Here is a 144,179-nt window from a genome sequence, read left to right as displayed (position 1 = left end):
TTTATTTGCGTTGTTTGTAACTTGTTTTTTTTACTTATTTTGTACATAATGTTGACGCTACCGTCTCTTATGACCAAAAATAACTTCTGGACATCAGGACTGCGATTACTCACCACTGACTAGCAGAATCCTTTCTTTCCTTTCACGACTCTGACGAGCCCAACGCAAAGGATATACTGCTTTCTCGGGAACAGGACCTGATCCCCGTGATCTGCGTGAAGAGAAGGCGGAGAAAGAGGGGCCGAAGGGTGGGCATGCGTCTGAGAATTCGTAGGCGATCGAATAAACCCCCACTTCCCTCCATTCTGCTAGCAAACGTGCAGTCCTTGGAGAATAAAATCAATGAGTTACGCAGCAGATTAAACTACCAACTGGACATGAAAAACTATAACATCTTATGCTTCATGGAGTCATGGCTGAATAACGACAATATCAACATGCAGCTGGCTGGTTATACAATGTACAGGCAGGATAGAACAGCAGCGTCTGGTAAGACAAGGGGAAGTGGACTATGTATTTTTGTAAATAACAGCTGGTGCACGATATCTAATGAAGTCTCGAGCCATTGCTCGCCTGAGGTTGAGTATCTCATGAAAAGTTGTAGACCACACTACCTACCGAGAGAGTTTTTGTCTGTGTTCGTCATAGCTGTTTGCATACCACCACAGTCTGAGGCTGACTCTAAGACAGCATTGAATGAGCTGTATTACGCCACAAGCCAACAAGAAAACCCTCACCGAGAGGCGGCGCAGCTAGTGGCCGGGGACTTTAATGAAGGGAAACTTAAATCCGTTTTACCAAATTTCTATGGCATGTTAAATGTGCAACCAGAGGAAAAAGATCTCTGGACTACCTATACTCCACACATACTCCACACACAGAGACGCATACAAATCTCTCCCTCGCCCTTTATTTGACCATCTAGCAGAATCTAGCATAGTGCACTCACGTCTGTATCCTCCTGATTCCTGCTGTCAGGCCAAAATTAAGCAGGAAGCATCAGTGACTAGATCAATAAAAAAGTGGTCAGATGAAGCAGATGACAAGCTACAGGACTATTTTGCTAGCACAGACTGGAATATGTTCCGGGATTCGTCCGATGGCATTGAGGAGTACACCACATCAGTCATTGGCTTCATCAATCAGTGCATCGATGACGTCGTCCCCACAGTGACCGTACGTACACAGCCCAACCAGAAGCCATGGATTACAGGCAACATCGGCACTGAGCTAAAGGGTAGAGCTGACACTTTCAAGCAGCGGGACTCTAACCCGGGAGCATATAAGAAATCCCGCTATGCCCTCCGATGAACTATCAAACAGGCAAAGCTTCAATACAGGACTAAGGTAGAATCGTACTACACCGGCTCTGACACTCGTCGGATTTGGCAGGGCTTGCAAACCATTACAGACTACAAAGGGAAGCACAGCCGGGAGCTACCCAGTGTCAAGAGCCTACCAGATGAGCTAAACTGATTTTATGCTCGCTTCGAGGCAAATAACACTGAAACATGCATGAGGGCACCAGCTGTTCCGGAAGACTGTGTGATCACGCTCTCCGCAGCCGATGTGAAAAAGACCTTTAAACAGGTCAACATTCACAAGGTTGCAGGACCAGACGGATTACCAGGACATGTACTGCGGACATGCGCTGACCAACTGGCAAGTGTCTTCACTGACATTTTCAACCTCTCCCTGTCCGAGTCTGTAATACCAACATGTTTTAAGCAGACCATCATAGTGCCTGTGCCAAAGAACACTAAGGTAACCTGCCTAAATGACTACCAACCTGTAGCACTCACGTCTGTAGCCATGAAGTTCTTTGAAAGACTGGTCATTGCTCACATCAAAACCATCATCCCAGAAACCCTAGACCCACTCCAATTTGCATAGCGCCCAAACAGATCCACAGATGATGCAAACTGTATTGCACTCCACAATGCCCTTTCCCACCTGGACAAAAGGAACACCTATATGAGAATGCTGTTCGTTGACTACAGCTCAGCATTCAACACCATAGTGCCCCCAAAGCTCATCACTAAGCTAAGGACCCTGGGACTAAACACCACCCTCTGCAACTGGATCCTGGACTTCCTGACGGGCAGCCCCCGGGTGGTAAGGGTAGGTAACAACACATCTGCCACACTTATCCTCAATACGGGGCCCCTCAGGGGTGCGTGCTCAGTCCCCTCCTGTACTCCCTGTTCACTCATGACTGCATGGCCAGGCACTACTCCAACACCATTATTAAATTGCAGACGACACAACAGTGGAAGGCCTGATCACCGACAACGACGAGACAGCCAATAGGGAGGAGGTCAGAGACCTGGACGTGTGGTGCCAGGACAACAACCTCTCCCACAATGTGATCAAGACAAAGGAGAGGATTGTGGAATACAGGAAAAAGAGGACGAGTACGGCCCCATTCATTGACGGGGCTGCAGTGGAGCAGGTTGAGAGCTTCAAGTTCCTTGGTGTCCACATCACCAACAAACTAACATGGTCCAAGCACACCAAGTCAGTTGTGAAGAGGGCACGACAAAACCTATTCCCCCTCAGGAGACTGAAAAGATTTGGCATGGGTCCTCAGATCCTCAAAAGTTTCTACAGCTGCACCATCGAGAGCATCCTGACTGGTTGCATCACTGCCTGGTATGGCAACTGCTCGGCCTCCGACCACAAGGCACAACAGAGGGTAGTGTGAATGGCCCAGTACATCACTGGGGCCAAGCTTTCTGCCATCCAGGATATCTATACCAGGTTGTGTTGGAGGAAGGCCCAAAAAGTGTCAAAGATTCCTGCCACCCTAGTCATAGACTGTTCTCTCTGCTACCACACGGCAAGCGGTACTGGAGCGCCAAGTCTAGGTCCAAGAGGCTTCTAAACAGCTTCTACCCCAAGCCATAAGACTCCTGAACATCTAGTCAATAGGCTACCCAGACTATTTGCATTGCCCCCCCTCTCCCCTTCTTTACACCACTGCCACTCTCTGATGTCATCTATGCATAGTCGCTTTAATACCTCTACCTACATGTACATACTACCGCAACTAACCGGTGCCCCCACACATTGACTCTGTATCGGTACCCCTCTGTATATAGTCTCGCTACTGTTATTTTACTGCTGCCCTTTAATTACATGTTACTTTTATCTCTTATTCTTATCCATATTTTTTGAAACCGCATTGTTGGTTAGGGGCTCGTAAGTAAGCATTTCACTGTAAGGTCTACACCTGTTGTATTCAGCGCATGTGACTAATAAAATTTGATTTGATTTGACTACTCCCTTCACAGAACAGCGCAAACTGACTCTAACCAGAATAGAAAGAGGTGTGGGAGGCCCCGGTGCACAACTGAGCAAGAGGACAAGTACATTAGAGTGTCTAGTTTGAGAAACAGATGCCTCACAAGTCCTCAACTGGCAGCTTCATTAAATAGTACCCGCAAAACACCAGTCTCAACTTCAACAGTGAAGAGGCGACTCCAGTGTCTGTGAATCCAGTGTCTGTGTTCTTTTGCCCATCTTAATCTTTTATTTTTATTGGTCAGTCTGAGATATGGCTTTTTCTTTGCAACTCTGCCTTGAAGGCCAGCATCTCGGAGTCGCCTCTTCACTTTTGACGTTGAGACTGGTGTTTTGCGGGTACTATTTAATGAAGCTGCCAGTTATTTGTTTCTGGCCATTTTGAGCCTGTAATCAAACCCACACATGCTGATGCTCCAGATACTCAACTAGTCTAAAAAAGGCCAGTTTTATTGCTTCTTTAATCAGAACAACAGTTTTCAGGTGTACTAACATAATTGCAAACGGGATTTTTAATGATCAATTAGCCTTTTAAAATGATACATTTGGATTAGCTAACACAACGTGCCATTGGAACACAGTAGTGATGGCTGCTGATAATGGGCCTCTGTACACCTATGGAGATATTCCATAAAAAATCTGTAATTTCCACTTACAATAGTCATTGTTAATGTTATAAATGTCTACACTGTATTTCTGATCAATTTTATGTTATTTTAATGGACAAAAATGTTGCTTTTCTTTCAAAAACAAGGACATTTTTAAGTGACCCTAAACTTTTGAACGGTAGTGTGTGTGTGTGTGTGTGTGTGTGCGCGTCTGTACGTATACAAAATGTGCACTGTATTTCTGTGTGTGCAGTAATACACCGAGTGTGTTGAGGAGATGGGAGGAAGGCAGATTATAGGAAACCTATCTCTGAGCCCCGTTTTGAGATGGGAGCTAAAGAGTGTTCCTCCATGGAGTAGCAAACAATTTGCAAATGCTCAACTTTTATGAATCCTAATATACCAATATTGTTCATGTCTAATAGACTGTGACCTTAAATCCTGATTGGCGTATAGGAAACGGCATCAAACCAGCATAACAATGCATTCCTTATCATTTAAATGAGGATGAACCATCAACCTGAATAAATAAAGCAGATTTCTATCTTGCGGCACCAATGTGATAAATGCTCCCATCGGGTTTGAGTGAAGGGAGCCGTCAGCACTTCTGTTTTGGTTTTCCTTTGCTACACAGCGAAATGGAATCCTGTTTTTCTTTATCCTCCTGGTTCACTGCCCCAAGGGAGTTTGTTTGGGTGTGTGTGTGTGTGTGTGTGTGTGTGTGTGTGTGTGTGTGTGTGTGTGTGTGTGTGTGTGTGTGTGTGTGTGTGTGTGTGTGTGTGTGTGTGTGTGTGTGTGTGGTCACAGGTTAGAGAAGTCACCTTTTAGCGAAATGTCCATTCCTGCTTTTCTAGTATATCTTTCACCAGTTGATAAATCTACAGCCTTGCGGAAAGACCAAGGTATGAAAACAGGATTTTCCTTGGTTACACCCTCTAAAACAGTCTGTTCCTCATAATCCCCAACCACAACGTCCATCTGTCAATCAATCAATACAATGTATAATAAAATCATTTTTACATCAGCAGTTGTCACAAATCGCTTTACAGTATCCCGACCTGGACCCAAAGATAGCGTCCTGACTCTATGTATTTTACTGGTTTGTGACCCACTGACACCGCCCCCCGTTAGAGGGGATTCAAGTAGCTCAAGAGTTAACACACACAGGAACTTTATTTAAATACACTGAGGAAGATGAACATGGGGATTGTTCTGTAAACGTACAGAGACTATGAATCTGCTACACAGGATATAAATACACTGCATCGATATGTGCAGAGTGCAGTAGAATGGGATAAGTTATGCATGAAGGAATGATAATGAATAGAACAATTTGAGCAAAGGACTGTATCTAATAACCATGTATTACATAGTAACAAAATTCACAAACGGCACTCATGCTAACAATACACACGTTACCTAATGACATTCAGTGAACACAGTGAAGCTACACCCAAATAGGTAACATCAATGGCAAAAAGAGCTCATTTCTCTTGTAGCACATACAGTACCTTCAGAAAGTATTCACACCCCTTGACTTTTCGCACAATTTGTTGTGTTACAGCCTGAATGTTTTTTGTAGGGGGTAGAGCAGCTTTAAGATTCTAGATAGATTGTGGCTTCAATCAATGTAATTGTCTGCATCATTTCCACTCCACATATATTTGTTGGGTAAATATACAGCACCAGTCAAACGTTTGGACACACCTACTCATTCAAGGGTTTTTCTTAATTTTTACTATTTTCTACATTGTATAATGATAGTGAAGACATCAAAACTATGAAATAACACATATGGAATCATGTAGTAACAAAAAAAGTGTTAAACAAACATTTTATATTTGAGATTCTTCAAAGTAAACACCCTTTGCCTTGATGACAGCTTTGTACACTCTTGGCATTCTCTCAACCAGCTTCATAATGTTTTTCCAACAGTCTTGAATGAGTTCCCACATATGCTGAGCATTTGTTGGCTGCTTTTCCTTCACTCTGCTGTCCAACTCATCCCAAACCATCTCAATTGGGTTGAGGTTGGGGGATTGTGGAGGCCAGGTCATCTGATGCAGCACTCCATCACTCTCCTTCTTGGTCAAATAGCCCTTACACAGCCTGAAGGTGTGTTTTAGGTCATTGTCCTGTTTTAAAACAGATGATAGTACCAGATGATAGTACCAGATGGGATAGTGTATCGCTGCAGAATGCTGTGGTAGCCATGCTGGTTAAGTGTGCCTTGAATTCTAAATAAATCACTGTCACCAGCAAAGCACCATCACACCCCCTCCTCCATGCTTCTTGGTGGGACCCACACATGTGGAGATCATCCGTTCACCTACTCTGTGTCTCACAAAGACATGGCGTCCAAATCTCAAATTTGGACTCATCACATCAAAGGACAGATTTCCACCCGTCTTATGCCCATTGCTCATGTTTCTTGGCCCAAGCAAGTCTCTTCTTCTTATTGGTGTCCTTTTGTAGTGGTTTCTTTGAAGCAATTCGACCTTGAAGGCCTGATTCGCAGTCTCTGAACAGTGATGTTGAGATGTGTCTGTTACTTGAACTCTGTGAAGCATTTATTTGGGCTGCAATGTGAAGTGCAGTTAACTCCAATGAACTTATCCTCTACAGCAGAGGTAATTCTGGGTCTTCCTTTCCTGTGGTGGTCCTCATGAGAGACAGTTTCATCATAGCGCTTGATGGTTTTGGCAACTGCACTTGAAGAAACTTTTTTTCCCCAAATTGGCTGACCTTCATGTCTTAAAATAATGATGGCATTTCTCTTTGCTTATTTGAGACATAATATGGACTTGGTCTTTTATCAAATAGGGATATATTTTGTATACCAACCCTACCTTGTCAGAACTCAATTGATTGTCTCAAACGCATTAAGAAGGAAAGAAATTCCACAAATTAACAAGGCACACCTGTTAATTGAAAGGCATTCCAGGTGACTACTGTACCTCATGAAGCTGGGTGAGAGAATACCAAGAGTGATCAAAGCTGTCATCAAGGCAAAGGGTGGCTACTTTGAAGAATCTCAAATATAAAATATACTTTGACTTGTTTAACACTTTTTTTGTTACTACATGATTCCATATGTGTTATTTCATAGTTTTGTGAAGAATGCCGTTCTTGAACACGGGGTGAGCCATTTTTACTAATCTGCTAGAGAACCCGTTTGGATTTAAGTATAACTTTTGTATGACTGAAGCCTTCGTGAGAGGTCTAATGCTTTAATATTGAATAATTTCTGCCCTCCGAATTCATATTCATTCTATAAATAGGCCAATTGTAACAGCCGTCGTTCAAATGAGACCAAGGTGCAGCAGAGGATGTGTTCATCTTCAGGAATTTATTAAAGAAAGAACACGTTAGACAAAAACAAGAAACCGACAGCCACACAGTCCTGTCAGGTGCAAACACTAAACAGAAACAATTACCCACAAAACCCAAAGGAAAAACATGCTCCTTATGTGTGACTCCCAATCAGCAACAACGAGCTTCAGCTGTGCCTGATTGGGAGCCACACGCACGGCCCAAAACAAAGAAATACAAAAACATAGAGAAAGGAACATAGAGCGCCCACCCAATGTAACACCCTGGCCTAACCAAAATAAAGAACAAAAAACCCCTCTCTATGGCCAGGGCGTTACACCAATTTAATTTTGTCTGGCTTGCCATTCCAAATAAAATGAAATATAATTTAAAAAACAAATCTCTAGGTGTAGGCAAGGCCATGAGCAAATATTGGGATATGACTAAAGATTGAATTAGGGGAATTTTTCCACAAATAGACAGGCATTTTCCTTTCCACGGTAGCAAGATCTTGTCTATTTTTGGTAACTTTCTATTAAAATGTATTGTAGTGAGATCACTTTCGAGATATGAATATCAAGCTTGTCCATTTCACCGTCAGACCTTTTCAGTGGTAAACTACACAATAATGTAAAAGTTGTGATTTTTTTGTGATCCAAAACATAATATCATAATTTGTTTGTAATCCAGAGAGGTTTGAAAAATTATCTAGATCCTCTATGAGGCTGTGGAGGGATCCAAATTATGGATTTAAAGAAAACATGAATCATTAGCTTACAATGACACCTTTATTTTTAACCCCTGGATTTCTAGGCCCTTGATAATATTGTTAGATCTGATTTTAATAGCTTGATGTGCCGATAGTGGACAACCTTGTTTTACTCCTCTTGATAGTTTAATACTTTCTGAGAAGTAGTCATTATTTACTATTTTACACCTAGGGTTACTATGGGGCGGCAGGTAGCCTAGTGGTTAGAGCGTTGTGCCAGTAAGCGAAAGGTTGTTATATCAAATCCCCGAGCTGACAAGGTAGAAATCTGTAATTCTGCCCCTGAACAAGGCAGTTACCCCACTGTTCCTAGGTCGTCATTGTAAATAAGAATTTGTTCTTAACTGACTTGCCTAGTTAAATAAAGGTTAAATATTTTTTATATAAATAACTTTAACCCACTGTATAAGAGATTCTTCAAACTTAAAATATTCCAGGCATTTACACAGTCGAAGTCGAAAGTTTACATAAACCTTAGCCAAATACATTTAAACTCAGTTTTTCATAATTCCTGATATTTAATCAGAGTAAAAATGTTCTGTTTTAGGTCAGTTAGGATCACCACTTTATTTTAAGAATGTGAAATGTCAGAATAATAGTAGAGAGAATTATTTATTTAAGCTTTTATTTCTTTCATCACATTCCCAGTGTGTCTGAAGTTTACATATACTAATTGAGTGTATGGTAGCATTGCCTTTAAATTGTTTAACTTAGGCCAAACATTTCGGGTAGCCTTCCACAAGCTTCCCACAATAAGTTGGGTGAATTTTGGCCCATTCCTCCTGACAGAGCTGGTGTAACTGAGTCATGTTTGTAGGCGTCCTTGCTTGCACACGCTTTTTCAGTTCTGCCCACAAATGTTCTATGGGATTGAGGTCAGGGCTTTGTGATGGGCACTCCAAAACCTTGATTTTGTTGTCCTTAAGCCATTTTGCCACAACTTTGGAAGTATGGTTGGGGTCATTGTCCATTTGGAAGACCAATTTGTGACCAAGCTTTAACTTCCTGACTGATGTCTCGAGATGTTGCTTCAATATATCCACATAATTTTCCGTCCTCATGATGCCATCTATTTTGTGAAGTGCACCAGTCCCTCTGCAGCAAAGCACCCCCACAACATGATGCTGCCACCCCTGTGCCTGGCAGTTGGGATGGTGTTCTTCGGCTTGCAAGCCTCCCCCTTTTTCCTCCAAACATAACGATGGTCATTATGGCCAGACAGTTCTGTTTTTGTTTCATCAGACCAGAGGACATTTCTCCAAAAAGTAAGATCTTTGTTCCCATGTGCAGTTGCAAACCGTAGTCTGACTTTTTTCATGGTGGTTTTGGAGCAGTGGCTTCCTCCTTGCTGAGCAGCCTTTCAGGTTATGTCGATATAGGACTCGTTTTACTGTGGATATAGATACTTTTGTACCGGTTTCCTCCAGCATCTTCACAAAGTCCTTTGCTGTTGTTTAGGGATTGATTTGCACTTTTTGCACCAAAGTATGTTCATCTCAACGAGACAGAACGCGTCTCCTTCCTGAACGGTATGACGGCTGCACGTGTGGAGGTCTACAATTTATTTTCTGAGGTCTTGGCTGATTTCTGTTGATTTTCCCATGATGTCAGGCAAAGAGGCATTGAGTTTGAAGGTAGGCCTTGAAATACATCCACAGGTACACCTCCAATTGACTCAAATTTTGTCAATTAGCCTATCAGAAGCTTCTAAAGCCATGACATAATTTTCTGGACTTTTCCAAGCTGTATAAAGGCACAGTCAATTTAGTGTATGTAAACTTCTGACCCACTGGAATTGTGATACAGTGAATTATTAGTGAAATAATCTGTCTGTAAACAATTGTTGGAAAAATTGATTGTGTCATGCACAAAGTAGATGTCCTAACCGACTTGCCAAAACTATAGTTTGTTAACAAGAAATTTGTGGAGTGGTTGAAAAACGAGTTTTAATGACTTCAACCTAAGTGGATGTAAACTTCCGACTTCAGCTGCATATGCATTACAGTAATACTTTATTTATTTAATTATTTTTTATTTCACCTTTATTTAACCAGGTAGGCTAGTTGAGAACAAGTTCTCATTTGCAACTGCGACCTGGACAAGATAATGCAAAGCAGTTCGACACATTCAACAACACAGAGTTACACATGGAATAAACAAACATACAATCAATAATACAGTACAAAAATCTATATACAGCATGTGCAAATGAGGTAGGATATGAGAGGTAAGGCAATAAATAGGCCGTGGTGGCAAAGTAATTACAATATAGCAATTAGACACTGGAATGGTAGGATGTGCAGAAGATTAATGTGCAAGTTGAGATACTGGGGTGCAAAGGAGCAAGATAAATAAATAAATAAATAAATACAGTATGGTGATGAGGTAGATTGGATGGGCTATTTAGTTTTACTTGCATTTAAGAGCAGTTGGACGCCACCGAAGGAGAGTTGTATGGCATTGAAGCTCATCTGGAGTTTAGTTAACACAGTGTCCAACGAAGGGCCAGAGGTATACAGAATAGTGTCGTCTGTGTAGAGGTGGATCAGAGAATCACCAACAGCGAGAGCGACATCATTGACGTATACACAGAAGAGAGTCAGCCTGAGAATTGAACCCTGTGGCACCCCCATAGAGACTGCCAGAGGTCCGGACAACAGGCCTTCCGATTTGACATACTGAACTCTATCGGAGAAGTAGTTGGTGAACCAAGCGAGGCAGTCATTTGAGAAACCATCCATTTATCAAAAGCTATGAATAGTAGGCCTGGTTTCCCAGATTTTTCATAGAGTTGTATTGTTTCCAGTACCTGTCTTATATAATCTCCAGTGTATCTTCCATGTAAAAAACCTGTCTGATTAGGATGAATAATATCCGACAATACCTTTTTAATTCTATGCGCTTTGCATTTTGCTAGAATTTTTGCATCACAACACTAAAGTGTAAGGGGACTCAACATTTTTTAATGGACTGGATCTTTACATTTACCACTTGGGTCCTGTTCGAGTAATTATGAAATCATACTTTCTTGTTGGGTATCTGATAATCTACAATTTTTATAGGAGTGGTTAAAACATACTAATAATGGTTGGTATACCTCAACTGGTATGCCATCCAGCCCTGGAGTTTTCCCGGACTTAAAGGCTTTAATTGCATCAAGAAGTTCCCGTGTTGTGTTTGGAGCAAATCCAATACAACATATTACTGAGTACCACTTTCCATATTTTCAAGCATAGTGGTGGCTGCATCATGTTATGAGTATGCTTGTAATCGTGAAGGACTGAGGAGATTTTCAGGATAAGGCAAAATCCTAGAAGAAACCCTTGTTCAGTCTGCTTTCCACCAGACACAGAGATTAATTCCCCTTTCAGCAGGACAAAAACCTAAAACACAAGGCCAAATCTACACTGGAGTTGCTTACTTTGAAGACAGTGAATGTCCTGAGTGGCCAAGTTACAGTTTGAACTTAAATGTACTTGAAGATCTATGGCAAGCCCTGAAAATGGTTGTCTAACAACGATCAACAACCTATTTGACAGAGCTTGAATCCTTTTGAAAAAAATAATGGGCAGATGTTGCACTATCCAGGTGTGGAAAGCTCTTAGAGACTTTCTCAGAAAGGTGCTTCTCCAAATTATTGGCTCAGGGGTGTAAATGAGATATTTCTGTATTTCATTTTCAATAAATGTGCAAACATTTCTAAAAACATGTTTTCCATTTGTCATATGTGAGTAGATGGATGAGAGAAAAAAAAAATTATATCTATTTTCAATTAAGGCTGTAACACAACAAAATGTGGGATATGAATACTTTCTGGAGGCACTGTATGTAGTAAACACGCCAGTAACACGTCCAACAGGCATAACAATAGTGATACAAATGTACATGTTCTCAAGCATCCCATGTATACAAGTCCACCTACACTCACAGAATGGAAAAAGACCGTTCGGTATGGGGAATATTTACTCCCTTGGAGAGAATGCGCTAGGCTACTAACCAATCAAGGCCTAGATAGACTGCATGGCTAGAGAGTGCACAGGAGTGAGACACATGGCTATTGTCCGATTGGCTGAAGACATGAGCTGGAGAACATATCAATCTCTCAGGTGAGGGGGAGAAACGGTGAAGATGAGTGAGAGCCAGACAGCGCTGCTCCAGAGAGAAAATAAACAAATGTGCACACAACACAATGATATACCGTCCTGTAGCACCCTCGGTAGGGGGATTCTGTAACACCCTCAATCTCTGCTGTAATTCAAATGAAATAATCAGTTTTCACTCCAACAGTATACACTGAGTTGCACCCCCCCTGGCCTATGTAGACAATGCTTCCCACAGTTTTGTCAAGTTGGCTGGATGTCCTTTGGGTGGTGGACCATTCTTGATACACACAAGAAACTGTTGAATGTGAAAAACCCAGCTGCTTTGCTGTTCTTGACACAAACCGGTGCGTCTGGCACTTCCATTTTTTTGTCTTGCCCATTCACCCTCTGAAGGGCATACATACACAATCCATGCCTCAATTGTTTCAATTGTCCTCCCCTTCATCTACACTGATTGAAGTGGATTTAACAAATGACATCAATAATGGATCATAGCTTTCACCTGTTTTCACCTGGTCAGTCTATGTCATGGAAAGAGCAGGTGTTCTTAATGTTTTGTACACTCAGTGTTTAGTTTACACAATTGACTACCTGTCAAGTGTTTTTCTCTGTTTTAAGTGAGTGAGTGAGTGAGTAAGGTCAACTATATTTAAATTAGTCTTTTTTTGTGTTTGAGTGGTTATCAGTCATTTTTCCAGTTCCAGGTATAGCCTACAAGAAACGTATCACTCCCATACAGTGAAGGGAGATTTACCTCGACTGTTCCCTCACAGCTCAAGAGCTGTGTGGGATTATAGTGCAGTGAAATCTGTAGAGAAGAGCAATATTGCCCCCTGCAGCTCAAGCACTATGTGTTAAAAACAAAATTCATACCGTGAGTGCATCCCCATATGGCTTCATCTCCTCCGCTACTTTCCTTCATCTGCAGTAATGGGAAAGAAATTGGACAGGTTAAAGTACTTTCCAGGTAGGAATCCTCCATATTGCTTTCACCTGTCCTGTTTTAAAAAAAAAAATATTAGGGGCAAATCCTAACTTTTAGTTGAATTTTGTTACCAAAGTGGAAGATAGGATTCTCCCCTTAGTAAAGATGAAGAACAGAAAACAATGAGATGCATCCTATATCATATGTCTCATCAAGGAGATAGAATTGGTATAGATACTGTAGATGGACAGGTGATGGGGGAAAAAGACACGGAGATTCATTGTATTCAAGTAAACCCAAAGATGTGGCACATGCTTCTTGTCATTCAACCACTGTTCCTGAGTTCTCTGCTCTTGCATTTTGTTCACCTCTTTTTATTTTAAGTTGTTTCATTTTAATGTGTATTTCAGTTAATAAAATTATGTTTGCTTTGTTAATTTAGACAAAAACAGCAATCATGAGGTGAAATATCTATACATAGGAATGGATATAAAAAAGGAAATCTTACGCACAGTTCAAATGCCAAATTTATGGCTAGTTGAACTGTATAGAAATTAAGAGCGGGTTAGTACGGTTAAGAGCTTTGCTTGACATAGCCTACTGATTGATTTCATATAACTGCTTTCAATCAACACTGCAGTAGACTTCCTTGTTGGTTTTGGGTCGAATTCAGGCATAACAAATGTTAATGGCGCCGGAGAGGATGGCTGACGTTTTACGTGTTCCTAACCAACTTTTTTTTAAACGTATTTTGTATATAATGTTGCTGCTACCGTCTCTTATGACCAAAAAAAAAAACTTCTGGACATCAGAACAGTGATTACTCACCTCGAACTAGAAGAAGCTTTTTCCTTTAACGAGTCTGATGAGTCCGAAGGATATACTGCTTTCTCGGGAACAGGCCCAAATCCCCGTCATTTGCGTGAAGATGGAGAAAAAGGGGGCGGAGGTCGGGCTGCCTTCTGAGAATTCGTAGGCGAACGAGTAAACCCCCACTGCCATCGTTTCTATTGGCCAACGTGCAATCATTGGAAAATAAAATCGATGACCTATGATCAAGATTGTCCTACCAACGGGACATTAAAACCTGTAATATCTTATGTTTCCCCGAGTCATGGATGAACGACAACATGAATAACATACAGCTGGCAGGTTTTACGCTTTTTCGTCAGGATAGAACAGCGGCATCTGGTAAGACAAGGGGTGGCGGTCTATGTATATCTGTAAATAACAGCTGGTGCACGAAATCTCAGGAAATCTAAGGAAGGTTTTGCTCGCCTGAGGTAGAGTATCTCATGATAAGCTGTAGACCACACTGTTTACCATGAGAGTTTTCAACTATATTCTTGGTAATTGTCTATTTACCACCACAAACCGATGCTGGTACTAAAACCACACTCAATGAGCTGTATACAGCCATAAGCAAACAGGACAACGCTCATCCAGAGGTGGCGCTCCTATTGGTCGGGGACTTTAATGCATGAAAACTTGACTTGTCTATTTTTGGTAACTTTCTATTAAAATGTATTGTAGTGAGATCACTTTCGAGATATGAATATCAAGCTTGTCCATTTCACCGTCAGACCTTTTCAGTGGTAAACTACACAATAATGTAAAAGTTGTGATTTTTTTGTGATCCAAAACATAATATCATAATTTGTTTGTAATCCAGAGAGGTTTGAAAAATTATCTAGATCCTCTATGAGGCTGTGGAGGGATCCAAATTATGGATTTAAAGAAAACATGAATCATTAGCTTACAATGACACCTTTATTTTTAACCCCTGGATTTCTAGGCCCTTGATAATATTTTTAGATCTGATTTTAATAGCCTGACAGTTTAATACTTTCTGAGAAATAGTCATTATTTACTATTTTACACCTAGGGTTACTATGGGGCGGCAGGTTGCCTAGTGGTTAGAGCGTTGTGCCAGTAACCGAAAAGTTGTTATATCAAATCCCCGAGCTGACAAGGTAGAAATCTGTAATTCTGCCCCTGAACAAGGCAGTTAACCCACTGTTCCTAGGTCGTCATTGTAAATAAGAATTTGTTCTTAACTGACTTGCCTAGTTAAATAAAGGTTAAATATTTTTTATATAAATAACTTTAACCCACTGTATAAGAGATTCTTCAAACTTAAAATATTCCAGGCATTTACACAGTCGAAGTCGAAAGTTTACATAAACCTTAGCCAAATACATTTAAACTCAGTTTTTCATAATTCCTGACATTTTCTCAGAGTAAAAATGTTCTGTTTTAGGTCAGTTAGGATCACCACTTTATTTTAAGAATGTGAAATGTCAGAATAATAGTAGAGAGAATTATTTATTTAAGCTTTAATTTCTTTCATCACATTCCCAGTGTGTCTGAAGTTTACATATACTAATTGAGTGTATGGTAGCATTGCCTTTAAATTGTTTAACTTAGGCCAAACATTTCGGGTAGCCTTCCACAAGCTTCCCACAATAAGTTGGGTGAATTTTGGCCCATTCCTCCTGACAGAGCTGGTGTAACTGAGTCAGGTTTGTAGGCGTCCTTGCTTGCACAAGCTTTTTCAGTTCTGCCCAGAAATGTTCTATGGGATTGAGGTCGGGCTTTGTGATGGGCACTCCAAAACCTTGATTTTGTTGTCCTTAAGCCATTTTGCCACAACTTTGGAAGTATGGTTGGGGTCATTGTCCATTTGGAAGACCAATTTGTGACCAAGCTTTAACTTCCTGACTGATGTCTCGAGATGTTGCTTCAATATATCCACATAATTTTCCGTCCTCATGATGCCATCTATTTTGTGAAGTGCACCAGTCCCTCTGCAGCAAAGCACCCCCACAACATGATGCTGCCACCCCTGTGCCTGGCAGTTGGGATGGTGTTCTTCGGCTTGCAAGCCTCCCCCTTTTTCCTCCAAACATAACGATGGTCATTATGGCCAGACAGTTCTGTTTTTGTTTCATCAGACCAGAGGACATTTCTCCAAAAAGTAAGATCTTTGTTCCCATGTGCAGTTGCAAACCGTAGTCTGACTTTTTTTATGGTGGTTTTGGAGCAGTGGCTTCCTCCTTGCTGAGCAGCCTTTCAGGTTATGTCGATATAGGACTCGTTTTACTGTGGATATAGATACTTTTGTACCGGTTTCCTCCAGCATCTTCACAAAGTCCTTTGCTGTTGTTTAGGGATTGATTTGCACTTTTTGCACCAAAGTATGTTCATCTCAACGAGACAGAGGCAATAACCACACTCAATGAGCTGTATACAGCCATAAGCAAACAGGACAACGCTCATCCAGAGGTGGCGCTCCTATTGGTCGGGGACTTTAATGCATGAAAACTTAAATCCGTATTACCTCATTTCTATCAGCATCTTAAATGTGCAACCAGAGGAAAAAAAAACTTGAGACTTTTACTCCACACACAGAGACGCATACAAAGCTCTCCCTCGCCCTCCATTTGGCAAATCTGACCATAATTCTATCCTAATGATTCCTGCTTACAAGAAAAAACGAAAGCAGGAATAACCAGTGACTCAGTAAATAAGAAAGTGATCAGAGGAAGCTAAGGTGATGAAGCTATGCTACAGGACTGTTTTGCTAGCACAAACTGGAATATGTTCCGGGATTCCTCCGATGACATTGAGGAGTATACCACATCAGTCACTGGCTTCATTAATAAGTGTATCGATGACATCGTCCCTACAGTGACCGTACGTACATACCCCAACCAGAAGCCATGTATTACAGGCAACATCCGCACTGAGCTAAAGGGTAGAGCTGACGCTTTCAAGGAGCTGGACTCTAACACGGAAGCTAATAAGAAATTCTGCAATGCCCTACGATGAACCATCAAGCACGTATTGATGAAGCCGGTGACTGATGCGATATACTCCTCAATGTCATCGGATGAGTCCCGGAACATATTCCAGTCTGTGCTAGCAAAACAGGCCAGTAGCTTAGCGTCTGCATCATCTGACCACTTCCTGCTTTAGCTTTTGCTTGTAAGCAGGATTCAGGAGAATAGAATTATGGTCTAGCTACAAAAAATATAGATAGATGATTTTGGTAAATAGTGTAGCCTACATCTGGATATGAGATATTCTACCTCAGGTGAGCAAAACCTTAAGACTTCCTTAATATTTCATTTCACACACCAGTTGTTAATGACAAATTGACACAGACCGCCACCCCTTGTCTTACCGGAGGCAGCTGTTCTGTCTTGCAATGCAGCATAAACACAGCCAGCTGTATGTTATCCATGTTGTCGTTCAGCCACGACTCGATGAAACATAAGATATTACAGTTTTTAATGTCCCGTTGGTAGGATAGTCTTAAATTGATCCAGTTTATTCTCCACTGATTGCAAGTTGGCCAATAGGATGGCTGGTAGAGGCGTGTTATCCACTCGCCAACAAATTCTCACAAGGCACCCGGACCTGCATCCCCTGTATCGGCGTCTTTTCTTCATGTGAATGACAGGGATTTGGGCCTGGTCCGGTATCTGGAGTAAATCTTTCGCGTCCGACTTGTTAAAGAAAAGATCTTAGTCCAGTTCGAGGTGAATAATCGCTGTTCTGATATCCAGAAGCTGTTCTGATATCCAGAAGCTTTTCGGTCATAAGAGACGGTGGCAGAAACATTATGTACAAAATAAGTTACAAAGTGAAAAAACACATAAAATAGCACCATTGGTTGGGAGCCTGTAAAATGTCAGCCATCTCCTCCGGTGCCATTTTATATATAAATAACATTTTGTTCTTGGAGTAATTTTGTTCTTGGACTAGAAGACTGTAAAATCACCAGGAAATTAGCTCAAATAGATTTGAATTTAGGAAATCTGTTCCCAACACAGGAGGTTGGTGGCACCTTAATTGGGGAGGACGGGGTCTTGGAATAGGCTGGAGCACAGTAAGTGGAATGATATCAAATACATCAAACACCTGGTTTCCATGGGTTTGATGCCATTCCACTCACTCCGTTCTGGCCATTAGTATGAGCCGTCCTCCCCTCAGCAGCCTCCTGTGGTTCCCAAATAATCCCACGCATAAATAGAGAGGCAGTCAATTTGCACTGTACAATTTGCACTCTGTTCAGGCCCCCTGACCATCCCCTCAAGGAAAAATCGTCCCAAGTCTGAATGTTATTGGGGACACCTGAACGAGAGCTTACAATACGATACAAGAAGTACCAGAATTGCCCACTAGATGGGGAACAGTCAACATGGAAGTGTTCACTGAAGCTTTCTGCAGCTCGCTATAAACATCTTTCAATAGTAGAATTATACTATTGTGTGTATCTGAAACAGTATATTTAATTAGACTCTATTTAGGAAAATTAAACAGCAACATTTAACTATTGGACTTTTTAGATACAATTCAATATTTGATCCTACAACACTTAACTTGAAAAACACTCGGTGGTTAAGCCTCATTTAAATGATGATAGGTCTACATATCACAAGTAACACATTGTCATTAATGTACCAGGTATCACAGGCTAGAATGGTAACTTTGCATGTAGATTTTATGATGCTCCTATAGCATTAATACTAGAAGAAAATCAACAGAGAAATTGGCACCATATAAGTTCAATGTGTGTAGGTGTGTGCGTGGGTGTGGTGTGCATGCATGTGTTTGTGTGTGTGTGTGTGTGTGTGTGTGTGTGTGTGTGTGTGTGTGTGTGTGTGTGTGTGTGTGTGTGTGTGTGTGTGTGTGTGTGTGTGTGTGTGTGTGTGTGTGTGTGTGTGTGTGTGTGTGTGTGTGTGTGTGTGTGTGTGTGTGTGTATGACTGACAGGTCTGGCAGGGCTTGTGGGAGGTGTGTGGGCGGTTTCGCTCCTGGCTCCTCTCTCACACTGACCTGCCACCCACCACCCCGTCCTCACTGGTGTTGTGCCTGGCCAGAGAGAGCGATGGAAAACATGACAACAATAACAACATCAACATATAGTAACTGTTTTCTGCCCCTCCCAAAAGATAGAATTTGTAGATAATTGGCCCTCTTTCTGGGACTCACCCACAAACAGGACCAAGCCTGGCCTGTTGAGGAGTGACGGACTCCATCCTAGCTGGAGGGGTGCTCTCATCTTATCTACGAACATAGACAGGGCTCTAACTCCTCTAGCTCCACAATGAGATAGGGTGCAGGCCAGGCAGCAGGCTGTTAGCCAGCCTGCCAGCTTAGTGGAGTCTGCCACTAGCACAGTCAGTGTAGTCAGCTCAGCTATCCCCATTGAGACCGTGTCTGTGCCTCGACCTAGGTTGGGCAAAATTAAAGATGGCGGTGTTCGCCTTAGCAATCTCACTAGTATAAAGACCTCCTCCATTCCTGCCATTATTGAAAGAGATTGTGATACCTCACATCTCAAAATAGGGCTACTTAATGTTAGATCCCTCACTTCAAAGGCAGTTATAGTCAATGAACTAATCACTGATCATAATCTTGATGTGATTAGCCTGACTGAAACATGGCTTAAGCCTGATGAATTTACTGTGTAAAATGAGGCCTCACCCCTTGGTTACACTAGTGACCATATCCCCCGCGCATCCGGCAAAGGCGGAGGTGTTGCTAACATTTACGATAGCAAATTTCAATTTACAAAAAAAAAAACAACAACGACGTTTTCGTCTTTTGAGCTTCTAGTCATGAAATCTATGCAGCCTACTCAATCACTTTTTATAGCTACTGTTTACAGGCCTCCTGGGCCACATACAGCATTCCTCACTGAGTTCCCTGAATTCCTATCGGACATTTTTGGTGATTCACATGGAAAAGTCCACAGACCCACTCCAAAAGGCTTTCGGAGCCATCATCGACTCAGTGGGTTTTGTCCAACATGTCTCTGGACCTACTCACTGCCACAGTCATACTCTGAACCTAGTTTTGTCCCATGGAATAAATGTTATGGATCTTAATGTTTTTCCTCATAATCCTGGACTATCGGACCACCATTTTATTACGTTTGCAATCGCAACAAATAATCTGCTCAGACCCCAACCAAGGAGCATTAAAAGTCGTGCTATAAAATCTCAGACAACGCAAAGATTCCTTGATGCCCTTCCAGACTCCCTCTGCCTGCCCAAGGACATCAGAGGACAAAAATCAGCTAACCTGTTTGGGATAGGGGGCAGTATTTTCCCGGCCGGATAAAAAACGTACCCGATTTAATCTGGTTACTACTCCTGCCCAGAAACTAGAATATGCATATAATTATTGGCTTTGGATAGAAAACACTCCAAAGTTTCTAAAACTGTTTGAATGGTGTCTGTGAGTATAACAGAACTCATATGGCAGGCCAAAACCTGAGAAGATTCCATACAGGAAGTGCCCTGTCTGACAATTTGTTCTCCTTCTGGGGCATCTCTATCAAAAATACAGCATCTCTGCTTTAACGTGACATTTTCTAAGGCTTCCATTGGCTCTCAGAAGGCGCCAGAAAGTGGAATGACGAAAATAGTTGATTGTTTGAGAAAATTAAATTGTTGTATTTTAGTTGGTTTTGTATTTCGCGCCGTGCGATGCCATTGGCTGTTGGCTAGGGGTTCCGCTAGCGGAACGTCTGTTCTTAACAGGTTTAACCACCTAACTGAGGAACTCAATTTAACCTTGACCAATACCCTAGATGCAGTTGCACCCCTAAAAACTAAAAACATTTGTCATAAGAAACTAGCTCCCTGGTATACAGAAAATACACGAGCTCTGAAGCAAGCTTCCAGAAAATTGGAACGGAAATGGCGCCACACAAAACTGGGAAGTCTTCCAACTAGTTTGGAAAGACAGTACCGTGCAGTATCGAAGAGCTCTCACTGCTGCTCAATCATCCTATTTTTCCAACTTAATTGAGGAAAATAAGAACAATCCGAAATTTATTTTTGATACTGTCGCAAAGCTAACTAAAAAGCAGCATTCCCCAAGAGAGGATGGCTTTCACTTCAGCAGTAATGAATTCATGAACTTCTTTGAGGAAAAGATCATGATCATTAGAAAGCAAATGACGGACTCCTCTTTAAATCTGCGTATTCCTCCAAAGCTCCGTTGTCCTGAGTCTGCACAACTCTGCCAGGACCTAAGATCAAGGGAGACACTAAAGTGTTTTAGTACTATATCTCTTGACACAATGATGAAAATAATCATGGCCTCTAAACCTTCAAGCTGCATACTGGACCCTATTCCAACTAAACTACTGAAAGAGCTGCTTTCTGTGCTTGGCCCTCCTATGTTGAACATAATAAACGGCTCTCTATCCACCGGATGTGTACCAAACTCACTAAAAGTGGCAGTAATAAAGCCTCTCTTGAAAAAGCCAAATCTTGACCCAGAAATTATAAAAAACTATCGGCCTATATCGAATCTTCCATTCCTCTCAAAAATTGTAGAAAAAGCTGTTGCGCAGCAACTCACCGCCTTCCTGAAGACAAACAATGTACACGAAACGCTTCCGTCTGGTTTTAGACCCCATCATAGCACTGAGACTGCACTTGTGAAGGTGGTAAATTACCTTTTAATGACGTCAGACCGAGGCTCTGCATCTGTCCTCGTTCTCCTAGATCTTAGTGCTGCTTTTGATACCATCGATCACCACATTCTTTTGGAGAGATTGGAAACCCAAATTGGTCTACATGGACAAGTTCTGGCCTGGTTTAGATCTTATCTGTCGGAAAGATATCAGTTTGTCTCTGTGAATGGTTTGTCCTCTGACAAATCAACTGTAAATTTCGGTGTTCCTCAAGGTTCCGTTTTAGGACCACTATTGTTTTCACTATATATGTTACCTCTTGGGGATGTCATTCGAAAACATAATGTCACATTTCACTGCTATGCGGATGACACACAGCTGTACATTTCAATGAAACATGGTGAAGCCCCAAAAATTGCCCTCGCTAGAAGCCTGTGTGTCAGACATAAGGAAGTGGATGGCTGCAAACGTTCTACTTTTAAACTCGGACAAAACAGAGATGCTTGTTCTAGGTCCCAAGAAACAAAGTGATCTTCTGTTGAATCTGACAATTAATCTGGATGGTTGTACAGTCGTCTCAAATAAAACTGTGAAGGACCTCGGTGTTACTCTGGACCCTGATCTCTCTTTTGAAGAACATATCAAGACTGTTTCAAGGACAGCTTTTTTCCATCTACGTAACATTGCAAAAATCAGAAACTTTCTGGCCAAAAATGACGCAGAAAAATGAATCCATGCCTTTGTTACTTCTAGGTTGGACTACTGCAATGCTCTACTTTCCGGCTACCTGGAGTATTTCTCTTGTCTTTTCCGGTGTCCTGTGTGAATTTAAATATGCTCTCTCTAATTCTCTCTTTCTCTCTTTCTTTCTTTCTCTCTCGGAGGACCTGAGCCCTAGGACCATGCTTCAGGACTACCTGGCTTGATGACTCCTTGCTGTCCCCAGTCCACCTGGCCGTGCTGCTGCTCCAGTTCCAACTGTTCTGCCTGCGGCTATGGAACCCTGACCTGTTCACCGGATTTGCTACCTGTCCCAGACATGCTGTCCCAGACCTGCTGGAACCATGACCTGTTCATTGGACGTGCTACCTGTCCCAGACCTGCTGTTTTCAACTCTCTAGAGACATCAGGAGCGGTAGAGATACTCTCAAAGATCGGCTATGAAAAACCCAACTGACACTTACTCTTGTGTTACTGACTTGTTGCACCCTCAACAACTACTATGATTATTATTATTTCACCATGCTGGTCATTTATGAACATTTGAACACCTTGGCCATGTGCTGTTATAATCTCCACCCGGCACAGCCAGAAGAGGACTGGCCACCCCTCATAGCCTGGTTCCTCTCTAGGTTTCTTCCTAGGTTTTGGCCTTTCTAGGGAGTTTTTCCTAGCCACTGTGCTTCTACACCTGCATTGCTTGCTGTTTGGGGTTTTAGGCTGGGTTTCTGTACACCACTTTGAGATATCAGCTGATGTAAGAAGGGCTATATAAATACATTTGATTTGATTAGTATCTGCTCTATTTCTCACATCAATCGATTAAATGTATATACAGTGCCTTCAGAAAGTATATTTTTAATATTTGCACATTATTATTATTTTAGTTCTTCAAAGTCTGGTTGTTGATCATTGCTGGACAGCCATTTTCAAGTCCTACCATATATTTTTAAGGTGATTTACAGTGGGGGAAAAAAGTATTTGATTCCCTGCTGATTTTGTACGTTTTCCCACTTACAAAGAAATGGTCAGTCTATAATTTTAATGGTAGGTTTATTTGAACAGTGAGAGACAGAATAACAACAAAAAAATCCAGAAAAACGCATGTCAAAAATGTTATCAAAGGATTTGCATTTTAATGAGGGAAATAAGTATTTGACCCCTCTGCAAAACATGACTTAGTACTTGGTGGCAAAACCCTTGTTGGCAAACCCTTGTTGGCAATCACAGAGGTCAAACATTTCTTGTAGTTGGCCACCAGGTTTGCACAAATCTCAGGAGGGTTTTTGTCCCACTCCTCTTTGCAGATCTTCTCCAAGTCATTAAGGTTTCGAGGCTGACGTTTGGCAACTCGAACCTTCAGCTCCCTCCATAGATTTTCTATGGGATTAAGGTCTGGAGACTGGCTAGGCCACTCCATGACCTTAATGTGCTTCTTCTTGAGCCACTCCTTTGTTGCCTTGGCCGTGTGTTTGGGTCATTGTCATGCTGGAATGCCCATCCACGACCATTATCAATGCCCTGGCTGAGGGAAGGAGGTTCTCACCCAAGATTTGACAGTACATGGCCCCGTCAAATGATGCGGTGAAGTTGTCCTGTCCCCTTAGCAGAAAAACACATAATGTTTCCACCTCCATGTTTGACGGTGGAGATGGTGTTGTTGGGTTCATAGGCAGCATTCCTCCTCCTCCAAACACGGCGAGTTGAGTTGATGCCAAAGAGCTCCATTTTGGTCTCATCTGACCACAACACTTTCACCCAGTTGTCCTCTGAATCATTCAGATGTTCATTGGCAAACTTCAGACGGGCATGTATATGTATTCTTGAGCAGGGGGACCTTGCGGGCGCTGCAGGATCTAAGTCCTTCACGGCGTAGTGTGTTACCAATTGTTTTCTTGGTGACTATGGTCCCAGCTGCCTTGAAATCATTGACAAGATCCTCCCGTGTAGTTCTGGGCTGATTCCTCACCGTTCTCATGATCATTGCAACTCCACGAGGTGAGATCTTGCATGGAGCCCCAGGCCGAGGGAGATTGACAGTTCTTTTGTGTTTCTTCCATTTGCGAATAATCGCACCAAATCTTGTCACCTTCTCACCAAGCTGCTTGGCGATGGTCTTGTAGCCCATTCCAGCCTTGTGTAGGTCTACAATCTAGTCACTGATATCCTTGGAGAGCTCTTTGGTCATGGCCATGGTGGAGAGTTTGGAATCTGATTGATTGCTTCTGTGGACAGGTGTCTTTTTTACAGGTAACAAGCTGCAGTTAGGAGCACTCCCTTTAAGAGTGTGCTCCTAATCTCAGCTCGTTACCTGTATAAAAGACACCTGGGAGCCAGAAATCTTTCTGATTGAGAGGGGGTCAAATACCTATTCCCCTCATTAAAATGCAAATCAATTTATAACATTTTTGACATGCGTTTTTCTGGATATATTCTGTCTCTCACTGTTCAAATAAACCTACCATTAAAATTATAGACTGATCCTTTCTTTATCAGTGGGCAAACGTACAAAATCAGCAGGGGATCAAATACTTTTTTCCCCCACAGTACGTCAAAAATGTAACTAGGCCTCACCAGAAACTTTCTATGACGTTTTGGTAAGCTGCTCCAGTGTATTTTTTTACCTTGTGTTTTAGGTTATTGTCCTGCTGAAAGGTGAATTAATCTCCCAGTGTCTGTTAGAAAGCAGACTGAACCAGGTTTTCTTTTAGGATTTTGCCTATGCTTGGCTCTATTCCATTTATGCTAAAAATATCCCTACTTCTTGCCAATGACAAGCATACCCCTAACATGATGCAGCAACCACCATGCTTGGAAATATGAAGACTGGTACTCATTGATGTGTTGTGATGGATTTGCCCCAACATAACGCTTTGTATTCAGGACATAAAGTCAATTTCTTTGCCACATTTCTTTCTGTTTTACTTTTAGTGCCTTATTGCAAACAGGATGCATGTTTTGTAGACATTTCAGCTTTAAATGTTTAATTAATTTGTAAACATATCAAAAAATATAATTCCATTTTGACATTATGTGGCAAGTGTAGGCCAGTGAAACAAAACCTTAATTTAATTAACACAACAAAATGTGGAAAAAGTCAAGGGGTGTGAATACTTTCTGAAGGTGCTGTATGCATCATTAGATACTGCAAGCATTTGCTACTATATCCATTGCATACATACTGTATCCACTAGCGTCTGTATACTGTATCTATATTATGTCTATTGAAAAACTAGAGAATTATGTGGCGGCAAGAGTGTACATTTAGCTTTAAATCAAATATAGCCATTTTATTGGTCCACATCACCTGTTGCATATTACCAGAAAAACAGTAATACACTACAGTAGTTGCTGGACTTTAATGATGTTGTCACAAAAAGAGCCGTGTTGAATAGACCAAACTGCAGCGGGAATATGGGTGCTCATGTTTTAATTCAAAAAAGGAGTAACGCATCCACTGGAAAACAATATACACGACAGGAACAGTTTTGCAGGCACACAACACGCAGTGCAAAAACAACTACCCACGAAAACCAAACAAACACACACCTACTTATGGGACTCCCAATCAGAGGCAACTAGAAACACCTGCCTCCAATTGAGAGTCCAGCACCCAAAACTACACATAGAAAAACAAACCTAGAACCTATACCAAACTAATACACCCCACTACACCACACACAAAACCCCATAATACAAAACAAATATACCTCTGCCACGTCCTGACCAAATATAATAGAAATAATACCTAAATATTGGTCAGGACGTGACAGATGTCTTGATGGATGACTAATACACACTAATGACTGTGAAAATGTTAATATTTTTCCATTCACTGACCTTTTAAATGCGTGGCTACATCAATGCAGTTATGTGAGAGAACATACCTTATTTTGATTTCATTTATGTTTATTGTATTCAGTGAGCAATGGAATGCACAGCAACATCAATCCTCACAGTAATGTGGATAGAGAGCTAGATTGTGAGAACATACTTTATTTTCATACTTAAAGCCACAAAAAAATGGTGTTTGTTCTATTCACTGAGCTATTCTCATTACATTAGAGATCGATTGGAGATTTTTTCTATTCTTAAAGGGATGAAGGTCACTCTACTGTAATATTTCATGTCACTAGTCTATTTCTTGCACATCGTCCTTCCCACATAGTCTTTGGTTCTGTCTCTCTCATTCCCTTAGTCATAGTAACTGTCCATGTAACCTATTGCAGCAGCTTTGCAGCCGCAGTACCATCAATATTTCAAACTGATGGAGCACCTTGAGACAGGTACAGTTGAATTGGGAAAATTACACACACCTTAGCCAAATACATTTAAACTCAGTTGTTCACAGTTCCTGACATTTAATCCTAGTAAAAATTCCCTGTCTTAGGTCAGTTAGGATCACTACTTTATTTTAAGAATGTGAAATGTCAGAATAATAGTAGCTTTTATTTTTTTCATCACATTCCCAGTGGGTCAGAAGTTTACATACACTCAATTAGTATATGGTAGCATTGCCTTTAAATTGTTTAACTTGGGTCAAACGTTTCGGGTAGCCTTCCACAAGCTTCCTACAATAAGTTGAGTGAATTTTGGCCCATTCCTCCTGACAGAGCTGGTGTAACTGAGTCAGGTTTGGAGGCGTCCTTGCTCGCACATGCTTTTCAGTTCTGCCCACAAATTTTCTAGAGGATTGAGGTCAGGGCTTTGTGATGGCCACTCCAATACCTTGACTTTGTTGTCCTTAAGCAATTTTGCCACAACTTTGTAAGTATGCTTGGGGTCATTGTTCATTTGGAAGACCCATTTGCGACCAAGCTTTAGCTTCCTGACTGATGTCTTGAGATCTTGCTTCAATATATCCACATAATTTCCCTTCCCCTGATGCCATCTATTTTGTGAAGTGCACCAGTCCCTCCTGCAGCAAAGCACCCCCACAACATGATGCTGCCACCCCCGTGCTTCACGGTTGGGATGGTGTTCTTCGGATTGCAAGCCTCCCCCTTTTTCCTCCAAACATAACGATGGTCATTATGGCCATACAGTTCTGTTTTTGTTTCATCAGACCAGAGGACATTTCTCCAAAAAGTACGATCTTTGTCTCCATGTGCAGTTGTAAACCGTAGTCTGGCTTTTTTATGGCGGTTTTGGAGCAGTGGCTTCCTCCTTGCTGAGCGGCCTTTCAGGTTATGTCGATATAGGACTCGTTTTACTGTGGATATAGATACTTTTGTACTTGTTTCCTCCAGCATCTTCACAAGGTCCTTTGCTATTGTTCTGGGATTGATTTGCACTTTTCGCACCAAAGTACGTTCATCTCTAGGAGACAGAACGCGTCTCCTTCCTGAGCGGTATGATGGCTTCGTGGTCCCATGGTGTTTATACTTGCGTACTATTGTTTGTACACATGAACGTGGTACCTTCAGGCAATTGGAAATTGCTCCCAAGGATGAACCACACTTGTGGAGGTCTACAATTTTTTTTCTGAGGTCTTGGCTAATTTCTTTTGATTTTCCCATGATGTCAAGCAAGTTTGAAGGTAGGTCTTGAAATACATCCACATGTACACCTCAAATTGACTCAAATTTTGTCAATTAGCCTATCAGTAGCTTCTAAAGCCATGACATAATTTTCAGGAATTTTCCAAGCTGTTTAAAGGCACAGTCAACTGTATGTAAACTTCTGACCCACTGGAATTGTGATACAGTAAATTATAAGTGAAATAATCTGTCTGTAAACAATGGTTGGAAAAATTACTTGTGTCATGTACAAAGTAGATGTCCTAACCGACATGCCAAAACTATAGTTTGTTAACAAGAAGTTTGTGGAGTGGTTGAAAAACGAATTTTGATGACTCCAACCTAAGTGTATGTAAACATCCGACTTCAACTGTATATTATTGTCTCTCAGACTGTGCATGGCATATAAGTAGTCATCTACTCAAGCACACACACAGAGACGCACACACACGTGCACTCAAACACACACATACAAGCGTGCTCTCACTCACTCACTCACTCTCTCACACACACACACACACACACACACACACACACACACACACACACACACACACACACACTCATTATGCATAACCTCAGCCACTCGTCCATACATTTTTCATTCACAAAAACCCATGTCGCCAGTCAGTATTTGCTGTCAAACTGTACTACATCATAGTGTGCTGTTTGGCTGAGCAGAGTGAGCATGAGTGAGCGCGACGTCGACAGATTGTAATTAGCCGAATTCTCTCCGATCCTAATGCTTTATTGAATATTTAAAAATAAGCTAAATCCTGAGGGCCAAGTGGAGACTGCTAAGCAGGGTTCACTGTTACATCTGCCCCTGCCATGCCCTCTACTTCTCATACTGTGTCTCCTTAACCTGCCGCCACTCCCCCAGTGCTCTCTCCCTCTCTCTCTCTCTGTGTGTGTATGTGATTGTGTGAGTAGAGACAGGTGTGCTGGAGTCAGAGCAGATCCCTACCAGCTGCAACCTGTTCCATAATCAAGACCTCTACAAATACTCAGTCCTGCCACTTCCACGTTGCCAGATCGTAGCCTCTGCTCATTCTGTCTGCTCTGACTCTGGTCCCTGTCGCCAGTCCCTCATCTTGTCAGTCCTGCTTCCCAGCCCTGGACCCCCACTCTACTGCTTCCTTGGATTCCGCTTCGGACCTGCTTACCCTGCCCCTGCTCCCCTTGCCCCCCCGCAGCCTCAATGCCTAGTTCCCTGCTACCCGCCCAAGCTCCCCCTGGCCTGCACCCCATCTCCCCCTGCTTTTCAATAAATACCTTGGTTACCTTATCCCTGTCTCCTCGTCTGAGTCTGCACTTTGGTTCACCTGCTCCACCCAGTGTAACATTCACAGCCTTGATATGCATAGGGCTCTGGTCAAAAACAATGCGCGAGATAGGGAATAGGGTGCCATCTAGGACACTTAGAGGAACAGAAGAAGTGGGGTTTTGGAGCACAGTCACTTCCAGGCTCTCAACGATTAATGCAACCTTGATACATTCATAATATAAAGAGGTTTACTGTACATTGTGGATGGAACCTCTTTGGGAAAGAGAGGGGAACTCAACAACGGCCACAGATTTTTTTGTGTCTTGTATAGCTTACTATTGACTTCTATCAGAAGTGGGCACTGATAATGGTGACAAGTACACATATTGCCTGTTTCTTGGATTTAAAAGTTGGTTTTCCTGAGCTCAAAGTGCTTACCCAATCAAATGAATTCACGGTAATATACTGTAGACCCTGATTCTGAGCTGTGTGTTGTGACATTTCTTGGTGGCCATGCAGCATCAGGGTGCCACACTGAGAGCAGACACTTCGCTCCACTAACGACCCTGCGACAAAAACAATACAGACTTCACTTTGTTGACATTAGCATGCGTCATTTTTCACTAACATTTTGGGGGAGGGAGAGTGTCTTCCTCCAATTACACCAGTCTAATTGCCCAGCTAGCATCTTGTAAATGTCAGTACTCATTACACACGCACACAGGCACGAATACACACACACACACACACACACACACACACACACACACACACACACACACACACACACACACACACACACACACACACACACACACACACACACACACACACACACACACACACACACACACACACACACACACACACTGAGTTAAAGCATGCGCGCGCACACACACACTCACACACATACGGAGTTAAAGCGTGCACACACACACACACACACACACACACTGCATAGAAGAGGAGGTCTTACAAAAAGTATGAAGAACAGCCTGGAGGAAGGCAGCCATACTTGAAACTCATCTGCTGTGACACTGTTCTTGAATTCATTCTCCAGGGTCATGTTCAGCACGCAGTAAACGGAAGAAAATTTGTTGAAACAGGGAAGGACAACCTAGAAATGTCCAATAAGAAATGCTCTTTTTTTTTTACCTTTAATATTTATTTATTTTTTACCTATGGGCCATGGTCAAAAGTTGTGCAATATATAGAGAACAGGGTGCCATTTGACAAGAATTCAACATTCACAGCAAATCAGCTATCGTTGGAGCATAAGGAATGACTATGGGGAAATCGCAAATCCATCATTACTTAGACAGTGATTAGGGGAAAGCACATGAATAGCAAAACTAGGATGTGGAATACCCAGGTGAGCTAGGCTCAATCAATCAAAGTGACTGACAGAGGATAGATGTCCACAACACACACACACACACACACACACACACACACACACACACACACACACACACACACACACACACACACACACACATACACGCAAACGCAAACGCATATACACATGCACACAAACACATGCACACAAACACAAATGCAAACACGCATGCACGCACACACAAATGCACATAACACATGAAAACACACTCACACACACACACCTCTCACTTCTGCCCTGTATGGCCCCCTTAAACTCTTTAAACATCGCTTTGGTACTATTTTCACAAGTTTGTGTTCAAATTTCACAACGCTTATTACAAAACTCAGATCATCAAAAAGGCTGTTTTTTTCAAAACTTTAAGCACATTTTCAATTGACTAAGTACAACACACAAAATCACACATTAACCGTTTCACCACACCTAATCAAATCAAATCAAATAGTATTTGTCACATGCGTCGAATATAGTGACAGTGACAATGCTTACTTACAATCCCTTAACCAACAATGCTGTTTCAAGAAAAACAAAAGTTAAGTAAATAATTGAAATACCAAATAATTAAAGAGCAGCAGTAAAACAACAGTAGAGAGGCTATATACAGGGTGTACCGGTACAGAGTCAATGTGTAATAAACACTTGTTTTCGTTTTCCAATGAATACCACCCTATAGTAGAGACCCAATCTACTTTATGCCCACTGTTTAATCATGGGGATAGAGTGCAGTTCTAGATCCTGCTCAACACCTCCTCAAATGACCTCAATAACCCTCCCTTGACAGCATGCATCATATGTAAAGCACAATGCATACTGTATTGAGTTGCCTGCCATAAGAGATCTGTAGCGTGTTGTTTTGTTTGCAGCTTCTTCTTTTTATGGTTCTAGAGATTGGATTATGGTTCTAGAGATTGGATTATGGTTCTAGAGATTGGATTATGGTTCTAGAGATTGGATTCTAGTTCTAGAGATTGAGGATAGAATGCTGTATCCTGCTGTCTGATGTTAGGCCCTGTTTGAATAGTTCAGAAATGCAACCTTCCTTCCTACCCACTGGGCGCACACTGGTTGACTCAGCGTTGTTTCCACGTCATTGCTTACCTCATGGAAACAAGGACGATTTCAATTAGGGCCTACAATTTACACAGGAAACATTCTGTTGAGGGGCAGAAAAATGGCGATGTAGGTGGGTCTGAGTTAACTGATCAAGACGGCTCCAAATCAAATCAAAATCAAATCAAATGTTATTTGTCACATGCGCCGAATACAACAAGTGTAGACCTTACTGTAAGGGGTGCGTAACTGGTGGCAGTGAAGTCAGACGCAGGAGAGCAGAATTAGGTAAGTTTAATTACAAAACCAACGGCATACAGAAATAACCAACATGGGTACAAAACCGACCACGCACCAGTAAACAACGTGCACAAGCACTTACAACAAACAATACCACACAAAGACATGGGGGGAACAGAGGGTTACATACACAACACTAAATAAGTGAAATGAGAACCAGGTGTGTAGGAAAACAAGACAAAACAAATGGAAAATGAAAAGTGGATCGATGATGGCTAGAAGACCGGTGACGCCAACCGCCGAACGCCGCCCGAACAAGGAGAGGAACCGACTTCGGTGGAAGTCGTGACACTTACAGTGAAACGCTTACTTACAAGCCCTTAACCAACAATGCAGTTTTAAGAAAATATCTAAAAAAATAAGAAATAAAAGTAACAAATAATTAAAGAGCAGCAGTAAAATAACAATATCGAGGCTATATACAGGGGGTACCGGAACAGAGCCAATGTGTGTGAGCACCGGTTAGTTGAGGTAATTAAGGTAATATGTACATGTAGGTAGAGGTAAAGTGGCTATGCATGGATAATAAACAGAGATTACCAACAGCATAAAAATGGGGGTGGGGGGAACAAAGCAAATAGTCTGGGTAGCCATTTGACTAGCTGTTCAGGAGTCTTATGGCTTGGGGGTAGAAGTTGTTAAGAAGCCTTTTGGAGCTAGACTTGGCGCTCCAGTACCACTTGACGTGCGGTAGCAGAGCGAACAGTCTATGACTAGGGTGGCTGGACTCTTTTTTTAGGGCCTTCCTCCGACACCGCCTAGTATAGAGGTCCTGGATGGCAGGAAGCTTGGCCCCAGTAATGTACTGGGCCGGATGCAATACCCTCTGTAGTCCCTTGCGGTCGGAGAAGGAGCAGTTGCCATACGAGGCAGTGATGCAACCCGTCAGGATGCTCTCGATGGTGCAGCTGTAGAACCTTTTGAGGATCTGAGGACCCATGCCAAATCTTTTCAGTCTCCTGAGGGGGAATAGGTTTTGTCATGCCCTCTGCACAACTGTCTTGGTGTGCTTGGACCATGTTAGTTTGTTGGTGATGTGGACACCAAGGAACATGAAGCTCTCAACCTGCTCCACTACAGCCTCATCGATGAGAATGGGGGCGTGCTCGGTCCTCCGTTTCCTGTAGTCCACAATCATCTCCTTTGTCTTGATCACGTTGGGGGAGAGGTTGTTGTCCTCGCACCACACGGCCAGATCTCTGACCTCCTCCCTATAGGCTGTCTCGTCGTTGTCGGTGATCAGCCCTACCACTGTTGTGTCATCGGCAAACTTGATGATGGTGTTGGAGTAGTGCCTGGCCGTACAGTCATGCGTGAACCGGGAGTACAGGAGGGGACTGAGCACACACGCCTGAGGGGCCCCGTATTGAGGATCAGCTTGGCGGATGTGTTGTTACCTACCCTTACCACCTGGGGGCAGCCCATCAGAAAGTCCAGGATCCAGTTGCAGAGGGTGGTGTTTAGTTCCAGGGTCCTTAGTTTAGTGATGAGCTTTGATGGCACTATGGTGTTGAACGCTGAGCTGTAGTCAATGAATAGCATTCTTACATAGGTGTTCCTTTTGTCCAGGTGTGAAAGAGCAGTGTTGAATGCAATAGAGATTGCATCATTTGTGGATCTGTTGGGGCGGTATGCAAATTGGAGTGGGACTGTAATTGTTTGCAAGCCCTGCCACATCTGACAAGCGTCGGAGCCGGTGTAGTCCAGGCTTGTATATCAGGATGTCAAATGGGAGAGGTGCTACCCATCATTCACGGGTGCTGTATTTCAGTTATGGAGAACCATACAATGTTCATTTTGATATTTAGATATTGAGATACTGTACATTATGTTCCTGTTCTGTGTTCTTTTTAAATATATGGTCTATGTTCCTATTCTGTGTTCTTTTTAATTATATGGTCTATGTTCCTGTTCTGTGTTCTTTTTAATTATATGGTCTATGTTCCTGTTCTGTGTTCTTTTTAATTATATGGTCTATGTTCCTGTTCTGTGTTCTTTTTAATTATATGGTCTATGTTCCTGTTCTGTGTTCTTTTTAATTATATGGTCTATGTTCCTGTTCTGTGTTCTTTTTAATTATATGGTCTATGTTCCTGTTCTGTGTTCTTTTTAATTATATTGTCTATCCATACCCATACAATTACAATTCATCACCTGAAAACATAGCTGCACAGAGGGGTATATGCAAAACTAGGGTAAAGTCTCCTCTGCAGTGAAATCGATCGGGAGACCCTTAGGGATGAGCGTGACTCAGGCATAGGCAGTTTTTCTTCATCATTATTACAGTCCTGCCACTGTCAGTATAAAACTACTCCTGATGTTTTTGTCTCTCATCGATGTGTTTTGAGTCTTTTTTACATTCTCATATGCTGTGTAGTACACTCTTAGAAAGAAAGGTGCTATCTAGAACCTAAAGGGGTTATTCGGCTGTCCCCCTTTGAAAAATCATTTTTGATTCCAGGTAGAACCTATTTGCTTTCCACATAGAAGCCTTTCCACAGAAGGTTCTACCTGGAATCAAAAATGGTTCTACCTGGAACCAAAAAGAGTTCTCATATGGGGACAATCAAATAACATTTTTGGAGTGTACTGTAGTAGAATATATAGTGAACAAAAATATTAGCGCAACATGCTACAATTTCAATGAGTTTACTGAGTTAAAGTTCATTAAATAAGGAAATCATTCAATTTAAATAAATAAATTATGGATTTCACATGACTAGGCAGTGGCACAGCCATGGGTGGGTCTGGGAGGGCTTAGGCCCACCCAATGGGGGTGCCAGGCCCAGCCAATCAGAATGAGTTTCTCCCCCCAAAAAAGGCTTTATTACAGAAAGAAATACTCCTCAGTTTCATCAGCTGTCTTGGTGGCTGGTCTCAGACTATCCCGCAGGTGAAGAAGCCGGATGTGGAGGTCCTGGGTTGGCGTGGTTACACATGGTCTGTGGTTGTGAGGCCGGTTGGACGTACTGCCAAATTCTTTAAAATGACGTTGGTAGAGAAATTAACATTCCATTTTCTTGCAACAGCTCTGGTGGACATTTCTGTAGTCAGCATGCCAATTGCATGCTGCCTCTAAACTTGAGATATCTGTGGCATTGTGTTGTGTGACAAAACTGCACATTTTAGAGTGGCCTTTTATTGTCCCCAGTACAAAGTGCACCTGTGTCACGATCATGCTGTTTAATCAGCTTCTTGATATGCCACACCTGTCAGGTGGATGGATTATCTTGGCAAAGGAGAAATGCTCACTAACAGGGATGTAAATACATTTGTGCACAACATTTTAAAGAAAAAAGCTTTTGGAACATTTTGGAACATTTCTGGGATCTTTTATTTCAGCTCAAGAAACATGGGACCAACACTTTACATGTTGTGTTTCTATTTTTGTTCATTATAATATTTGAAGATCAAACTCTAATTTCAATGTCAAACATATGGATATTGAAGGTGTTGTGATGAATCTATATCTTCCAGTACAAAGGATTCCTCTCACTAGCTGGTAGCCTAGTAGGTGGTCTAGTTGTCACTAGGGGGCTTTCTGAGATGAAGAGGAAACCTTAAACCTACCTTCAAATGAATTTAACAAAGTATTTACAATAACTCCCTGTTATAATACCATGAGGCCATTCATGTACTTATTTCTTGTAACACACAACAGAAAAGTACACTACAGATGGGATTCATAGGATTTTGTTGTGTTGTTATCCATGCTCATAGGCTGACTCTTTGCAGTTGCATACCTGACATGCAATAACATATATATACTGCTCAAAAAAATAAAGGGAACACTTAAACAACACATCCTAGATCTGAATGAAAGAAATAATCTTATTAAATACTTTTTTCTTTACATAGTTGAATGTGCTGACAACAAAATCACACAAAAATAATCAATGGAAATCCAATTTATCAACCCATGGAGGTCTGGATTTGGAGTCACACTCAAAATTAAAGTGGAAAACCACACTACAGGCTGATCCAACTTTGATGTAATGTCCTTAAAACAAGTCAAAATGAGGCTCAGTAGTGTGTGTGGCCTCCACGTGCCTGTATGACCTCCCTACAACGCTTGGGTATGCTCCTGATGAGGTGGCGGATGGTCTCCTGAGGGATCTCCTCCCAGACCTGGACTAAAGCATCCGCCAACTCCTGGACAGTCTGTGGTGCAACTTGGCGTTGGTGGATGGAGCGAGACATGATGTCCCAGATGTGCTCAATTGGATTCAGGTCTGGGGAACAGGCGGGCCAGTCCATAGCATCAATGCCTTCCTCTTGCAGGAACTGCTGACACACTCCAGCCACATGAGGTCTAGCATTGTCTTGCATTAGGAGGAACCCAGGGCCAACCGCACCAGCATATGGTCTCACAAGGGGTCTGAGGATCTCATCTCGGTACCTAATGGCAGTCAGGCTACCTCTGGCGAGCACATGGAGGGCTGTGCGGCCCCCCAAAGAAATGCCACCCCACACCATGACTGACCCACCGCCAAACCGGTCATGCTGGAGGATGTTGCAGGCAGCAGAACGTTCTCCACGGCGTCTCCAGACTCTGTCACATCTGTCACGTGCTCAGTGTGAAAAGGCTTTCATCTGTGAAGAGGACAGGGCGAATTTGGCAATCTTGGTGTTCTCTGGCAAATGCCAAACGTCCTGCACGGTGTTGGGCTGTAAGCACAACCTCCACCTGTGGACGCCCGGCCCTCATACCACCCTCATGGAGTCTGTTTCTGACCGTTTGAGCAGACACATGCACATTTGTGGCCTGCTGGAGGTCATTTTGCAGGGCTCTGGCAGTGCTTCTCCTGCTCCTCCTTGCACAAAGGCAGAGGTAGCGGTCCTGCTGCTGGGTTGTTGCCCTCCTACGGCCTCCTCCACGTCTCCTGATGTACTGGCCTGTCTCCTGGTAGCGCCTCCATGCTCTGGACACTACGCTGACAGACACAGCAAACCGTTTTGCCACAGCTCGCATTGATGTGCCATCCTGGATGAGCTGCACTACCTGAGCCACTTGTGTAGGTTGTAGACTCCGTCTCATGCTACCACTAGAGTGAAAGCACCGCCAGCATTCAAAAGTGACCAAAACATCAGCCAGGAAGCATAGGAACTGAGAAGTGGTCTGTGGTCGCCACCTGCAGAACCACTCCTTTATTGGAGGTGTCTTGCTAATTGCCTATAATTTCCACCTGTTGTCTATTCTATTTGCACAACAGCATGTGAAATTTATTGTCAATCAGTGTTGCTTCCTAAGTGGACAGTTTGATTTCACAGAAGTGTGATTGACTTGGAGTTACATTGTGTTGTTTAAGTGTTCCCTTTATTTTTTTGAGCAGTGTATATCAAATATTCAACCATTTAAGTGCTATCGTCAATCTCTGGGGTTAAAGGTCAGGATTGTATTTGTTAATTTCCATTGTCGGACATTCTTTACTTTCCACTTAAGTAAAAGCACATGAGCCCCATTTTGAGTTTTCAGAGGTGAATTCAGCACATTGTGTCAAAATAAAGAGTTATTTTTCCACTGCCATGAAATCCTTAACTGACAAGGTTTCTATGCACATTATGTCACAAGCGTCGATGAAAGGGGATCAAAACGCAGCGGGTATAGTGCTCATCTTCGTATATTTATTAAAGCGAGTGAACACTTAAACAAAAATAACAAACCGACAATCAACAGTTCTGTAAGGTTCACAGACTATACAGAAAGCAACCACCCACAAACCCAAAGGAAAATACAGGCTGCCTAAGTATGGCTTCCAATCAGAGGCAACGAAAGACACCTGCCTCTGATTGGAAACCATACTCGGCCACACATAGAAAATGAACATAGAAAAAGAAAACTAGAACATATCCCCTGGAAACAAACAAACCCCAAAACACACAAAAACAACACCCCCTGCCACACCCTGACCATACTACAATGACAAATTACCCCTTTACTGGTCAGGACGTGACACATTATTTGTGAAACCTTTTAACTTGTGACACACACAGGCACGCACACACGTACACACACAGGTACGCACACACGTACGCACACACATACGCACACACACACTGAATACACACACACTCTTAGAAAGAAAGGTGTTATCTAGAACCTAAAAGGGTTATTTGGCTGTCCCCATAGGAGAACCCTTTGAAAACCCCTTTTTGGTTCCAGGTAGATGAACTCTTTTGGTTAAAGGTAGAACCCTTTCCATATCGGACTCTACAAAGAATCCAAAAGGGTTCTAACTGGAACGAAAAAGGGTTCTCCTATGGGGACAGCTGAAGAACCCTTTTGGAACCCTTTTTTCTAAGAGTGCACATTAGAAGTAACAGGCTGTGTATGTAAGGGTATGTAAGGGAGAGGTCACAGTCAGCAGAATCAAACTACATCTTACTCTAGTACCCTCAAACGCTAGCACTACTGTAAAAGACTTTCCACATATCTGACACTGTGTACGTCCCAAATGGCACCCTTTTCCATTTTGTAGTGCACTACGTTTGACCAGGGCCCATAGGGTGCCATGCGAAAGTATTGCACTATAAAGGCAATATGGTGCCATTTGGGACACAGCCACTGACTTGCTCTGTTTGCTAAGGAAATTCCAATGACAAACTGATAAGTAACGAGGTCCCATTTGTGAATTAGGCTTACTTAAATGGCAGAGACGGTCACTTGCTGTGGTCACTTGCTGTGGTGCCTAATTATCTAAGATATGCTTGATAACCAAATAGCGATGTATCGTCAATCAATACAAACTGACAACAACATAACAAAGATAACGTTGACAAGATGCTCAGGACAATACAAGATGTCTGCCAAGCAATAGCACAGGCCTGATAAGCAGCTTATGACTCTTTCTCAAAAGGATTTTTCTAATTTTGTTTACACAACAAATAATGAGCAGACATTGTGTAAGACTTAAAATATCGTCATGGGACCCTCACATAGTTTCAATGGCATTACACTGGCACCATTTGCTACATTGGTGTCAGAAGTGGAATTTGGTGGCCGTGTGGCCGTCAGAGGGGCTTGTATATGGAGGACACGCTATAGGGAAATGTAGGGACATGCTCTTCTGAATGGAGGGGATAGTGTAGCGATCTTTATCTAGGTAAGATAGTTTTGATCGCCCTCTAGTGGGTTAAGCCTATTGGAACAGTTAGTAAGTTTTCTATCAGACCTGGGTTCGAGACCCGCATGGGACATTATAGTGTCGCCGTCGGCTACTATTCCATAACCTTCTTAAATTGATGAATATTCAGTGTTTTGCCCATATAATTCATTCTATTTTCTTAACCATAAAAAGCATGCCTTTACTATACAGTTGTACAGCATGCCCTTGACAATTGTAACGGCTGTCTGTGGAAAGAGTAGACCAAGGTGCAGCAGAGTTAGTGTTCATCTTGAGTTTTAATAAACGTAAGAACACTATACAACAAAACCGACAGCCAAACAGTACTGTCAGGTGCAAGACACTAAATAGAAACAATCCCCCCACAAAACCCAAAGGAAAAACAGGCTCCTTATGTGTGACTCCCAATCAGCAACAACGAACTACAGCTGTGCCTGATTGGGAGCCACACACACACACGGCCCAAAACAAAGAAATACAAAAACATAGAAAAATGAACATAGAACGCCCACCCAATGTAACACCCTGGCCTAACCAAAATAAAGAACAAAAAACCCCTCTATGGCCAGCGCGTTACAACAATCCCTAAAGATGAGTCAATGTTCCCCCTTCATCTGTGCTAGGTTAGCATTCACACATATTTCACTATGCTGGCCCTTTGGCCTTGAGCACAGTGCAGGCTAGCGCTAGCTGGCTCATTGTTCATTCACTCAATAGGCTAAGCATGGCATGGGCAGGACTCAGAGGAGCCAAATCCATGCCCTGCTCATTCCATTAATATTTTTGACATGGTCCTCCCTGACTTGTGCTACTTGCTGAGGGCAGTTAGTGTTTGTGTAGCAGATGGATGCTAAATCCAGCTTTGGCAATATTGCAAAATATCATAACAAGTGGGTGCTTCTGCAGAGCATCTGAGCATGAGGAATATGCTGACTTAAGGGAAAAGGAGCAGAGGTGACAGAGGTGTCCATTTTTAGCGAGGCCTTACAGGTCAAAACCTTACTGTGACTACAAGAACACACACACAGGTGTGCGTGTGTGTGTTTGTGTTAAACCCATAGAGATCTTAGGGGCTATGTCATAAACCCCAGAACGCAGTACCAGAATGCAGTTAAAATGGCAGCAATATTGGTCAGGGAGAAATCCAAACCAGTCTGTATGAATGACAGTATAGACATAATCCTGATTTTACTTAGCAGAAAAATAAGTAAGGTATGTGATAGATCAGAAATTGTGTAATAGAATATTTGTCAACCTAAAATATTGTAATATAATTTAAATACAGTTTATATGGGTTTAATACAGATTTTCTGTATAAATAGCCTCTAAAATATATGTAAACAGACCATAAATGTCTACATTTTTGTTTTCTTGTTGCATTTACAACTTGTTTAAATCCTATCATCAATTGAGTTCAGCCAGTGTTTGGCTGTGGACTGACTGCATTGTTTGTATGGAATGTTGGCATATTGGAAGTTAATTTGAAACATTTATGAAATAATTCCTCTTAAACTGGCTGGCTAACTAGCTAACAACCATACAATGTAGATAAATCCTTCAAATTCATTATTTTACACAATATCTTATCACAGCACTGGCAAACCATGGTTGACCAACCCCCTGACAAAAATGGCTGACCTTTATTACCATCATAACAAGGTTATTTTCCATTCTAGTATTCTAATTCCTAATTATGTGGTTAAACCAAACAACCTGAGCTGTTTTCATCCTATTTGTAGCACTTTAGCACATGACTGGACAGTTTTTAATGATCTTACCACTTAGCACTTTTTAAATTGTTGTTCTTTTTATATTTTTACTGAATTAGTACGTACTGTCCTATATGCGAGAGAGCTCCAACAAAAAATTCCAATGTATGTATTACTTAATACTTGCAAATGGAAAGTAAAGGACTTGAACTTGTGTGTGTGTCTGTGTGTGCATGTGTGTGATTGTGTGTGTGGGGGGGATTGTGTGTGTTTGTGTGTAGGCTGTGTGTGTAAAATAAAATAAAAAATACTCAACACAGAGAAATAGAACCTCAGTCAATAAACTGTACAGAAACTAAAACAATTATGAAAAAATAAAAGTGCTCTGATAACCAATATCTTTTTAATAACTAATCAACACCTACAGTTTTGCAGAGAAGATGGGCTGTGATTTTCATTTTTTGATTTATCAGTGTTGAGCTCAGTGTCGATTAACTACACTACATTACGAAATGATGAATATTAAATGATTTGCAAAAATCCTGAATATCAATCTCAGTGGCACTGGAAGAGCTTCTTGTTTATTAAAATCTGTAGCCACAGTAGCTAGCTACATATTTTGTCCCGGGAGATTCACAGTTGTTTCCTAGGCAACAAGCGAACCCCTTGCCCTTCTCTGTGCTGCTGACGTTCATTTTGGACCATACCAAGTACAGCTATTGGTAGGATGATGGTGATATTTATCTAAACATAATCTATTTCAATTTGTTGGACAACAAATTCAATTGACATTAATAATTGTGAAAATTTGAATTACTGCAAACTAAATTGAGTGCTAATACATGCAATGCATAATAATACCACTACCCCCTGTAGTCCTTCTTTACCATTCTTTGGCCATCCCTGAACCAAAGATATTTATAACTAACTTAAGATATTTCATCTGTGTCGTTTACAGCGGGAGCAAATGAAGCATTGGGGGCAGAACAAGCAAGGAGGTGGGCAAATCCAAGCACGAGCTCGCGAGATCCCATTCGCGCGTTTGTATATTTCCGTTAGGGAACGCCTCTGTAAAGTGCGCGTGTGCACAAACTCAATTCGACCTTGCACCCCTTCTAAACAACGCAATTTTAAACTTTGGAAAAGCGTCAAGTCTATAAAACTTAGTGCACTGTGTTCGTAACAGATTATAGTTTTGGAAACAGAAAAATACATTGAGATCAGATATTTAATCGATGAGAGAATTAGAAGAACGTCAGACCAATTTCACCTTGTTCCATCCTCTCCTACTGCCACAGGACTTCCTCTGACTACCATATTTGGTGAAGAGAAAACGTTCTAAACGGATGCTTCAGCTTTTTAGCCCCTGTGACGTGTCTGGGTTACCCCTTCTGTCTGTGACTGAACTGCAAAAGAGCTTGTTGCTTGTGCAACACGATAGCCTTACTGTAAAGTAGTTAGTGGTGAGAAAAAGTAATTTCTGCCTTTACCGAGTTTCTATTTTTATTTTCCGACTAGAATGTTTGCAACTTGATATTCAATATTATTTTACCTTTCCTGGGAGTAGTTCCGCGTGGGCCGATGAACGTTTCTTGACTGCGCGCGGTGACCAGTACAGCTGGATGCGACAGGTGAGCAGGTAGCCAGCTAGCATAGAATAGCTAGCTAGCTAAATTCTTACTTGGGTTGTTACGATTTTGTTTAGTTTCTGTTAACTAGCCAGTTTGTTTACCTCGCCACCCTGTGCTTGGCTTTGTGAATGTGGTTGCCAACATGGATAGATTGCTAGCTATGTTATTACCGGCGCGAGCTAACGTTAGTTCGTTTTGCCGCAGCTACTCCAACAAGAGTGCTAGCTAACGTTAGCTAGCGAGCATCTCGGAGGGTTTCAAAGTGAGTTGACAGATTTTGTTGAAAATATTGCTTCAGTTAGCCAATGTTGTCAGCTAGCACTAATTTGCCCCTACGAGGTAGCTTCCAACTATTGGCTAGAACTGTTTCCTAAGTTCACGGCATGCGAACATGTTATTGAGCTGTCAAAGCTTCAGGTGGCTGTCAGTGTCACTAATGTTATTTATGTTGTTATTGACTAGATAGTCGTTGTACCTAGCTAACTATAGTTGGCTTTGGCAAGCCAATGTTGCCATACCAAAGCCGATGCAAACGAGCTAGTTACCTAAATTAAATTCCATGGCCACGTCATGGTCCAATTTTAAAGGGGGAGAGAAAAGTAATCTATTCAATTCTAGGATAGGTTGCGCATCCTCCTAGATGGCTCTTTCAGGTGCAAAATGACAGTGTGTTGCAGACATAATCAGCCTCAGTAACAGTACATACATCATTTTGTAGGTTAAGTAAACATAATGTAGGTTATATAACTTTGACATTTAACATATATTTTATGAGTTAGACATACAAAAACTCACTCACACAGTTTTCTTGTACAGTGTGAGTGAAGGTCAGTAGGCTATGCTTGTGTGTTAATGTGCCAAAGATGATTGATGCTGATCGAGGATGATTTAGTAAGGCTCAATAAACAGTTAGGCTATGCATGTGTGACTCATAATTGTTTTATTCCATGTTCTGATGTTCATGTGTGCACTGCAGACAGGCTACCGTTTGCAGAGCAGAATACAGATTTCAGACTAGATTTCAAACTAATGCAATAGCCGAGGCCCGATTTCTTATATATATATATATATATATATATATATATATATATTATTTTTTATTTTATTTTTTTAATCGGGTTAACAAATGTTATTTTGCTCAGTGTCCTGGAGAATTGCTAGGCAATGGACTTTAGAAATCTGTAGTTAATGGTATAGCCTAGCCTTCAAATAGCAGGTTATTGTGTCTTACAAAAAGAGAGATCCTGAAATGAATATGCATTGCAAAGAACTGTTGATAAGATTCACAGAGGATATATAGGTCTATCCATGGATCTGTTTTGTCCATCTTAGGTAGCCATGGAAACCCACTGCTGATTGAGACTTGAAGCTCTGCAACATAGCAGGGGCAAATGAACAATTCAACAAGATGGAGCCTCTTTGTATTGTCAGTCATCTGAACGATGTTACATAGCTGCATTCGGATGTAGGGTAAACCTATCTCATTTCACTCTATTCTGTAGTGTTCTGTACATTTTATTCAGGCATGTATTCATTGGTCGGCAGAAAGCCCTTCATCCAGGGGTTCAAAGTGAAACACAACTCTGCCTCTTGCTATTTAATTACAGCCAACTACAGGAAGGCAGCATCCCATGAGCTTCCCATTGAGCTTTCACTGGTTTCCATTATTTTCTTTATTAAAATCTTGGAAATGGAGATATACCACACCTTTTATTTTATGTGGACGATTGGTGTGCTTGCCTCTTTTAGCCATAGGCTATAAAAATCGAATCAAATTCAAATCAGTGTTTGTCAAATGGCGCAATTAAATGCTTGCAAGCTTCGTCAACAGTGCAATTAAAAAAAATAGAATATTGCTATATGAAAACAGGATAAGAATTTAGCCTAACAATGTTTTCGTGCTAAAATGCAATATAAAGTTCATTACATTCTCTTGTAAATTTCTTTTAAAACAAGGGCAAAAAAAAATCCCCAAAAATTCTAAACTTTCCTCCTATTTTATATTTTTTTAACCCTGTTTTATCAAAAAATACCTTTGTATATCTGTGTTGGTTGTTTTTGTTTCTTTAGCATACTCATTGGAAAGTCACTTGTGGAGTTAATAGCCTGTTATTTAATATCACAGTTGGGCTCAAGGGTGAACCAGGACAGAGGTTAGGGAGGGGATACTATGGTGGGAAGGAAGTAGCCTGACTTGTTTGTCCGCAAGGCCTTTGTTTTTTTGTTGGAAATCTATTTCTGCAACATTACCTTCTTTATGGCTAGTATCCCATCGTTACAAAGTGATTTGGATTAGGTAGAATATTGGACTTCGTTTAGGACCACTTGCTCCCCAGTAGGCTCCTAGGCTATGTTTTCCTGCAGTCATCTCCTCTCCACCTCTGTCTGAAGCACTTTCTAGTGTTGTCAAGCATAGCTGTATCGTGACAGTTTGCAAACTGTCACTTCCAGCCCCCCCCCATCTTCTCTCAGCATAGGGATCAGAGTGGAGCACCAACTGATTCTATATCACTATTCACTAAAACCAAACGGAAACAAACAGGCTGAAACTGGAGGGACCTACCTGAATTTGTCCACTAAGAAATGCTTGTTTACATTTGTTTGCAAAACCTTTTGCTACGATGCTCACTAATGAATACGACCCTGTAACTTGGGTCCCCTATTACGGTCTATGGGTGGTTCGCATGCAAAGATGACGTTTGTGGATGGCGCTAACATAATTGTTTTAGCCTGTCAACTGCTGAGGTAGGATACACAATTCACTTTGTTTCGGAGGATAGATTAACACCACACCACCGATTTGGGTGGTGGAAAAAAACAAACATCTGTTCCTCTTTTCTTTTTTTTTCCTTTTTTTTAAGAGCACTAGGTGTTATTGTCCGAGCTAGCCTTGAGGGTTATCAGGTTTATTTGGCAGTGGACTGGAAAGAGCATGTCTAGCCTCATTGATGTTGTTGATAAAGCACTCAGGCTACCACATAATCTTCAGTCCATGTATGGGAGTGGGAGCTCAACGCACATAGGGAGAGGGTGAGCGAGATAAAAAGAGGGAGAGTTGGATAGAGAAGGGGAGAGAATACAGTTGTTGTGTTGTATTGGAATCGAAAAATCATGAAGCCGGGGCTCTGACTCATCAGTTCTGTGCTGCCATCGCTCCATCCACTTGGTCTCACGTGATAGTAAATAGGCTGCTGTGTGTGTCGTCACCAGGGTGGGGTGGGGAGAAGAGGAGAGACAATGTTCTCTTTCCCGAGGGGATGCTGCAAAGCTTATGTCATGTTACAGTGCAGGTGGGGAGAGCTTATGCTCTACATCAGATCCTTTCACATCAGACAGGTGTAAAAAAACAATACTCCTTTAAAATAGACTACTACTTTATAAATAGGTTACATACAGGTATTTAGCTTTATTATATAAACTCTGTGTTTTTGTTTTACCTATATTGATACAGAGGAGGATGTGCTGTTTTCATGTTGGTTGCCTAGTAGACTAGATGTTGTGTCCTTTGGAATGCCCAAAAGGGGGATGGAAGGCTTGTAACAGTTGAGCTGGGCATGAAATTGGGGAAATACCTTTAAGATCCAGCAGTGTCTGTGTCATTGGATTGTTCTGAGTTCTGCCTGCCTCTGCCAGTCAGTACCCTGCGAGCCAACCAGAAAAGCTCTATGACCTGATATCCCTTTTCCTATTGGGCCGCGCCGTGAGTGGGCGGACCTGGCTGGAGGCGGTTGGGCAGGCAGGCAGGAAGGGGCTGGCTGTGGGGGATGGCTGGAAGTGTTTCTGCCAGATAGTTGAGCAGACACTGCTCTGCTTCCTGTCTGCCTGCTCCGCTCCCCTCCGTGGCTGAGAGAGAAAGAGAAAAAAATCCCTGTCTAGGCATGGGACTCTGGCTGCTGCAGCACTCGGCAGCTCCTCGCAGGGAATGACAACAGTTCACGTGGTCATTAGCTCCAGACGCTGAAGCAGGGGAACTACTCCGAGGCATAGCAGCTGCACCTGGTGTCTCTATCTATGCTGTGGCTTAAAGAGAGAGGCACGACAGAGCTATACGGGACTCAGCAAAAAAACGAGGTGGGAAGAACGTCTCTCTGATCTATTTTTTTCAAGTAGTTTGCTGCAGTATGGTGCATACCATCCTGGGTGGGTAGGGAGGAAAGAAAGAGAGTGTGTGTGGGAGAGGGAGCTACAGAGAGGGAAAGAGGGGGAGCACAAATGCGTGAGAGTGAGGGGAGCTCGCTGATATGGTCTAACAAGCACTTTTGCGGGTTACGGCCGCTTGAGTGCCTGTATTGGGACTTGTTGATGACGAGGGGAACTACCACAGACAGACAGTGCCTCTCCCTTCCCTTCCCTTCATGATGTAGAAAAATTATGCAGACATCTCTCTCCATGAAGTTCAGAGCACGTGGACTAGCCAGAGAGAGAAATAATTGTCAGTTATGTGTAGTCTGCTCCATAGGCTGTTTCAAACTTTACTTTTATGCCAGGATATTGTTTGCCATTTCAATGCAGTTAGTTCATAGGCGTAGCTAAAATATTTTTCTCTTGTACTGGAGGTGGACATGAAACACAGAGCTGAGTGCTGGCTCCCTAATTAGCCTTGCTTGGGCTTCTTACTATTTTAAGGAGGTCCCACGTATTTATTATCACATAGGAGGTCCACAGCCACACTCCACAGTAAGCTCTTTATCCACTGCTCTGTAGTGTGTTAGTATGGGAGGGAGCTGTACATGTTGACCGGTGCGGCCTGGAAACAAGCAGGAAAACACTAGAACGGTGTCTGTCTAACAGTTGGCAGTCGCGGGGGGAAGTGGAGGAGGAAGTGGGTGTTTTCTGAAATGGAAGACCGTTCAGCCCTTCCTGTTACAAAAATAAACAACAAAAAACAGTAACGTCACAGACATGAAATGGCTCTTTATTAGCAAGGCCACAGGGCTGCAAGGCCACAGGGCTGCAAGGCAACTCCCTCCCTAAATTGATTCACACGTGAGTTGTCACTGCTGACACAGAAAGGTAATTAGCCATGCCTTTTTAAAGGTTTGGGAGCTTTTAGGGAATTTTTAGCTTTTAGAAAAAAAAATTCCTCCAGACCTTTTAAACATTAACAACAATCTACGTTACCTTGAAAATTATCTCTTAAATGTCCAAGCACTGATTTTTGTGTGTGTGCTGTGAAAAGAAAGCTGAATCATTTGGCCCTCACGTTAGCATGGCTTTTCAGTGAAAGGATGCATCTGCTTTAAAATGAACAGGCCACATTGGAAGTCATTTGAGAATTAGCCTGCTAGTTGGTCATGAGTCATAACTTGACAGTTGAGTTGTTTTCTTTTCCAGAACTACTGAAAAGTCTAAATGCTAGCTAAATGCTCAATTTTAAAAGACAGACGGGTTGTTAGAGCATTATCTGAAGTTGGATGATATAAGTTTTACAACATTTCTTCCTGAGTAACTTTTGTGTGAATGTACAGTTGCACCTACATCTTTTAGTACTTTAGTCAGGAAAGTCCATGACGGTCACAGCAAATAGGTCTCCTCTCTGTCACAGGCTACATACACTTCAAATCCAGCCCTCTCATTGGCTATCAGATCTATATTGAGCTGTAGATGGGCTAATCGGGGCAGGGGATTGGTTAAATATCCTATAGGCCAGTTCCCTGTGTCAGTGGCATGAGATGACCATTGCGGTCACCGAGTTTTAGTTAAGGCAATTAGGATATGAGGCACACATTTCTGCTGACTTTGTTAAATGTTCTCTGCTTTGCCTCTTCCCAGTTGCCCTGCTTAGCTTAGTCCGCTAACCTCTGCTTAGCTAGTGTCACTCATTTATCCTTACGCTAATGACATTTGATAATTTGAAGCTCCAGGAGCTGTACCTAATGCCAATATCAATTTGCAGGATGGCATACTTTAATTTACACCCATTTTATCCTAGCCTGATATTTGAATAGCAGGCCTATGAGTTGAGCTTCGAAAATATGCATTGGTAAGACATTTGTGTAGACTTGCAGGAAATTGTGATATACAAGTTAAGCTTATTTAAATACGTTCCCTTGTGATGTGAATGCACTTTTAATTTGTGAGTTTAACAAGATATTTTTAAGAGAAATCTGCAGATCAAATAAGTAGCCAAGGCTATATTTTTGATGGAATTTTCAGCAAATGGATTGCACGATACGGCAGTTGACCATATGGAAATTCAGAACAAAATACCGTCGTCAAATATGCTCTTTAGAATCATTATTATTAGGATGGTAAACACGACAGAAATCGTTTTTTAACTAGCCTGATCATAAAAAACAACACTATTACTCTTGTTTTTCCACAACCAATCGTTGGACATTTTCGCTTTTATTACACTGAAGCACACTCGCACTCTGCTGCCATGGAAAATGTGGCCTACTTGTGTTCCTCTTGGCCATATGCAAATATATGGTGGATTGCCATGTCTGCATTGTAATAAATTCAAAAGAGCAGGTATTCATTTGCTTGGTTGTTGTAGACCTGCTGTTTAACACCTAGCTGGTGCTTTAATAAGATCGTTTGTAGGCTGGAAAACAATGCAAAGTGTAGACTAGGCCTTTCTCTCAGGTTGACAACATCCAGGAGAGACTAACACAACTGATAGGATACATGGGTGGTATTCAGAGGTCAAGCTAATGACTTTCACTTGAGAGAACCCTGCACTGGCCTGGTCTCATTCAAATTCGGAGATGACCAAGATAATGCTTGGCCAGCTGGCCTTGGTAACTGTAATCCATCAAGGTCTTGTCGTAACATGGAGCGTTCCCCAGTTCCCACAAATCTTTGGCCTGCTCTTAGGTCTCCTTTCCTGGCTGGTTAGGCTAGCTGCTCTTTGGTAAAACATTGCACTTTTACTGGATGGCTTTGCCTGCCTCTTTTCAAGCGACAGAGCGATTGACTACAGTTTTTAAAGGTTGCCTGTCATTTCAGTGTACCAAGTGGGATATTTTTGTTGTTGCCTATGTCATTTTTTTATTTTGTAGTGGAAAGCCAAAAAAAGCTTGACTGTTGAGCACTGCGCACATCAATCTGTCCTGGAAGCACCAAGAGAGAGCTGGGCGGGGGCATACAGGACTAATCTGTGCAGGTCACAACAAGGGTGTCGCTTGGCCCTACCTATCTGCGCACCATCTGTCCCTCCACTCGTCATCATCAGCACTCTTTCCTGGAGGTGTGTCTGCTAGGCTAGCCTCAAAGTATTCATACCCCTTGAATTATTCCACTTTTTGTTGTGTTAGCCTGAATTCAAAATTGATTAAATATTTGTTTGTCTTTTACCCCATAATGACAGTAAAAACATGTTTTTAGAAATGTTTGCACATTTATTGAAAATTAAATACATATATATCTAATTACAGCATTACTTTAGTGCCTTGTTGCAAACAGGTTGTTATTATTCTGTCCAGGCTTCCTTCTTTTCACCCTGCCATTTAGGTTCGTTTTGTGGAGTAGCTAAAATGTTGTTGCTCCATCCTCATTTTCCTCCTACCACAGCCATTAAACTCTAACTGTTTTTAAAGTCACCATTAGCCTCATGATTAAATCCTGAGCGGTTTCCTTCCTCTCCGGGAACTGAGTTAGGAAGGACTCCTGTATCTTTGTAGTGACTGGGTGTATTGATACACCATCCAAAGTGTAATTAATAACTTCACTATGCTCAAAGGGATATTCAGTGTCTGCTTTTACATTTTTTTTCTTTACACATCTGCCAATGGGTGTTCTTTGCAGGCTTTATCACATCCAGCTGGGATTGGGAGTCCCATAGGGTGGCGCACAATTGGCCCAGCGTCGTCATGGTTTGGCCGGGGTAGGCCGTTATTGTAAATAAGAATTTGGTCTTAACTGACTTGCCTAGTTAAATGAAGGTTACATTTGCAAGGCATCCGAAAACCTCCTTGGTCTTTGTGGTTGAATCTGTTTGAAATGCACTGCTCAACTGAGTGACCTTACAATTATCTGTATGTGTGGGGTACAGAGATGAGGTATTCATTCAAAAATAATTGTAAACTTTATTATTGTAGACAGTGAGTCCATGCAATGTTAAGCTAATTTTTACTCCTGAACTTATTTAGGCTTTCCATAACAAAGGGGTTGTATACTTATTGACTCAAGACATTTAAACTTTTCATTTTAATTCATTTGTAAACATTTTGAAAAACCAAATTCCACTATGACATTATGGTGTGTGTGTGTGTGTGTGTGCATAGTGACTAAAAATCAACATTTTCAGGCTGAAAAGTCAAGGGCTGTGAATTTTCTTAAGGCACTGTATATGTAGCCTATATACTGTACATGGGCAATCTTAGGCCAGGCTACAGTACAAACACGGGGCTCAGTAATATGCTAGGGCTAAGCTATATCATATGGCTGTATGAGCTCTCTCTCGCTCAAGTAACCAGATTTTTTATTTTTTATTTTTTTAAGGCCATTCTTCATGATATGTAGGCTACTAGGTATCTTAGCTGTGTTTTTGTATTTTCTGAACCAGGAAAGAAGAGTGTTAGAGTAGGCCAATAAAATGTTACACTGGTAATCTGATATTTATAAATGTCTTTCTGCTTTTCTTATCTATCTCACCCTGATATGGGGTCATAACACAATTGAAATACGACACTGTTGTAATTTTGTTTTAATCTTTTAGCAAAATTCCATTACAATAAAAGCTTTAGAGCATTTTGCAACTTTGCCCCAGCTTACACTGTAACCCAGACAGTTATTCAAATAACACATTGATTTGTGGGAATTGCTGATGCCAGGAAATTGAGAAATACTTGGCTTCTAAACGATGATGATGATGATGATGATGATTCATCCTTTGTCATGATTTTGGTAGCAAAAAATGTTTTCTGAGCCAATTAGAAACGTATAAAAAGATATATAAACGATTGGTGATTAAATTCACAATCCTAACTTTAAACTGACCCAGCATCATTCCCAAAGACAATAATGTACTTTACTCCATACATTTTCCCTGACTACCAAAAGTACTCATTACATTTTGAATGCTCCTTAGCAGGACAAGAAATGGTCCATTTCATCCACTTATCAAGAGAACATCCCTGGTCATCCCTACTGCCTCTGATATAGCTGACTCACTAAACACAGATGCTTCGTTTTGTAAATGATATGAGTGTGCCCATGGCTATCTGTGAATTAAAAACACAAGAAAATGTTTCTACATCCAGTATGAAGGAATTTAAAGGTAATTTCGCGAGCCAATGCTAACTAGTGTTAGCATAATGACTCAAAGTCTATGTATGGTACTGTATCTACTAGCATTCTAGCATATCCATAGACTAGTTAGCAATTGCGCTCATGCTAGTTAGCAACTTCCTTCAAACTGCATGCAGAGACATACAAATGCTATCCGCAAGTACATCTTACTCTTGGGAAGTAGATAAAGGGCTTCGTTGCCAAAATCCTGAATTTTCCCTTTAAGGCCTATTAAATTTTGAATTATACAGTGGCGTAGTATATTACACTGTAACACATACATTTGACTTTGTACCAACTAGTAAAACAAACCCAGGTGAGGCTAAGTAATTTCGCTGCCAGGAACAGTATCCTTTAACCGTCTTGCACCCCTAATAAAATGAGACCATCCTTTTTTTTTTTCGGGCAGATGATTCTAAAAATAAAAAGGTATTAATAGTGAAAGGTCACGTCTGACATGGTTCTTACCTGGTTCTTTCATAGCGACTCACTTGTCCCCGGGGAGATGCTGTGGAATGAAATCCTGCCTTTGAGACTGCAGGCTTGGTGTCAGAGAGAGAATGCATCTCATTTCATATTTGCAGTATGGTTCTAAAGTGGGCCAATTTCCGAGATGACAGGATGGTGTTTTACCACACACACTAGGGTTGGGCCGATATGTAACCCGATTCAGGAAACTAGGCGTATGTCTCAAGTCACGACTTCACAGGAGAGCCGTTTGAACGTACATATTTTTATTGAAATACGTTTTTTGGCAGAAATGCCTTCCCCGAACATGTGAACTTTCATGTGCCTTTAATAACCAACTTTTATGCCATCTGTACATACGAATAAAGTTTTTAAATTAAGAGCCTAGTTGGTTTAGCCAAAGAAAAAGACAACCTTCCCGCTAGCCATGATTGGCTGAGATAATGAGTGGGCCGAGAGATACATTTCAGATTGTTCTGCGGTGCAGCGTCTTGCATATAAAATGAGACGGGATTATCATACGCATCGTTTCTACTGCAGTTTTTTCTAAAGATATAACTTTAGACATGTAGAACTGCAAATATGTTGCTACTGCTCTCTGTAATATTGCTGCCCTGAATTTATCAAGTTGAAATATCAAAACACACTCTGAACCAATTATATAATTTGGAGACCGGCCAAAGCATGAAACATTTATGGAAATGTAGCTAGCTAGCTTGCAGTTTCTAGCTAATTTGTCCAGGGATATAATCAATCAATCAATCAAATGTATTTATAAAGCCCTTCTTACATCAGCTGATATCTCAAAGTGTACAGAAAGTGTACAAAGTGTACAGAAACCCAGCCTAAAACCCCAAACAGCAAGCAATGCAGGTGTAGAAGCACGTTGGCTAGGAAACTCCCTAGAAAGGCCAAAACCTAGGAAGAAACCTAGAGAGGAACCAGGCTATGAGGGGTGGCCAGTCCTCTTCTGGCTGTGCCGGGTGGAGATTATAATAGAACATGGCCAATATGTTCATAGATGACCAGCAGGGTCAAATAATAATCACAGTGGTTGTCGAGGGTGCAACAGGCCAGCACCTCAGGAGTAAATGTCAGTTGGCTTTTCATAGCTGATCATTCAGAGTATCTCTACCACTCCTGCTGTCTCTAGAGAGTTGAAAACAGCAGGTCTGGGACAGGTAGCACATCTGGTGAACAGGTCAGGGTTCCATAGCCGCAGGCAGAACAGTTGAAACTGGAGCAGCAGCACGACCAGGTGGACTGGGGACAGCAAGAAGTCATCAGGCCATGAGGTCCTGAGGCATGGTCCTAGGGCTCAGGTCCTCCGAAAGAGAGAATTAGAGTGCATACTTACATTTACACAGGATACCAAATAAGACGGGAGAAATACTCCAGATATAACAAACTGACCCTAGCCCCCCGACACAAACTACTGCAGCATAAATACTGGAGGCTGAGACAGGAGGGGTCAGGAGACACTGTGGCCCCATCCGATGATACCCCTGGACAGGGCCGAACAGGCAGGATATAAACCCACCAACTTTGCCAAAGCACAGCCCCCAGACCACTAGAGGGATATCTTCAACCACCAATTTACCATCCTGAGACAAGGCCGAGTATAGCCCACAAAGATCTCCGCCACGGCACAACCCAGGGGGGGGCGCCAACCCGGACAGGAAGATCACTTCAGTGACTCAACCCACTCAAGTGACGCACCCTCCTAGGGACGGCATGGAAGAGCACCAGTAAGTCAGTGACTCAGCCCTTGTAATAGGGTTAGAGGCAGAGAATCTCAGTGGAGAGAGGGGAACCGGCCAGGCAGAGACAGCAAGGGTGGTTCGTTGCTCCGGTGCCTTTCCGTTCACCTTCACACTCCTGGGCCAGACTACACTCAGTCATAGGAGTGTAGTCATTTATTGAAGACTCTTTATTGAGTCTTCAATAAAGATTTAAAGGTTGAGACTGAGTCTGTGTCTCACATGGGTAGGCAGACCATTCTATAAAAATGGAGCTCTAAACGTTGCGTTATTTTACTTGGATTGCACAAAGTCCTCTACTCCGACAATTAATCCACAGACAAAATAGTTTCTAGTCATCTCTCCTCCTTCCAGGCCTTTTCTTCTTTGGTCTTTATATAGCGATTGGCAACTAACTAATAAGGTGAATTACCACAACTGACCTTAGTTCATCTTTCCATGTGGGTATGACCAATGAGAAGTTGGCACGTGGGTATCTGCTTCTATAAACCAATGAGGAGATGGGAGATGCAGGACTTGAACCCGTTCAGCGTCGCAAATAGAACTGACTTCTATTTTAGCGATTGAAAGGGCAGACGCTCGTTGGCGGGCGGGCGCGCGAGCGGTGTGGGTGCAATGATTTGAATAACATGTTTGTGTCAATTTATTTTGCAATGCTCGTGTGGTCAGCATGTAATTTTCATCCATATCGAGTGAAAAGTTTTTAGTAATTACAGCACTTTTTGTACATTATCTCCCCATTTTTAAGGGGACCAAAAGTATTGGGAGAAATTCATCTGTCTGTATTAAAGTAGTAAAAGGGTAGTATGTTCCTAGCACGCAGTGTCACCTTTAGTGTAAATAAGAATAGAATATGTTTCTAAACTAGATGAGAAAGTAACAGATGCACAAATATCATACCCCCAAGACATGCTAACCTCTCGCCATTACAATAACAGGGGAGGTTAGCATTGTTTTGGGGGGTGCGATATTTGTGTGTCTGACTTAATCATTATTCACGATTCAGTCAGGATTATCCGTAATCATGGTACCATCCACATTAATGTAGAAGTGTTTAGAAACATACTATTCTTGTTTCAATAAAAGTGTCTCCAAAATGACACACTACATTATTTACCATTAATTTCTAAAGATTATTTCATGAGAATGTGACCTATAATATTGTAAATTAGCCCGTAAAGTATGCCTATATGTTGGTTTCCAGGTCCAGAAATGGAGCATCGTGGCTGATGATGGTTAGGCCTACTTTAACTTGGCACCAGCAGCTTGTTGCATGGTTATAGTCATAGATATGGAAATGTGATGTTTTTTCTTAATTGTTTTAATTCAAACTTTATATTGAAGCAGACCTGAATGTGACAACTGCCCATGATATCGAACCAAGCTATCAAAGATAGACCATCTATCTTACAGTAGGCTGCTGCCATGGCTTTTACTGTCTGGACTCGCTTTCTTTCATGACCACTAAAGCTACTCCCTCAAAGTTTTGACTATGATTTGCACACAGGTCTATTTGTTTGACCAATGTCTGACCAATGTCTCTTGTTCATTGTGGAGTGCAGTATGCTCAATATGCTAGTGTTGTTGTACTTATTTTGCCCCATGCCTTTGAATGGAGGGATCTGTGGGATATGAAAAAATGAAGGGAATTTTAAACAGCAGCTGCAGGTTTTTACAGCCTTCCCTCGTTCGCCTGCCCCACCCCCACTTCCCTCTCCCAGTTATGACCAGAAAATATTTCCAGATGTTCTAATGGTAACAGGCTCCCTGCGCGGTAGTCGGTTTGTAATGGGTTCAAAAAGCAAGGTAAAGGCTAGGCTATGTCCCTTTTTTTTAAATTTGGTTTTAGTGAGTCCTTTTCCCCCATTCCACAACCCCAGTAGACAGAGGACAGTGCCTGAAAACAGATGCAGAGCGAGAGCTGTGAGACCTATATTATCTCTCTATGAATTGAACATCCACTGGCCACATCAATGATCCGCCGTCTAATTTGACTGGTCGTGTCTGGTGGGTGTTGAGGCGCTCTAGGTACCCGGGCAGTGGCGTAATCGTGTCTGGCACATGCATCTGTCTTGGTCTCTCTCGCTCTGCCTGTTGGATGGCTTCCCGGAATACTGCTGCGCTGCACGTTTTCTATTAGCTGGCGGCTCTCGTCACGGCATTACTCGACAGGGTGGGTGGACCCGGGGGCTTTATCCCTCCTGTCCCGCACTGGCTTGGCTTACTGCACTCTTGCTGTCTCATTGCACAGGGGTCGTTGCCATTCTCCGCTCTGTTTTGTATTCAACACGCCTGAGGGCTGCGCCGGGCGAGTTGGCGCACAATGACGTAAAGTAATCATTGGGAACTCAGACCAAGTGGCAGCTGAATAACCTCCCAACCGCCCTCTGTTGGCTTACACGACACTTCAAGCCAGCCTCCTCCTACCTAGCCCCACACACAAACAAGGGTGCGCGCACACACACACACACGCCACTAAAAACAGGGCGCCAGACGTCTCTATATCAATGCGTTTTTGACAGTTCTGTTATTCTCCTGGTTATTATGTGGCTAAACCCTGCTATACCATTTCTCAGTGTTTGGCTTAGGCCCTACATTTCTAGGGCACAAACTTCAGTTTTGGGGGTAAAGTACTTATGTAAAAAGTACTACATAAGTATTTTAAAACATTTTTTTTTTTTTGGGGTATCTGTGTTTTACTTCACTTTTTATATTTTTGACTACTTTTCTTTTATCTTCACTACATTTCTAAAGAAAACATTTTCCATGACACCCCAAAGTACTCCTTACATTTTCAAGGAAAGGGTTCCAATTAGTTCACTAAACACAAATGCTTCATTTGTAAATGATGTCTGTGTTGTAGTGTGCCCTTAGCTATCCGTAAAGAAAAAAGAAAATTGTGCCATCTGATTTTCTTATTATAAGCAATTTGAAGTTATTTATACTTTTACTTTTGATACTTAGGGATATTTTTGCAATTAGCTTTACTTTTGATACTTAAGTATATTTAAAACCAAATACTTTTAGACTTTTACTCAAGCAGTATTTTTCTGGGTGACTTTTACTTGAGTCATTTTCTACAAGGTAACTTTTACTCAAGTATCACAATTGGGTACTTTTTCCACCGCTGGTAAAGTCTGCTAGAGCACTAACAACTGGGGTTAAAGTTAGAACTGTACACAATGAAATTGAGAACATTTTTCTTATAGCTTAAGCTGATTTGGAGGGCTTGACGCAATTCTTGATAATGGATTAGAATGATATTGTTTCCACCGAAACTTGATTATAATCTTGTTATTGCATCAATACCAGGGTTTTTGTTATAGATCAAAAAGGGGCTTAGGTGGTGGGCATGTTAGGGGGCGTGGCAATGAGCGTGATCGGCCTGTCTGCGCACCAATTTTTTTTAACCTCTCTGGGCTAGGCGGGACAAATTCGTCCCACCTACGCAACAGCCAGTGTAATCCAGTGGCGCGATTTTCAAATACCTTAGAAATGCTATTACTTCAATTTCTCAAACATATGACTATTTTACAGCATTTTAAAGACAAGACTCTCGTTAATCTAACCACACTGTCCGATTTCAAAAAGGCTTTACAACGAAAGCAAAACATTAGATTATGTCCGCAGAGTACCCAGCCAGAAATAATCAGACACCCATTTTTCAAGCCAGCATATAATGTCACAAAAAACCCAGAAGACAGCTAAATGCAGCACTAACCTTTGATCTTCATCAGATGACAACCCTAGGACATTATGTTATACAATACATGCATGTTTTGTTCAATCAAGTTCATATTTATATCAAAAACCAGCTTTTTACATTAGCATGTGACGTTCAGAACTAGCATACCCCCCGCAAACCTCCGGTGAATTTACTAAATTACTCACGATAAACGTTCACAAAAAACACAACAATTATTTTAAGAATTATAGATACAGAACTCCTTTGTGCAATCGAGGTGTCCGATTTTAAAATAGCTTTTCGGTGAAAGCACATTTTGCAATATTCTCAGTAGATAGCCCAGCCATCACGGCTAGCCATTTAGACACCGACCAAGTTTAGCCCCGACCAAACTCCGATTTACTATTACAAAAGTTTGATTACCTTTGTTGTCTTCGTCAGAATGCACTCCCAGGACTGCTACTTCAATAACAAATGTTGGTTTGGTCCAAAATAATCCATCGTTATATCCAAATAGCGGCGTTTTGTTCGTGCGTTCCAAGACACTATCCGAAGTGTAAATAAGGGTCACGAGCATGGCGCAATTCGTGACAAAAAATGTCTAAATATTCCATTACCGTACTTCGAAGCATGTCAACCGCTGTTTAAAATCCATTTTTATGCCATTTTTCTCGTAAAAAAGCGATAATATTCCAACCGGGAATCTGCGTTTAGGTAAACAGAGGAAAGAAAACAAAGCATTCGGTCGACGTGGGCACGCGCCTGAGTCTCACAGTACTGTAACCAGCCACTACCCAAACGCGCTACTTTTTTTCAACCAGAGCCTGCAAAGCCACGATTCAGCTTTTTGCCGCCTTCTGAGAGCCCATTGGAGCCGTAGGAAGTGTCACGTAACTGCAGAGATCCTTTGTTTTGGATAGAGATGACAAAGAAGGCCAAGAAATGGTCAGACAGGGTACTTCCTGTACAGAATCTTCTCAGGTTTTGACCTGCCATTTGAGTTCTGTTATACTCAGACACCATTCAAACAGTTTTAGAAACTTTGGAGTGTTTTCTATCCAAAGCCAATAATTATATGCATATTCTAGTTACTGGGCAGGAGTAGTAACCAGATTAAATCGGGTACGTTTTTTATCCAGCCGTGTCAATACTGCCCCCTAGCCCTAACAGGTTAAATCTTTGAGTTCCTCATCTTGCCGGTGTATAGAAACGTTCCCTTTTTTTTAAGCAAATTTTCTGCAGTTCTACAAATTTCTCCATCGAGTTGAAATATATTTGTTGATGATTTTTAAAGCTAGTTTCCTGTAATTCTATGCATTTTGCAATGGCTAATGCTGTGTTATTTTGCTTGCGTATAATATAATATTGCTACATTTATTGTAATTTTTTCTAATTTCTACATAGCCTGGTTTAGTCGTTCAAGTTTACACTGACAGCGTTTTTCCATCCCAAATGAATGCATGAAATAATCTCCTATTTAGCGGCCCACCCAAGTATTACAATGGGAGAAAAATCTCTGAATACTTTTGCCAATGGGTCTGTATTGTTAAAGAACATTCACAGCTTTATCTTGTGAACAGTGGATTTATTGCTATTTTATTTATTTTTCTAGAGTTTTCTAATTGATTGTTCACTCTTCTTGAAAGGAGTTTTGGGGAAATAATGCTGCCCCCAGAAAAGTGTTTTAGCTTTAAATAAAAAAGCAGACTGTTGCTTCAGTCAGTTGTTTAGCTACTGTCTCTGAAAATAACCTCTCTCTCTCTCTCTCTCTCTCTCTCTCTCTCTCTCTCTCTCTCTCTCTCTCTCTCTCTCAGATCGTCGACAGAAAGTGCCTTCGACATTCTTACTTGAGCTGCCTGCCTGCACGTCTCCTCCACCGAGCCTGCAACATTCCCTCCCTCGCTGTGACAGAAGTTAGCTCAACCTCAGCCCCTGCCCTACCAACTCATTTTTTTCAGGCTACATCGCTGCACTAGAGAAACCCAAGCAGAAAGATTTAACTGCAGAGGTTGGGGGAACTGTCTGGCCACTCTGCCAAAACAGAGTGCTGACTGACTCATTCGGACAAGTTTAGTCAATACCCAACCTAACGTCTGCACCCACTTAATATTCTCGCCCAGGCAGTGCCATCGCCCTCGAAATAGAACCAGTTTCAATTCTCTTCCCCCGCCACCCCTTACTTCCCACTACCGTCAGTCCAGCCTGTCTCTGAGCATGCCCCCGTTGCCCTGTCAGTGGCCTGCACCTGGGACTAACTGATTGACGAGCGACGTCTCTTGATTGACAGCTTCTCTGATAGCCGCCATCTCCCAAGCAGCGACCACATCCGGGTTGCAAGTCCACCAACTCTGCTGCTCTGAAGTCCGCAAGGGCAAACGACTTTCACTGATCCACACAATTTTTTTGCTACACTTTTAGTTGTTTTTCTAGCACACTGAAGAGCCATTAGAGTATAGCTTCTCCTTAAACAAGTGGCTAGCTTTACCCCACCCCGGCATTGCTATGGCTTTAAATATTGCTTCGATGCGAGACACAAAATGGCTGACGCTGGAGGTGTGCCGGCAGTTCCAGAGAGGGACATGTTCGCGGAGTGACGAGGAATGCAAATTTGCGCACCCACCCAAAAGCTGCCAGGTGGAGAACGGAAGGGTGATTGCCTGCTTTGACTCACTAAAGGTAAGGAATGCAGAGCAGAGATAGAGGGGATATATTTATTCTAAGGCACATGTGTCAAACAAGGCCCGCCCGGCAGGATCCGGCCCGTGACACATTTCTATCCAGGCCGAGCTGTGCACCAAAGGCAGTACATTGCCACACACACCTCCTCCCAGAGACCCATACACACACACACCCATCCATGAGCCCGCCAGAGTGCTGTATCATATCATGACTAAACATTTGCAGCATCCCCAACTGTTGTTCTTAATGGTACTGACTGATTTTTTTAAGCGTGTTGTAGGAACCCGGGTCATTGTTGTACTACAGACAATGTCATATTGGTTGTCAAAAAGTTATTAGATAAAGGATTCACATGCGAGTATAAATTCGGACACACGTGAGTATGATGAGTCAACAGTTTGATACGCTCCCAAAGTGCGCAGCGGAGGGAAAGTGCATGGACACATGCCACTCCTAGGCTACTAAAATGAAAGCTTGACAATGAATAAACTAAACCTGCAACAAAACACCATGCAAAGAATAAACATGTAGGCCTGTTACAGCAACATACAGCTGCTTTCAACTACCTGTGATCCATGCAGCGCCCAAAAATCTACAACCTAGGTACGTTTTTGTTATTTGCAGTTTTGAAATACTTTTAGGGTTGTAGCATATTATGCACCTCTGCAAGCATAGCAGCAAAGGCTGGACAAATATGATTTATCTTTTGTTTAATGTTAAAACGCTCTATACAGCATACTATGTATGTTTTTAATGGACATTATATAAAGGGGCATACTTTTTCAAATAAAAGAATGGCCAATTTGGGTCGCAGTTATATGCAAAAAAAAAATCTAAATACAAACAGGCTTTATCTTGTTCGCGAATTTGTTGTTTTTTCAATATGGCCCTTATGGTGATTGAGTTTGACTCCACTATTCTAAGGGCTTCTGTGGTATCGCTCTCCAAATCCTTTGCTCATTAAATTGGGACAGATTTACTGTATTTAAATTGGGCACTACAGAGTGAAGACCCTTTAAGTTTGCTACAACCAGTTTTTGTTTCAGAATGGCTTCACTTTTGCCCTGGTTTGAATAGATATGTCTTGCTGTAGGCCTAATCATTGTTAAACAACTCCTTAGTTATAGTATGTTTAAAAGAGCCTGTTTCAGGGTCAGTTAAGGTAGCATATCTTTTCAATCCAAGCAAATTAGCTTGGCCTATTATGTAACAATTTTGTAATGAGGGGACTCAATCTGGAGCAGGTAATGTGTAAACTGCATGCGCTATAGATCATTCATACCACAGTATCATGTAAGTACACCTGATTTTTAACATTTTGCCGTTACGATGGTAGGAGGCACACGAATTAGTGTGTCAGTTCTCCATGCAATGCCAGAGTCAGACAAGCTTGACCTATAGAGCGAAATGTCCAAGGTCTTCTGTCGTGATCTCTGCCGCCTGTTGTGGGTGGGTTTTTTAATACTTTTAGCTCTGTTACCATTCCACGTCCATCCTTTATACTAGTGACCAATGTCTGATCGGTGTAGAGGTGTCCGATGGTTCTATTTCTAGACTGTGTCAGCTGTTACACATAAAACGACATGTTGAATATTTAGCTTATGCTAGAAGTTGTTGTATTAGCAATAGCATAAAACTACAAGAGTATGGTGCGTGGTCACACTTTATTTGGGTAGTCCCATATAGATGATGTACAGATAATCATACGATAAACACACTATCTGTAGATAAGCAAATGCTTGCGATGGTTAGGGTTTGGTTTCGAATAAGGGTAAGGGCTAGCTTAAGGGTTAAGTTTAGGATAAGGGTTAGGGTTGGTGGGATAGTTTGTTGAAATGTTGTTGACACTTATTGAACATCTACAAACCATCTACTTGGGACTATCCAGATAGTGTTACCTGGCACATTCAAGGATTTATGCTTTATATTTATTTATCCAGGTTTTTTTTCCTTCACTGTGTAAACATTTTGTTTCAGACATTGAGAAGACCTAGGCCGATACTGGAATCATGCTGCCTCGTAATCCAATAATTCAACAGTGAATCAATAAAAAATAAAATGCAGATAAAACCCTGAACTTTCCAGATTAAAGAACCTGACAAAAACCTGCTAAGAACCCTTGCATAACATTACACAGCGAACTACTGCAGTGGGGACGGGGGAGTGCAGGCTCCCTTATTTTTAAGACAGTGGTAGCAGTAGCTGCGACGAAACCTACCCAGTGACAATGATGAATGACCAGAAAAACTGGAGCAGGTATCTTGCCGAACAATAGTCATACGTCACAATGCCTTCAGCTTTTTAGATGAAAGTGTGAGCTATTGCTGCAATTTTAAAGGGACACCAACCATAAGGTTATGCAGTGTTTATAACACGGTCTTCAAGGTCATGCTTTGGGTCAAAGGTGGAGGCTTGAGTTTCACACATAAGAGTCAGATGCGCTTTTTACGTGATACCAATACTGAGAACTCACTGGGGGTCTGCTATTTTTCTGGTGCTGTTCCCACTGTCGCTGACCCTATAAGAGTGTGAGTTACGAGCAATGCGCATTCTACATGATACATCTCTGTCCAGCAAGATTTAGGGCCAAAATGCTATATACGTTTCATTTGCAAATTGTGAATGTCATCATCTGTAAGGATCACCACCTCCTTGGCATGTGTGGAATTCTGCCTGCTTCAGTTCAGAACCAAACCCAGTAACCACTCTATAACTACATGAGTCTTGTCAGCTCTACATCATTTAGAGGCAACCCGCTGTTAAAAATGGCGTTGTATTTATGGGGCCATCAGCTGTTTTCTTGGCAACCCCCTTGTTATTTGTAAAGCCCCTTTGAGTTATTGCAGAGTAATCGGCCAATTGACTGGCGGTCTATTACAGCTGCCCGGCTCCGTCAAACCCTGCAACAGCTTAATGGGTTTACAGCTGACTCCAATTGGGATCGATTTGTAATCGTGCCGCGTAAGGACCTGATGTCCGTTCTCCGGGTGTTCGCCAACGTTCTGTCGAGATGCAAACTGCATTGAAACGTTTGATTTGTCACTGACATTTAAATGCGGTGTTATTCTTCATATGAAGTGTAAAATAGATACTGAGATGCCAGAGGGTCAGATATGAAGAAACAAACTGCAAGGCTACGATCTGTGTTGAAACAGTGTGTCCTCTGGGGCGGGGACAGAGCAGTGAGACAGAGGTCAGTCAGGCCACTGGCAGCAGAGCCCAGATAAACACTGGCAGGTTTGACCTGCAGAGGCAGGTTGAACAGCAGGCTTTGCATTCTCCCTCCTCTGTGTGCTTTGCATTAACAAGAAGTGCAAGATAAATAAATTCTGTCACAGGCATCGTTTGTTACATTCACCGTTCCGCCGTGACTTTGTCTTGCTGCTCTCAGCAATTCGTACTGTCTCGTGGATTGCGTGCGTCCTTTCAGTTGCTTTTCTCTCCCGATGGACAGAAGTTCTGTGTTGCATAGACACTTTGTGTGTCCATCGCAATATGTTATCATTACTGTACGCAAAACTATCCCTTAAAATAATTTGGGGGTTTAAAAATAGGTTTGGTTTGAGCGAACAGACACAAATTGGAGTGAGCCTACCCCAGAGCAGGTTAGAGCTGAAGGATGTGTTGCCATAGCAATTTACCTGGCTAAAAGGTAAGCCACCTTCGTGACAACGGTTATCGGGTTTTGATTTCAGAATTGGCCTAAGTTGGCTCACTTACTCCTTTTATCACGCTTTGTGACAGGCTACTGGTTTGCTTTGAACTAACCTGACAACAGTTAGACTACTGTCCAAGATGCTAACCAAGGGAACCATGACCGTGGAGGAGGGGTTGGGGGACAGCAACAAAGGACTATGAAAACATAAATACCAGAGTCATAATGGCTGTGAGTGAATAGCCTGTTGTTGAGTGCCACCTGTTACTGTCACGTCTAGGGGTATAACAGTTTAACAAACCCACCGTTTCGGTAAATATTGCAGTTTTGGTTTTGGGGTCATGTTTCGGTATAGCGGGAAAATGAAATGCCAACCGTTACTGTAGTTAAACTAAAATTATTTAAGAAAATCCAAAGTGTTGGTATTCCAGCGCAGTAATTTAAATTTCCCACTCTGGGGTAATGTGATGGAGGTCCATCCATCTGTAGTAAGCACAATACAGGGTGCATTGGCCAATTCATTGACGACTTCGGCTTTATAGTGGTGGGTAGTCTACTACCTTTTTACTGAAATGGATGCGAGAGGGCGAAGTTCGTAAGGTGGCTTGAGCACTTTTACGAGGTGCTCAAATTTCCCTATTCTTCTCAACCACTGAGAATGGGTGCTTATCTGTGGCTATAAACATACCTAACACTGATAACTTCTTTGTCCCAGTCAGAATCCACTGCTTGATTGCAGTGGGAAGACGAAGTTGTGGTGTTTTTTGGGGAGTTTCTGTCTTGCTCCGGTGGTAGGATTAATGGGGTGATTTCAGTGTAAATGTGTCAACATGTTTGAGGTTTTGGCAGCTACGTAGGCCATTCTCGTTGAGCAGTGGCAATATACTATTTTTGTCCATCGCCATTGTAATCTACTGGGGAGCCAAAATGTTCCCAAACTGGAGATTCAAACATTGATGAAATCCTCCTGGTTTATCGACCCCACCACTCGCCATCATACAGAACTAGTTCCCAGCTGCGCATAAAAAAGGACAGTTTTAAATGCGCCAATTCAGATAAGAATTTTGATTACAATGTACGCATAAGCTCTAGTTGTTTTAATGGAAGGCAGAAATGTGTTTTTCAGCTCAGATAGCCTATAGGCCAAGTGTTTTTATTTTGTGTATATATTTTTTTAAATGTATTAATTTGGGTTCACAGTGCGGACTGAACCGGGGTCCCCGTACCGAACGATTTGGTACGAATACGTGTACTGTTACACCCCTAGACATGTCCGCAGTGACAATTTTGGGCACAGACATGGATTCAGGGCTCTTCTCACTCATTATGGAAATGAATGTTTGTTCTTCAATCAACTGCCTATGACTCGACTCAATTGTTTCATTGTGAGATTGGAAGTCTTCGTTGACATTGTGCCTTCAGAAAGTATTCACACCCCTTGACTTCTTCCACACTTTGTTGTGTGACAGCCTGAATTTAAAATAGATTAAATTGACTTTTTTTTGCCTACTCACAATAGCCCATAATGTCAAAGTGGAATTATGTTTTTAGACATTTTTGCAAATTTAATAAAAAATTTAAAAGCTGAAATGTCTTGAGTCTATAGGTAATCACCCCCTTTGTTATGACAAGCCTAAATAAGTTCAGGAGTAAAAATGTGCTTAACAAGTCACATAATAAGTTGCATGGACTCACTCTCTGTGTAATAATGGTGTTTAACATTATTTTGTATTTTTGAATGACTACCTCATCTCTGTACCCCACACATTATCTGTAAGCTCCCTCAGTCGAGCAGTCAATTTCAAACACAGATTCAACCACAAAGACCAGGGAGGTTTAAGCATGGTGAAGTGATTAATTACACTTTGGATGGTGTGTCAATACACCCAGTCACTACAAAGATACAGACGTCCTTCCTAACTCAGTTGCCGGAGAGGAAGGAAACCGCTCAGGGATTTCACCATACGACCAATGGTGACTTTAAAACAGTTAGAATTTAATGGCTGTGATAGGAGGAAACTGAGGATGGATCAACAACAGTTACTGTAGTTCACAATACTAACTGAATTGACAGAGTGAAAAGAAGGAAGCCTGGACAGAACAAATATTCCAAAACCTGCATCCTGTATGTAGTACTGCAAAAAATGTGGCAAAGCAATTCACTTTGTATTTGGGGGCAAATCCAATACAACAGATTACTGAGTACAACTCTCCATATTTTCAAGTATAGCGGTGGCTGCATCATGTTATGGTTATGCTTGAAATCATTAAGGACTGGGGAGATTTTCAGGATAAAAAATAAACGGAATGGAGCCAAGCACAGGCAAAATCCTAGAGGAAAAACCTGGTTTAGTCTGCTTTCCACCAGACACTGGGAGGTGAATTCACCTTTTCAGCAGGACAATAACCTAAAACACAAGGCCAAATCTACACTGGAGTTGCTTACCAAGAAGATTGTGAATGTTCTTGAGTGGCCAAGTTACAGTTTTCACTTAAATCTTCATGAAACTATATGGCAAGACCTGGAAATGGTTCTCTAGCAGTGATCAACAACACATTTCACAGAGCTTGAAGAATATTGAATAGAATAATGGGCAAACGTTGTACAATCCAGGTGTGTAAAGCTCTTCAAGACTTACCCAGAAAGACTCCGTTGTAATCGCTGCCAAAGATGCTTCTACAACGCATTGACTCAGTGGTGTGAACTTGTGTAAATTAGATTTCTGTATGTCATTTAATACATTTGCTAACATTTCTAAAAACCATGTTTTCACTTTGTCATTATGGGGTATTGTGTGTAGATGGGTACCAAGAAGGGATTCCTTAGAATGAAAACGAGTGGACAAATTGAATAAGTGTCTCAGAGTAGGGGTGCTGATCTAGGAACAGGTCCCCCCTATCCATATAATCATATTCATTGGGATTTAACAGTCAAAACTGCGCTTGATTCTTAAAGCGCTAGCAGAATGCTGTTGTGAGGTGTTGGATTATTCCTCCCTCGCCTCCATGCCTGTTATCTTCACCATCAGCGCTACTTCTTGAGCGTTTACAACCAACCTGTTTTCCAACGCTGCCTCAGCCTAACAGATTTCAGAATTTTCATACAGAAGCAGTTAGCTACACTAGTAGTAATTGTTATGTGTTTTCCTCTTGTCAAATAAACAGGTTGAGTCTCTAATGGCACCCTATTGACTACATAGTGCCACTTGGGACACAGACATAGCCCCTCGGCGTGAACATGCCCTTGTTTTCTCTCCTCTGTAAGAACATCTTAATCCTTATGAAATGTGAAAATGGTAGTGTTTGTAAACAAATGGATTTGCGGGGAAGAGGAGGTATGAGAGTGCTCTGGCTGGAAGGCCTACGGTGCACACAGCGTGTATAGTCAGGCAGGAAGCCTGGTGCTGGATTTAAACCAATTCAACCAAAAACTTACAGACATCTTTGAGCTCTGTGCAGCAGCCGCTCCCTCATGCTTCAGTACATGATCTGGGCAGCGGAAACATGGATATAGTATAACACACTTTTTTGAATCTCATTTTTAAATTTAGATCTTAGATCTTGAATTTAGATCGAAATCCTACCACGCCTATTTGCTACGTTTGTGTTCGAGGAAGGAATGCTTCGCCTTGACTTCTCAGGTGGATATAAGCTTGTGGTCTTCCCTGTGGCTCAGTTGGTAGAGCATGGTGTTTGCAACGCCAGCATGGTGTGTGCAACGCCAGGGTTGTGGGTTCGATTCCCACGGGGGGCCAGTACAAAAAAAAAAAATACATGCATTCACTACTGTAAGTCGCTCTGGATAAGAGCGTCTGCTAAATGACTAAAAATGTAAAAATAATTTTAAAAAAAAATGCAGACTTTTTAGGGAGTGGGGGGTTGGAGGAACATGCATTCCTCAGGGTAATCCCCGAAACTCGGCCACACCCTCGCCAGAGCAAACATGCATGGACGGGGGGAATGTATGCCGCGCAGCAGGCAGCAAAGCATAGTAAAGCTAGTGATCCCCTGGGGTCATTCACAGCAACAAAGAAGCGCTGGCTGCTGACCTGAGCTTTAACGGTAGGGCTAGCGCTACCGGTAGGGACGAGGCCAGGCTTTGATGATCCCCGCAGGCAGCAGCCCCCTCTTAAAAGAGGCCTCTCGGCATCCCCTCCACACCGTAAACTCTCCGGACTTCATTTGGTCCCTGTGACGTCACTCTTCCCTGCTACCATCTTGTGATCCCAGACCAACAGTTGATAGGACGAGGCGAAGGTCTAGCTGTCGCAGACGGTTGCTGCAGTGGATATGAGGCCAGTGTTTCCCTCTTAAATGGGCCACTGCTCTGACCCGTGTGTGTGTGTGTGTGTCCGCGCCTGCCTGCTAGTCTCCACAGTGCAGTATAGCGCAGTGCAGGACCAGTGACAGTCTCTGTGGGCTGGAAACCACAGTCCTGGAATGGACTTCCTAAACAAATTATGCTGTGAGAATAAGTCAGACCATTGGCATAGCACAGCCCCAGCTCTGACCTCTGTAAAACTGGTCTAGGCCGTTGAAGCATTGGCTGCTTTAGTCTGTTATTGGGAACTAAAGCGTAGCCATTTTGTATTGATTTCTTCCCCCACATGATGTCATCCAAAGATTCAGCATAGGGTGTTAGTGACCCAGTATTACAAGCAAGCCAATAATGGGAGACTGAGAGCATTAAAAAAACTGTCTGTAGGACAGCGGCTTTACCAAGTCCTCCCTCACTGGCTCTAAATCATTCTCTCGCCTTTGATAAAACAACATGCTCTCTGAGAAATGCTTTCTCCTAGAATAATTTCTTCTGCAGAATGTATCCCTCTACAGTATCTCTCACACTTGTTAATTGCACCATCCATCCACTGTGGGCTGTGGTAAGCAGGCACTGCAGCAGACCAAGGGGAGATCCAGTGAGTGCAAGGCAGGCAGGCCGGAAGCTCGCTACACGCTTGGCCTTTGCCATTGTCTGCTTCCTACGTGGCACCCTATTCCCTATGGAGTAAACTACTTTTGACCAGGGCTCATTGGGTTCTTGTCTAAAGTAAAGCACTATGTAGGTAACAGGGTGCCATTTGGGACGTTGCCATTGTCATTACTTATTGATCTGAAATGGAGCCTAATGCACATTTGAATTGTGCCTTTTCCCCCTCTTTTTTTACGGGATTTTGTTATGGCTGGGACGGCAAGGAAACAAAACACGAAGTGTATTTAACTTATTTTGGAAAATAGCCCTAATGGTGTAATCCAGAGTCACATTTGTTTTCCAAGCTATATGTAACGGAGACAGAGTCGAGAAGCAGGTGCAATGTTTAATAAAACAACATACATGAAACAAGACATAACAGTGGTGTCTACGCATAAACACAGAAACAATACTGACTGAGGAAAGAACCAAAGGGAGTGACTGATATAAGGAAGGTAATGGAGTCCAGGTGACTATCATGATGACGTGCAGGTGCACGTAATGATTGATGTCAGGTGTACCTAATGATGGCTCCCAGGACCGGTCCTGGGAGTCCACCTGTGGTAAATTCAATTGATTGGACATGATTTGGAAAGGCACACACCTGTCTAGATAAGGTCCCACAGTTGACAGTGGATGTCAGAGTGAAAACCAAGCCATGAGGTCAAAGCAATTGTTCGTAGAGCTCCGAGACAGGATTGTGTCGAGGCACAGATCTGGGGAAGGGTACCAAAGAATGTCTACAGCATTGAAGGTCCCCAAGAACACAGTGGCCTCCATCATTCTTAAATGGAAGAAGTTTGGAACCTCCTCGAGCTGTCCGCACGGCCAAACTGAGCAATTGGGGAGTAGGGCTTTGGTCAGGGAGGTGACCAAGAACCCGATAGTCGCTCTGACAAAGCTCCAGAGTTCCTCTGTGGAGATGGTTGTCCTTCAGGAAGATTCACCCAACTCTGCAGCACTCCACCAATCGGGCCTTTATTGTAGAGTGGCCAGACGGAAGCCACTCCTCAGTTTGTTAGAGGCAGGGACTGGGACACTAGTCAGGATCGCGGGAAAGATGAACGGAGCAAAGTACAGAGAGATCCTTGATGAAAACCTGCTCCAGAACGCTCAGGACCTCAGACTGGGTCAAAGGTTCACCTTCCAACAGGACAACAACCCTAAGCACACAGCCAAGACAACGCAGGGAGTGGCTTCGGGACAGAAACAAGCTTTTCGCTGTACCTGCAAGATCATCTGCAAATCTTGTACGCGTCCAAGGAACTTTTTTGATTTGTTTTTTTTTTAGTACACAAAAAACGTGGACCACTTGGCTCGTAAGCACCACTTTCAAAACTACTGGCTGAAATTATACAAAAGTTTGAGAATGCATCTTTAAGCTTGCATTCAATTTCCCCTTGATGTTGCACACAAGCTTCCATCCCCCCTGTCACAATGGGAGTAATGGCTGATTTTAAGATAATCGTCAACCCAGTTACAGTCAACCCTGTCCCTTTTTATAGTCACTTTTATAGTATTTTATATATTTAACCTCTTGATGGGAAAACGTATTAGTTACGAAGTTGAGTGTGCTATTTATTACACAACTTTAAAATTAGGTTAAAGAAATAGTATTTTTTGGGGGGGGGGGGGTCTAAATTACAACTATTTGTACAATGACCTACACTCCACCTAGGTACTTTGTTTTCCTCGTTGTGTTTAGTGAGCCTTGGGATCTGGTGATACAGAATGTAACCACTCTGGGAGCAGCTAGGAGAGAGGCAGCCACAGCTGTCTTCAGAGAGGATAGAGTCCCTTTAATGAGCCACAAGCCTCCTTTTAATTGGCCTTAAAAAATGTAATGTGAGGTACAACCACCACCAACTAATTTGACTGGTAAGCTTTAGGGCAATGCAGAATGGGTGCCATTTGGGATGGAGCTAGCCTAGGCAGCCAATAGTGGCCGCTAGATCTGCACTATTGTCTAGGATTGATGTAAAACACTAGTGTGTCCCGTAGCCCGGCTCATACGTAAAGTATCCTCCGTTCAGGCTGCAAAAGCCTAATTTTCCTGCTTAACTAGCAGTGCTTAACTAATGGTCTCACCCCAAAAAGGAAAATATCTGTACTGTCCTAATAGAACACAATTTTCCACCTTTTTTGGCTTAAAAAATACAACTTTCCCGGAGGGAGAAAGTGTATTCTAAAAACACATATAAAGTATGTAGAAAAGATAATGGACCTATATATTTTTTTATAATATACACTGCTCAAAAAAATAAAGGGAACACTTAAACAACACAATGTAACTCCAAGTCAATCACACTTCTGTGAAATCAAACTGTCCACTTAGGAAGCAACACTGATTTGACAATAAATGTCACATGCTGTTGTGCAAATGGAATAGACAACAGGTGGAAATTATAGGCAATTAGCAAGACGCCCCCAATAACGGAGTGGTTCGGCAGGTGGTGACCACAGACCACTTCTCAGTTCTTATGCTTCCTGGCTGACGTTTTGGTCACTTTTGAATGCTGGCGGTGCTTTCTCTCTAGTGGTAGCATGAGACGGAGTCTACAACCCACACAAGTGGCTCAGGTAGTGCAGCTCATCCAGGATGGCACATCAATGCGAGCTGTGGCAAGAAGGTTTGCTGTGTCTGTCAGCGTAGTGTCCAGAGCATGGAGGCGCTACCAGGAGACGGGCCAGTACATCAGGAGATGTGGAGGAGGCCGTAGGAGGGCAACAACCCAGCAGCAGGACCGCTACCTCCGCCTTTGTGCAAGGAGCAGCAGGAAGAGCACTGCCAGAGCCCTGCAAAATGATCTCCAGCAGGCCACAAATGTGCATGTGTCTGCTCAAACGGTCAGAAACAGACTCCATGAGGGTGGTATGAGGGCCCGACGTCCACAGGTGGGGGTTGTGTTTACAGCCCAACACCGTGCAGGACATTTGGCATTTGCCAGAGAACACCAAGATTGGCAAATTCGCCACTGGCGCCCTGTGCTCTTCACAGATGAAGCAGGTTCACACTGAGCACATGTGACAGAGTCTGGAGACGCCGTGGAGAATGTTTTGCTGCCTGCAACATCCTCCAGCATGACCGGTTTGGCGGTGGGTCAGTCATGGTGTGGGGTGGCATTTCTTTGGGGGGCCGCACAGCCCTCCATGTGCTCGCCAGAGGTAGCCTGACTGCCATTAGGTACCGAGATGAGATCCTCAGACCCCTTGTGAGACCATATGCTGGTGCGGTTGGCTCTGGGTTCCTCCTAATGCAAGACAATGCTAGACCTCATGTGGCTAGAGTGTGTCAGCAGTTTCTGCAAGTGGAAGGCATTGATGCTATGGACTGGCCCGCCCGTTCCCCAGACCTGAATCCAATTGAGCACATCTGGGACATCATGTCTCGCTCCATCCACCAACTCCACGTTGCACCACAGACTGTCCAGGAGTTGGCGGATGCTTTAGTCCAGGTCTGGGAGGGGATCCCTCAGGAGACCATCCGCCACCTCATCTGGAGCATGCCCAGGCGTTGTAGGGAGGTCATACAGGCACGTGGAGGCCACACACACTACTGAGCCTCATTTTGACTTGTTTTAAGGACATTACATCAAAGTTGGATCAGCCTGTAGTGTGGTTTTCCACTTTAATTTTGAGTGTGACTCCAAATCCAGACCTCCATGGGTTGATAAATTGGATTTCCATAGATTATTTTTGTGTGATTTTGTTGTCAGCACATTCAACTATGTAAAGAAAAAGTATTTAATAAGATTATTTCATTCATTCAGATCTAGGATGTGTTATTTTAGTGTTCCCTTTATTTTTTTGAGCAGTATATATCATTCAGTCAGGGAGAATAGAATATTCCAAAAACAATTAATTTAGCACTATGGATTTTATGTTTGAGGAAAATAACAGCGTTAGCCATGGCAAAATGCATAGAATTGCAGGAATTTCTTAAACTGCAACATGTTCTTTCATGTGTAGAATTTTCTTGACAATTCAGCCACGCTGACAAGTCGACCGCGCCCATTGCCTCACCCCTGCCACGCCCACCATCTAAGCCTCTTTTTAATCCAGACAAAACACTATGTTCAATCATGGCTTTATATAGCAGGCCTATATCCCAAGAGAGTCCTTGAGTGACTTAGTGTACGAATGTAGACTTAGTGGACATACCAGTTTGACTCATCTTCAGGAGACAAGCTATCAACTGAAAGCCATGTGATGTAAGAGCTGCTATGAGGTCTTTTGAGGTTTACCAAAGGAGACTAGGGCTGCATCCCAATTGGCACCCTATTCTCTATTTTGTGCATTACTTTTGACCATTTGGGAAGTAGCCAAGTTTGTCTCAACTCTACGATGTACATCACATCAATGGAGTTGAGCGGAGACGACTGTGGGCAGACTGAACCTCCGACTACATCGAGTCGCTGTCTATCGACACGAGTAAAAATGTATATTCTTAAACCCTTACTCTGTACCTGTTTGTCCTCTGTTGCTGCGTGCCTTTCATTGTTTGCTGAAATACATACTTTAAATAAACCTTTCGTCAAATACAACCATTGATTGTTTCCTCGTATCGACTGACAGGGACTTGATGTAGTCGGAGGTACATTCCGCCCAGTTGTCGCAACCCAACTCCACTGAGATGTACAGTGTTTGCAGAAAGTATTCACACCCCTTGACTTTTTCCAAATGTTGTTTTACAGCCTGAATTTAAAATGGATTACATTTAGATTTTTGTGTCACTGGCTTACACACAATACCCCATAATGTCAAAGTGGAATTATGTTTTTAGAGTGTTTTACAAATTAATTAAAAACGTTTGCTTAACAAGTCACATAAGTTGCATGGACTCTCTGTGCAATACTAGTGTTTTTAAAATGATTTTTGAATGACTCTCGTACCCCACACATACAATTATCCCTAAGGTCCCTCAGTCGAGCAGGGAATTTCAAACACCGATTCAACCGCAGAGACCAGGGAGGTTTTCCAGTGCCTCACAAATAAGGGCACCTATTGCTAGATGGGTAAAAAATGTAAAAGCAGACATTGAATATCCCTTTGGGAATGGTGAAGTAACCTAACCTAAATGAGAGAGTGAAAAGAATGACTCCTGTATAGAATATAAATATTCTAAAACATGCATCCTGTTTGCAATAAGGCACTAAAGTAAAACAACAAATATTTAGCAAAGAATTTCACTTTGTCCTGAATACAAAGCATTATGTTTGGGGCAAATCCAACACAACACATCACTGAGTACCACTCCATAATTTCAAGCATAGTGGTGGCTGCATCATGTTATGGGTATGCTTGTCATCAACAAGGACTAGGATCTTTAGGATAAAAAGAAACCGAATAGAGCTAAGCACAGGCAAAATCCTAGAGGAAATCCTGGTTCAGTCTGCTTTCCAACAGACACTGGGAGACAAATTCACCATTTCAGTGTGACAATAACCTAAAACACAAGGCCAACTATACACTGGAATTGCTTACCAAGACGACATTGAATGTTCCTGAGTGGCCTAGTTACAGTTTTGACTTAAAGCATCTTGGAAATCTATGGCAATCCTTGAAAATGGCTGTCTAGCAATGATCAACAACCAACTCGACAGAGCTTGAAGAAGAAAAAAAATGTGACAACAACCCACCTTGTAACACAACAAAATGTATAAAAAGTCAAGGGGTGTGAATACTTTCCGAAGGAACTGTACATATAGTGTAGTTGAAAAACCTAGCTATTTGGAATGCAGACTAAAGCTGTGCTGACAGACAGTCTGATATGATGCAGACGGGGAAGAGACCTAAGTAGATTACTTATCACTAGCCCAGTGAATGACTTGTCTGTATGGATAAGAGACGGAATGATTTCTTCTTTCACTTTCTGGGAATGTCGGGGGAAGTGAGGCGGCCATCTTGGAGTGATTTAAGCCTTGAAATGAAGCACTCTTTTGTTTTAGTCAGGTGAGGTAGCCTTAAAGTCCCAGTGCAGTCAATAAATGGATTTCCCTGTGTTTTATATACTGTATTTCCACACTGAGTTTGTAATAACACTGTGCAAATTATGATAATGCCCTTTTAGTGTAAGAGCTAATTGAAAAGACCACCTGAAATTTCAGCCTGTTTTGGCGAGATGGAGTTTTGGCCTGACCATTTTGGAACGCCGTTTGGGTCTTTGCGTGTCAAAATATATACACGTCAAATAACACTATTTGTCGTGTCAAATAAGCTTGTTGACCAATCAGGACCTGAATATGACTGCACGTCACATTATAAGGTAACTTGTTACATTTTTTATGTAGTTATTACACATTGATTACACTATCACTCGTATTTCATGTGTCACAACGATTCATCGATACGTATGCTATGATGCTGGTAAACTTGTCTCGCCCACCTACTGTGCTGGTCATAAAAAAAAGCTAGCTAGCTCATGGATGCTGACAATGTTCTTCCCCAAAAACATAGCAAAATGACATCTGTTTCAGTAGCTAGCTAGGTGTCATCTAAAATAACCCTAATGTATAAGACAGTTCTTATTTGATTAAAGGTCACACCCACCTATGTGAAGTTAGCCACAATAAGGATTACCCACAATAGTGGACTTTGTAGTTAGCCTTCAAAATACAAGTCTGTCATTGACACTGATGCAAATTAATACAAATAGTAGAATTACGCCATAATTGAATAGATCATGCTGCTAAACGAGTTTGGCATGTTTATATAAAATCAACAAAAGACAATTTTTTAATTTCACAAAAATCTGTTGAAATCACACTTGATGTATTAGACTTTAGAATTGCATTGGGGGCTTATTTCACTGTACAGCCTTGCCTATGGATTATGGATCAATGACACGGGCTATCAGTCTACTCAGTGACACCCAGAGAACATTAGCATTATAGCTCTTATTGCGGGACTCTGAAACAACTGTGAATTGAGCCACATTTATTGTCAACCTATGTGTATTGAACACTATTCCAGAGGAAAACAATACTGCGTGGATGTTTTGGAGTCTGATAACTCTGAGGAGGACGTTGGGAAAAAATATCTTGGGTATTGAGTAGACTGATACCCTATTTCATTGATCCCCAATCCTTAGGTAAAGCTGTACAGTGCAATATGAATGTCAATACACATAATAGGCTGACCGGGGAGGTGATTGTACAGTCACAGTCCTGCGATAAGAGCTACAACCCTAATATTTGCGTAAACTCTTCACAGTTGTGTTCTGTGGGTGTCACCAAGTAGACTGATACCCCATTTCATTGCTTCACATTCCAACCTTGTTTAACATTATCTAGTCTAAATATGGCATTATTCCACCAATTGTAAACTTCTGCATCATTTTGAATGTGGTACTTTTATTTTGAAGACAAACCGCAAATTCTAAAAAATATTGTGCCTAATCCTTATTGTGGCTAGCTTCACAACACATAACCCAGTCCGGTCGAGCCTCATGAAGCTAGCTGGCTGCTTATAACGTTAGCTTTGGGCAATAGGGTTTAGTAGCTGGCTAGCTATTTATTTTCATGAACTGATGTTCAATTTCAATAGGCGAACAACAAGTGGCTACCTAGCTATTACTTACTCACAAGGATTCCGAAATCATTGCTAAGAATAATGAAAATGACTGCAGTTTCTACTGGTCATTGTTTTCAGGCTGGTTGTATTGGTGCTAGCTAGGTACCAAGCTAAAGCTAGGCAGCTACCCCATAAGTTGCGGTTCAACACAACATTCTACAATTAAACTGTTATTTGACGTGTCAATTTGACGTGTCAAATTAAAAGCTTGTTTAACGTGTCACAGTGTTATTTGACGTGTATATTTTTTGACACGCAAAGACCCAAACAGCGTTCCATAGCCCAGTGACATTACCAAGCGGTAAATTAGTCAGTAGACCAATAAGAAAGAGTTCCAAACCTCTTTGCTAATAATAATAATTTCAAATGTATTTCTTGGGGGGGGGGCATCATTCGTGGGGAACGACATGGTTACTGTTGCTTTGCTATCCTGTCACATAAAGTTCATCTGTCAAAGTCTGCACTGTGCACATGCGTTTCAATTGTGGAAAATGATCCAGTGATTACAGAGGCCAGATTGATTACCATTCCAACTGCACAAAGGGTGCCTAATGATTTGACCAGGAACAAAGTACCTCGTAATTACATAACTGCCAAGTACAAATACTAGATTAGACCAGTCGTTATTATAGTGATTTGGTTCAACGTTCGAGGTTGAAGCCTTTCAGTCAACGGCAGTGTTTTCCATGTTCTACAGTGTTCTACACACTCCAGGGTTGTATTCACTAGAAAACCAAACAGACTAAAATGGGGAGGGACTACCTGAACTTGTCCAATAAGAAACAATTGTTTTCATTTGAAAATGTTGCACTGGTATGTACTAATGATACGACCCAGTGCACCATATACTCCAGCAGTAGGCTATATGCAGCATGCCCCCCCACCAGTGTATGGTCATGTGGTAAAGGTCTAGAGATCCTGCTGGTGGTAGGGGCAAGGGTGGGGGGGCATGCAGAGTTCAGGGATGAAATTGAGATGGGCAATTTCACACCCGGCAGATGCCTGCACCACTGACCCGCGGCGACAGGTGGGGGACACTAATTGGCAGCGCACACAGGGCCAGGGCCTACAAACTTCTGTATCCCAAAGGCACCCTATTCCTCTTATAGTGCACCACTTTTGACCAGAGCATCATGGGTTCTAGTCAAAAGAAGTGCTCTATATAGGGAATAGGGTACCATTTGGGACGCCGACACACTTCCCCAGACTCAGATGACCTCATGGAGGGAGAGAAGGGTGTACAGAGGGGGGGAAAGATGGATGGGAGTGGTGGGGGGGGACACACAATTTGGCAGCGCATATATCGTTGCAGTCCATTATAGAGGTCGACCGATTATGATTCTTCAACGCCGATACCGATTATTGGGGGACCGAAAAAAGCCGATGCCGATTAATCAGGCGATTTTATTTTTTTTTATTTATATTTTTTATTTTTTTAATCTATTTATTTGTTAAATTTTTTTTTTTTTTTAATAATGACAATTACAACAATACTTAATGAACACTTATTTTAACTTAATATAATACATCAATCAAATCAATTTAGCCTCAAATAAATAATGAAACATGTTCAATTTGGTTTAAATAATGCAAAAACACAGTGTTGGAGAAGAAAGTAAAAGTGCAATATGTGCCATGTAAGAAAGCTAACGTTTAAGTTCCTTGCTCAGAACATGAGAACATATGAAAGCTGGTGGTTCCTTTTAACATGAGTCTTCAATATTCCCAGGTAAGAAGTTTTAGGTTGTAGTTATTATAGGAATTATAGGACTATTTCTCTCTATACGATTTGTATTTCATATACCTTTGACTATTGGATGTTCTTACAGGCACTTTAGTATTGCCAGTGTAACAGTATAGCTTCCGTCCCTCTCCTCGCTCCTACCTGGGCTCGAACCAGGAACACATCGACAACAGCCACCCTCGAAGCAGCGTTACCCATGCAGAGCAAGGGGAACAACTACTCCAAGTCTCAGAGCAAGTGATGTTTGAAACGCTATTAGCGCGCACCCGCTAACTAGCTAGCCATTTCACATCGGTTACACCAGCCTAATCTTGGGAGTTGATAGGCTTGAAGTCATAAACAGCGCATTGCTTCAAGCACAGCAAAGAGCTGTTGGCAAAATGCACGAAAGTGCTGTTTGAATGAATGCTTACGAGCCTGCTTGTGCCTACCACCGCTCAGTCAGACTGCTCTATCAAATCATAGACTTAATTATAACATAATAACACACAGAAATACGAGCCTTTGGTCATTAATATGGTCGAATCCGGAAACTATCATCTCGAAAACAAAACGTTTTTCCTTTCAGTGAAATACGGAACCATTCCGTATTTTATCTAACGGGTGGCAAGTCTAAATATTCCTGTTACATTGCACAACCTTCAATGTTATGTCATAATTGCATAATATTCTGGAAAATTAGTTCGCAACGAGCCAGGCGGCATATACCCTGACTCTGCGTGCAATGAACACAAGAGAAGTGACACAATTTCACCTGGTTAATATTGCCTGCTAACCTGGATTTCTTTTAGCTAAATATGCAGGTTTAAAAATATATACTTCTGTGTATTGATTTTAAGAAAGGCATTGATGTTTATGGTTAGGTACAGTCGTGCAACGATTGTGCTTTATTCGCAAATGCGCTTTTGTTAAATCATCCCCCGTTTGGCGAAGTCGGCTGTCTTTGTTAGGAAGAAATAGTCTTCACAGTTCGCAACGAGCCAGGCGGCCCAAACTGCTGCATATACCCTGACTCTGTTTGCAAGAGAAGTGACACATTTTCCCTAGTTAAAAGAAATTCATGTTAGCTGGCAATATTAACTAAATATGCAGGTTTAAAAAGATGTACTTGTGTATTGATTTTAAGAAAGGCATTGATGTTTATGGTTAGGTACACGTTGGAGCAAGCGATTATATGCAACGCAGGACAGGCTAGATAAACTAGTAATATCATCAACCATGTGTAGTTAACTAGTGATTATGATTGATTGTTTTTTATAAGATCAGTTTAATGCTAGCTAGCAACTTACCTTGGCTTCTTACTGCATTCGCGTAACAGGCAGGCTCCTCGTGGAGTGCAATGTAAAGCAGGTGGTTAGAGCGTTGGACTAGTTAACCGTAAGGTTGCAAGATTTAATCCCTGAGCTGACAAGGTAAAAATCTGTCGTTCTGCCCCTGAACAAGGCAGTTAACCCACCCTTCCTAGGCCGTCATTGAAAATAAGAATGTGTTCTTAACTGACTTGCCTAGTTAAATAAAGGTGTAAAATTTATTTTTTTTAATCGGCAAATCGGCATCCAAAAAGACTGATTTCCGATTGTTATGAAAACTTGAAATCGGCCCCAATTAATCGGCCATTCCGATTAATCGGTCGACCTCTAGTCCATTATAACTATCCTAGTCCATTATAACTATCCTAGGAGGGAGGGAGTGGTAGATGTAAGGAGTGAGGGAGGAAAAAAGTAGGTGGGAGAGGTAGGAGTGAGAGGGTGGAGGGATGGAGCGAAAGGAGTGAGTGCTCTTCCGGTGACGCAGAGATTCTAAAGTACTTCCATTTGTCATCGTTTAATAAAGACCAATGCAATTCAGCATTTACATTCATTAACAAATGATGAGATGAGACAAATGTATTGTCTCTGTTGTTTGACAGGCTTTATGAATACTCATAGAAACACAAACTCTCTGTCTGCCCCATGCTCCCTCTATTCACCCCTATGTTGGTCTACAGAGGGTGTGGTGCTCTCTCTCTTGCTCTGCCCCACTCTCCCTCTATTCCCGATACAGCTGTGTTTTGCTTGGTGATTCTGGCGTGTGTGTACGCTGAAGGTAGAAATAAAAGGTGTGCTAGCTCCACTTGAGCGGCTTGTGTGAGTCATCACTCTTGGGCTCTAATTCACTTCCTGTAGCGCGAGGCAACCTTGGGCTTATATTGAGAGCCAGAAGGCTCACATCACCAGAGAGCCTACATACGGTACCTACCTAGCAAGCTACCTACCTCTGGGTCATGTTCATTAGGGCATGCATCATTTTAAAACCCTTTGCAAAGGAAAACAAAAATGAGAATTTCTCATTGTACAAGTCCAGGTAGTCCCTCCCTGTTTCAGTCTGTCATGTTTTTTGCTGCCTAATGAACACGGCCCTGCCGAGGAGCTGCCACTGCGTCTCTAAGCCCTCAGAGGCTCTTGAGTTCAGCCATACAGGGGGAAATCTGTCACCAGGGGAAACGCTATCCCAACCAGAAAACATTTTGTATGCATTCTGTCCTCGCTTGGTTGTCATGGTCGCACAAGGTGTCTCCCCAATCACTCTCTTACTCCTGTGTGGCTCAGTTGGTAAAAGTGTGATGCTAGCAATGCCAAGGTTGTGTGTTCAGTTTCCGTAGGGACCACATAAACTTAATAAAGATGGACTCACTGTAATGCAAGTCGCTTTGGGTAAAAAGTGGCATATTATAAAAAGATGACGGAAATGCACAGGGTAGAGGAAAAGGTGCCTAACCAAAGTGCATGAGTTAAGGTTATGCGAGAATATACTAAGCCACTCTTGAAGGGCAGTTGACATTGATGGGGAAAAAATGCTTCTTTCTTTACGTTACCGGATGACATCCTTCATCAGGGTGTCTGTGTCCAAATGGCACCATATTCCCTACCTGCACTACTTTTGACCTGAGGCTGGAATATGGTGCCATTTCAATGCATACGGATGACTGATGTCTTGTTTATAAGCGCCACTTCGTCGTCTGAGAGTGATTGACTAATACAGCATTCTCCTTCAATGAATTGTGAATGAATAGAAAAGGCCCATGACACAACCCAACACTGTAACCTTGGACACACTGGACTGTGTCAGCCATGTCTCCCATATTACAGATTTCCTGGTCTGTGTCCCAAATGGCACCCTATGGCACTACTATTGACCGGAGCCCTATGGGTAAGTAGTACACTAAATAGGGAATGATATGTCATTTGGGACGCATCTATGCTCATCCATTTGCTGAGTGTGTTGGAAAGGGGCTTTGATGACTAGATCGGCTCCTGCTCTCCCTCCACCTCATCCCTCCCTCTACCCCCTCTATCTCATTATCCCCCTTGGTCTGGGCTATGGATTTACATCACTGTGAAACACTCGACACCCGACAAACTATCAATAGCCTCAGAGGATTGGAGAAAAGAAGATGTAGCGTTTTATGTATGAATCTTGAAAAGGAGCGCGAGGGCTCAGGCTTGGGTGAATGGTGGCCGGTGCGTAAGAGAAAAAAATTACCTGGCTATGGAGTTATGCATGTACTCAAAACATAAAAAGGTAAAACAAAGGCAGAGTAAAAAAATATATATATATTTTTTAAACAAATTCCATATTCGAGATAATTAAAAAAAGTGTCAGTGCAAAGTTTGTGGTTTTTATGGTTTGGGTGTGAGGAGTACCTGCTGAGGCTCCCTTGTGTGACTGGTGTTTTTTTAGAATATCAATAGAAATTCTAGAGTCTTGATTAAAGGCATCTAACGTGATAGTTGCAGTGCCTTCAGAAAGTATTCATACCACTTGACTTTTTCCACATTTTGTGTTAAAGCCTGAATTGATTAAATTGAGATTTTGTGTCACTGGCCTACACACAATTCCCCATAATGTCAAAGTGGAATTAGGTTAAAACATTTATTTTTTTAACAAATTAATTAAAAGCTAAAATGTCTTGATTCTATAAGTATTCAACCCCTTTTTTATGGCAAGGTTAAATAAGTTCAGGAGAGAATTTGCTTAACTAGTCTCATAAATTCCATGGACTATAATAATAGTTTTTAACATGCTTTTTGAATGACTACCTCATTTCTGTACAATTATCTGTCAGGTCCCTCTGTTGAGCAGTGAATTTCAAACACAAATGTAACCTCAAAGACCAATGCCTCGCAAAGAAGGGCACCCATTGGTAGATTGGTTAAACTTTTTTAAAGCAGACATTGAATATACCTTTCAGCATGGTGAAGTTATTAATTACACTTTGGATGGTGTATCAATACACCCAGTCACTACAAAGATACAGGAGTCCTTCCTAACTCAGTTCCCGGAGAGGAAGGAAACCGCTCAGGGATTTCACCATGAGGCCAATGGTGACTTTAAAATAGTTACAGAGTTGAATGGCTGTGATAGGAGGAAACTTAGGATGTCTCAACAACATTGTAGTTACACCACAATACTAACCTAAATGAGTGAATAGAAGGTAGCCTGTACAGAGTACACATATTCCAAAACATGCACCCTGTTTGTAATAAGGCACTAAAGTAAAATTCAAAAATTTTTGCAAAGAAATTAACTTTATGTCCTGAATACAAAGCGTTATGTATGGGGTAAATCCAACACAACACATCACTTAGTACCACTCTTCATATTTTGAAGAATGGTGGTTGCTGCATTCTATTATGGGTATACTTGTCATCAGCAAGGACTCTGGAGTTTTTTTAGATAAAAAGAAACAGAATAGAGCTAAGCACCAGCAAAATCCTAGACTCAATTCTGGTTCAGTCTGCTTTTCAACAAACACTGGGAGATGAATTCACCTTCCAGCAGGACAATAACCTAAAACGCAAGGCCAAATCTACACTGGAGTTGCTCACCAAGATGACATTGAATGTTCCTGAGTGGCCTAGTTACAATTTTGACTTAAATATGCCTAAAAATCTATGGGAAGACTTGAAAATGGCTGTCTAGCAATGATCAACAATCAAGAGCTTGAATTTAAAAAAGAATAATGTGCAAATATTGTATAATCCAGGTTGGAGACTAAGGCATACTGGAGGTCGTGTACAGCCCTCCTTGGCCAGGTCCTTCAGGATGCCTTTAAAGAGGAGCTGCTCAGTCCCAGAGGTGCTAGGTATATGTCAGGAAACACTCATACCCATGTTTTCCCTACCATTTTCAGTAAAATTAAAAAAACTAAGAAATAACTAGCATCTAGCTAACAGATTGGAACTGAATCCCGTGGGGTGTTTGTGTTTCTAAACAACCGTACACAGCGCATTCGGAAAGTATTCAGATCCCTTGACTTTTCCCACATGTACTTTACAGCCTTATTCTAAAATTGATGAGCAAAACATTTATTTAATCTACACACAATACCCCATAATGACAGGTTTTTAGAAATGTTTATTAATTAAAAATAAACAGTAATACCTTATTTATATATGTATTCAAACCCTTTGCTATGAGACTCGAAATTGAGCACAGGTGCATCCTGTTTCCATTGATCATCCTTGAGATGTTTCTACAACTTGATTGGAGTCCACGTGTGGTAAATTCAAATGATTGGACATGATTTAGAAAGGCACACACCTGTCTATATAAGGTCCCACAGTTGACAGACAGTGCATGTCCGAGCAAAAACCAAGCCATGAGGTCGAAGCAATTGTCCGTAGAGCTCCGAGACAGGAATGTGTCGAGGCACAGACCTGGGAAGGGTACCAAAAAATGTCTGCAGCATTGAAGGTCCCCAAGAACACAGTGGCCTCCATTTTTAAATGAAAGAAGTTTGGAACCACCAACACGCTTCCTAGAGCTGGCCACCCGGCAAAACTGAGCAATCGGGGAAGAAGGGCCTTGGTCAGGGAGGTGACCAAGAACCCGATAGTCCCTCTGACAGAGCTCCAGAGTTCTTCTGTGGTGGCACTGGGGGACTAGTCAGGATCGAGGGAAAGATGAAAAGAGCAAAGTACAGAGATCCTTGATAACCTGCTCCAGGGTGCTCAGGATCTCAGACTGTGGTGCAGGTTCGTTCACCTTCCAACAGGATAACGACCCTAAGCACACAGCCAAGACCACGCAGGAGTGGCTTCAGGACAAGTCTCTGAATGTTCTTGAGTGGCCCAGCCAATGCCCGGACTTGAACCCGATCGAACATCTCTGTAGAGACCTGAAAATAGCTGTGCAGCGACACTCCCCATCTGACCTGGCAGAGCTTGAGAGGAACTGCAGAGAAGAATGGGAGAAACTCCCCAAATACAGGTGTGCCAAGCTTGTAGCGTCATACCCAAGGAGAGTCGAGGCTTGTAATCGCTGCTAAAGGTGCTTCAACAAAGTACTGAGTAAAGGGTCTGAATACTTATGTAGATTTAGTTTTTTTATACATTTGCAAAAATGTCTAAAAACGTGTAGATCGATTTTAGAATAAGGCTGTAACTTAAGAAAATGTGGAATAAATCAAGGGATCTAATTACTTTCCGGCTGCAATTTTTTTCTCTAATTGCAGTTTGACGTTGGCCAGTACTTATTCTACAATCCTTTTCCTCCTAGAAGGTGTCAGTGACGAATAGGCCAATCTACAACTGGTATGCAAGTGTCTGAAATGGACTGAGTGCTCATGACAGTTAGGCTTAGTTGTAAGGAATATTGCCTCTGTCCTGTACCTCGGCCTGTCAACACAGAGATTGGGATGGTACGTGTATGCACGCCTGTGTGTATGTGTGTCGTCGGATTAGTGCAGCTCAACAGGGTGGGTTTCATGTCTCAGCAGGTCACAGATGATCAGATTAACTGGAGCAGGCACGGCTCACTGGATTACCAGCCCAGCCTACTGGGCTACAGCATAGACCTGGGAGGCACCTGCAGTAAGAGCAGTGAAGACAGACAGACACACACACACACACACACACACACACAAATCCTATCTCTCTCTATGTTGACAGGCAAGCAGAACACACACAGAACTCTGTAATATACATGCACACAAAGAACTTTCCCTCGCTCTTAGGTCTGGACGCTCCCTCATAACTGGTCCACAACAATATAATGTCAGACAGTCCTCTGTCAACAAGCGCATAAGTTAGACTTGCTTTTAGTCAGAAAGATGAAGTGTGTATATTTCTGCTGTATCGCAAGGTTCATCATTGTATTAAGAGCCACCCTGCTTTTTTCAAGCTGTTTTCTTTCCTCGTCTTTCACAGAAACTGTGTGCGTGCTCAATGTTCCAGGCAGCACCTCACTCTGAATACACTCTCATTGATGTTACAGTCAAAGAATTAGAATGAGTTAGTGTTCTATTTCTGATGCACACACAGTACTGCCTGCCACATTTTTCTACAACGCCCTCTCCCCAGATGGAGATGTGTTTTTGGGAGTGTATGTGTGTTTTTGTGTGTGGGCCTGTGGTAGAGGGACCCCTGCTGAGGAGCGTCCCTACACAGATGACAGTGTGTGTGTGTCTGCGTCTGAGAAAACAGGAGGGGGGGAATTATCACCACCTATCTTTCTCACTCACTCTCCCTCCTTCTTTCTCGCTCTTCTCTCCTCTGCAGTGGAAAGCCAGGAGGCTTAGGAGGCTCTTTGCCACACTCCTGTGGTAATCTCAGGCGTGTCAGCGGTAGCACCGCTTACCCATCTCTAGGATTACGGGTGTTGAAACAAAGGCATATGTAATTACCGTCGAGCCAACACTGGAATCTAGTAGGCAGCGGGTAAATGCTTCGGGAGACGTGTGTGAGACAAAAAGCAAAAACAAAGTCCTTTGTTCCCTAATTTATTTTTGTTAATGGTGACTCTCATTTGTGTTGACGCATAATAGCCTTATGATGAGACTCGCCAGACATGTAGGCCGACACAAAATGGGCAAGGTTTGTTACAGATATATCTACCGTTCTTTCTTCGATTGTACTTTTGACTATTTCTATAGTGTAAGAAACCCTTAAGTTAAAGGAAACGCTAATGGGTATAGTTCATCTTCTCAAATGTCAAGATTAAAAGCCATAGGATATCATTTCAGTATGGAAGTACAGCATTTCAGTTAGTGCTTATTTCCTTTTAGAAGACCTGTGTGCATGGAGTTGAATGCCTCAACTTGAGCTAGGGTGGCCAGCACTGCTTACGGATGTCATGGCACCTTGAGTAGTATTCATGGCTAAGGTGAACCTGTTACAGTGGGCCTAAGTGGAATAGGGCACCAGAAAGGGGACACTACTACCCCTAAGGAGGATGAAGGGACCTCCTGTCTGTGTGCATCCAGCAACGAGAACCATTCCGCTTTCTTCCAGAGCGGTGTCGGGACCTGCTTTTTCTGGGCCTTAACGTGTTCTGTAAGTGCCCGTCCTGTTGGGTTCTCTCTCATTGCAGAAGGTTTCGCTAAAATGTCACACTTGACTGGGAATAAGGTTGACATGCCAGCAGCCATTAATGCCCAGAGAGAGAACGAGAGATGGAGAGCGAGACCTAGGGAGAGGAAGACGGACAGATGGAGAGGCGCAGAGAGAGACAGACTGAAAGGAAGAGACGAGGCCATCCGGTCAGGGCAGTGGAGACACGAGCCCCTCTGATATGGTGTAAGGGGATTACAGATATTCCTGGCTTCTTGTCATAGAAATTAGTGTCAGTTCTCACAGCGATCAAAGCCCTCCCCTTGTCGCCGGGGAGAAGAACTAAAGGATAAAGAGAAAGGACTTTGTGTTGTCAGAGCTTCTCCGAAGGTGCAGTCATCTCAGGTGTTGTGGATGTTTCTGGAAACGCAAAGGCATGAATAAATAATGTTTAGCGCATGAACTAACATACAGCGAGAGAGCCCGTGGTGTTCCACTATGTCTCACCAGTGCTTCATTTTTTTTTTTCTCTAACTCTTCTTGATTGAAATGGCATTAGGTCTTAATGGCCTTCTCGTCTGTCACTCTTCTCCCAATGGCCATCGATCCTGGCTGTCAGGATGGTGATAATGTCATAATGTGGGTTTCAGCTATGTGAACCCTGCACCTTTCTCCTGAGGCTGAATGAGTAGCTTGTGTCTGACCCTAGTCACACAGAGAGAGAGAGAACCCCATCACTTCCCTCCATAACTAAAGCCCCCTCTCATTCACTAATATCATCTCTCTCCCCCGAAGCCATATAGATGTAATGTCATTTCATTTAATTTGTCACATGCCTCTAAGACAACAAGTGTAGACTAAAAGTGAAATGCTTACTTATAGGTCATTTCCCAACAATGCAGAGTTAAATATAAGATGCAAAATGTAATAAAACATATATAGTGACACAAGGAAGGACACCCAGCCTTCCCTGAATTAGGGTCTAGCTTTACTTTCTTTTCTTTTTTTGCACCTCTGTCGGCTGGAGAGACGATGAACCTCTGTCTCGGGCGAGGCAGAATAGAGCCCCATTGAAAGGAAAATGCAAATGGCCAGTAGTTAGCGGAGGCCTCAACTGAAGCGCCATTCTGCTGCCCCTGGTAAAGTGGCCCTCTGTGCTGTGCCACCCACAGACACGCAGTCATCTCTGTCTCGATTCAGGGCACAGCTGATTGAGAAGGTGGGAGGGTCTGAGTTTTTTTTTTCTAGGCAGGGATGAGGGCTGGGGGGGGAGGGCATGCCAATACAGCAGCAGGCAGCCACAGTGTTGCCTTAAAGGTACATGTTTTTCCTTCCTCACCAAGGCCTCGTCGAGGACAGCAGTGTCATTCTGTTTCTGGTAATGTAGCACAATGCTAAAGCAACAGCAGTATAGTACTAGTCTTGCTTGCCCCAAACTCACAGCAGCTGTGGGAAGAGACTAACTACGCTAGTTTATTATTGAGATTCTTGGGGGAAACAACTTTGGCTCCATTTGACTACCCCAATATGACGACAAGGGAAAAGTGCCATGATTCAATCACAACATGCAAAACCCCAATTTCTCAGTGTTAAAGACTTTGGATTCACTTTTTTTTTATTTTACCATTATTTTACCAGGTAAGTTGACTGGGAACACATTCTCATTTACAGCAATGACCTGGGGAGTAGTTACAGGGGAGAGGAGGGGGATGAATGAGCCAATTGTAAGCTGGGGATGATATGAGGGACAGATTGGGAATTTATCCAGGACACCGGGGTTAACACCCCTACTCTTATGATAAGTGCCATGGGATCTTTAGTGACCACAGAGAGTCAGGACACCCGTTTAATGTCCCATCCGAAAGACAGCACCCTACACAGGGCAGCATCCCCAATCACTGCCCTGTGGCATTAGGATACTTTTTTGGACTTGAGGAAAGAGGGCCTCCTACTGGCCCTCCAACACCACTTCCAGCAGCATCTGGTCTCCCATCTAGGGACCGACCAGGACAAACCCTGCTTAGCTTCAGAAGCAAGCCAGCAGTGGGATGTAAGGTAGTATGCATAGGCAATTATTATGTGTAATTAGTTAGCCTCCAAGGGGACACGCCTAAATGGGTTAAGTGAGCATAATCCTAATCTCTTCATGAATAACAGGCGTTCATCTCTGTCCCCCTGGGATTAATCTGGGTATACATTTGAGTGAGTTTTTTTCTCGCCTGAGTAGCCTCGTTTCACTGCCAAAAATAAAATTAAACCATCTAGTGTTCAGCGAAATAACAACACAATGTCAAATACAGATAGCCTAGTCAAATAATGAACATCCAATCGCGTTAACCGTTACAGTCTTGCAGGAATTCCTTCTGCTAGCATCAGTAATTCTACATTTGTTGTTAGCCCAGCTAGCATGGACACTGACAGTTGTGAATCTGATGCAACCGAAGAGCTACTGCCCCCTTACCCAGGAAAGCACCGAACAACAGACAGGGACGTTGGACCATCGAAGAGGCGCAAATAGGATGATTTGTGGTTCACTTATATTGGGAGTAGTCTTCCTCAGCCACACTGTGTTATATGTGCAAAAGTACTATCTCACAACTCAATGAAACGTTCACTCTTGCGCAGACATTTAGAAACAGAACATGCCGATTTGAAAAGTAAGCCACGGGGGTTTTTGGAGCGAGAATTAAGACGACTTTCGAGTAGTAACACATGTATAAAAGCAACAGATACCATTAATAAGAAGGGGCTAGAAGCGCCTTATATGGTGAGCTACCGAGTGGCTAGGACAGGCAAGCCGCATACTATTGTGGAGGACTTCATTCTTCCTGCTGCCGTGGATACGACTGGGACAATGCTGGGGGAAAAGGCCCAAAAAACTATACAGACAATGCCTTCATCAAACAACACTGTTTCACGACGCATCAGTGACATGGCAGGAGATGTTTTGAAACAATTACTGCTTCGCATACAAGCCAGGGAATTTTATGCGTTACAGCTGGACGAGTCAACAGACGTGGCAGGCCTGGCACAGCTCCTGGTATATGTCCGTTACATTTATGGGGGGGGTCAATTAAGGAAGACTTCTGGAAACCAGGACAACAGGAGAGGATATTTTTAAAGTACTGGACAGCTTTGTGACATCAAATGGACTTTGGTGGTCAAGATCTGTTGGCATCTGTACACTGATGGTGCAAAAGCCATGACAGGGAGACATAGAGGAGTGGAAACGCGCGTGCAAGCAGTTTCTCCCGACGCCACTTGGGTACACTGCAGCATCCACCGAGAGGCTCTTACTGTCAAGGGAATGCCTTGACAGCTTGAAAGATGTTTTGAACACTACAGTGAAAATGGTTAACTTTGTTAAAGCAAGGCCCCTGAACTCTCGTGTATTTTCTGCACTTTGCAATGATATGGTCAGCAACCATGTAACACTTTTACAGCATACAGAAGTGCGCTGGTTATCAATGGGCAAAGTATTGACACGTTTTTTTAAATTGAGAGACGAGCTTAAAGTTTTCTTTACTGACCATAATTTTCACTTGTCTGACTGCTTGCATGATGAGTTTCTCAGACGACTGGCCTATCTGGGTGATGTTTTTTCTCACCTGAATGATCTGCATCTAGGATTACAGGGACTCTCCACAACTATATTCAATGTGCGGGCCAAAATTGAGGCTATGATTAAGAAGTTGGAGTTCTTCTCTGTCTGCGCTAACAAGGACAACACACAGGTCTTTCCATCATTGTATGATTTGTTTGTGTGCAAATGAATTTAAGCTTACGGACAATGTCAAATGTCATATAGCGAAGTTCCTGAGTGAGTTGGGTGCGCAATTCCGCAGGTACTTTCCTGAAACGTTTGATGCAAACAACTAGATTCCTTATCCCTTTCATGCCCTGCTTCCAGTCCACTTACCGATATCTGAACAAGAGATCCTCATCGAAATTGCAACAAGCGGTTCTGTGAAAATTTTATTTAATCAGAAGCCACTGCCAGATTTCTGGATTAGGCTGCGCTCAGAGTATCCTGCCTTGGCAAATCACGCTGTTAAGACACTGATGCCCTTTGCAACCACGTACCTATGTGAGAGTGGATTCTAGGCCCTCACGAGCATGAAAACAACTAAATACAGCCACAGTGTGGGGAAATGATTTAAGACTGAGACTCTCTCCTATACAATCCGACGTTGCAGAGTTATAAGCATCCTTTCAAGCATACCCTTCTCATTAACCTGGGGGTGAGTTATTCACAATTTTCGATTAACAAATAAGGTTTTAGATGTAAGATGGTTAAATAGAGAGCAAAATGATTTATTATTATTTGTGCCCTGATCCTATAAGAGCTTTTTGTTACTTCCCACGAGCCGGGTTGTGACGACAACTCACTCTCATTCTTGTGTTTAGTACATTTATTGTATAGTGTGTGTGTGGCAGGCTTATAATGATGGTAAAAAACAACATTTTGAGAGTGCGCTGGCCCTGGTGCTAGAGAGAGTACGCAGCTGGAGGTTGAATGTTTGGGGGTACCGGACTATAAAAAGTTTGGGAACCACTGATAATGTACATGGACTGTTCATAGAAACTTTGTTGGGTAGGGAAGGGCGACCTCTAACTGGGTAGAAAAAGGATGGTTTAGTCTCCCTAGAACAGTGGTTCCCAAACCTTTTATAGTCCCGTACCCCTTCACATTCAACCTCCTCTAGCACCAGGGTCAGCGCACTCTCAAATGTTGTTTCATCGAGTTGTGTAAGAGTACTTTTGCACATATAACACACGCCCAATATAAGTGAACCCCAAATCAATGTAGTTCTCATCATATTTGCTCCTCTTCGATGGTCCAACGTCCCTGTCTGCTGTTAGGTGCTTTCCCGGGTAAGGGGGCAGTAGCTCTTCAGCTGCATCAGATTCACAACTGTCAGTGTCCATGCTAGCTGGGCTAACAACAAATGTAGAATTACTGATGCTAATATTGGACGTGCTCGTGGAAGCAGAACAGCTTGTGTCATCGACAGGTGCAGGTTATAGTACTGCTGGTAGTAGCAGTACTTCCAGTAGAGCTGGTATGTGTCTCTATGGATGCGGGCCTTACTTTTTTTAACCATTTATCAATTTTCGAGCAAACGGAATGAGCTGCAGTTACGTTTGGCTACATACAGACCGTTAGTGGAATTCCCGCGAGAGAGTAACGGTTAATGTGATTGGATGTCCATTATTTGACTAGGCTATCTGTATTTGACATTGTGTTGTTATTTCGCTGAACACTAGAAGGTTTAATTTTATTTTTGGCAGTGAAACGAGGCTACTCAGGCGAGACAAAAACCTCACCCAAATATAGCATTTAGTAGTATTATACTCCCTGCCTCATTGTCATCGCTTTTCAAACCCCTAAGAGATAATTATCTTCTTAACCCTGTTATATTATTAGGCCTAGTATCACCAGTTAGCTAGATGCATAGATCCTTGACTTTGTGCTGACATTTTGAAACAGAGCCAGCTAGCAGAAGGGTTCCACTGTGTCATTTCATCGGAACGATGTAGCGGCTGAAATGGGCTTATTTAACGGGGTAATCATGTGCCTCAGGTTTGAAAAGCCCCTTTTCATAAATGCGTGCTCCGAGGTGATGGTGAGGATGAATAGATTCTTGCTCCGTGAATGTGGGCGGTGGGTGGTTAAGACAACTGGGCCTCTCTCTATTCCCCCCCCCTGGGCAAGATAACATCTGACTCGAGCTCTAATGACGCTCTCGCTCAGTGTTTCATCATCTGAGACAGGCAGCTTTTTAGCACTGTCATTGTTACATGAGGAATGCTCCGGGGCACTCTCCGGCAGCTCTACTCAGGGAGGGGAGCCAGCCAGAAACGCTCCTCTAGTCGTCTCTTATCTGCAGAGTCAGTGGCGCGACTCCCTCTGAACAGACCGACCCTGCTTGCGTCATCTCACGTGTACCTACTGCACAAGTGTTCTAGCCAGCATCGCTGTGACTTCCAGAGCCGGTGGGCTCTAAGTTAATTAGTACCTGACTGAAAAGGACCCTGTGATTATCATTTAATAACGCTTATTAAAATGTACACCGCTCCTTCAATGCTAATAAGCAGAAGTAAAGCGGTGTAGGAGGAGAGCATATGGACCGCTGTGCCCCACACTTATGAATATAACCCCCTACATTTGATAAGTTCCTAATGTGTCAAATTAAACGCTCTCCCAAAGTGTTTTTTTATGGCTGCTTAACTCCTCCCTCAAATGGCGAGTAAAGATGCTCAAAACTGGCACCAAATGCACTGAATCAATCACGACACGAGCAGCAAAATGTCACAAAGAAAGCATTGTTGTCATGTGCCTTGTTTCTAACCAAGCAACCCAGTTTTTCCTGACCACAGAAAATAGGCTATAACTAGGTTCTGGGGTTTGGTCCAGGTGGTCACGGCCCTACTCATGCGATAGTGCTTTGACCCCTGACAATCTAATGCCCTTCAGGCTATCCTCACAGTCACAGGGAAGGCATCCAAAGCTCAGCCTCAGCAGCACCGCATCCCCCATCACTCTTCCCCTCCCAGCAGTCGCCATGGAATCGGTCTGCCCAGAGCGGCGTCAGTGAGAGAGGCTTTGATTGGTTTTCACACCTCTCAGGCTCTTGGCTGCGAGGCGCAGCGATAACATTACTCTTTGGCTGTGGATGGAGTAAAGCGGAGGAGGGATATCAATAGCACTATTATGCGCCAGTGGAGAAACTGAGCGGGAGTACAGTGCAGCACTGGCACAAACTAGCTGTAGAAACTGAAGGGGGCGTAGAGTGCAGCCCTGTGGCACCCCATCTGACTGGCGACTTGACTTCCCCCACACTAAACCAAGACCTCTGTGCCCCTCCACTAGGGAAAATGATGATCATATCCTGAAATATAGGAGTTCTTTGAAGGATGGTGCATGATTGCATTCCTTTTATATCAGGCCTATTGTTTTTAATCCACCGACTCAAAAAATAACTCCGTATTAGTCTCATGATGATAGTTATCTATCGGTGTTTGTTGTTAAGTGTAGCCTACTTTGCCCCAGACTTGTCTTAGAGATGATTGTATGATGGGTTTAGTACTTATAATCATATTATATCTAGCTACAGCTAGTTTCTTACATAAATAAGGCATAGCTTCACACATATAGCTTTGTTGGGCTCAGCTCAGCTCAACTTCATATCCCAAATCACATCCGTGTGAATGCCTGCTCTCTGTTTGATGCTCCCACTGGTGTTTTTTTATCACAGTGGGGTAAAAAACAGGCACTTTCCATCAGGTTTCTAATTTTGTATCGGGCTGACAACACCCGGCTGACCAGCGTGATTACACGTTATTTGCTCTGCGAACTCCCCGGTGTCCGATAACCCCTCCTTGATTAAAGGTCTGCTATCGTTCGTGACCGGAACAATAAGCTGGATGTTGAAACGGGGGAACCGTAAAGCGTGGTTCAGATTTACAACCACCCTTATAGAATTGATGTTGACATGTGATGTGAAGAAAAATATTTGGTCATCAAAAGTACGGTCCACTTCATCTTCTCTGACATGTTGCCTTGGCTAAAAGCAGAGGCATTGTGTTCCCATTATTTTAGAAGGGGCACGAAGTATGCGAGGATGGAGGGGGGTGGTACTCCTTTCTGGAAGTTTGAGAATTTAGAATTTTTCAAACATCTGAAACAGCTTTTTCCTGCATTCTAGAGCCATAATCATTATGCCTAATTCTCTTTGCCTTGTCCAGTCAGTGGACACCTTCCTCAAAATACCGCTGATAGAAATTTGTATAAAAAATTATGAAACAATGTGTTCTTAAATGAAGTTTAGCAATTAAAACAGGACAAATCTGAGGGAGCACGTGCCATACTGCAGTAGTAAACGCAGCTCTAGGTCAGAGCTAGCTAGACAGTGTGTGCATGGAGAGTGGCTGGCTGTATGCTGGTTTGTCAGTGGACTGGTAGGGAGGTTGTCCTATTTCAGCATGAACCTGTGACTGGGGAGCTGGCGCTCAGCTAATTAGGTCACTGCTCTCCCCTTACTGCCTGGTGGTGTGGAGGTGAGGCATTTCAACAGCAGAAGATAGATACCGGATGCTTCAGATTTTTACATCCAGTAAAATATCTGGTGCCTTGTTCTGTCTTTGGCGTCATTATCTTGCTAAAACACGTTGAAGCCAAAGCTACACATTGTAAGGTTTTAAAGATCCTTTATTGAAGCAGCTAGCTAGCTAGCGAGCTCAAACCTCTGAGCTAGCTACGCGCAGCCCCGCCGGGTTGCTGAGGCCGATACACACGACTCCCCGTATGTTTTGATATTAGGATCCCCATTAGCCGCTGCAAAGCATCAGCTGTGAATATCAATGTTGCCCCTCAGTATTCAATGTATTGAAGTCTGTCTGCATATGCCTAACCTCTGACCTGTCTTTAGGGTTTATTCATAATCTAGGTCTTTAACAAGGTCTTTCTTTAACTTGTGTTAATGTATTTTTTATTGTATTTTTCAGGGCCGATGCACGCGAGAGAACTGCAAATACCTCCACCCCCCGGCCCACCTCAAGACTCAGCTCGAGATCAACGGCCGCAACAACCTCATACAACAGAAGACGGCAGCAGCCATGTTGGCTCAACAGATGCCTTTCATGTTCCCTGGCACGACCATGCAGCCTACCATGGTGAGTAATGGACTACTTGATTATTTCTCTCTCTCTCTCTCTCTCTCTCTCTCACCACTTTAACATTTCTATCCCTCTCTGTCTCCCCTCTTCCCCCCACCTCACCCCCTATTCCTTGGTAGCAGTCGTTTCCTATTAGCCAGGGCCTGGGCTCCAGCCCGGGTCTGAGCTATGCTCCCTACCTGACCCACATGACCCACAGCATGGGCATGATGCCCACCGAGATGCTCCAGCCCAGCACCCAGAGTATCATCGTTCCCGGCAGCCCTCCCTGCTCCATGCAGAGCTCCTCCTCCAACCAGAAGCTGCTACGCACGGACAAGCTGGAGGTACACCACCACTAACCAACAACAATACCAGAAGTCCTAGTATATTAGTAGTTAGGAGACATCACCAACTAACCAATTACAATACCAGGAGTTAGGAGAGCCGGCCTCTGGGCAGTGACGATACAAGGAATCAAGAGAGTTTGCCCTACGAGGTGTTGGGAAAGCCTCTCCATAATTATCTCACGACATCGTCCTTACCCACCTAGGTTGAGGTAGAAGTTACCCCTTTTAACACAGATCTTATTTTACCTAGTCCTAACCTCACCCATCAGAGAGATAACATGTATATTTTACATACTCCCTTTCCACACACCTTGACTTTGAAAGAATAGATGACTTTAAGAACTTGAGCGCTGGCCAAGAATTCTAGACCTCGCCGTTGTTTAAATCTACTTAAGATAGATGAGGTTATTTCAATGGGGGTTTTGTTTATACAACAACAAAGCACCCAGGCCACTGTGTCGTAATGAAAACAAAGAATAGCCTTGGAAGGATGGCAAGCACAGACAGACCTCGGAGTGTAGGTGTATTGTGTGTTTATCTCAAAGTACCGTCACTTAGCAACAGAGCCATGTGGTTGCTAATGAGAGGCCGCGTTCCACTGAGGAATGGGGACACTCCCCACGCTAAGTGAGACTGTTTACCGCCTTCTGCGCGTGTTTGTAGAGGGGCTGTGTGTGTTCTCTCTCTGCTTTGTGTGTCTTTGCGTGTGTGTGTGTGTGGATTTGAGTGTGTGTTTGCGTGCACATGTGCGTGAGTGTTCTCCCCACACTTAGTGAGTGTGCGGTGTTGTTTTACATCCCAGGCTGTGAGTGAAGCCCCCTGTGATTGACTACGCCCAGGCTCTGAATAGATAAACACATCAATCTGTTCATTATTCAGTCCATAGTTATAAACCCAATGATAAGTTGTTGTTATGTTATTGGTATGTGTATTATATTGTATGATATATTAAGCCAATATTTGTGTGTGTCTGTCTGTGTGTGTCTGTTTGTCCGTGTGCACCCCACCCTCGTTCCCAGGTGTGCCGGGAGTTCCAGCGGGGCAACTGCGCGCGTGGCGAGACGGACTGCCGCTTCGCTCACCCCAGCGACAGCCCTATGATTGACACCAGCGACAACACGGTGACCGTGTGCATGGACTACATCAAGTCACGCTGCTCCCGGGAGAAGTGCAAGTACTTCCACCCGCCGGCCCACCTGCAGGCCAAGATCAAGGCTGCGCAGCACCAGGCCAACCAGACAGCCGTGGCCGCACAAGCTGCCGCCATGGTGAGACCCTCCGCCCCCCTCACAGCCTGTAGTGTAGAGTAGTGAGCACCTCACAGCACATACACTAGAGTAGGGTGGCAGAAATCTGCTAACTTTTCCAAATTCCCTGGTTTTCCAAAATCCTGGTTGAAATATTCCTGAAATCAGGAGGAAATCCTTGAACGGTAATTTCTGGAAAACCTGGGACTTTTGGGAAAATTACAAAACTTTTGTAGCCCCAGCAATGTCAGACAGCACACCTGACAAAGGGCCAGATCAAAAAATATCTGTTCTAATGTTTACAATATGTAATCAACTATAGACGATTAGTTTGGTAAAGTACACAAACTTAAATCTTAAAAATTCTACTTTACACATCTACAAAAGAACACAAGTACATAAAATGTGGAGCACTGTTTTATTTTTCCATACAGTTGATATACCATCTTCCTAGAATACTATAATGGACGCTTCTATACAATTCACGGAAATGTGACCACTCAACCCACCCTCAGGTCATTGTATAGGCTCTATAGTTATCAGGCTTTAGAGAAGGTAAAGTGAATGTATAACACGACCACAACAGTCTATGACCGGGGACCATCCCAAATGGATTCTATTCCCTATATAGTGCACTAATTTTGACCAGGGCCCATCCCAAATGGTTTCTATTCCATATATAGTGCACTACTTTTGACCAGAGCCCTCTGTTCAAAAGTAGTGCACTATATAGGGATTAGAATGCCATTTGGGACGAAGTCTATTATTAGCTTCAGGCTAGGAGCTTTTTTTTTCACCCTTGATCATACATACAAAGACGATGCCCACCCTCCTCTCAATGATAAGTGTAGATCTCTGCAGATTAGTACAAATTGAATCAAGAGAGATGGATGAGAATGCGACGCCATTGGTCCACTCCCTCATTATTGGACCCTCCCCCTTCACTAAGGCAGGCAGAGAGACAGGCAGGCAGGAGCAGGTTTTGGCAATAGGACTTTCACGAGGCTGTGACCCTCCCTCCCCTCTCACTATACTTCGTGTCCACATTGGCCCGAGTCAGTCGCTGTTGAATGGGTGAACTTGGCTCTGTCTTGCCCGCTGTCACTCACACTGTGCTGTCACTGCTCTCACGCTGCTGTCTGATTCCATGGCATCGTCCAGCATGCTTTTCGTCTCATCAGCTTGCTCGTCCATCGCTGCTTGCTCTAAAAACCCAACCGCACCTCCACTGATACTAGGTGAAAAGATGACTCGAGCACAGTTATGGTTTAAAAGACAAAGGACATAAACAATAGGAAAACACACGTCATCCAGTGCTGAAGCCATGATTATGAGTTTGACAACTCGCGCTCTGTTTCCTTAAGCTGGTGTGACGTGAGATAAAATATTGGGGCGACAGGGCTTACGGTTTACCGGAAGACAGAGAGCTTTTTAGTCAGCTCTATGGGAGCATTTCCCCACTGCAATTCTCTCAATAAATGTATCATGTACTATAAAGCCATTACAATGTATTGACACAAGGTACAGTAAGTTAGATACTGTTTTAGTTTTTTATAAAGGAGAACTTATGTATATTTATCATTTTTATGACAGGATAGGAGCAAAAACCGAATCCCTGCCGAAGGGGGAAGCATATGGTTCCGGAAGCGAGAGGATTAACCTCTCGACCAGACTCTTGTCCTAAGTTAGATACAGTTATGGGCACTGAAAAGTTGTACCATAGTACAGTTTGTTGTGACAAACTATCAAAAGGAGTTAGAGTGCCATGTTGCTCATGCATCGTGTAACTTTTTAGTGCCCGGAGCTGTACCAACAATACATGTCATGAGCTTACATTCCCCAAAGATTTGGTCATCTGGAAATATACCCCATCAGAACCAAGTTTATAGTACATAAGATTATAAACAACAGGTGGAGGTGGTTGAGTTTTACGCTATGCAGTTACACTGAGACTATCATTTGATTTCATTTTTCTCCATTTTGTCTTCATAGCCTGTCGTGTCGCAAGTTGAATGCTGTCATCTTTGCTTGCCCCCCCCCTTAATTAAAACAGAATATTTCTACCCCCTCCTCCATTTGCTTCCATTAACTATAACATTTCAGTCTGAATCTAACACCGAATCTGAGGTGTATTCATTTGGGATGATGGTAACACTTTATAAAATACCTAATACCTTTATAAAAGGTACCTTAATGTAAAGTGTTACCGAAAAATCTTAGTATTATCCTACACGTAAAGGAAAGGCTTGTGCATGGTCTAGTAATCATAAGTGCCTTGGTTGTCCCATCGATGTTTGCTGTTTCCTTTGTGCAATGTCATCGATTTGGTTTCATTCAGAAGGCTTGCAAACAAACAAACGTCATTTTTTAAATCTTCTTTAAATGTTGTTGCATTGAGCTAATATCCATTATTTTTTTTTTACTGTAGAATCCAAGAGGAATGTAGAATAAACAGAGCTCCACATTCTGATGACTTTCCTAATAACAGATATTGTTACAATTCACATTTTGACTTTCACCTCTCCAAAGTTGCCCATTAACCACACACTAACAAGTTACACATTTGGGTTCACTCATGTATTAGTGCAGTTATGGAAAGAAAAATAATAGTTTTGCTTTTACCACCTAAATCAGAATTTTTCTACCCCATGACTGAAATGGATGTGACTGACCAGCTTCCAAAACATTGTCCATTCTACCATTGTCTGCCATAGGGCATCTTCTATCAAACCATTGGTCATAATGGTCTCCATGAAATGTTCATTGGTTCCAAATTGCACTGCTTTTATTGTAAAAGCTAATAATTCCAATCAACAAGACATGTGGTCCTTTATTGTCCAATCAACAATACTTTTGATTCTCCATTGTCCATTGAGCAGAAACTCTCACTTGCTGAGAACATCTAGTCCCTAGTAGCCCATTCCCTTAGCCCCTTATCTTGTTTTTGTTTTCCCAGATCTAAAAGGACTGGATAGGTTTAAGCGACGGTGATGGTTCCATCCTAGCCCTCTAATATGTTTGCTTTCACCTATCCAGTCCTTTCAACTCTATGAACACAATAGTAAGGGCTAGAGCAAAGACTAGGGTTTTTCGGTGAAAAATGTATGTTGCACTCACATCCTATTCTGTCATGGTGGCCAGACACACCAAAGCACCGAATACAGAGCCAACAATATTCCATACAGCAGATAGTGTACAAGTGTGTTTACAGAAGAGGCTGAATCCTACCTTTTTAGGTCTGCGAACATAACTCAAACTTTCACGTAAATCACGATGTCAAAGGGAGATTTATGAAAAATGTTGACTTATGCGCACAGATCTCAAGTTAGGATTTGGCCCAACTGAATGTCGATTGTGTTTATATCAATAATACCCCCAAGATATTTTGATACATAGATTGATTAGATAGCTGATTTACTTGTAAAGAAGTAGCTAGCTTTACAGAACTAATAACTGCTATCCAAATAGTTTGTTTACTTCATAAGTACATTTGAAAATCTTTGTATTTCTTAAACTTTTTAACCAAAGGTATAGTAGATGCTTTTTTTGCTTTCGTACTAATTCAGAACTTTAGCGATATGTTTCTTTAAACAAACAAACTATTTTTTGTTTATGTGCATGCCTATTGTTTTGTACGTGGTATACTGCATTCAGATTATTTTGTTTTGTTTTTCCTTCTCACCTATCCACAATGCAATGCTGTCCCCCATGACGCACCTCTGCTTGCTGTTACCTGTATGTTAATACGCTTGACTCCCATTGGCCCACTGCCATCATGTGCTCGCTGCCTGCTATTTAAAGACTCAGTCGACTGCCAAAGCAATGAAGCGACCCCTCGAGGCAACTGTAGAACTGGTACTTTGACCTTTCACCTTTTGCTTTGCATGTAGCTTCTTTAATGTACTGTAGCAACTCACAATAATTTTAATTTGGCTTTTTGCTGTTTTAAATGCCCAAGTATTTGTATTATGCAATTAATATCCACTAATATGATTCTTGTAGTTATTATTTTAGTATGCTTTACATTTGATTGATCGTATAACAACAATGAGAATGTTAATTCCCAAGTATCAATTAGTTTGTTACTGTACTGTAAATCATTGTTTTATAATTGCCTTGCTAGATATCGTGTGTAGTTCCTTCATTGTCCCCATGTGGTTATTTAAACCTAAGTTGCCATTGTGACGTCTCTGTCGTAACTTTGTGCTGTTTTGTAGCTAGTAGCCACAAAAGACCACGAGCAGCAGTGTGATTTCTCGTGTTATAGTATAGAGAATAGTCATGTGAATGTAGTCATTTTTGAGGCCTCCGCCTCATTGTATCTAACGTCTCCTCGTCCCTCCCGTACAGGCGTTCCCCCACGGCTGCCTGCAGCCGCTACCAAAGAGACCAGCACTTGAGAAGAGCAACGGGGCCAGCTCACTCTTTCACCCCAGTATGTTGCACTACCAGCAGGCCTTGGCCAACGCACAGCTGCAGCAGCAGACGGCTTTCTGTGGCTTTCCCACAGGTAGGGGGTACACCCGCCCGCAACACATGTTCATACACACGCACACACACACATAGTATGTAGGCACACACACACACACACCTATACACATTTATGTACACACACACACACACACGTTTGTACACACTTTTGTACACAGATACACACCCATGTAGCATGTAGACACACACTGGATAGAGCTTCCCCAACTTTCCGTTTCCCCATAAAAGCATCAAAGGGCAAAATTCAAGTATATAACCCTTAAAAGGTTTCACCAGGTGAGCTTGTGAGGAAATAAGATATTCCCCATATTTTCTCCAAAAGTTTGAGGCCAGTCCCTCTTTAAACCAACAGAGCGCTCAAGCGCTTTTCCTCAAGTGGAAATCAAGTTGATATGGGCCCTGTTCAAAATAGTGCAGTGCACTAGATATGGAATAGGATGCCATTCGGAATGCAGCCACGGTATGCTCGCTTCTCATATAAATGTGTAATTGCAGCCAGGTGCCAGGACAAGGTAGAGGCATGGATATCCTTTGATCACAGCGGTAAAACTCTTTTGTGGCTGATGATGGGATATATTGCTGTATGATTATATTAAGTACACTAGGCATTTTATGGCCTACTTATAAAACGGCAGACTTCCAGTCTTTGCACTAAGCTTGCGCTAACGCCAGTTGCAATTGGCTCGCTAAACTTCCTCTAACTTCCTTCATACTAGACGCAGAGACATACACATGGTATCCACGAGTTCATCTGACTCTGGAGAAGTAGATAAAGGTATTCATTGCCAAAATCCCAAACAATCCCTTTAAGCCACTTGTGGATGAGACTACCTTCCCTAACCCCCTATCCCTCCCTACCTACTCCTTTCTTTAGTGTTCAAATCAAAGTTTATTTGTCACGTGCGCCGAATACAACAGGTAGACCTTACAGTGAAATGCTTACTTGCAAAAAAGGTATTAGGTGAACAATAGGTAAGTAAAGAAATAAAAACAACAGTGAAAAACAGTAGCGAGGCTATAAAAGTAGCGAGGCTATAAAAGTAGCGAGGCTACATACAGACACTGGTTAGTCAGGCTGATTTGAGGTAGTATGTACATGTAGATATGGTTGTGTTATTATCCTCCATGGCTTTTACACCCTTCCTCTCCTTTCCTAGTGTAGGAAGCTTGTTCAGAATGCTGTGTACACACCACACATGAGTTCAATTAATATCGGTTTCTCTATGAAAACTCTAGCTGTGCTTTATTGAACCAAAAGTGCAAACCCTGCCCATCTGGCACTCCAGATCCAACGCATAAAGTCATTTTAAAGAAGACATACTATTTGAACTCAGGTCTGATTCGTTCTCACTGCATGGCCCAAGCATCCAGCCCTTAACCTTCTCTAGCCTGATCCCAGAAATGTGTGTGCTGTCTTGCCAGCTCCTATTGCCATTGTCACGCCATGTGTCTGCTGTGACAGAGACCATAGGAGTTGGCAAGATGACACACACATCTGCGATCTGAGGCTAATTAACCTCTGACACTGAAGAAGTTTCATTTGTAGAATGTGTGACCTTACCTTCCCACCCCCTCCAGAACACATTTTTTCATCATTTATTTACAGACCAGACATTCTTTTTTTTTATTTGACTTTTATTTAACTAGGCAAGTCAGTTAAGAACAAATTCTTATTTACAATGACGGCCATACCCGTATGACGCTGGGCCAATTGTGCACCGCCCAATCACGGCCGGATGTGATACAGCCTGGATGTGTAGCATAAAGTATGGCATAAGACTACAAATGGAGTCAAACTGCACAGTCCAGTTATACCAATTGCAGGCTTGTGAAATTTGTTTAAAGGCATGTTGTTTATATAGCTAGCTACCAAAATCTCTAGCCTGGTCCCAGATCTGTTTGTGCTCTCTTGCCGGCTCCTATGGTCAATGGCATGCCATACAGTACAAACCGATTTGGGACCAGGCTACCACCAAAATCTCTGTCTTTCTTCTCTAACATGTTTTTCTCCTTCCCTTATTAACCCTCTGTTCACTCTCTTCCACTGCATGATCACACAGGGTCAGTCTTGTGCATGACTCCTGCTAGCAGCCTTGGTAGGTTCCTTCCTGTCCCTTTTTCATTCTCTCACATATTCTTTTAAAGGTTTAGGGTGAAGTTGCCCCTAGACTTTGATCTTGGGTCTCCACTAATAGTTAAGGTTAGGATTGGGGGAGGAGAAGCTGATCCTAGATCTGTACCTAGGGGAAAATTCACCATGGAGCCTTTTTAAATTGGGGGGAGAACGGGAACAGGCCGGGAGATGTAAGCACTCACAGGTGACACAAAGTTCATGGATGTTGTGACACAGTGAGAGGCACGGTTGTAGAACATTGGGCTAGAGTGCATGATTGATTGTTTTTACTGAAAAGCGTCACAAAGTGCTGCAAAGTCCTACATGTCAATTTGAACTCCCCGGTAAGAGATGATTGTTAATTAGCTACTTACTGTCTTATACCCTAATTATGAAATGTGAAGTGTTATTCTTAACATTATCAGTATTAGTATATATATTTTTTAAATGCATTCCAAATGAATTGTTTGTTGAAAAGTAGATATTGTATTGTTTACTGTGCTGTGTTGATCCCAGAGACAAATAGAAAGAGGGTGAACACAATTGGTAGAAAAGCTCTCGATCTTGATGGGGCTCTAATAGTTTTCTAGTTAATCTCAATCTTATAATAGCACTCATCATATCTCACTCAGTCCTCTGGGAACAACTGATTGTCGGGCCAAATTTCCTTGATTGTAATTCAGGTTTTTCTCTTTCTTTCTCTTTTCTCCCATGCTTTCTCTCGCTTTTGCATTGTGATGTGCACGCCTTCCGCTGGGCTAACGTTGGCTCGCCCCTCTCTGTAATATGCTTCATGCCCAAAAACCACAACAACCAAACAATCAACACACGTTGCCATGGTTACCACACTGCCTACCTGTTCATTGCTTCCATGGTCCCCCCTTCCTGAAAAAGTACCCATGATGTACAGTGCTACGCCTGCTACTATCTCTGCAACAACAACTCCTGCCACAAGTGTCCCCTACGCAGCAGCAGCGCCAGCCAATCAGGTTTGCTCATTTTAAAGCTTTCTTTCATACAGTCCCAGAGCTCTAAATAAGTGCTTGACGACCATAGTCCATCGAGCTGATCTACTATCATTTCAATTAAAGTAGTCAATTTCTTATTTTACTTCTATGACTGCAGAAGAGTTGACTACTTCAAAATGGTGAAAGCCCTCAATGGCGCTGCCTATGTTAAAACAGGCTTTGGGCCAAGTGTGCCCTCTATCCAACTCTATGGCTGAGCCCAACCTCAACATCCTTCAATTAAATTCAAACTTTATTGTCCCAACAGGGAAACTCATTCATGCTCTAGTCTAGTCTGCTACTGTGGTATATTTCAATGTCTGCCACAGGTGTCAGAATGTGTTGGCTTTTATTTCAGAGGACTGCTGTACGTTTTGTACAAGTATATGTTTAGTAATTTATTGGGCGTGTCACACAATGACCCAGTGAAGCACTTATTCAGAGCTCTCACATTTGCAAATAATAGTTGTCTTGTGTTGCATTAGATCCTAGTTTTTGTTTTGCATGTATATTGTTTTTCATCCACTTTACTTTGATGTCAAGTTTCCCTCTTCACCTGCGTTAGAAACATCACCTGTATGTTTCGTGACACACGCACGCACATACATTTTTTTCCACCTAAAAAAAGCCTAGCCACTCCATCTCCATCCACCATGTTGGCTCCTGTCAGAAAACGCAGCTTCACTCTCTGACTCCTTGTTCGGCTTGGCGGTGATGGGTGAGGACGAAAGCCTTGAGGAAACTGTCGATCCAGGGTGGCCACCTCTGCTATATTAGTGTTACAGGAGACAGGACGATGCCTCCAGAAAGACCTAAAATGGCTCCAGATAAGCACAGTTACTAGCTAGACGCATGCCTCTGTATCAGCAGGGGCCGGGAAGTTGCAGTTGGGTGCGTAAGTCGGGTGACGTACACACACACACAACCTCGTTTATTAAACCTGACAATTACAGTGCACTGCCAGGTGGAGTGCCCGCAGCAAACAATCAGTCTCCCATTAAACCCACTTAGCAAGGCTTTGAGCGGTGGCCACGTTACAGGCTTGATGAGATTTGATTTACATCTCAGTGGTCAGTGAGCTTTCCCAGAAATGTATTGGACGGATGACGTCGTTCCATGATCATCAAGACTTCCGGTTGCCGGTGAATGTTCATTATTTCACACTGTTCCCTCAAATTGGTTTATATTGAGAGATTCTCAGTGTAGAAAGGGATGGTTGATTTTCTGTTGGTTTCACATCATTATATTTTAAATCCCAGGCTTTATTTGGTCAAAAAATGGACCAGAAAATGTACTCTTACACATCATACAGTGCGTTCAGAAAGTATTTATACCCCTTGACTTATTCCACATTTTGTTGTTACAGCCTGAATTCAAAATGGATGAAAATGTTTTATATTTATTTTCGCAATCTTTTTGAACATGTAATACAGATATCTCCTTTACATAAGTATTCACACCCCTGCATCAGTACTTTGTAGAAGCACCTTTTGTAGCGATTACAGCTTTGAGTCATCTTGGGTATGTACCAATCTTGCACATCTGGATTTGGGGGTTTTCTCCCTTCTGTGCAGATTTTTTTCAAGGTCTCTTAAGTTAGTTGGGGAGTAACATTGAACAGAAATCTTCTAGTCTGGGCTTTGGCAGGCCACTCAAGAACTGAAGCAGAGATGAGGAAGTCATTAAAAAATCATGTTAAACACTATTATTGCACACAGAGTGCAACTTATTATGTGACTTGTTAGGCACATGTTTTACTCCTGAACTTATTTAGGCATGCCATAACAAAGGGGTTGAATACTTATTGACTCAAGACATTTCAGCTTTTCATTTTTTTATTAAAAAAAATACAGAAAAACACAATTACACATTGACATTATAGGGTATTGTGTGTAGGCCAGTGACCATAAATCACAATTTAATACATTTTAAATTTAGGCGGTGATAACAAAATGTGGAAAAAGTCCAGGGGTGTGAATACTTTCTGAAGGCACTGAAACTTTAACATGTTAGACGCCTTTAATCAAGACTCTAGAATTTCAATTGATATTCTAAAAAATATTCTCTCTATACTGATTCTCCTCCCAGCATCTAGTCTGTATGACCAACCACGCTAATAATATTACTGGCACATGACTTATTATTGCTGCCTATGATGTTTTATTATTGTAGGTCTACTATTGCGGATAGGTCTCTCCACCATTTTCCTCAAAACTCAATAAGCAGTCCCACTTGCTATTTATCATTCATGACTAGCAATTTCCTTGATATTGTTCTGTTTTTGGACCATGACCAGGGAGAAATATGACTTTGCCCTTAAGGATTTTTAATGATTACCTTAGAAACACACACCCATCGCCATTTTGTAGCCTCTCCAGAGGGCGTTCCAAATGGCACCCTATTCCCTACAGTGCACATAAAGCCGTTTGGGCCCTAATCACTGATGTGGTGCACTATACTGGGAAAAGTGTTCCATATGGGGGACTAACCTGAATCCCAAATCAACCCCTAGCCCCTATGCACTTGTGTGGATCTGAGCGGAGTGCATAGGTGTAAGCAATGGATAGGGATTCAGGGTATATGCCGTCACAGTCCAGACACAACCCAGCTACAGTATTACATGAGTTGTCTATCTATAATATATCATATACATTGTGTTTTCACAGTAAGATTTTTAATAGTTTGGTTTGAAACAGCGTAGCGTGTTTGACATAGGTGAAGTGGACTCTCTTTTTAAGGCCCAGTGCAGTCAATGTGATTTTCCTGTGTTTTCTATATATTTCCACACTATGAGGTTGGAATAATACTGTGACATTGCGAAGATGATGATAATGCCCTTTTAGCTGAAATTTCAGCATGTTTTGGTGGGATGGAGTTTTGGCCTGCCTGGTAATATATGTTAGACCAATAAGGAAGAGTTCCAAACCATTAAATAGCTCATTTGTTTTTCCATCCCCACTCAGACCTCTCCAAGACTGCTTTGTGCTATTTCTTTTATTTAATTAACAATCACAGTAAGGTACTTAATTGTTACCCAGAAGTTATTTGATATAGAGATTAAAATGGCTGCATTGGACCTTTAAAGGACAGGACACACCATAACTGATATTGGCCTGCTGGGTGTTGACGAACGGTGCTGATTCAACATGTAGCGATTTAATATGCTACCCGATGATTTTAACCGTTCATCGACGTAGTCTGTTTTTAGCTTCTAAAGGTCATCTTGAAATACAGACAATTAGGGCTGTCCCCAACAAAAGAAAATCTTGGTTAACCGAAAATCGTTGGTTCTATTTTACCATATATAGACAAGCCCTGTGTTTTAATAAAATCAACTAAATGCATTGAGCTTGTCTGATGCTTTAAGCTTACGGTTTGATGAAATAAGACAAATGCCTCAAGAGGGCGACAGAGATCTAGATAGCCAGAAGAAGAAAAAAAAAAACTTACCTGACCCTATTCTCCTCCTGCTGGCTTTCGCAGATTCTGCCATTACTCTCCTGAAGTTGCCGGTGATAGTCTACACGAAGGGAGTCGGCATCGTTTTTTTTATGTGGCATGCCATTTTATCTTACCACTTCTACCGATCTGCTTCCCAGTTATGGTTTTCATATGCACATTTTCGTGAAAGTCACTGTCAAAGTCATGTGGTTAATCAAAATTCTATCTAAATGAAAATGATTCAAGCCTAAAAAGTAACTTATATTGCCATTTCCAATTATGTAAAAATAGCCTACATAAAGCCAACAAATAAAACTATTGCAACCTGCAGGTAGAAAATATCCTGATCAAAATAAATATCCTATAAATCACATTGGCTACGCATGGCCTGACTGCAACTAACTTGAAACATTGTATTAACTTGGGTCCGGCTGAAGCTCACGCTAGCTAACTGTATAAAATATTCTGGGCCCTCAGTTTCCCACGCCAGTGAGCTCGGGACAGACACAGCTGTAGGCTATTTGCACAAGGGATAAGAAGCAGAGCTTGACTTGGGCAGGAGCTCACCGGAGCTGATTACCGACACCTCACATTTTCTACTGCTTGAGCTCCTGTTCCTCTTATAGAATATTAGCTAAAAGGAATTGTGGAGCTCCTAAATATAAACAGTACCAGCACACAAAATGAGTACCGGAACTTATTTCAGTCCAACTCCAGCACTGATAAGCTGTAATCAGGTAGCCCTATTTTATGACGTTTCCACTGAATCAGAGGATGCGATTTTTCACTTTCACGCTGGGTGATAATCGAAAGGGAGAGAGCAGGAAAGATTTTTCAAATGCATTAAGGAACTATTGTAATTCTCAATGGATGTAAAAACAGATGTTGTTTGCTTGCTGTTTGAGCTGAAGAACACATTACTTTGAGAAGCTCCACAGGTCATTAGTGGTGGTGCGTTAAGCCAATCAGAAATACTATCAGATCCCCAAATGGGCACATGTATATGCCTACATTTGCATGCAGGCCAGCTATCCTATACGTCTACATCTATGTGTGCGCATCCTTACTCAACGTTGACAGGAGCGGTCCAAACAAAAGACAATAATTCAATTGAAAAAAACTGGTAAATGGAATCAAATAAACCAAAACTTGTTTCTTACAAGTGTAGCATAGGTTGTGCACTCTGCAAACAATGTGTCCACTCTGACAATGAAAACAGGAAGACTGGAATAATGATATTGAATGCATTAACAGAAATGACCATAACCAAAGTAACAAACTTTGTAGATAAGAAATTATAGGAATTAACAGTAAATGTACTACTGGTGATATACAGTACCAGTCAAAAGTTTGGACACACCTACTCATGCAAGGGCTTTTCTTTATTTGTACTATTTTCTACATTGTAGAATAATAGTGAAGTTAGCAAAACTTTATAAATAACACATATGGAATCATGTAGTAACCAAAAAAAGTGTTAAACATATCAAAGCTTTGCACACTCTTGGCATTCTCTCAACCAGCTTTACCTGGAAAGCTTTTCCAACAGTCTTGAAGGAGTTTCCACATATGCTGAGCACTTGTTGGCTGCTTTTCCTTCACTCTGCGGGCCAACTCATCCCAAACCAGCTCAATTGGGTTGAGGTCGGGTGATTGTGGAGGCCAGGTCATCTGATGCAGCACTCCATCACTCTCCTTCTTGGTAAAATAGCCCTTACACAGCCTGGCGGTGTGTTGGGTCATTGTCCTGTTGAAAAGGAATGATAGTCCTACTAAGCACAAACCAGATGGGAAGGCGTATCACTGCAGAATGCTGTGGTAGCCATGCTGGTTAAGTGTGTTTGAATTCAAAGTAAACCACAGACAGTGTCACCAGCAAAGCACCTGCATACCATCACACCTCCTCCTCCGTGCTTCACGGTGGGAACCACACATGCAAAAATCATCCATTCACTTACTCAGCGTTTCACAAAGACACGGCGGTTGGAATCAAAAATCTCAAATTTGGACTCATCAGACCAAAGGACAGATTTCTACTAGTCTAATGTCCATTTCTCGAGTTACTTGGCCAAAGCAAGTCATTTCTTCTTATTGGTGTCCTTTAGTAGTGGTTTCTTTGCAGCAATTTGACCATGAAGGCCTGATTCACGGTCTCTGAACAGTTGATGTTGAGATGTGTCTGTTACTTGAATTCTGTGAAGCATTTATTTGAGCTGCAATTTCTGAGGCTGGTAACTTTTAATGAACTTGTCCTCTGCAGCAGAGGTAACTCTGAGTCTTCCTTTCCTTTGGCGGTCCTCATGGGAGCCAGTTTCATCATAGCGCTTGAAGAAACTTTCAAAGATCTTGAAATTTTCCGCATTGATTGACCTTCAAGCGCTATGACGGACAGTTGTTTCTCTTTGCTTATTTGAGCTGTTTTTGCCATAATATGGACTTGGTCTTTTACCAAATAGGGATATTTTCTGTATACCACCTCTACCTTGTCACAACACAACTGATTGGCTCAAACGCATTAAGAAGGAAAGAAATTCCACAAATTGACTTAACAAGGCACACCTGATAATTGAAATGCATTCCAGGTGACTACCTTATGAAGCTGGTTGAGAGAATGCCAAGAGTGTGCAAAGCTGTAATCAAAGCAAAGGGTGGCTACTTTGAAGATTCTCAAATATAACATATATTTTGATTTGTTAAACACTTTTTTTGGTTACTACATGATTCCATATGTGTTATTTCGTAGTTTGTCTTCACTGTTATTCTACAATGTAAAAAATAGTAAAAATAAAGAAAAGCCCTTGAATTAGTAGGTGTATCCAAACTTTTTGACTGGTACTGTATGTAATGGAGAATTGTTATACACTAATAATCAAATGCAAACAATTCACACAATCAAGTTATGAAATAATGAATGTGCACAAATTGGCGGGAGAGAGCGTATTCTGGTGAGAAGTGCATTGTGCATCTGGGCGTATGGTCAATCCGGCATTGGCCTTGGCCATGCAGCATTTACGTTGATACAGCCTCAGCAGAAGTCAGGGCATTCATACTTTTTGCGCTTCACGGAGCAGTGCAGAGCTGTTGTCAAGGAAGTGAGTTTTGTTTTCTGCAGGATGTACCGCCCCAACCTACCGTCAACCAATCATGTCAATGCGGAGCTATGCAGAGCCCTCCACATTGTTACAAAATTTGTGAGGCGCATGACGATGCGACGCAGAGCTCAGTTTGGCCTCTGGATGCGTCTGGAGGCTCCGCAGTTGCGTCACACCCTCCATATGAAGCCTCCGACCACATTTTCAGATCAAGCATAAATTGTTTTACATTTCGACTAATTGGCGTCAGCCCCACAGACAATAGTCTTGATCATAAGTACCTGCAGGTCAAACCTCTCACTGCCCTGACACGAATGTGGGGGCTCCCTCTTCTGGCTGAATTGGGAAATACAGTTGTGGGTTTTGTCACATTGGTTAGAAAAAGTAATTAGCGTAGACATTGGTTCACATATTTGCAGGATGATTGTACTATGTCCCCTTTGGGGCTGCTGTCTGCAATAAGGATTTCCGTAAAGTGCCATCATAGGCACAAAAAGCAATCAAGTGTCACGCACAACATCATCTGGTGTTGGCTTTTCTTTTATGGTGGGCCAGGCATCCACCGCTGACTTGTCATTTCCTTTTTTCTGTCCATCATGACCCATTCACTCACTCCATTTTACTGATTATCTGTTGTTACTTCTGTCCTCATCAGTGATATCTGTGTACTCCATTTCCCAGCATGCATGCATCTCCAGCCTCTGTGTGTGAAGTGACCTTTTGCCTTTGCTAGCATTGATCTGTAACGCATGGAAATAAAATGTCTAAAAGGCAAACGTCATTATTTCAATGCCGTAGCTGGTACAGCGCATCATGGTGGTCCTCTATGCTTCCGCCAGGTCATCTGTCTGTCTGCTTTCTAACTGAGGCCTTTCACCGCCATGATAAGCCAATAATTTGCTCTCTGTGGTCCTGTCCAAAAACGACCCCTAGACCCTACCACCTAAACAGTTGACCTATTTTGTATATTTTAAAGAATTTGATAGATGTAGCTCAACCTTTTCCTCTGATATTACTTACACCCATCTAGTATTCTTGGATCTACGGAAGTGCCTAGGGGGGTAGAGGCAAGGGGTTTGGAGAGGGCCTCTGTCTGGGTAACCAGCGGTAAGCGACTAGGAGCCAACGGGACATCACACAACATCAATATAACATTGAGCTTTTTCTTTTCTTTTATCATTTTTTTTGCTCATAAGTCAAATGACTCCACTCGTGTCATTAAAATGACTTATTATGAGCTTGCAGGATCTACATTACATACACTATATACACAAAAGTATGTGCACACCCCTTCAAATTAGTGGATTTGGCTACTTCCGCCACACCCGTTGCTGACAAGTGTATAAAATCGAGCACATAGCAATGTAATCTCCATAGACAAACATTGGCATTAGAATGGCCTTACTGAAGAACTCAGTGACTTTCATAGGATGCTACCTTTCCAACAAGTCAGTTTGTCAATTTTCTGCCCTGCTAGAGTTGCCCTGATCAACTGTAAGTGCTGTTATTGTGAAGTGGAACGTCTTGGAGCAACAACGGCTCAGCCGTGAAGTGGTTGGCTTCACAAGCTCACAGAACGGCACTGCCGAGTGCTCAAGCGTGTAGCTTGTAAAAATCGTCTCTCCTCGGTTGCCACCGTCACTACCGAGTTCCAAACTGCCTCTGGAAGCAATGTCAGCACAAGAACTGTTCATCTGGAGCTTCATGAAATGGGTTTCCATGGCCGAGCAGCCGCACACAAGCCTAAGATCACCATGCACAATGCCAAGTGTCAGCTGGAGTGGTGTAACGCTCACTGCCATTGCACTGTGGAGAAGTGGAAACGTGTTCTCTGGAGTAATGAATCACGCTTCACCATCTGGCAGTCTGACGGACGAATCTGGGTTTGGTGGATGCCAGGAGAATGCTACCTTCCGAATGCATAGTGCCAACTGTAAAGTTTGGTGGAGGAGGAATAATTGTCTGGGGCAGTTTTTCATGGTTCGGGCTAGGACCCATAGTTCTAGTGAAGGGAGATCTTAACGCTACAACATACAATGACATTCTAGACGATTCTGTGCTTCCAACTTTGTGGTGACAGTTTGGGGAAGGCCCTTTCCTGTTTCATCATGACAATGCCCCCGTGCACGAAGCGAGGTCCATACAGAAATGGTTTGTCAAGATTGATGTGGAAGAACTTGACTGGCCTGCATGGAGACCTGACGTCAAAGGGAGGGACCAACTCCATATTAATGCCCATGTTTTTGGAATGAGATGTTCTACTAGCAGGTGTCTACATACTTTGTCATGTAGTGTATGTTAGGGATTGGCTTTTTAACCACCCTACAACGACAATCTGGCTCTTGTGCAATCTTTCCTGGATTCCTTGCATCCTCTCTTCTCGGTCAGAGGGAACTTGGATCTTCTCCTCCAATATGGTTGAGAAGAAGGCGAGGGGATCAGAGGGGATCAGATGTGAGAAATCACGGAAAGATTAAATGAGATGGAGCCAATCATTTGAAAAAGTTTAGACAATGAACTAATGTTTTTGTTCTCCATTTTTCTTTTTCTTCACCTCTCCCACAGATTATCCTGAAGTAACTGTCAGGAAAGAAATGGAGTGTCAAGAAGCTGCACTACAAAGCCCAAAACAGCCCTTCTGTACATACTACCTTCCCCTTCCACTACAGCAACCTGCATGCTAAGAGTGTAATACTACCAATTAACCATAAGATACACACAACAAAAAGATGTATATGTATTGCTAGGAAACTATTGCCATGAAAATGATGACAAAAAAATGATATGTACTGAACGACATACACTTAGTGGAGAGATGGTGATGAGTTCATTTTAACTATTGTTTTCTCTGTTAAAGTTATATGGGTCCTTTTATATTTTGTTTTCAAAACGGAACCTCGATCTGCACAAATGTTCACCCTTTGAAAACACCTTATTTGCACTATAAGAGAGCTAGTGCTTATTGTCAAAAGTGCTTAATTGTTTTAAACAGGAGAGTCACAGAGAAGCCCCTGGTTGCAACTGGCGCTCCAGACCAAGCTAGAAGGGATTGTTTTACTTTTTGTTTGTTTTAATTCTTTTTAAAAAGACAAATGTTAGGGCAGACTATAGGCTAATGTTTACTCAATGACTGTCCTCTTAACGATGATTTGAACGTGCTCCCCCACCCCCCATCACCACCACCCCTTTAAAACGGTGTGGTATGTGCTCCATATGAACCACTTGCCAACATTTAATCTCTGGAAAACCAACGGCTTGCCAAACGAAAGTTATCGCGACTGACAGATTGACGGACAGAAGCGATCGGAGTCGGTCTGCAAGGAAACAGACGTGGAACAGCTTCGTGGCCAAAACGTGCAGTCGGGCCTCGTTTTTGTGCACGTCTGGGGGGGAAAAATAACCTAGAATTTCAATTTCTTCTCCTTTGTTAAATTTTCTGTTTTACTTTTGGATGGGTGCTGACATTGGCTTGTGGTTGTATTTGTGAATGTGGTTGGTTGGGTGGGAGCCTCACAGGGGTCGGTGTTGGGGAGAGTTATACTGGGCATCAGGGAGTGCTACTAGCCTTTATGGCTCCGGTTTGTGTGCCAAGGGCTTAACGAAAGCTTGCGGGTGGCTGAAAGCATATGGCAGGAGGGAGCCTCAGCCTGATGGGCCACGCCATGGACATCTGCCAGCAGTCTGCAACAGACAGATTGTAAGTCCACCAGAGGCCCCAAAGTCAAGACCACAGGGACAAGGCCTTTGGGGGAGTTAGGGGTGGGGCTAGAAGGAGGGATAAGGGTGAGATCGGCTAGGGGTGAAACAAGTGCTACGACTCAACAAAAAAAAGGTGCGTTCGAAGATGCTAGTCATTGTCGTGAGATGACTTGAAGTTTTTGACTGGAGGGCTATCTGTGACTGTCAGTCGTCACCCTGCTATCACCGAGAATCCTGTTTCTATTTGAGAAAAACTGTAGAAGTGCCTAAAAATCCTTTAACTTTAAAACAACAAGCATCTGGAGAAACATACTTTGTCAAAGAAAAAATAAGAATATACAAAAGGATGGTTCAAGCAAAGTTCCCAAAAGTATGTTGACCTATTTAGAGAAAAGACTATTCACTTTTCATGCAGATGCCATGGTTAAAGTAGTACCCTAGTGTTATTGTAAGCATATATTTAACACGACAAAAAGTAACTTTCTGAAAAGAAAATATATAAACTAACCAAGATAGCTTGGTAGAATGTTTAATAAATATTTCATGATGTAATATTTTGTTCTTACCATAGGTTTTTAGTAGTTTACATTGGAAAAAGTGATTGAGAATACAGGAAATTGTGACGTGTGTGTGTGTAATGTATGTAACATGTCTCATACTTTGAGAGTTTATATTCATGGTTGTAGCAGCAATGTATTCACATTTATTTTATGATTTATGATTTATTTTATGATGTTAAGCATCAAGGTATGTGTGTCACCAGAACAATCCGTTATTTTATGCCATGATATAGTTAATTGTGTACTAGCATTGTTTTAAACCAACCTCCACGTTATTACCTAATATGTTTTATGAGATGTATGTATTTTGACTCTAAATCACATTTCTTAATACTACACAACCAATTATTTACCTTGTGTATGTGTGTTCAACGAAAAAGATCAGAATCATGACATATATTTTCATGGTGCTTGATCAACACAGACAATCCACAACGAGACACCTTTGGTTAACAAAATAATATGGCACTGGTCTTAGAATTATTTTTTTCTTTCTTTTTGTTCACGTTCACTGAGATTTTCTTCTAAAAAGTTACAGTTTTAATGTAATTTTTGGTGTGGAAGGTGATTGAAGATATTTTTTGGTAAGTTATCGTATTTTATTGTTTTGTCAAATGAGTCAGAATGATGTAACCTATTCTATTTTGAAATGAATGTAATTTATTGAGCTGTGCGTCCCTACAAGGTCTGGTCTCTTTAGTCAGCCAATGAGATGCAGATCAGGAGCAAGGGGGTGGAGTCTTAAAAAGCCACCAATAGAATGCTACTGGATCTCCCTTGCCTTGTCATCAACACAGTTCATCGCATTACAGTAATGAGCAAGGCTTTAGAATTGCTTCTATTGTTCAACAAAAAAAGAGAAAAGAAAACAAGAATGTTAATTGTATAGGTGACATTTTACCCAAAAAATAATTTTAAAAATATGTACTTTTCACTCTAGTATTTCATAACAATATTAAGTTGTTGCTGTGGCAACATAAAGTTGCAATTACTAAAGTTCTGTATTTTTGTAAATTATCTAATCGTTAAGTTTACTTTTTTTCTAGAACACTGCACACATCACTAGATTGTAAAGCAGATTTCAACATTTCTTATTTGTCGTGATTATGACAATTTTCCTTAGCAGCCTCTGTAAAGGTGTAACTTTAACACTTAAGATGTAATAGACAAAGTTACCAATGATATTTAGGATGAAATTATAACAAATGATCTATTAATTGAATAGTTAAGATGTACAACTTTTCCCCTGAGAAAGGACCACTGGTTTCATGCACACCAATGGAAAAATATTTATGAATGTAGTTTGTTAAATTGTTTATCATCAGTTAAGGATTGCACTTCTTCCGGTAAAGTAAAACATTTCATTATTACCGATGAAAATTTCATTAGGTATGGCAAAGTTACTATACACCAGTAATACAGTAATTCTGTTTAATAGTCACTACCAGTTCCTATCAGAGAAATAACCTTTGAGCATCTTGCATGAAAAAAAAAAAAGTTTTTATTAATAAACGATAACGTACTGAATGTTTCTAGTTATACCGAAAAACACAAAAAATCGTCTGCACATGAGACAAAAATCCAAGTTGTCCTCAAATGGGGTCATGGTTGTGCCCAAGAGAATGGAATTGTGCTGAGAAATGTAATTTATTTATATGAAATGCGTTGACATTGACTGACTGATGATAAGAGAAAAATATATAAGCACTTGGGTCAGCTGAGCAGACACAGCTTATCCAAACACTTTGCCTTGTCGTTAGTCCATCGTGCTTAAGGTTTTATGTTCCAGAGCTGTTAAAAATAAACTTTTAAAGGCTGTAAAGTGGTCTCTGCTGAACAGACTTTCATATATAATGCTAAAATGTAAACTTAAAACTAATTTTATTTATATACATGAATTAAATTGTTTGAAGTTTTTACTTTTTTTCATTTTTAAAAGGTGAGGCCAAAAGGATTGACTGCTGTACAGAAAGCAGTCTTGTGTTCTAAGCCCCGTTCGAATACTTTAATAACAAACCCTTCCCTACTTACTTTCTGATCTAACACAATTTGGTAGGTGTAAGCAACAATTCTATCACGTAGCTTTCCCCAATCCGGCCATGTCAGATTAGGTATTTCTTCAAGGAAGGGGGAAGGAACGATGCATTTGTTAAAGTATTGGAACAGGGCCCTATTATGTCCTTGTAGAGAGCTTGACGATGAGGGCTGTGGCCAACATGCGATGCTGAATGGTCGGTCCCTAAAAGGACTGCCGCCAGGGTCGTATTCACTAGGAAGCAAACGTGCCGAAACGGAAGGGACTAACTGAACTTGTCCAATAAGAAACGCTTGTTTTCGTTTAACATTGCAAAACGTTTCGCTACAGTGTGCACTATTGAATATTACCCAGGTAATGAATTGAGACTGCTTTGCCATCAGAAATGCAGTATCCCATCTACTTTGCAAAGAGAGAGAGTAAAAGACAAGACCCTCATTGGATTTTTAGTTTTGATGTAACCATTTTTCTGTTTTCTTTGTGCGTATAGTTTGTGCTATTTTATGTTACTATAGTCAAATGTTTTGGTTCCAGCAAGATAGTGTAAAATCTATTGAAATAAAGAAAAAATGGAAAGGATGTTTGTTGAAATGACCTTATTTATGAATAATGACTGCGATATGCGCTTGTCTTACCTACCTTAGTTTAATGCCCTGACTGTATGTCGCTCTGGACAAGTGTCTGCTAATGGCCAAAATGTCCAAATGAATAATGCTCTTATGGACATGGTGAATGACAGACATGCTACAACAGGGTTCCCCAACTGGCGGCCCATGGGTCGAATTTGACCCGCGGCTGATATTATGTGGCCCAACGTTTTCTAAGTAAAGCATTTTATTTATTTTTGTTTTATTGTTGGACATAAGACTATAAAAAGTACAGCAAATCAGCTCCAAGTGATTTACAATTTTGGAAATCTGTTTCAAAGTATCCCCACACATGTAAGGTTTGAAATTGCTGTTTTAGTCAAATATTTTATCTGTTTGGGTTTCTTGCGGTCAATTTGCAGTCTACAAATGATTTGTAATTATGTTCCAGCCCCCTGACCATTCGCTCAGGAAAAAATTGTCCCACAGCTGAATGTAGTTGATGATCCCTGTGCTACAACATGCATGTTGCAGATCAATAGATACGAGGAACAGAAAAAAATACATTTCAGAATGCACGACAAGATTCAATAACTTTTTGTCCCCTCAGTAAAGCCCAAGTAAATAAATGCATTTCATGAAGCCCTTTTTACATAAAGTGCTTTACAGTTACACGGTCTAGACACCAAAGAGAAACCAATGCAGAGGCGAAAGCACAGTGGCCAGGAAAAACTCCCTAATATCAAGGAACCTCGGGCGATTTTCTTTTTTAAATGTATTATAAAAAATTTTTATTGTTCGTTTATAGTTTACTTAAAGTTCTAAAGTTTGTCGTGTTGCTTAATTGACCAAGGAGCAGGACCATTTTAAATAACTGCCACTGTATTCCTGTGGTTCTCATTCAAACCTTGTGGTTCAAATCCATGTTAATTTATGCCAATTTAAAATCGTTATAATTCAAAAAGTATAAATATGATACAAAATCGGAATGTAGACAATCTAAGTTGGCTCAGTCTGAATGTCTCAACGTTGATTTGGTGTTGATAGCTTAAATGGTGAAAGAGATGGGTCTAGAATGTTTTATTTTTTTTTACCATTAATGCATTGGGAGCTCATTTAATATTGTTGTAGTACAAAAAGTGTACATGCTTTCAAAAGTATTTTTTTCAGGCAATCTAAATTGGGTCAGTCTGTACGTTTTGGAAGTTGATTTGTGTTAATAGCTTTAGTTTGAACATTCTGACAGTTCTGTGGCAGTTCCGCCATTGAAATGAATGGGGATACAACAAGCTTCATAGTTCAGTATGAATGGTAGCAAAAAGCTGTGTTGAAGCAATCTAAGTTGACCGTCTGCACATGTCAACGTTGATTTGAGGTTTGTAGCATAAATGGTTCAAGAATAGTGGAGGATCCAACATGGAAGTGTGTATGGGCATTGGTGGTTTGGGTCTGTTGGTGGGAATACACAGCGTTGCTAGTGTGTTTTGAAGCTTTGAGGTAGAAAGAAACTCATGCTATGACGCTTAGGTGGATACTCTGGATACAGAATTGTTTGAGCAGCTGACGTAGATTGTATGGACAAAAACAAATGTTGCTTTTTACATTTTGCAGTGCCTTCTCACTACATGATAGGTATAGTTCTGACATGACAATTATAGTTCTGACATGCAATAATGTAATAACCTAATATCCAACGTGTCGACAGACAAGCGGTCTGCATCAGGGTATAATGACAAACACTGCAGGGTCACTAGTTTATATAGCGTCAAAGGACACACACACAGGTGTCTGTAATCATGGCCAGTGTGGCCTGATATCATTGGTTAATTCTCAGATGTAAAAATAACATACCAAAAACATGAATGGAAAGCATACGATCATAGATACAATTTGGCTGCATAGGCCTACAAACATTTACAATAGCAAAATCAATAATGGCTTCAGATCAAAGTCTACATTGAGACCGAAGGGAGCAAGGATCTTTTAAATTAAAGATCCAGGCAGCCTTTCGTTTTAACAATAAATAGTCGAGTTCACCCGCTCTCCTAGGGAGGGTGACATGTTCAAAGCCGACATAATGTAGGGACGAAATCGAGTTGTTTGCTTTCAAAATATATGTAAGTTGAGTTGTACCTAATGGTGCTACGATGCTCCGAGATTCGTACTTTTGATTCGTGCTTTGTCTTACCCACATAATTTTTATATCTAAGAATTAACCAATGATATCAGGCCACACCCGGCCATGATTACCAGTGATGCCAACTTAGACATTTTGTTGCTAGATTTAGCCACTTTTCAGACTACCCTGGCAACTTTTGTTTCAAACAGCACCTAGCAACAAATTTAGCAACTTTAAAAAAATATATTTGGAACTTTTAGCAACTTTTGTAAAGTGACTCAAATGCTAAAATGCACACATTTTCCCTCTAAATGACACAAACGATTTTCTATGTCACACACTCAGTCACAAACACGTGCCTGGCTGCAAAAGTGCATTGTGAGTGACGGCAGGCGCTCAGCTCGTGCACAGGCAGCAGCAGGCCAGCAGCAATATCAGCAAATTGCAAATCATTGTTGGCTTACGCAATGACATGTCAACGTCATTTAGCAACTTTTAGCAACATATCAACCTGCCTCTAGCAACTTACCCTGAACATTTGTGGGCAACACTGATGATTACAGACACCTGTGTGTCCTTTGACACTATATAAACGAGTGATGTTAGGTATGTGTTTGTCATCATACCCTGATGAAGGCCGCTTGTCTGTCAAAACGTTGGCTATTAGGTTATTAAATTATTGCATTTGAGCTCCTAGAGTGTGCGGCTCTCGTTACATTTTTTAATTGTTCAACTTCCGCCGAAGTCGGTCCCTCCCCTTGTTCGTTCGGCGGTCGACGTCACCGGCCTTCTAGCCACCGCCGATCCACTTTTCATTTTCCATTTGTTCTGTCTTTGTCTTTCACACCTGGCTTCACTCAACCAATTACTTGTTTATTATTTAACCCTCTGTTCCCCATGTTGTGTTTGTGAGTGATTTTTTGTTGTAATTCGGTCCGTCTTTGTGGGCTCGTGATATTACTTTGTATATTTGTCTTTTTGAGTAAAGTACGTTGATTACTCAATTCTGCTGTCCTGCCCCTGACTCTCTACACCAGCTACACACAGGACCCTTACATCACCTAAATAGGTGTGAGTTTTCTTGAGGCGAAAGAAACCATCTAGAACAAGTATGGAGATTGCATATGACTAGTTTCACAGTTCCAGGCAAGAGAACATTCTAGACCATGTATAAAGGTCACATAACCAGTTTCACAGCTCCAGGCAAGAGAAGATTGAAGTTTCACAATGTTTACTATAGATCCATTATACTGGTGTAAAACGTTGTGATAATCCAGTAAGAACAGTACTGTAATGTGACACATTTGTTTGTATTACTGTGCAGCTAGTAGTAGGAACCAATATCAGTTGATGAGCAAGGTATATCGCAATATCTTTTTATCCTTTGTCTTTGCAAACAGTCTATAACAACCGTCATAAGCACACCGTTTTTTCTTCGATGAAAAAAACTCTGTCTCTGTTACATTATAACATATATTTGTGCTATGAAAACTCATGTATACAGAAACATATTTTGTGTAAGCAGACTTATATTTAACCGGGCAGAGAGTAACAATTTTAGTTTTTTTTCTCCATTTTCTCAGATCGCTAGAGACACCATATGTTATGGCAAACAACTTGCATATGTCCTCTACCATTTATCAACTGTAATTTCATTTCTATTAAATATACCGAGAACAGAACTACCGCAATGTTACTTTTGTACCTGCCAGTGGGGTGGGAATAACACAGCCTTGGGATTGGAAGTAACAGCTGGTGAGATGTGCACAATATCTGTCTTATGTTTCTGGTTTGTAATGCTCGTTACTTTAAACAAATGTACTATTAGACATAATTTCATGTTTGTGTCAATTTGAATAATTATTGCTATAGGTTTGAGATTTCTGAAAATGAACCATGCGTCAACATTGCCAGAATCATAAAGATGTATAATCTTTAACCACTAATCTGTTGATAAAAGCTTATGTGAGAAGATGATCCTCCAAGTCAATTGATTCATTCATAATTCTAATGTCATATATAATTTTCAAACATTCAGTCACTTGTTGATATTTTGCTAACATTATAAAAGCAATAGGAACTAGAGGAGACAATGGCCTGTGCTTAAACATTTTATTTTATTTTATTCCAGGTCATCAGTTTACTTTTGGCACAGAATTATACAGGAGAATTCCAGGCCATCTGTCTGTGAGCTGAAGCATAGCTGGTTCATGCAGCAAGACAATGACCCAAAACACACAAGCAAGTCTACATCAGAATGGCTGAAAAGCAACAAATGTAAAGTTTTGGAATGGCCTAGTCATAGCCCAGACCTAAACCCATGTTATGGGAATACCTAAAGAGAGCAATTCATGCTCAAAAACCCACAAATGTCGCTGAGTTAAAGCAGTTCAGCATTGAAGGGTGTGCCAAAAATACCTCACGGCGATGTTCCTGAACAACAACTACAAGAAGTGTTTGGTTGCAGTTATTGCAGCTAAAGTTGGCACAACCAGTTATTCAGTGTATGGGGACAATTACTTTTTCACACAGGGGCATTGTCCCCATGTGCAGTTGCAAACCGTAGTCTGGCTTTTTTATGGCGGTTTTGGAGCAGTGGCTTCTTCCTTGCTGAGCGGCCTTTCAGGTTATGTCGATATAGGACTTGTTTTACTGTGGCTATAGATACTTTTGTACCTGTTTCCTCCAGCATCTTCACAAGGTCCTTTGCTGTTATTCAGGGATTGATTTGCACTTTTCGCACAAAAGTACATACATCTCTAGGAGACAGAACGCGTCTTCTCTTCCTGAGCGGTATGACGGCCGCATGGTCCCATGGTGTTTATACTTGCATACTATTGTTTGTACAGATGAACGTGGTACCTTCAGGTGTTTGGAAATTGCTCCCATGGATAAACCAGACTTGTGGAGGTCTACAATTTATTTTCTGAGGTCTTGGCTGATTTCTTTTGATTTTCCCATGTTTTCAAGCAAAGAGGCACTGAGTTTGAAGGTAGGCCTTGAAATACATCCACAGGTACACAAATTAGCATATCAGAAGCTTCTAATCCCATGACATCATTTTCTGGAATTTTCCAAGCTGTTTAAAGGCACGGTCAATTTAGTGTACGTGAACTTCTGACACACTGGATTTGTGATTAAGTGAAATAATCTGTCTGTAAACAATTGTTGGAAAGATTACTTGTGTCATGCACAAAGTAGATGGAAATGGCTGATTTTTTATGGAATATCTACATAGGCGTACAGAGGCCCATTATCAGCAACCATCACTCCTGTGTTCCAATGGCACGTTGTGTTAGCTAATCCAAGTTTATCATTTCAAAAGCCTAATTGATCATTAGAAAACTATTTTGCAATTATGTTAGCCCAGCTGAAAACTGTTGTTCTGATTAAAGAAGCAATAGAACTGGCCTTCTTTAGACTAGTTGAGTATATGGAGCATCAGCATTTGTGGGTTCGATTACAGGCTCAAACAAAGCACTTTCTTCTGAAACTCGTCAGTCTATTCTTGTTCTGAGAAATTAAGGCTATTCCATGTGAGAAATTGCCAAGAAACTGAAGATCTCGTACAACGCTGTGTACTACTCCCTTCACAGAACAGCACAAATTGTCTTTAACCAGAATAGAAAGAGGAGTGGGAGGCCCCGGTGCACAACTGAGCAAGAGGACAAGTACATTAGTGTCTAGTTTGAGAAACAGACGCCTCACAAGTCCTCAACTGGCAGCTTCATTAAATAGTACCCACAAAACACCAGTCTCAACGTCAACAGTGAAGAGGCAACTCCGGGATGCTGGCCTTCTAGGCAGAGTTGCAAAGAAAAAGCCATATCTCAGACTGGCCAATAAAAATAAAAGATGGGCAAAAGAACACAGAGGAAGTCTGCCTAGAAGGCCAGCATCCCGGAGTTGCCTCTTCACTGTTGACGTTGAGACTGGTGTTTTGCGGGTACTATTTAATGAAGCTGCCAGTTGAGGACTTGTGAGGCGTCTGTTTCTCAAACTAGATTATTTACAAACTACATCATATACCTTTTTTTCAAATTTATTTAACCAGGTAGGCCAGTTGAGAACAAGTTCTCATTTACCACTGCGACCTGGCCAAGATAAAGCAAAGCAAACCATTAATTTCTACTTGGCACAAAATAATCTGAAACATAAATAAAAAAGTAAATGAAAGTTTGTTTTGTGTTAGTATCTTAAAGTGAGCCAAAGAAAATAAATAATAATAATGAGTACAGTATGTAAGAAATCTATCGTTTTTTCCTTCTGCAAGCACACTAATAAGTATGTAAGAATCTAGTGTCTTGTCTTCAGCAAGCTCACTAAAAAGATTACCAAAGTGTGCTAGAGTGGCCTTGTTTTCAGCAAGCACATTAACGTCAAAGGCACGCCCTTCTGGTCTGCTAAATGTGACTATAAAGGCAACTTCCTTTCCGCTTTCAGGAAGCACATTCACGTCAAAGGCACTCGGTTCTGGTCTGCTCAATTTGACTATAACGGCAACTTCCGTTCCAGACTGTAGGCAACTGGAACCTGGTAACCATTGAATATAGTATAGTTAAGTAAATTCCAAACGATTCTCTAGACGAATAGCATAACTTCTTAAAAACGCGGGTATAGTAGGCCTAGCATACATAACGGTATCAAGCAAATTATACATTTAGCGTTTTAGTGACAGATGTACAAGCATTGCTTGCGCAACCTCTTGGACTGTGCTATGGATGTTTGACGCACACTTCAATTCTCACGAACGTTTTGATTGTCCAACTGCGTCTTCTTTTAATAACAAGTAAGTGAATAACCATGTTGTTTTGAGTTAAAACATTTTTTAAATGGTTAAGCATACTTTTTTTTGTCCAGTTAGCAGATAATGGACCCTAACAGATATTTATGTAGTTGGTGCTGTATATTTAAGCAATAAGGAAGGAGGTGGTGTGGCATATGGCCAATATACTGTACTATGACTAAGTACTGTTCTTATGCACGATGCTGTAATGGACACGATGGGAGACTTGAGAGCTGGTTTCAAGCGCAGGGCGCAGCAGGTGTTTATTGTAAAGGGCCACAGGAGGAGGAAGGGAGCTGGGTCCAGGGGCAGGCCGCAGGTCATACACAGGTGGTCCCAAAAGGCAACAGTACAGGCAGGGAAAAGGCTAGTAACGTCGTCTGGGAGATCAGGCGATAGGTTGATTACAGGAAATCCGATAGGCTAAAGGTGTCGTTAGTGAGGCAGGCAAAAACTATCTATCATACACGGGAGGAGTAAATTACGGGGGAAAACCAGGGCCCCGAATAGAAGTGTCACAAAACAAACGATACCTCACAATGATGGGGTGCAAAGAACTGAACTAAATAGTGTGTGATAATGACATACAGGTGTGTGAACAGGTGATTGGGATCTGGAGAGTGGGCTGCGTTCAGGGGATCTACGTGTTTGAGAGTAAATTGGAAGCAGATGTTACAGATGCAACGCGGAGTGCCTGAATACAACCCGTAGCCATGGTAGATATTGGGCATATACCACGAACTCCCGAGGTGCCGTATTGCTATCATAAACTGGTTACTAACGTAATTAGAACAGTAAACATACATGTTTTGTGATACCTGTGGTATAATGTCTGATAGAGCCTACCAGTTTTTTTTATTTATTTCCTTATTTCTCCTGGTATATTTGCATGGTATAATTCAATGCCTATAGTTTATTTTACATGTTTTATTTGAGCTGCTTTTGAAACCAAAAGTCGAAATTAAAACAGTATTAATATTGTTGAATTCGATTTTCATATTAGCAAGCTGAAGCTAGGACTGATGGTCTGGTTAGCAAATAGCAAGTCTGTTTACTTGGTTACCACTACTGTAGTTATCAAACTTGCTAGTTACTTGTGTGTTTAACACAGAAATGGTCTCGCTATTCATGTTGAATAAATTAGTCTGTCAATTTGAACTAAGCAAGCTGCTAAATCGTTCAGTTTACATCTTGCCTACATCTTGTCTAGGCTACTGTAATCTGAAATTAGGTGTAAGCTTATCAGGGGCTATAGGCTAACTGCCTTTATCTAAGCAAACCATGGCAAAATTCAATTACAATCATAAACTCAGATTTTAATTTGTAGTCTATGCCTATTGAAATGACAAGTCGATCTCCCAAATGGGCCATTTATAACGGTTTGTAGTCTTAAGATCTGGCACATAATAACAGCACAATTGCCAGAAAATAGCCTAATACCCTGACTACACCACTCGCATCGCGTGCGCGAGCGTTGCAAAATAAATGTAGAAATCTATGTTATTCAATTATTGCATCCACACTGCTCGCGTGTGCCAACGAGCGTCTGCGCTTCCAATCGCTAAAATAGAAGTCAGTTCTATTTGTGACGCAGATCGCGCTGCATGTCCTGCCTCAACCATCTCCCCATTGGTTTATAGAAGCAGATACCCACATGCCATCTCCTCATTGGTTATACTCACGTGGGTGACTGAAAGACGAACGGGGTCAGTGGCGGTAATGCACCTAATTTATGAAAGTTGCCAATCGCAATATAAAGTCTAGAGAAGAAAATTGCCTGGAAGGAGGAGCGATGACTAGAAATGATTCGGTTGACCGTTTTATGTGTACACTAATTGTCGGAGTAGAAGACCTTGTGCATTTCAGGTAAAATAACAACTCAATGTTTATATCCCAGGACAAATTACCTAGCAACAGCAAGCTAGCTAAAAAGGACAAATTAGCTAGCAAGTGCAAGCTAGCTAGCTAAATTGCCATAAATGTTTAATGCTTTACGACCTGTCCCCAAATTAATGTAATTGGTTCAGAGTTTGTTTTGATATTTTAACCTGCGTGTCGTGATCGTGTTTGGCGTGGGGGGACAAAATACATTTATGCACGATGGCACACGCGCACAGCCGGTTTGGGTTCCGTGTAACAGTTTTTTAAAATGTTTGTCTAAGTGTTTATTGCTCAGAGATTGAGGTCCTCTGTTCAACTTTCATCATTCAAACTCTGTCATGGGTGTCGTATGAATTGGACCAAAACACAGCGGGAATGTGTATACTCATCGAAGAAAAACGTAAACACTTAAAATAACAAACATCGACGAGAAATAGTCCTGTCAGGTGCAACAAACACTAAACAGGAAACAACTACCCACAAAATCCCATAGAAAAAACACCCCTCTTAAATAGGACCTTCAATTAGAAGCAACTAGGAGCAGCTGCTTCCAATTGAAGGTCAACCCAACAAACACCACATAGAAATAGACATACTAGAACTAACATAACCCAACAAACCCCGAAACACTCTAAACAAACACCCCTCTTAAATCAGAACATAGCCCAACAAACCCCGAAACACTCTAAACAAACACACCCCTGCCACGTCCTGACCAAACTACAATAACAAATAACCCCTTATACTGGTCAGGACGTGACAAACTCTCCTGTTTATCATCCGGGATGCTGGCCTCTAGGCAGAGTTCTTCTGTTCAGTGTCTGTGTTCTTTTGCCCATCTTAATCGTTTATTTTATTGGCCAGTCTTTTTCTTTGCAACTCTGCCTAGAAGGCCAGCATCCCAGAGTCGCCTCTTCACTGTTGGCGTTGAGACTGGTGTTTTGTGGGCACTTTTTAATGAAGCTGCCAGTTGAGGACTTGTGAGGCATCTGTTTCTCAAACTAGACAGTCTAATGAACTTGTCCTCTTGCTCAGTTGTGCACCGGGGCCTCCCACTCCTCCCACAGCCAGTTTGCGCTGTTCTGTGAAGGAAGTAGTACACAGCGTTATACGAGATCTTCAGTTTCTTGGCAATTTCTCGCATGGAATAGCCTTAATTTCTCAGAACAAGAATAGACTGACGAGTTTCAGAAGAAAGTGCTTTGTTTGAGCCTGTAATCGAACCCACAAATGCTGATGCTCCAGATACTCAACTAGTCTAAAGAAGGCCAGTTTTATTGGTTCTTTAATCAGACCAACAGTTTTCAGCTGGGCTAACATAATTGCAAAATAGTTTTCTAATGATCAATTAGGCTTTTAAAATGATAAACATGGATTAGGAAACACAATGTGTCATTGGAACACAAGAGTGATGGTTGCTGATAATGGGCCTCTGTACGCCTATGTAGATATTCCATAAATCAGCAGTTTCCAGCTACAATAGTCATTAACAATGTCTACACTGTATTTATGATCAATTTGATGGTATTTTAATGGACAAAAAAATGTGATTTTCTTTCTAAAACAAGGTACATTTCTAAGTGACCCCACACTTTTGAACGGTTGTGTAAGGTCCCACAGCTTAAGGACAACAAAGTCAAGGTATTGGAGTGGCCATCACAAAGCCCTGACCTCAATCCCATAGAAAATTTGTGGGCAGAACTGAAAAAGCATGTGTCAGCAAGGAGGCCTACAAACCTGACTCAGTTACACCAGCTCTGTCAGGAGGAATGGGCCAAAATTCACCAAATTTATTGTGGGAAGCTTGTGGAAGACTACCCGAAACGTTTGACCCAAGTTAAACAATTTAAAGGCAATGCTACCAAATACTAATTGAGTGTATGTAAACTTCTGACCCACTGAGAATGTGATGAGACATAAAAGCTGAACTAAATCATTCTCTCTACTATTATTCTGACATTTCATATTCTTAAAATAAAGTGGTGATCCTAACTGACCTGTCACAGGCGTCGTAGTGAACAGACCAAGGCGCAGCGTGTTGAGTGCTCATCTTTTATTTTGAATGGAAGCACTTCACAAAGAAAAACTAACGACAGCCAAACAGGTCTGTCAGGTATACTCACACACTTAACAGAAAGCAACCACCCACAAAACCCAAAGGAAAACAGGCTGCCTAAATATGGCTTCCAATCAGAGACAACGAAAGACACCTGCCTCTGATTGGAAACCATACTCGGCCAAACATGGAAAACGAAACATAGAAATAGAAAACTAGAACAAATTCCCCTAGAACCAAAACAAACCCAAAACAACCCCCCTGCCACGCCCTGACCATTCTACTATGGCAAATGACCCTTTTCACTGGTCAGGACGTGACAGATCTAAGACAGGGAATTTTTACTCTGATTAAATGTCAGGAATTGTGAAAAACTGAGTTTAAATGCGTTTGGCTAAGGTGTATGTAAACTTCCCACTTCAACTGTATCATACTATTTGTTCTTAATTTGGGTCGTTGGACAGTTAATTCCTCATGTGGTTCTCGAGCTGAACCCCTGAGGTAGAGATTTGGGACATAACACAAATCATGTCACATAGAACACACACACACACACACACACACACACACACACACAAGGTGATGCTGTATCTGTCAGAAAGCAGACTAGGAGCAGGACCTCAGCAGAACCCCGCCTGGGAAAGAAGGTCACCACCTGGGCCAAATTATTGTCACTGACGATTAGTATATTCTCTGTGTAGCAGTGACATTGGTTGTGATGACAGTGGGTCAAACCAAATGCTAGCCAAAAGCAAGGGCATGGGACAGGGAATAGGCATTTCGCCATCATTGCCGGTGGTAGTTGTGAAATATACTGAACAAAAATATAAACGCAATATGCTACAATTTGAAAGATTTTACTGAATTCCAGTTCATATAAGAAATCAGTCAATTGAAATAAATTCCTTAGGCTCTAATTTAGGGATTTCACATGACTGGGCAGCTGTGCAGTCATGGGTGGCACTGTGAGGACATAGGCACACCCTCTTGGCAGCCAGGCCCACCCTCTGGGGTGGTTAGTTAACATTCCACTCCTTGCCACTCCTGGCATTTTCCAAAGACAGGTATGTCAAGGAGTGGAATGTGATAGCTGAACAGAGACTGCAACCAGGATAGACAACTGCCCGAAAAGCGGTTTTAACCAATCAGCATCCAGGATTAGACACACTCCTTGTATAATACAAATGAGAAGAAACCAAATTGCTCGAGCTCATAGGATTAATTGTTATCAATTTATTAAATCATACATTATATTTTGTTGTTTTATAAGGAATCAAGACAGACTAGTAGAAATAACTAGGCCTAGCTGACATGTAGACACCAATTCCCCAAAAACAAACATTCCCACATATTTAGAGAACGGTCCCTTAAGAGTCTCATTAAGTTATTACCTATCATTTTCAAAATGAATGTTCCTGTGATGTGCAAGGACTGTTTCCAATAGACCATTCTCTTAATGTCAAACAGAACTTACCCAGAACATGCAAAATAGGTTCTCAGGAAGTTTTTGATAAATAACAGAATGTTCCCAAAACTAGCAGAAAACTGGACACTCAAACATCAGGGGAACGTTATGGGTAACGTTACATAATGTCTCCCTAGAATTGTTAGCTGGGTTGTTAAGCATGCATAGGGCAGGGGTAATCAAATACTGTTTGAGAAGGTTAAGTCACACACATTTCCTAGCTGCCCTAAGGCCTGTATATTGTCCACATATACAGTTGAAGTCAGAAGTTTACATACACTTAGGTTGGAGTCATTAAAACTCGTTTTCCAACAACTCCACAAATTTCTTGTTAACAAACTATAGTTTTGGCAAGTTGGTTAGGACATCTACTTTGTGCAAGACACAAGTAATTTTTCCAACTATTGTTTACAGACAGATTATTTCAGTTATAACTCACTGTATCACAATTACAGTGGGTCAGAAGTTTACATACACTAAGTTGACTGTGCCTTTAAAGCTTGGAAAATTCCAAAAATGATGTCATGGCTTTAGAAGCTTCTGATAGGCTAATTGACATCATTTGAGTCAATTGGATGTGTACCTGTGGATGTATTTCAAGGCCTACCTTCAAACTCAGTGCCTCTTTGCTTGACATCATGGGAAAATCAAAAGAAATCAGCCAAGACTTCAGAAAAACAATTGTAGACCTCCACAGGTTCATCCTTGGGAGCAATTTCCAAACACCTGAAGGTACCACGTTTATCTGTACAAACAATAGTATGCAAGTATAAACACCATGGGACCATGCAGCCGTCATACCGCTCAGGAAGGAGACGCATTCTGTCCCCTAGAGATGAATGTACTTTGGTGCGAATAGTGCAAATCAATCCCAGAACAACAGCAAAGGACCTTGTGAAGATGCTGGAGGAAACAGGTACAAAAGTATCTATATCCACAGTAAAACGAGATCTATATCGACATAACCTGAAAAGCCGCTCAGAAAGGAAGAAGCCACTGCTCCAAAACCGCCATAAAAAAGCCAGACTACGGTTTGCAACTGCACATGGGGACAAAGATCGTACTTTTTGTAGAAATGTCCTCTGGTCTGATGAAACAAAAATAGAACTGTTTGGCCATAATGACCATCGTTATGTTTGGAGGAAAAAGGGGGAGGCTTGCAAGCCGAAGAACACCATCCCAACTGTGAAGCAAGGGGGTGGCAGCATCATGTTGTGGGGTTGCTTTGCTGCAGGAGGGACTGGTACACTTCACAAAATAGATGGCATCATGAGGTAGGAAAAGTATGTGGATATATTGAAGCACCATCTCAAGACATCAGTCAGGAAGTTAAAGCTTGGTCACAAATGGGTCTTCCAAATGGACAATGACCCCAAGCATACTTCCAAAGTTGTGACAAAATGGCTTCAGGACAACAAAGTCAAGGTATTTGAGTGGCCATCACAAAGCCCTGACCTCAATCCCATAGAAAATTTGTGGGCAGAACTGAAAAAGTGTGTGTGAGCAAGGAGGCCTACAAACCTGACTCAGTTACACCAGCTCTGTCAGGAGGAATGGGACAAAATTCACCCAACTTATTGTGGGAAGATTGTGGAAGGCTACCCAAAACGTTTGACCCAAGTTAAACAATTTAAAGGCAATGCTACCAAATACTAATTCAGTGTATGTAAACTTCTGACCCACTGAGAATGTGATGAAAGAAAGAAAAGCTGAACTAAATCATTCTCTATTCTATTATTCTGACATTTCACATTCTTAAAATAAAGTTGTGAACCTAACTGACCTAAGACAGGGTATTTTTTACTTGGATTAAATGTTAAGAATTGTGAAAAACTGAGTTTAAATGTAGTTGGCTAAGGTGTACGTCAACTTCCAACTTCAACTGTAGGTGTATTATTCTGTGCTTGAGAAAGCCTCTGAGGTATCCACTCCTTGTCGTAGGCACAACAATATATAACATATATACTTTTGGTATGAGACAAAATAAACTGTGCCACTTGTAGCCTATTTTAGGCCTACTTCATATACCAGTTCCAAATCTGTCTCCTTGTGGCTAAAAAGTGGTGTGCTTGCAATTCTTTTTCAGAACCATGAGGACCCTCTTCAGAATCCAAAGCCGCAGTAGATGGTCCCTTGTCATTGGGACTGTGTTGTTGTTTGGCGTCCTCAGACTATTGCGCATGAACCACACAGACAGGCACTGGAACACTTCTCCCTCTGCCACGCAGTCACAGTCCACTGTGGATGTTATCAAGTGCTCCCTGAATGACGCCGTGAACAACATTTCATCCTCTATTCCACCTACCCACCGTAACTTCCTCATGTACAAACACTGCAGGACATTCTCCCGCCTGCTGTCTCCTACACCCTGTCAGAATGACCTCTTTCTCCTGCTGGCCGTTAAGTCCACAGCCATCCAGGTTGATCGCAGGTCTGCACTTCGGAACACATGGGGGAAGAAGGGATATGTTCAGGGTAAAAATGTGAAACTATTGTTCCTAGTAGGTAAGTCTTCAGACACAATACAGGGTTACCCGCTGCAGCAGGTACTGGAGTGGGAGAGCAGACAGTTTGGGGACATCCTGCAGTGGGATTTTGATGACAGTTTTTTCAACCTGACCCTAAAGGAGATCCACTTCCTCAAATGGTTCAGCCTGGAGTGCCGCTGGGCACACTATGTGTTCAAAGGGGACGATGATGTTTTTGTTCACACCAGCAATCTGGTGGAATATGTTAAGGACAACAAGCCCTCTGAGCAACTGTATGCTGGGAACATCATGTCTGGCTATCCAGTCCGGGACAAAGAAAGTAAATATTTCATACCAGTGGAGATGTACCCCAACAAGCCATATCCTCTATACGCTGGGGGTGGGGGCTACCTGATGTCAAATCAGACTGTGCTGAGTCTGGAAGTGGCAGCGTCCAGCATTGACCTGTTCCCCATTGATGATGTCTTTGTGGGCTTGTGCCTACAGAAGATGAACATCACGCTGACACACCACTCTGGCTTCAAGACCTTTGGGCTCAAACAGGGGGTGACACACTTCAACCCCTGCATTTACAGGGAGCTCATGGTGGTGCATAAACTGAATCCCACAGAGATGTGGACAATGTGGTCTCTACAGCAGGACCCAAAGCTGAAATGCTTTAGATCAAGGACATGAGATATCTGGCATTGTGTGTGTATATCATGCTGTGCTTATCTGTCTCACTGCTGTAAATTGAGAATTCTTTTACATTTACATTTTAGTCATTTAGCAGACGCTCTTATCCAGAGCGACTTACAGTAGTGAATTCATACATTTTATTTTCATTTCATGCATTTTCTTTTTTTATATATTTTTTTTGTACTGGTCCCCCATGGGAATCGAACCTACAACCCTGGCGTTGCACACACCATGCTCTACCAACTGAGCCACAGGGAAGGATAAATTTTCCTTATGAATGGTCTAAAATAGCATACTTTCCTTTACCCATACTTATATTTGAAAGTATTGTGACATTTGGCTTCCCTTATCCTGTATGTTCAGATCTGCACAGACAGTGTAAGATCCATTTAAGAATACTGAGATGCATATAGTGCCATTTGACACTTCTGATGAGGACATTTGTAGAATGTTTCTAGGATTCTGTAAGGTTGGAAAGGAGATATTGATGGGAAACTTTAAAAACTGGTATAGTGGGTTACAGAGGTATTGATGGGAAACATTAAAGCAGGACTGAACTCGAGAACTGACTTCTCTTGCTGAAAACGGCATATGTGACATCGATATTAATCAGAAACCTTTATTCCAGTACCAAAATTGACTAAAAAGTGCAAGTAGGTTAATTTTGGCCATAAAGACAATATCTTCCAAAATAGAGGCGTAGGCTATGTAATAGAATAATTGTGGTACATTAATACATATATTTCAATAGCTTCCAAAATATTTTTAGAATGGTGGAGGAGTGCCAAGATCAGAATATGTGAGCGGCCAAAATCCCACTCATCGCTCATCACCACTCCAGCGCTCCATGTCCTTTCCAACCTCTCCACTAAAAACCGCTGCTGGCTCACAGGAAAAAAAACTGCAGCTCCAAATTCGCTCCATTCATTAAAATCACAATTTAACCAACACCCATCTATTTTTGTAACTACCTAGACCTAACATTTGGATGTATTGAAATGAAACCATATGATTTGAATGAAAATATTTTAATAAACATTTCAAATAGGCTACATGTCGTATTAAACAGCATACAAACACTCCTAAAAAGATCAGGTGCCAGACAGGTTGCCTAAGAAGGAACAAAAATGAATGATTTAGGCTATTTTATTTGCCTTTTATTTCAAGGCTATAGCCTACAAATAAATAAATTGTGAAGCATTTGCGAGTGCAACACTCTAGGCTGGCAGGAACATTAAGCGCCCAGCATTTAACCTCTCTAGGGGTTGTGGGACGCTACCGTTCCACCTGGCCAACATCCAGTGAAATTGCAGAGCGCCAAATTCAAAAACAGAAATACTCATTATAAAAATTCATGAAACATACAAGTGTTATACATCGGTTTAAAGATTAACTTCTTGTTAATCCAACCACGGTGTCAGATTTCAAAAAGACTTTATGGCGAAAGCAAACCATGTGATTATCTGAGAACAGCGCCCAGCAGACAAATCATTACAAACAGTAACCAGCCAAGTAGACGAGTAACAAAAGTCAGAAATAGCGATAAAATGAATCACTTACCTTTGATGATCTTCATATGGTTACACTCACAAAACTCCCAGTTACCCAATAAATGTTTGTTTTATTCGATCAAGTGCCTCTTTATATCCAAAAACCTCCGTTTTGTTGGCGCGTTTTGCCTGTCACAACAGACAGACGAAAAATCCAAAAAGTACCATAAAAGTTCGTAGAAACATGTCAAACGATATTTATAATCAATCCTCAGCTTGTTTTTGTCACATACTTTTTTTTTCTTCTCTCAAAGCAGCACACCCAAACATCATTCCCCAGTCTGGGCATGGGTGCAGAGTTGTTTTTTTAGTTTTTTTTCTATTGGCAGGCCCAAAGGTTTTTAGGCCAAATAACCATATCAAAACGGAAAACTCTGAAAGAGGTAATATGTCAGCCCTATTGGGCCAAAATCAATGATAGCCTGTTGTATAGATAAAAGAACAAAGATGAACAAAACGTTTAAGAGTTCTGATTTGTTGCTTATAATTACTTTGCTACAATGACACACTTAGCTAGCTACCCACCTCAATTATTTCTGTTAGCATGTGCACATCCTGTAATTTGAAATGTGTTTAAATGGTTAATTTCACATGAGCTCCTGCACATGTTTTGAAACACATAATAATACAAAAAAGATTATCCATAAATGCCTTATTTTTAATTTATGTATTTTCTATTTTTGTTACAGATATTTGACATTCAAAAAGTTATCTACAGAAACTCATAAGCATCATACCCTCTGTTTCCAGTATTTTATATGGTCATTTAATGAGGCAAACTTTGAAAGGCAAAAAAAAGAGAATGCTAGCAGAGCATGTAAGTCAGAGCACAAGCAGGCCATGCCACGATGATGAAGGGAAAATTGATGCAAGTAAGCATCAGTGATTAAATGTATAACTGTTTCCATTGCCGCCTGACAAGAAAAGACACTTGGGGCTCTATTCAATCCGTGTTCAATGCTACAGCGTGATTGAAAGTTAAAGGCAATGTTTCCACATTAGCGGAGACTACATTCCCGGTAAACGCTGCATAACCGGCTCAATCGTAAATTACCTTTACATTTCGGTGGCGCAATCAGCGACAAGATATATTGGGGGGGACAAATCATATTTTTCCCAGGATGGGGGGGGGTCGTGTCCCCCCGTCCCCCCCCGGGATTTCCGCCCCTGTGTATTAGTGCCCAAATGTGTCATTTTCAACCCGTATATGGGTACGAGTGTAAAGTTCTACACACAAACAAATTATTATGAACACATAGCTAAATGATTACAAGAATACAAAGACCAATGGGAGAGGGAAATAGGTAGCCTCCTAGTATTTGCTAGCTGCTAGTATTTGCATGTCAATTAACAGATATAATTAATCTCACTGTCTAGCTAGCAACTGGCAGTACACCAGCACTTTTGTTTGCTCAACAAATAAAACAGCAGAAAATGTACTTTCGTTTTGAATCATTATTCGTGGCCAAAGGTTTAAATTGAGAAATACATTCAAGGAATGAAAGTTGACACCTAAAATGTTCGATGGAGACATGTTGGCTGGGTGGATTTGGGAGAATTGGAATGGGTAGTTGGGGGTGGAGATCCACTTCCTTTTGTGTTTCCTTTTCCTGTACATACTGAATTTTATTATTACTTCATCTGTAATAGGATAAAAATGATCAATTGTAGTTATGTACCTTTTTTAAATGTTTTGTGGCACAGGTACAACAAGAATATACTGTATATGTGTGAAATAATGAATGGAAAATATGATCTAAACGGAATATAACATTTTGATATTGTACCTGTAGCCCTCCAATGAACAAAAAACAAAAAGAATGTCTGCCACTTAAATTTCTGAATACTTTTGAGAGCAATGAGCAATAACTGGGTCACTACATGAAGAGTGCCTTTTCTGTACATTTTGGTATTTTAAGTAGAAATTGTGCACCAATATTTAATTTTAAAAGCCTGTTATATTAAACAAGTGTCGTTTAATGTAGACCACATGGAAAATTCAATACAGTGCATTCAGAAAGTATTCAGACCCCTTCCCTTTTTTCACATTTTGTTACGTTATTCTAAAATTGATTAATTCGTTTTTTCCCCCTCATCAATCTACACACAATACCCAATAATGACAAAACAAAAACGTTGTATTTTTTTATTTAGCAAATGTATTCGAAATAAAAAACAGAAACACAAAATAAAAAACAGAAATAAGTGTTATGTTTGGGCAAATCCAACACATCACTGAGTACCACTTCACATTTTGAAGCATGGTGGTGGCTGAACCATGTTATGGGTGTGCTTGTCATCGGCAAGGACTAGGGAGTTTTGTAGGATGAAAATAAACATAATAAAGCTAAGCACAGGCAAAATAACTGTGCACAAAGCCAAGCGTCAGCTGGAGTGGTGTAAAGCTCGCCGCCATTGGACTCTGGAAATGCATTCTCTGGAATGAATCACGCTTCACCATCTGGCAGTCTGAAGTCGCTCTGGATAAGAGCGTCTGCTAAATGACTTAAATGTAAATGTAAATGATGGAAAAATCAGGGTTTGGAGGATGCCAGGAGAACGCTACCTGCCCCAATGTATAGTGTCAACTGTAAAGGTTGATGGAGGAGTAATAATGGTCTGGGACTACTTTTCATGGTCCGGGCTGGGCCCCTTAGTTCCAATGATGGGAAATATTAACGCTACAGCATATAACATTCTAGACGATTCTGTGCTTCCAACTTTGTGGCAACAGTTTGGGGAAGGCCCTTTCCTGTTTCATCATGACAATGCCCCTGTGCACAAAGCGAGGTCCATACAGAAATGGTTTGTCGAGATCGGTGTGGAAGAACTTGACTGGCCTCCGCAGATCCCTGACTTCAACCCCATCGAACACCTTTGGGATGAATTGGAATGTCGACTGCGAGCCAGACCTAATCGCCCAACATCAGTGTCCGACCTCATTAATGCTCTTGTGGCTCGCAGTCGATGTAGCAATATTACAACATCTAGTGGAAAGCCTTCCCAGAAGAGTGGATGCTGTTATTTCAGCAAAGGGGGGACCAACTCCATATTAATGCCCATGATTTTGGAATGAGATGTTCGATGCCATCTAGTGTATCTGTTGGAGCCAGACCCTATTGAGGAGAAGTGAGTATACCGTTAGTGTGTGTGCATGAGAAGTGAAGCCCATCACAAAAGCCCAGATTCTTCTCTTCCCAGCCACACCTTCCACTCGTCATCAGTGGAATCTCCCTGTTTTGCATTTTCGTAATGTGGTTAATAAGATGGCTTTGATAGTCAGCTGTGTATGTACAGTATGTATCCATTTATTTTTCTTGATAGATTTACTTAGAAGGAATGCAAATTAGCTTTCTTTACGCCATGCTTGTGTACCCGTACCCCTTCCAGTCCACGAGGTACTGAAGGCCCCTCGCCCGACACCTCGAATCCAGTATGGATTGAACGGAGTACGCCGGGGCCCCCTCGATGTCCAAAGGGGGCGGAGGAACCTCCCGCACCTCAGACTCCTGGAGCAGACCAGCCACCACCAGCCTGAGGAGAGACACATGGAACGAGGGGTTAATACGGTAATCGGGGGGAAGCTGTAACCGGTAACTAACCTCGTTCAGTCTCCTTAGGACTTTAACCTGTTGGGAATAGGGGGCAGTATTTGCACGGCCGGATAAAAAACGTACCCGATTTAATCTGGTTACTACTCCTGCCCAGTAACTAGAATATGCATATAATTATTGGCTTTGGATAGAAAACACCCTAAAGTTTCTAAAACAGTTTGAATGGTGTCTGTGAGTATAACAGAACTCATATGGCAGGCAAAAACCTGAGAAGATTCCTTTCAGGAAGTGGCCTGTCTGACCATTCCTTGAGCTTCTTGACTCTGTTTATTGAAGACTGAGGATCTTTGCTGTAATGTGACACTTCCTACGGCTCCCATAGGCTCTCAGAAGGCGGGAAAAAGCTGAATGATGTAATTCCAGCCCCAGGCTGAAACACATTAGCGCTTTTGGCAAGTGCTCTATCAGAGGACAATGGGCTTAGGCGCGTGCACGAGTCGACCCCATGTTTTTATTTTCGTTCGTCTCTGAACCTAAACACAGATTTCCGGTCGGAATATTATCGCGTTTTTACGAGAAAAATTGCATAAAAATTGATTTTAAACAGCGGTTGACATGCTTCGAAGTACGGTAATGGAATATTTAGAATTTTTTTGTCACGAAATGCGTCGTGTGCGTAACCCTTATTTACCCTTTCGGATAGTGTCTTGAACGCACAAACAAAACGCCGCTATTTGGATATAACTATGGATTATTTGGGACCAAACCAACATTTGTTATTGAAGTAGAAGTCCTGGGAGTGCATTCTGACGAAGAACACCAAAGGTAATAACATTTTTCTTATAGTAAATCTGACTTTGGTGAGTGTAAAACTTGCTGGGTGTCTAAATAGCTAGCCCTGTGATGCCGGGCTATCTATTCAGAATATTGCAAAATGTGCTTTCACCGAAAAGCTATTTTAAAATCGGACATATCGAGTGCATAGAGGAGTTCTGTATCTATAATTTTTTAATAATTGTTATGCTTTTTGTGAACGTTTATCGTGAGTAATTTAGTAAATGTTTAGTAAATTCACCGGAAGTTTGCGGGGGGGGGTATGCTAGTTCTGAACGTCACATGCTAATGTAAAAAACTGTTTTTTGATATAAATATGAACTTTATTGAACAAAACATGCATGTATTGTATAACATAATGTCCTAGGAGTGTCATCTGATGAAGATCATCAAAGGTTAGTGCTGCATTTAGCTGTGGTTTGGGTTTATGTGACATTATATGCTAGCTTGAAAAATGGGTGTCTGATTATTTCTGGCTGGGTACTCTGCTGACATAATCTAATGTTTTGCTTTCGTTGTAAAGCCTTTTTGAAATCGGACAGTGTGGTTAGATTAACGAGAGTCTTGTCTTTAAAATGGTGTAAAATAGTCATATGTTTGAGAAATTGAAGTAATAGCATTTCTAAGGTATTTGAATAACGCGCCACAGGATTCCACTGGCTGTTACGTAGGTGGGACGATTTCGTCCCGCCGACCCTAGAGAGGTTAAATGGCTCCACAAACCGCGGCCCCAGCTTCCGGCAGGGCAGGCGGAGGGGCAGGTTTCGGGTCGAGAGCCAGACCCAGTCCCCCGGCGCGAACACCGGGGCCTCACTGCGGTGATGGTCTGCGATGGCCTTCTGGCGCAGCACGGCCCGCTGGAGGTGAACATGCGCGGTGTCCCAGGTCTCCTCCGTGCGCCTGAATCAGTCGTCCACCGCAGAAACCTCGGTCTGACTCTGATACCAAGGCGCCAGAACGAGCTGGTACCCCAGTACGCACTGGAAGGGCGAGAGGTTAGTGGAGGAGTGGCGGAGCGAGTTCTGAGCCATCTCGGCCCAGGGCACGAATGCCGCCCACTCCCCCGGCCAGTCCTGACGATAAAACCGCAGAAACCTACCCACATCCTGGTTCACTCTCTCCACCTGCCCATTACTCTCGGGGTGAAAACCCGAGGTAAGGCTGATCGAGACCCCCAGACATTCCATGAACGCCCTCCAGACCCTCGAAGTGAACTGGGGACCCCGATCAGACACTATATCCTCAGGCACCCTGTAGTGCCGGAAGACGTGTGTAAACAAGGCCTCCGCAGCCTGTAGGGCTGTAGGGAGACCGGGCAGAGGAAGGAGATGGCAGGACTTGGAAAAACGGTCCACAACGACCAGGATCGTGGTGTTACCCTGTGAGGGAGGAAGATCGGTGAGGAAATCGACCGACAGATGCGACCAAGCCCGTTATTGAACAGGTAAGGGGTGTAACTTACCTCTGGGCAGGTGCCTAGGAGCCTTACACTGGGCGCACACCGAGGAGGAGGAAACATAAACCCTCACGTCCTTTGCCAAGGTGGGCCACCAGTACTTCCCAATCAGACAGCGCACCGTCCGACCGATGCCAGGATGACCAGAGGAGGGTGACGTGTGGGCCCAATAGATCAACTGGTCACGGACAGCAGATGGAACGTACAGACGCCCAGCGGGACACTGGAGGGGAGCGGGCTCTGCACGTAACGCCCGCTCAATGTCCGCCACCAGCTCCCATACTATCGGCGCCACCAGGCAGGAGGCCGGGAGTATGGGGGTAGGATCCATGGGCCGCTCCTCTGTGTCATACAGCCGGGACAGTGCGTCTGCCTTAACATTCTGGGAACCTGGTCTGAAAGAAAGGGTGAAAACAAAACGGGTAAAAAACATGGCCCACCTTGCCTGACGAGGATTCAGTCTCCTCGCTGCCCGGATGTACTCCAGGTTGCGGTGGTCCAGATGAGGATTCAGTCCAGATGAGAAAAGGGTGTTGAGCCCCCTCAAGCCAATGTCTCCACGCCTTCAACGCCTTGACCACAGCCAACAGCTCCCGGTCTCCCACATCATAGTTTGGCTCCGCCGGGCTGAGCTTCTTCGAGAAGAAGGCACAGGGGCGGAGCTTCGGTGGAGTACCCGAGCGCTGAGAGAGCACGGCTCCTATCCCAGCCTCGTACGCGTCCACCTCCACCATGAATGCCAAAGAGGGATCCGGATGGGCCAGCACGGGAGCTGGCCCATCCAAGAGCCCTTTTCGCCTCAGCCGACCACTGCAAACGCACCGGGCCCCCCTTCAGCAGTGAGGTAATGGGAGCTGCTACCTGACCAAAACCCCGGATAAACCTCTGGTAGTAATTGGCAAACCCTAAAAAATGCTGCACCTCCTTTACCGTGGTGGGAGTCGGCCAATTACGCACGGCTGAAATGCGGTCACTCTCCATCTCCACCCCTGAGGTGGAAATGCGGTATTCTTGGAAGGAGACGGAATGCTGGAAGAACAGGCATTTCTCAGCCTTGACATACAGGTCATACTCCAACAGTCGACCAAGCACCTTGCGCACCAAGGACACATGCTCGGCGCGTGCAGCGGAGTATATCAGAATGTCATCGATATACACCACTACACCCTGCCCATGCAGGTCCCTGAAAATCTTGTCCACAAAGGCTTGGAAGACTGACGGAGCATTCATCAACCCGTACGGCATGACGAGGTACTCATAATGCCCTGAGGTGGTACTGAACGCTGTCTTCCACTCGTCTCCCTCCCGGATACGCACCAGGTTGTAAGCGCTCCTGAGATCTAGTTTAGTGAAGAAGCGCGCCATGTGCATTGACTCAATCGCTGTGGCCATGAGAGGTAGCGGGTAACTGTACTTCACAGTGATCTGGTTAAGGGCTCGATAGTCAATATACGGGCGCAGACCTCCCTCCTTCACAAAAAAGAAACTCGAGGAGGCGGGTGAAGTGGAGGACCGAATGTACCCCTGATGCAGAGATTCGGAGACATATGTCTCCATAGCCGCCGTCTCCGCCTGTGGCAGGGGATACACCTGACTCCTGGGAAGTGCGGCGTCTACCTGAAGGTTTATTGCACAATCCCCCCCGACGATGGAGTGGTAATTGAGTCGCATTCTTCTTAGAGAAGGCAAGAGCCAAATCGGAATATTCGGGGGGAATGCGCACGGTGGAGACCTGGTCTGGACTTTCCACCATAGTAGCACCATTGGAAACCCCCAAACACCTCCCCGAGCACTCTCGCGACCACCCCGTGAGAGCCCTCCATTGCCATGAAACAGTGGGGTCATGACAGGCTAACGAGGGAAGGCCTAGCACCACGGGAAACGCAGGAGAGTCAATGAGGAAGAGACTGATTCTCTCCCTGTGACCCCCCCTGCGTCACCATGACCAAAGGAGTGGTGGCCTCCCTGATAAAGCCGGACCCTAATGGTCGACTGTCCAACGCGTGAACTGGAAAGGGCCTAACCACTGGAACAATGGGGATCCTGTCACAAAATCCTTCGTTGTGTTGCAGGGAAGACCAAAATGCAGCGGAGTTGTGGATACTCATATTTTAATTAACAAAAAAAGAGTAAAGCATCCACAGGAAATAATGAACACGACAGCAGCAACAGTTTGCAGGCTAAAAACGCAGTGCAAAACAACCACCCACAACCCCAAAGAAAAACACACACACCTATATAGGACTTCCAATTAAAGGCAACTCAACACACCTGCCTTCAATTGGAAGTCCCAATCAACAATACAAACATACCCAACACAAACATGCCACGTCCTGACCAAAACTAAAACACTAGCTCCATCTGCTGGTCAGGACGTGACAGATCCCTAAACTATGGGCGAGTGCTCTGTCGATAAAATTCCCAGCCGCGCCTGAATCGACGAGCGCCTGATGCTGGGAATGCGGGGAAAACTCAGGAAAGTTGGCTTGCAAAAACAGGTGGGCAACAGAGGGCTCTGGGTGGGAATGGTGCAAGCTCACCTGGGATGACGCCAGAGCGCTCTGCCTGCTGCCTCGACCCCCAGAGGAACCAACCCGACACCGACCGGCAGTGTGACCTTTCGGCCACAGATGGTGCATGTGAAGGCCCCCCCTCCGGCCTCCCTGAGCGCAGCACCCCCCAGCTCCATAGGCACCGGAGCGGTGGTGCTGGGAGATGGAACCGACAGAACCGCGTCTGAACGTCCGCGGGTGACCACCAGGTTATCCAGCCGGATGGACAGGTCCACCAGCTGGGCAAAGGTGAGGGTGGTGTCCCTGCAGGCCAACTCCTGTCGGACATCCTCGCGCAAGCTGTAGCGATAGTGGTCGATCAGGGCCCTGTCGTTCCATCCCGCTCCGGCGGCCAGGGTCCGGAAGTCCAGGGCGAACTCCTGGGCGCTCCTTGTCCCCTGCCTCAGGTGGAAGAGACGTTCACCTGCCGCTCTACCCTTGGGCGGGTGGTCGAAGACTGCCCGGAAGCGGCGGGTGAACTCCTCGAAGTGGTCCAGCGCCGCATCTTCTTCTACCCACACGGCATTGCCCACTCCAGGGCTTTCCCCGAGAGGCACGAGACGAGGGCGGACACCCTCTCACGTCCCGAAGGAGCCGGGTGGACAGGTCCAGCTGCAGCAGGAACCCCTGTCAGCGTGCTGCCGTCCCATCAAACTCCCTGGGAAGGGCGAGACGAATCCCACTGGGACCGGGAGCAGGGGAGGTGAGTAGTGGAGATCCCTGTTGTGCTGGTGGGGGCGCTGGAGGGACTCCCTGTCTCTCCCAGCGGTCCATAGTCTGGACGACGCGGTCCATGACAGCGCCGAGATAGTGAAGCATCGCCGCGTGCTCCTGGACGCGCTCCTCTACCCCCACAACGGGGGCACCCGCTCCTGCTGACTCCATTGACAGGTGTGGAATTGTGTAACGGGGTGAGTGACTGGTTGCCGGGAAGTCAGGCGCAGGAGAGCTAGAGATGGGTGATAACAGGAGAACTTTAATATATACCCTGGCCCAAAGGCACAGGCGAGGCAGCACAAAGTACAACCACGGTAACATGAACCGGATTAAACAAAACAAACAAACCTAGGTTTGAAACAAACCTAGCGCAAGCCAGCCTGTAGCGTAACACCCTACACAAAGAACAATTCCACACACAGACATGGGGGAAACAGAGGGTAATATACATTTAGTCTGATGAGGGAATGTGAACCAGGTGTGCGGGAAAACAAGACAAAACAAAT

General features: G+C 42.4%; 2 protein-coding genes across 13 annotated transcripts; both read left to right on the top strand.

Moving 5' to 3' along the window:
• The first annotated feature begins 41,916 nt into the window (after positions 1–41,916).
• LOC106575106 (muscleblind-like protein 2a) lies at positions 41,917–117,528 on the top strand. Of its 12 annotated transcripts, XM_014151301.2 has the most exons (11): positions 41,917–42,010; positions 42,115–42,178; positions 59,140–60,001; positions 94,765–94,932; positions 95,055–95,261; positions 96,284–96,532; positions 100,313–100,366; positions 100,862–101,021; positions 103,063–103,098; positions 104,010–104,104; positions 113,221–117,528. In XM_014151301.2, exons 3-11 carry the CDS (start codon positions 59,828–59,830, stop codon positions 113,233–113,235), a joined length of 1,158 nt encoding a protein of 385 aa, XP_014006776.1. In that variant the 5' UTR covers positions 41,917–42,010; positions 42,115–42,178; positions 59,140–59,827; the 3' UTR covers positions 113,236–117,528. The 12 variants fall into 12 exon arrangements, with proteins under 12 accessions (XP_014006776.1, XP_014006777.1, XP_045554719.1 ...); XM_014151302.2 differs by having other exon boundaries at positions 41,917–42,178; positions 95,058–95,261; XM_045698763.1 differs by having other exon boundaries at positions 41,917–42,178.
• A 6,561-nt stretch (positions 117,529–124,089) lies between these two features.
• LOC106575107 (N-acetyllactosaminide beta-1,3-N-acetylglucosaminyltransferase 4) lies at positions 124,090–136,583 on the top strand. The gene is made up of 2 exons (XM_014151311.2): positions 124,090–124,444; positions 131,930–136,583. Exons 1-2 carry the CDS (start codon positions 124,377–124,379, stop codon positions 133,005–133,007), a joined length of 1,146 nt encoding a protein of 381 aa, XP_014006786.1. The 5' UTR covers positions 124,090–124,376; the 3' UTR covers positions 133,008–136,583.
• The last annotated feature ends 7,596 nt before the right edge of the window (positions 136,584–144,179 follow it).

Source organism: Salmo salar, chromosome ssa17 (genome assembly GCF_905237065.1).
Source record: "Salmo salar chromosome ssa17, Ssal_v3.1, whole genome shotgun sequence".
Lineage (NCBI taxonomy): Eukaryota > Metazoa > Chordata > Actinopteri > Salmoniformes > Salmonidae > Salmo > Salmo salar.
The sequence above is the reverse complement of the archived record's forward strand: the minus strand, read 5'-3'. Positions and strand labels throughout refer to the sequence as shown.

Bases quoted from the DNA above. Each gene is read 5' to 3' on its own strand.
- LOC106575106 (XM_014151301.2), top strand. From the start codon at position 59,828: ATGGCTTTAAATATTGCTTCGATGCGAGACACAAAATGGCTGACGCTG. The intron at 60,002-94,764 runs GTAAGGAATGCA...TGTATTTTTCAG, and splicing joins CCTGCTTTGACTCACTAAAG to GGCCGATGCACGCGAGAGAA. The intron at 100,367-100,861 runs GTACTTTGACCT...CCTCCCGTACAG, and splicing joins TCGAGGCAACTGTAGAACTG to GCGTTCCCCCACGGCTGCCT.
- LOC106575107 (XM_014151311.2), top strand. From the start codon at position 124,377: ATGTTTGACGCACACTTCAATTCTCACGAACGTTTTGATTGTCCAACT. The intron at 124,445-131,929 runs GTAAGTGAATAA...ATTCTTTTTCAG, and splicing joins GCGTCTTCTTTTAATAACAA to AACCATGAGGACCCTCTTCA.